This window comes from Malus sylvestris, chromosome 10, assembly GCF_916048215.2.
Source record: "Malus sylvestris chromosome 10, drMalSylv7.2, whole genome shotgun sequence".
Taxonomy (NCBI): domain Eukaryota; kingdom Viridiplantae; phylum Streptophyta; class Magnoliopsida; order Rosales; family Rosaceae; genus Malus; species Malus sylvestris.
Window position 1 is genome coordinate 34,830,766 of NC_062269.1, and position 142,054 is coordinate 34,972,819.

Consider the following 142,054-nt stretch of genomic DNA (forward strand, 5'->3'; position numbering starts at 1 on the left):
ACCGTATGAGGTAATTATTATTAAGTGCATTAATCAAAGTGACATGATATGAATTATTTAGTTGCACCGTCATCTAGGACTCGTGTCAAAACCATATGCTTGTTGCTGCTGCAAACTTCAACTTAGTTGGGCACATTCCATATTCTCATTCATTCATTCCACTAGCAACATAGCCAACATTAGCTTCCTTCTTTTTCACATTTATTTATTTATAATATTACTTTTGAGGTTTTCCTTATTGAATTAGCATTTCTCAACTTTGACAAGTCCCAGTTAATTTCATGTTAGTATCTCTTACGAGTACAACATGTGTGTGTGTGGCACGAGTACGCTATTATATATCGTGATATATTATTGTTAATAATACAACATTATGTGATCTCTTACAAGAGAAAACACGTTCCTTATCCTCTTGTCTACTTATCAGGTGATATGTGAGATAGGAACACTAGAGGTATGAATCGGGATAGATAAATTGGAAGATGATAACCACACAACAATTTTCTCTCCCTACACATCTTTGTTTAATTTTATTTGTTGTTTCTATTTGATTTATATAATCCATATCTAAAAACAAAACAAAAAAATGTGTAAGAAAAAAACAATGATGCGTCGTTATTGTTTTCTTGATAAATATTTTGTCTTCTAGGGTTGGGATTTTTTCCATCTCGCATAAAATTGGGGCACAAAAGTTGAATTGGGGTTGGATCATCCTCCCACAACTCAAACCAACGACTTCATGTGCATGTGACTAGAAAGTCAAAACCCAACCCAGTCATGCCTTCTAATTACTTGACATTTAGCCCAACCCAGTCATTTGCCCTCTCCTTTCCTGTCCTCTCCCTCAGGAACAAAATCATAAGCCAACCCCAACAGAATTTTTTGCTAATCCTCTTAGCCCGACCCGCATAACAATCCGTGATTGACTTAAATACTCAACATGACATCCCAAGTCAAGGCATGAGCAGGCTTTAGATACCGCCAGCGCAGTACTCCAGGTGCAGGGAAGTCATTTTCCATGAGCTAGTGCCCAAATTAAATCATCTTCTACTTCAATGGAAGATGTTGGAAGCAGAAGCTGCTCATCCAACCTTTTCCATGGTCCAATTTGGAAGCAGAGGTTCCAACAGATGACCTTCTTTATGCATTCACGACATACATGTTCTATTTCCTTGTATGACACATCACATTTAGTGATCGAGTGAGATCGAAAAATCAATGTCTCTCCTCACTCCTCAGACTTCACACGTGTCATTACAAGACTGAATCAAAACAGTGCTCGATCTACATATCTGTAGAATTTCCATTAAGATCATGAATCATTGAAGTATAAGGTTTACAAATTACAATCCTAAGAAATATGAATATATGAAACCAAGCTCATGAACGTGCAAGAAATTACACAAAAGGCGTAAAGGCAGAAATGGAACATTATCTTCCTTGCATGTAATCCAGCATTACGTCGATCAGTGTTCATTTTTGAGAAGTGAACATGGCGTAGAAGGAGAGTGTAAGAACACTAGCTACACTAAATCATAAACCAACAGATTCATGCCAGAATTAATGTACCGATTGAATATATGCAAATAAACAAAGAAGCATTTTACCGAAAACTTGAGTCAGCAATTACAATGTTCGGCCAGTTTTGATCAGCCTGTAACTTCACAAACTCAGCCAAAATCTTTATCTCTTCATCCTGCAAACGGGCTCCAAACGTGCACTGGCCCCTTGGTGCGCATTTCTTATCAAAACCCTAAAAATTCCCACAACATACACTATCTTCAATTAGATGCAAACATGATGGTTTGAAGGAAAAGTTTTCAAATTAGAATTGGAAAAACTTACCGGCATTCTTCCATTGCCAAAGTAAGTAACACGGTGTATCTCCTCTTCTATGTCAATTCCGTTTCTACAGAACAAAATGTTCAGTTCTTTTTTATCATTTAGTTAATTTAAGACAACTAAAATCATGGCATACTATTACACTCATTCAATATCAAGTAGTTCAAAAAGCTGAAACAGGTCCAAATTAAGAAAACATGGCCTTGTTTCTTCCTCCTTAGTCATGATGAAAGGACTAAATTACATTGCACATACATGGCTGAAAGCAACATCGTACTAAAAAATTCTCCAATATCGATCATTCAATTCCATTACAGAAGGGTTTTCAAATTGTTATCTGTTTGCCTTGTTAAGATGCATGTTTCTAACCAAACAATTGATGGAAGTTGCGCCCCATTGATAAAAAAACTTATGATTATATTTCTTAATGAATAAGATTACAACAGATGGTTATATATACAATACAACCAATAAACCTATGAAAAATGACAGCTCACCTAACTAATTTACAGCTCATGAAAATTAGCCATAACAGAAAAGTATCTTCTAAGTTTTATCTTTTACAATATTAGCCTTAATATCCCCCCTCAAACTAAATTGAGGGTGGCAAAGAGCAAGTTTGTGCCGGAGAAGATGAAACCGAGGCTTGGACAGAGGCTTTGTGCAAATATCAGCAAGTTGATCCTGTGTGCAGATGAAATGGACTGAAAGCTCTTTAGACAAAACTTTCTCTCGGATATAGTGGTAATCAAGTTCAACATGCTTGGTCCGAGCATGAAAGACAGGATTCTTAGCAAGATGCAGAGCAGAAATATTGTCACACCAAAGCTTAGGAGGAGAGGGAAGTTGCAGACCAACATCAATCAAAAGCTTGCAGATCCAGGTTAGTTTAGCAGCAGAATTAGTTAGCGAACGATACTCAGCTTCAGTTGAAGAGCGAGCCACAGTAGGCTGTTTCTTAGCATTCCAGCTAAGTAAAGAGTTACCTAGAAAGATACAGAAACCACCAGTTGATCGTCGATCCAGGTGACAGCCTACCCAATCAGCATCAGAAAAGGCATTGATGCTAAGAGGTGTGGCAGTTTTAGAAAACCACAGACCAAGCTCAAGAGTACCCTTTAGGTACCTAAGAATTCTCTTGACAGTTTGAAGATGTGATTCCCGTGGTTGATGCATGAACTGACACACCAAGTTGACTGCAAAGGAAAGGTCAGGCCGAGACCAAGTGAGGTATTGCAACCCACCAACAAGAGATCGATATTCCGTGGAATCAGATAATAAGGGAGACTCATGATCCAGAGAAGAAGTGCTGATGGGAGTTGCACAAGGTTTGACACCATCCATTTTGGATTTCTGAAGCAAATCCAAAATGTATTTTGTCTGAGAAATAAAAATACCAGAGGATGATCGTTTTACTTCAATGCCAAGAAAATAGTGAAGAGGGCCCAAATCCTTGATAGGAAACAAAGCACTGAGCTGAGAAATAGTAGCTTGACAAGCTTGAGCATCAAGACCGGTAACAAGGATATCATCAACATATACAAGAATGAATACCAAGGTAGGATCATTTTTAACAAAAAAAGAATGATCATTCTGCGAACCATGGAAACCAAGAGAGGAAAGAGCAGAATATAGTTTCTCATACCATGCCCGAGGGGCTTGTTTGAGCCCATACAAGGATTTGTGCAGTCGACAAACATGAGTTGGCTTTGTAGGATCTTCAAAGCCGGAGGGCTGAACCATAAACACAGATTTAGAGAGGGTCTCGTGCAAAAAAGCATTGCTGACATCCAATTGATTGAGAAACCAATCGAATTGAGCTGCCATAGTAAGAAGTAACCGAATAGTGACAGGTTTTGCAACTGGACTGAAAGTCTCTGTATAATCCAAACTTTGTTGTTGATGAAACCCTTTGGCAACAAGTCGGGCTTTATACCGGGCAATAGTACCCTCGGGGTTCCTCTTGATGCGAAAAACCCATTTGCAACCTACCAAGTTTTGAGAGGGCTGGGATGGAACAAGAGACCAAGTCCCAGTGTTGAGCAAGGCATTGTACTCTTCCTGCATAGCCTGTCGCCAATGAGAGTGTTTGGAGGCTTGTAAGTAGGTATGTGGAATATAGTCTAGGGATAAAGAAGAGGGAAGATGATGTTTGGTGGCTGTGTAGGCTTTAGGCTTGTGAATCCCAGATTTAGAGCGGGTTTGCATAGGGTGATTATTAACCGAAGGTGAAGAAGGGTGAGGAACTTGAGGTGGCAGAGAAGGGGATGAAGGTGGGGAAGGAAGGGGTGCATGATTAGGATTAGAAGAAGAGGAAGAAAGGGACTGAGACAAAGATGTGGGAACAAGATTGGTAAAGGTTAAAGATGTGGGAATGGGATTGGGACAAGTACTTAGAGGGGGAGACAAAGAGGGAGAGGTGGGAATGTGATGAAAAGGAAAGTGGAGTTCATCAAAAAGCACATAACGGGAGACATAAATCCTTCGAGTAACAACATCGAGACACTTGTAACCTTTAGTTGCAAACTGTACCCCAAAAGTTTTGAGTGTACATAAGGTTTTAACCAGGGACATCACTTGCAACCAAATATTTTGAGTGTATGATAATCCGGAAATTTGTGAAAGAGAGATTCCCAAGAAGAACACTTTAAGGCAGTGGGAAGCTGATTAATTAAATATATAGCTGTAGTAAAGGCATCAATCCAAAATTTATGGGGAATTTTAGAGGCAACAAGAAGGGTTCTTGCGGTCTCAATGATGTGCCTGTGCTTCCTTTCAGCACAACCATTCTGTTCCGGGGTGTGGGGACAGGTAAGTTGATGTATGATACCATGTGTTTTCAAGAAACTGGAGAACTGAGTACTGGTAAATTCCCCACCAGAATCGGATTGCAGAGTCACAATTGTGGATGCAAATTTCTTCCTCCTCGATCTTGGACGATTTTGCACCTACAAAACAATTAACACCTTAGGTTAAGGCCAAGAGCCTCACGCGCCCACGATGAATGGGGGGGCTTTGGCCGAAGAACCTCCGATGCCAAAGTTAGAATTTAGAGAGAAAGAGTGTTTAGAGAATTTTGGGATTTTTGCCAAAGTGTTGGAATTAGCTTTTTGGTGAGAATGGGAGTATATTTATAGGGATATGAGGTGGCTAGGGTTTTTAGGTTTAATTTAGGTTTAATTAGCCAATTTATTATGATAAATTTGCTAATTAAACATAAAGGGAATAAATGGATGGTTATAGAATCAATTAGCTAGCTTAATTGGGGTAGTAAAGTGGGAAAAGATAGGGAAGGTAGAAAGCTTAAGGGGATGGCCGGCCATGTGATGTTTTAGGGTTGAATTGGTTGTATTTTGTGGTTATTTGGATATAATGGATGGTTTAATTGAGAATTAATGGGTTAATTAGGCAATAAACCCATTAATTAGCCAATTAACATAATTTAAAGGGAATGTGTTTGGGAATTACCTTGTAGAAAGGATTTGATGAGATGGACTTTGAATTGTTACCTATTTTGGGCACTTCTGTCTTGGTTGAAAGAGGGTTGCCCGCTGCTTGCGCGTAGGAACCTCGTTGTACTGCAAGGGTATTTTTTTCCTTTTTGTCCAAAAAAACCACGTGTCGCCTTGTGAATATTTTTGGCTCCACAAATGCCCCCACACCTGTTGGGTTGCTCGCAGAAAAGGGCGGCAGGTGTAGAGATTTTCTTGCTTTAGGAAACTTAGGACTGCTTCCTATTTTGATGTAGATTCTCTCTTTAGTAGGAAATTAGATCCTTCTAGGAAAGGGAAATAAATTTCTCTCAAAGCCTATTTAAGTCCACCTTAAGTGGGTTATTAAATCAACTTTGGAGAGCGATTTATTCTACCCTACAAGAGAGAGATATCTTAGAGGATATTTGTTCCCCCTCCTCTAGCAATCTTCTACATCTTGCCCGTGCAAAGGACCGTCTTTCGTTGCTTTCTTCGTCTTCTTCGTGCCGCACCAATGTAAGAAAAATTTAATTTTTCTTGCCTTATTCTTGGATAGTGCTATTGCGGGGTAGCCATCGGGGTGGTGCGGCACGTCGGCTGGCAGGGGCCAGGAGCTGGCTTGGCATGAGCTGAGGAGATGTCGTGGCAGGGACCACTGCTTGGGCAGCTTGGCTTGGCTTGAGCCAAGGGCAGCTTGTGCAGCTGGGGTCGAGGATTGTGGCGCTAGGGCACAGTGTTAGGCGAGCCGCATGGCTCATGTCCTTTGGGCTCTTGGACCTGACTCGGGCCAGGCTGGCGATTGAGAGAAATAAGGAGATTGCGGGTCTCATGGGCTGCTGGAATGTTGGGCATGCAGGCCTTCTGCCTGCTGGAATGCTGGGTTGAGCTCCCATGCTGAGTACCATGAATGTCGTTGGCTGCTTAGTCTTCTTTGCTGAAAGAAATGTGGGTTGCTCCAGAAAGATGAGGTAAAGAGGATCAAGGCGGATGCATTGGCTCGTCTGATCGCTGTCGTGGAGCTTACTATGAATGAAGATGGAAAGAAGAGATCTTCCCCGCCTGCTCATGAGATGCCTAGTTAAGAAAAAACTGAAGACTTCTTCCGCTGCTCATGAGGGTCCGCTTGCTACCGAGAGGTATGTGATTGACATGACTTCTTCTAATGAGAAGAAAAATAAGGCTGCTAGATCTGAGCATGTGGCGTCTTCCATGTTGAGAATGGCTAGTACAATTGTGGATAAGATTGCTCAGCGTAAAGGTTTTATCATGCCCCCAGTGCCGAAGTCTGTACCAGGACGTTCTTTGGGAGCCAAGTCCGGTTCACCTTTGTAGAGACTTGCTATTATGAAGAGTGGTAAGGTGGACTCTGCTGTTAAAGTGGCGCCAAAGCCTGCTCCCTTTGTTGCTGAGATTGATTCGCCTCAGATTCAAGATCTTAAGCTTGCAATTTCTGAGCTTCGTTTCGCTGCTTATGCTAAGAAGGGAGTGGATGAGCTGCAGCGCGTCTGTGTTAGTCTGCTTAAGAAGAATGAGCAGCTGAAGGGTGAGAATGATGGGCTTGAGGTTTTAAGACCTTCTCTATTTCTCCGAAAGACTTGCTTGCTTTTACTTTTAAGGCTTCCATTGGTGAAGTAGTTGGAGAAGTTAGTGCCCAGAATGGGGCAGCCGGGGGTGAAGCGCCGGATGATGCCGTTGCTAAGAGTGTTACGGCTGTTGAAGGTGTGGCGACCGAGTAGTCGTGGGATGTCCAAGCTGCTGTAGTGTAGTATTTTAGGTAGCCTTTAGGATTTTCTTTGTTTTTCCTTGTAGCTCTTGTTTTGCTTGAACTCCTTCGGCCTTTGCTAGTTGTTTATAAACATGTTTTCCTTCGTTTTTCTTCATCTTCACTTCTTTTGTTCATGCCCTAACCTTTAGACTTGATAGACCAGTGGCAGGCATGCTACTTTTTTATAAGCAGACAAGCTCGCGTAGCCTATGCAGCCGTAGGTGTTGGTGTAGAACTTTGCAAAGTTGTTAGCCATAGGGTTGGCAGCCGGATGCCTTACTTACAGAAGAAGACAAGTCCGCGTAACCACTAGGCTGTTAACCTTGACTTTCTTCAATTTCGTAGGTTGCGTAGCAAGTATCACAACACTTTAGGACTTGGTATAGGTTGTTCCGCGCTTGGCAGAGGTGAAGCTTATCGACTACGTAGCATGTCGGCAGTGGATAAAACTTCGTATATGCGCGCTAGCTTGTTTAACCTTTCACAAGAATGTGCGGTTGTATAAGTCTAGCGCGGCTTTACTGCTCGAAGGGCAAGCCGTAGGCAGTCTTCCGGAATCCGTAGGCTACCTTAGTGCACTCGGTAGCAACTTTAGGATTCCAGGGCAGCCGTCCATCGGATGTACTGCGTAATGTGCCCTCTCCGTCTCTAGGGCCCGGTTCCCCACGGATTAGGCCAAGAGACCCAAAATCCTTCAGTTAGCTAAGCCTTGAAAAAGACCAATGCGGCTACTTCTAAGAATCCCGGCGCAAGCCATCATGCATCTAGTTATACTAGGGCAGCCAGGCTCATCCACGTCTGGATATTCGGATTGTAAAGTTTATCCTCCCGTCTTGGAGAGCTGACCCATATGGGTGTCAGGGAATTGGTTTACCCTCTCGCACTGGAGAGCAATTAGTTTACCCTCTCGCACTGGAGAGCATGGTTGGTCCCTCGGGGGGGCGCAATTCCTGCGATGGGTCCCTAAGAAGGGCACAGTCTTCTTTTGAAGTGCTGAAGTGATCACTTGTTGTAAGCATGCAGCCGAGCCAAGTTGTGATTACTTCTGAATTCCTCATTGAAAAACGAGTGAAACGAACGAGAACTTAGCTGTAAGGTAGGAACTGCATAACAACTGGATAGTCCTCGACTTGTGAGGTGGTGCCCGTCGAGCTTCTTAAGTCTTCGGGCTTTGATGTAGTCGGAGGTCACACATGGTACTTCTTCAGATTGTAGGCGCTCCACTACTTTTCGATCTTTTTATCGTTTCATGGTAGCGGGGGTATAATTACTCTTACCGCCTATTCTGCTGAGCTTGTACGGACCTTCCCAGATGAGATCCATCTTCTTAGATGTTTCGGCCTGCCTATTGCCTTGAGGATATCTCGGCATGGACATATGCTGCTTGATGCCATATTTTTTGAAGAACTTCGCCAAATCTTTGCCCACGAATTGCAGGCCGTTGTTGGTGACGATGGATTAAGGGATGCCAAATCGGTAAATGATGTTCCTCCATATGAAGCGCTCTATGTCCGTCTGAATCGTGGTCGTCATGGGCTCTGCTTCCACCTATTTGGTGAAGTAGTCGGTTGCCACGAACCACAGCTGCTCGCAAGCCTTTGTAGTTGGATGCGTCGTTGACATGCAAATGCCAGAAATCTCCATTAAGGGAATATGTGCAGCTAAAGTGTGCTCGACTGCCTTCGGGGCATCGTTGGGCCGAGTTGTTGCGTTCGTCAGAAAATTTTGCATCTGCCAGGGTCTACGCCTTTATCGTCGCCGGTTTGGATTCGACGGAATAGTGCGTCATGATGATGACTGCAGGTAACTGTAGAATACAGGTAGTCGGGCCCCCAGCTCTTCTCGCATGATGGTAGAGCTTATTGCTACTTTAGATACCGTCAAACATGCGAATAAGTCCTCCGTTGCTTCTAGGGAGGTGATGTCGGGTACTTCTTCAAGTCCTTGAATGTGCATTGGCGAGCCTCATCCCAAAGTGCATGCTTCTCTGCTAAAGCAAAAGAGTCTGCCAGAGTTAGATCTTCTTTCATGATCAATTTTCCGAATAGCGGGTGGTCTGCTGGAAGTCCTTTTTGGAAGGCTGCTCTAGCTATCGAGTCGTTGCATCCGACTATTTTTGCCTTCTCTACTTTGAACCTCCTCACATAGTCGCGAATCGACTCATTTGGGTTCTTCTTGACGTCGAACAAATGGTCAGACTTCTTTTTGAAAAAGCGATAGGATGAATATTCTTTGGTGAAAACCAAAGAAAGTTCGTAGAAATTCCGGATGGATTGTGACGGCAGGGTGTAGAACCAATCTTGCGCCCCGCCTTGTAGAGTGGTGGCGAATATCTTGCACATGAGATCATCGTTGTTTCGATAAAGGATCATTACACTTTGGTAACGTTTTAAGTGTCTCTCCGGGTGTTCATCCCCTTTGAAAGATGTGAAATGTGGCATGCTGAACTCGTGTGGAGGCTCTGCCTGCTCAATCTCCTCCGTGAAGGGTGACCTGCTTATGTTGGTTATGTTCCGTCGTAGTGCCTCGTCGGTGACCTCGTTGCGTTGGAAATCATGCAATCGCTTGGTCAAGAGTCTCTATACTTCTTCCTGAATTTGCCTTTGTTGGGGGTAGCGGAGCTTTCGGCTGCCTCCAGTCATGACTTGCTGGTCTAGGCTGCTCTTCCATGTGTTTGGCTCGTCTATGCCGCGGATGCAGTGCATGTGATGCGTTCCTAGTAGGCGAGCGAGTTCTTCGCATGCTGCTGGTTGAACTTGAGCTGGATTGAGTGACTGTTTCTCTCCGTCCGTCGTGCTGCCTACTCTGATGTGAGGTGGAAGACGCTCCTTGTGGGCTTAGCTGCGAATAGACACTTTGCCCGGAAGGTTGTTCATGTTGACTATCGGAGTATAACCCCAACCGTGAATGTATGCTCCTCCGTGGGCCTAGTCGAGAGTGCATGCTCATTCCCGCTCTAAGACGGGAATGTACACTGCCCAAACGTTCGGCTCGTGGCTGCTTGCCGGGACGCTGCTGGAAATGTTCGGCTGCCCTTGTCCTACTTCGGGATACCTCGTCCGGGGCACGTTGGATCCCAATGTGTTGCAAAAGTTGATTCACCAAGGTTGTCTGTTGTGCAAGGGCGCTCGACAACTCTATGACTTGTCGAGACAAGTGTTGTTCGCCATTTGGATTGGAAGAGCTTGGAAGGAATGCGCCTCATTGGGCAGTGAAAGGGTGGTAGACTTCGGGCGCGAGATTTGAGTTGGGAAATGTCAAACCCGCGAAAAAATGGGGTGAGAATGCCCCCGGTTCGATGGTAGGTCCAGATGGTTGAGATATTCTTGGGCTGACTTGGGCTGCTTGGAAAGCCACTGGAGCAGGATAGGCAGTGAGAGTGGGCTGCTCGTCGGGAGCAGGCTAGGTCATGAAAGCAGGCTGCTTGGCAGGAGCATGCTGGGCCACGGGAATGAGCTGCTCGACGGAAGCAGGTTGGGCCACGGGAGTCGACTGCTTGACGGAAGCAGGCTGGACCACGAGAGTGGGCTGCTTGATGGAAGCAGGCTGGACCACGGGAGTGGGCTGCTCGTCGGGAGCAGGCTGGGTCACGAGAGCAAGCTGCTTGGCAGGAGCAGGCTGGGCCGCGAGAGCAAGTTTCTTGGCAGGAGCAGGCTGGGCCACGGGAATGGGCTGCTCGACGGAAGCAGGTTGGGCCACGGGAGTCGACTGCTTGACGGAAGCAGGCTGGACCATGAGAGTGGGCTGCTCGTCGGGAGCAGGTTGGGTCACGAGAACAGGCTGCTTGGCAGGAGCAGGCTGGGCCACGGGAGTGGGCTGCTTGATGGAAGCAGGCTGGACCACGGGAGTGGGCTGCTCGTCGGGAGCAGGCTGGGTCACGAGAGTAAGCTGCTTGGCAGGAGCAGGCTGGGCCGCGAGAGCAAGTTGCTTGGCGGGAGCAGGCTGGGCCACGGGATTGGGCTGCTCGACGGAAGCAGGCTGGACCACGAGAGTGGGCTGCTCGTCGGGAGCAGGCTGGGTCACGAGAGCAGGCTGGGCCACGGGAGTGGGCTGCTCAACGAAAGTAGGTTACTCAATGCGCGATGCATGTGAATGCGAGGCTTGGGCTTGGGTCCACGTAAACTTGGATGGCACGGCTTGGGTCGTGGTCTTGGTACCGTGAGCCTTGGATGGCACGGCTCGGGCCGTGGTGAAAGCTGCATGGACCTCGCCACGAATGGCTACCGAAGTAGCCACCGCGGTGGTTCCCATGGTGGCCGTGCTGAAGGCACCATGGACCTCGCCGTGGGTGGCTACCGAGGTAGCCACCACGGTGGTTCCCATGGTGGAAACTCGTGGTGGTGATGCCGCTCCCCTTATTGTCGCATTTTGCCTCATGGATCTCCGCAATCCCATTTCTTGTATATTAGAATTTTCATTTGTGGAATTTTCTAAATTTCTAGCCATTATATTTTGCTTATACGTTTTATTAAAGAACCTTTGCAAGTAAAAAATTCTAATAATAAGAACGTATGAAAAATATTCAAATGGACTAAAAAATAAAGAAAAAACCTTTTTGTGCGAGAGTCTTCTACGAGTATGGATTTCAACTCTCAATGAAAGCACCAATTTGTGGATGCAAATTTCTTCCTCCTCGATCTTGGACGATTTTGCACCTACAAAACAATTAACACCTTAGGTTAAGGCCAAGAGCCTCACGCGCCCACGATGAATGGGGGGGCTTTGGCCGAAGAACCTCCGATGCCAAAGTTAGAATTTAGAGAGAAAGAGTGTTTAGAGAATTTTGGGATTTTTGCCAAAGTGTTGGAATTAGCTTTTTGGTGAGAATGAGAGTATATTTATAGGGATAGGAGGTGGCTAGGGTTTTTAGGTTTAATTTAGGTTTAATTAGCCAATTTATTATGATAAATTTGCTAATTAAACATAAAGGGAATAAATGGATGGTTATAGAATCAATTAGCTAGCTTAATTGGGGTAGTAAAGTGGGAAAAGATAGGGAAGGTAGAAAGCTTAAGGGGATGGCCGGCCATGTGATGTTTTAGGGTTGAATTGGTTGTATTTTGTGGTTATTTGGATATAATGGATGATTTAATTGAGAATTAATGGGTTAATTAGGCAATAAACCCATTAATTAGCCAATTAACATAATTTAAAGGGAATGTGTTTGGGAATTACCTTGTAGAAAGGATTTGATGAGATGGACTTTGAATTGTTACCTATTTTGGGCACTTCTGTCTTGGTTGAAAGAGGGTTGCCCGCTGCTTGCGCGTAGGAACCTCGTTGTACTGCAAGGGTATTTTTTTCCTTTTTGTCCAAAAAAACCACGTGTCGCCTTGTGAATATTTTTGGCTCCACAACAATCTTAGTGCACAAAAGATTCTCAACCATAGATTTGAATTGAGTAAACACAATGAAAGCTTCAGACTTGTATTTAAGTGGAAAGAACCAACAATATTTGGAGAAATCATCAACAAAAATGATATAGTATCGGAAACCTTGAACAGAACTAACTGGTGATGGTCCCCATATATCAGTATGAAAAGCTCTAAAGGCTTGCTTGATGAACAAGAAACAGAAGGAAATGGTAATTTTGAACATTTTCCCGTTGCACAACTGGAACACAAAGACTGATGGGAACTACCAGTGAAAGAAATACAAGAAGTGGAAGTAATCTTATTCATTATTCTAGATGAATGATGGCCTAATCTTTGATGCCATATATCCTAAGATGTCTTGGATGTTGCTGCAAAAGCATGTTGAGTACTAGCAGAAGAAATTGTAGTAGGAAAGGGATAGAATCCATCGCGTATAGGTCCGTTAAAAAGCACATTCTCCGAAGAAAGGTCATTCACAAGAAAGTGGAAAGGATACAGATGAACTGAGCATTGATTATCAAGAATGAATTTGTTGGCAGAAAGCAAATCTTGCTTTAATGCAGGAACATGTAAAACATTCTTAAGATCAAAGCAGTGAGTATTAGTAGAGGCACGAGAAGAGCCAAGATGAAGAATAGGCAAACCTTTGCCATCGCCAATTTATACATGTTCAATACCAGAGTAGGATTCAGGATTTTGCAGTTTGGCATAGGAGTTTGTCATGTGAGAAGAAGCTCCAGAATCAAGCAACCAGGTGTGTTGAGATGCAGAGGTAGTAGCACAGAAAACAGATTGGGATGGAGCATCAAAATTAGGGTTGAGGCGCTGAGAACACTCCTTAGCTTCATGGTCAAACTGCTTGCAAATTTGACAAGTCAGTCTTCTGCCAGAAGTAAAGGAATTGGAATTGTTGTTGAATCTGAAGCCACGATTCTGAGAATACCTCTGATTATTAGGTCTAGGGTAGTGATTACGTTGATTGTTACCCCTGAAATTTCCTCGATTCTGCGAATTTCGGAGATGTGAGCCATGGCCTTGATTGGAGGAACTCTGAGCAATGTAAGCCTAAGAATTAGGAGGATCAGTAGGTGTAGGCAAAATACTAGTAGAAGTATTGAAGGCTTGGATCGGTGCAGAGGAAAATTTCTTCCGATTTTTTATCTGAATTTCTTTGCTCAACAAAAGATCGTGTAGTTCATCAAGAGTTGTAGAATCGACTCGGAATTGAACAACATCAACAAATGAGTCAAATTCAGGAGGCAAACCATGAAGTGTGACAGAAATTAACTCAGAATCATCAACCGGAGCACCAGTGCTGGCCAAAGCGTCAGCAATTTCTTCAATTTGTTGAAGAAACAAGGCGGCGGAGGACTCGCCTTTGGTAATGGTGTGAAGCCGAGATCGGAGCTCATAAATGTGAGAGTGCGACGCCGTCGCAAGTCTTGATTCAAGTTTATACCATAGCTCGCGAGAAGAATTGACACCAACAGTATAAGGAATCAATGAATCAGAAAGAGTCGAATTTATCCAGATTAGGATATTCTGATCATTTTCATACCAAGAAACAAAATCAGGATTCAAGGTAGAAGTGCGATTTCCAGAGGAATCACAGAGGTACTTCGGCGAAGCCACCTGAGATCCATCGACAATACCGGTGAGATTATAGCGCCGGAAGATCAGAGCAAATAGTGCACTCCAGGTGAGATAGTTGGTGGTAGTGAGCTTAATCGGCACCATTGAACCAATATTCTGGATAGTAATGGAAGAAGGTGACGAAGAAACGGCTGGAGAAAGAGGAGAAACAGAGACATTATCAGAGGAAGGAGATGCAGACGCCGCCATTGATGACGATTAGGGTTACGATTTGGGGAAGAAAGGGGCGGTGCGAAAGCAGTTTAGGGAAAGGATCGAGAGAGAGTCGTGAGACAGATGGCGAGAGATACCATGATAAAAAAAATTATGATTATATTTCTTAATGAATAAGATTACAACAGATGGTTATATATACAACCAATAAACCTATGAAAAATGACAGCTCACCTAACTAATTTACAGCTCATGAAAATTAGCCATAACAGAAAAGTATCTTCTAAGTTTTGTCTTTTACAATATTAGCCTTAATACCCATTACCTTTGTAGATCTTTAGTAAAGAGTGTTGATCCCTAGAAAGAAGAGGAAACAACGAGATAAGAACAAATAAATATTTTGAGCTTAAACATGTGAGATCTGTTTACAGGTAAATGGAGGCTTACTGGTTGTATTATGTTACCACCTGCAGCATGGCATCCAATGCAAGTTTTACGAAATAATGCAGCTCCTTTTTGAACATCTACGGCTCGTGCATGTGAGACTGCACAACAGCAACAACAACAACAACCAAATTTGATAAAATATTTGTTTCAATCTATATCCTTTTACCTGCAACGGGGTATTGTGTTCGAATCCCCCCTCGACCACATAGAGACTATCTAGATTCGAAACTAAACCGACTACAACTACTATTAAAGCACAGAACTACATGGTTTTAACTGATTAACCTATTATCTGTAGAGCAGCAGAGCCAAAACATCATAAACAAAGTTTACAAACATGCCCAACACCAAAGCATCACTGCATCAAAAGCAATGGCAGTGTTGGAAATTTGAGGGAAATGCAGGAGGAATGATTAAACTATGTACGGGAGGATAAACCCTGAGGAATTTGTGACAAGTGTGTGGTTGGTTACTTAACACTAGTAATTACCAGGAGTGATGGAGAGTGGAGATAAGGTCAGAACTGCAGCCATTAGAGGGGGAGCCAAGCTCTTGAGAAACTCCCGTTCTTCTTGCTTTTGGGGAATTGGGTTGTGTCCTCCTCCTTGCTTCACTGCACCCTTTGAGAACATTCTCAAACTTCAGAATCTTCCATCTGCCAATAAAAAGAGAGGGAGAGAGATATTACCTTAGGGAAGCAACAAGTACCGTTACTGCTAGTAGATATCAGAGATGTAAGCTGCATCTCTCTCTCCCTCTCCCTCTCTCTCTCTCCCCCTCTCTCTCTTGGACGACACAGTGAAAATGTGCTTGAAACTTGCAGGCCCAAATGCAAAATAACACAACAATATATGCTCACGGTTTTTTTGTATTTTTTTTTCTCTTTTCTTATTAACAACTCTTTTTTTTTTTTTTGATAAAATTTCCATCTTTTTATTTGTTGTTGGACTTCATAGAGGAAAAAGGGTTTACACCACCAAAATGATAAATTTCTTCAAAATAAAATTAGTGTGTCAATATTATTTGTAAATTTTAACAAGAACAGACCAAAATTTTGAATGTTGTGTTATTCGTAAATAGGTGAATTATATTATATATATATTAAACTTCAAAAGTACATAATATGTGAATAATACTAATTTTGATTTAAAAAGCTGCATACTTTGTTGTATCATTTTTACATTTACTGCAATAACTTCATAACATATGCGTTTTAGATAACTTGTTTCGCCAAGGTTGATTAGTAATTTTAATCTAAAATTATAAAAATTATAAATTTAATTACAAGTGATGTCATAGGTGGTGTTGTCAATGCCAATTTGTTTTATGTTTAAAGAGTTGTCAAAGACCAAAATTAATGAAAAACTTACCCAACCTTATTGACATGGGTCATCTCAGGATCCATGTATCTTAATCTATCAAATCTATGTATCCGGATCATTGAAATTAGGTCAAATGGTTAAAGTTATAATAAATTTTAAAATGTAGTTATATTTGTAATCGTTAAATCAAATTTCAATAGTCCAGATACGTAACTTTGGTGAATTAGGATGTCTCAACCTTATACGCCGTGTGACCGTATATAGAACCCGTCCAATAATTCTGCCGATTTGTCGTTTTGCGAGTTACATCTCTCTATATCTCGTCATCGTCTCCCCTACTTAACGCGGAATTGCATACCTTCCTTCACGGCTCAGGAGCCCTAATTTCCCCAACTTCCATCAAATTTCAGGCTCCAATTTCAGCATTCGACATCTGTTCAATTCGAAATTCGTAAGTTAGGGTTTTGATTGGGGGCGAAATGGCGATGCTGTTGGAGGATATTTTGAAGTCGGTGGAGCTCTGGTTGAAGCTCATCAAGAAGCCCCAGCCCTACGTGGACCCTCATCTCGACCCGGTTCTGCTGGTTCCGGGTATCGCCGGTTCGGTCTTGAACGCCGTCGATGAAGAGAGTGGTGCGGAGGAGCGCGTCTGGGTTCGGATCCTTAGTGCTGACTACACGTTTCGGACCAAGCTTTGGTCTCGTTTCGATCCTTCAACAGGTAAATTCGTTGATAAGTTTGAAATTCCTGGGAAGAAATTTTGGCTGCTTTGTGTTTGGTTGCTGAGAAAATTATAGAATTTAGAGAGGGAAAATTCTGCTGGTTCTAATTGCACGATAAAGTTTCTTGTGTATACGAGTTGCCATAGTTCAATTTTGTTTCTGAAGCTGAAATTGTCTAACATACAACTTTTTCATATGAAGGGAATGCTTTGTGATACAAATGTGATAACAAAGTATCGTCTTTTTTTTATTTACATATACATAATTTGAAAACCAGCTCCGACAATTTGCTGGTTAACTTTTAAGAGTTTGTTACTTCAATTCATGTGTGGCACATGTGCCCTACCTACAATGGTGTATGGCAGGGCACGAAAACATATCAGCTCTAGCTTGAATTGTTTGGAAAGCTTTCTAATGCATTGGTCAATATCCTTGCACTCCCTCACATGCATATAGGAAAAGCGGGTTTTTGATTGGAACTATATGAATGCATTATATATAATTACAGCGGTGCTTCTATGGAGCAATAGAAATAATGATCTATTTGTTAAACAGGTAAAACTGAGTCTATGGATCCAAAAGCAAGGATAGTGGTCCCTGAAGGTAGATATGGACTTCAGGCAATTGACGCCTTGGACCCTGACATGGTATGTTACTACATTGTGTTGTGTGTTCTAAATTTGCATTACACATGTATTACATATTACTTACAGAAGATAACTTTGATTTTTTAGGGTTCTTTTCATGCATGCTCCTTGTTATAGATTTCTTTGTAGGTTTCCTTTTTTACACGCCAGACTGATATTTTATACCTTTTGCTTCTTTCCTTGCTAATTCCTACACCAAATGAAACTTCGTTTCTTCCCAACAACAATCTAGAACTCTCAAATAACCCTTTTATTTGCTTTCTATAATTTGTGCAAGCGGGTTTTTTTTTGGCTATTTATTTGTTATAAGTGGATGATTCATTACATGCCAAACTGATATAGCAGTGTTGTTTAAGTGAAAACTTATAATAATAATTTAACTTATCAAAATTTTGTACTGTATTTAATGCTTATATTTCTTGTTATAGGAAATCTTATCTCATGATTTCTTGAGTGGTTTTCTGGAGTAATGAGGTTGAACCAATGATAAAATTCTATTGACGGTTTGTCCCTTGCAGGTGATTGGACAGGAAGGTGTATATTATTTCCATGACATGATTGTTGAATTGACCAAGTGGGGTTTCCAAGAGGGGAAAACACTTTTTGGGTTTGGATATGATTTCCGCCAAAGCAACAGGTATCTGCTTTATTTGAATGCCACTTAAAAGTTCAAAAGATTTATTTGAAAGTTTATAAATGGTTTTCGCCCTTTCTCCAACTCAACATCGAATTGTGAAGGATTTGCTTTGTTTAGGTGTCCACCATGGTCATGGTTTTCAATATGGTTATGCTTTGTTTTCATTTAGGCTGCAGGAGACATTGGATCGCTTAGCTGCAAAATTAGAGGCAGTGTATGAGGCTTCTGGAGGGAAAAAGATAACCATCATAACTCATTCTATGGGGGGCCTTCTTGTGAAATGTTTCATGTGCTTGCATAGTGATGTAAGGAGTTCACTCTGCCTCTTGAGTAATAATATTCTTGTTCGTTTTCTTGTTTTGCTAAGGCCACCCCCCTTTCCTTCATTGAATCAAATGCAGCTTAATAATATGGTCTAATTTGTGTGTTACAAATTATATCCTATAATTTGATGCCATTTGTTTCACAGGTTTTTGAGAAATACGTGAACAAGTGGATTGCAATTGCTGCACCATTCCAGGGTAAGTGTTCATGTACAATTATTATTTGTATAACAAATTGTAAACTGAAGTTTAGTTTGAAGTCAACCTCTAATAGCTAGTTTGAAGTGTATAACAAAATGTAATTTGAAGTTTAGTTTGAAGTCAACCTCTAATAGCTTGTATAATCTCAGTTGTTATGCTGCTCCTAGATTCATTTCTAAAGGTTTAACTATTCAGGTGAAAGATTAAACAAAAGCTAATTTGTTGCTTTTCATTGTCGTGCAGGTGCACCTGGATATGTCACATCTACCTTTTTAAATGGAATGTCATTTGTTGATGGGTGGGAACAGAATTTTTTTATATCAAAATGGAGCATGCACCAACTGGTATGAGTCCATTGATATGGGCTGTTAACAACTTAACATTCTAGACCTTAAGCACATACACCCCATTTGTGGAATTTGAAACAAAATCGTCATTTTTATGGGGTGAAGAAACTTATTTGTTAGAAGACAATATTTTTAAATTAAAACAAAAAAAACATAAGATGGTAGACGTATTTGAAAGTATAGCATTTGATAAAAAATTCTTCATGAATTAGTTGGATTGTTAAGGGAAGATGCTTGTGGGTCCATAGACACACACATGTATTATATTCCAAATCTGTGCATTTCACAAACATATATTTCTTCTTTGCATCCATTTTTTTTTTCTTACTGAGGATTGTTGCAATGTTCCAGCTTATTGAGTGCCCATCAATATATGAGTTGATGGCTTGTCTTGATTTTCAATGGGAACATCCTCCGCTTCTGGAAATGTGGAGAGGTAGGCCTGATGGTGACGGGAAATCTCAAATTATGCTAGAGTCTTACCCCCTGGTAGAGAGCGTACAGATTTTTAAGGAAGCTCTTGCAAATAATACGGTCAGCGCCACCATATATTATTTGGTGTTCTTTTGAAATGTAATTTAAAGAAGAGTTTGCTTGCATGGTCCCTTCTCTCCTATGAGATGAGGTTGCATTGTCTCTTCTATCCTAGATTTTTTATTTTTTTTATTCTTCTCTTTAAAGTAATAATAATATCTTTATAAATTGGTTTTCCTTTTAATGTACACTTGTATGGCTTATCTAAACTTGCACTGCATGTTTTCATCATGTCAGGTCAATCATGACGGTGAAGATATTCCCCTACCATTTAATATGGAAATCCTGAAATGGGCTAATGAAACACGCAAGATTATATCTCAGGCGAAACTTCCTCCTCAAGTTAAATTCTACAATATATATGGGATGAATCTCGAGACACCTCATAGTGTTTGGTAATACCTCTATGAAATGCTTTAATAAAAAATTTCTGCTGCTTCCCTGCTATTTTAGATAATTCTAGGATAAAAGTTTCAAGTGGTAATAAAACACTTCCAGGTACGAATTTCTTTTTATCATGGCTTAGTTTAACATCTAAGTCACTACTCTGCAGCTATGGGAATGAAGGAACACCTGTCACAGATCTACAACAGCTGCGATATTTCCAGGTTATTATCGTTTCATGGTGGTGTTATGATGTGTTTGTATGATTTTCAAGGAGATTACAATTATAAAACCTAACCCAATTTCGCATTTGATCAGCCTAATTATGTATGCGTTGATGGTGATGGGACAGTCCCAGTGGAATCAGCTAAGGTTTGTCAACTTACCTGCCCATACTTTAAACTGGATTTTCACTCATTCAAATCTGTTTTGGTCATATGAATTGCCAATATTAATAAGCTTCCATTTTTGTGAATTCCAGGCAGATGGGCTTAATGCTGCCGCAAGGGTTGGAGTCCCTGGCGAGCACCGAGGAATTCTCTGTGAGCACCATGTGTTCCGGATACTGAAGCACTGGTTGAAGGCAGACCATGACCCTTACTACAACCCTGTAAACGATTATGTGATTCTACCCACTGCGTTTGAAATGGAGAAGCACAATGAGAAAGGTCTGGAAGTAACTTCTCTAAAAGAGGAGTGGGAAATCATCTCAGAATGCCAAGACGCTGATCACAAGAATTCTCATTCAGCCGCCGCTGATGAAAAGCCTGTGGTGAGTTCCATATCCGTTTCTGAAGTGGGAGCTGAAGCCTGCGCAACTCTTACTGTTCACCCTCGGAGCGAGGGAAAGCAGCATGTGGAGCTGAATGCTCTAAGTGTGTCAGTCGATGCCTGAATATAAGTAACGCATCCTCGGTTGTATTTCATGAAACAATGCTCTTCTGTATGTATCCATTTATGTGCTCGGATTCGCTTGTGTGATTGTAACGTGTAAATAGGAGCTGCTCATGATAACAGAGCTGCATTCTTTCGTGAATGTTGGATATGCAGGTGTCTTTGTATATATAACAAGATCTTCAATTCATTGGCAGATAATACAATGAGTTGTTCTAACTGATGTCAAATGACACTTTTGTGCCTTATTTCTTCTCCCTTCGTTTATTGTTCATGCGCGATAGGGTCTTGTATGCGGGTTGAAGTAGTTACATATATAACGATGAAATGATTTGTCCTAAAATTTCGATGTTATCTTATTTAGACGAGAATGGTGAAGCACTTAATCATCTTCTTTCAAGATCATGCAATTCGACGTACAATAAATAACTTGCGCATTAAGAAATTTAACTTTTAATTGAACTACTGTGAATCGAGTGGGGAACTTGCTCAATGGATTTCTGTATGCATAGAATGAATCAAGAACTTCAAACTGAATTTAAGCGCGCCAGAAATCTATAAAAATCGCGGTTGAAAACGTTGAAATATATTACGAAGTACACAAACTGTGCGTCAAAAATCGTGTGCCATTATATATTACAAAACTTTACACATAAGAGAATGAATCTTCACTGTATGGAAATCAGCTAGCATAGACAGAATTAAGGAAAGATTATTGAGATTTGAGAGACCGGCCGGTCGGTGCACGCACGACGGATGATCTTCTAAAAGATTAAAAGATTGAGCAGGGCAAGCAGCATAAATCGCAGAGGCAGCAGCAAAACATGGCAGAACAACTGCAATATATATACATAAGAAATAGTTAGTTGATTTTGATTACATATTTTACAGAAATTAATTAATTAAGTAGGAGGATATATTAAGAAAGAATGTTTAATTACCATCCGGCCCAAAATCCACCACCTCTGTGATGGCGATGAGATTTTGGTGGCTGTTGCTGCTGCTGATAGGGAAGTGACTGTTGCTGCTGCTGATAGGGAGGTGGCTGTTGCTGCTGATAGGGAGGTGGCTGTTGGTGCTGCTGATAGGGAGCTGGCTGTTGGGGGTATCCAGCTCCAGGACCATCACTTTTCATAGGGTAAGCAACTGGTGGTGCAACTACAACATATGGACCGCCTTGAGTACTAGTATTGTATCCTTGATGAACTTGTGGTGGTGGCGGATACGACGGAGGCGGATACCCTTGGTATGCGCCGGCAGGCGGCGGAGAGTATGAGATGGGGGGTGGTGGATATACCGCTGCAATTCGGTACGTCAAATCAAATTATTATTTTGTTGAAGATAATCATAAGTACTAATTAATATTACTACAACCACTTAAAACAATTTTGTAAATATGTATGGAAGATTTTTACCTGGAGCCTGATTTTGATGGTTGTAGTGACTCATGCTACAGATTTTTACAGAAAAAATGAATTTAATTAGGAGAATGCGGATTTAGGGTTTTGAGAGCATATGGTTTTATGTATATATAGTTGTTTAGTCCTTCAATATAATTTTTCAGACTTGGCGGCCCCAAACGCGTGAATATGTGAAGTTTCGTTGCATTTGTAGGAGAAATCTGAAATTCTGAAATAATCTATCGCCTCCATTTCTCCCTCCCTCTCTCTTAAGGCAGATTCTCTGCCCTTCCACTTCCCTTACCTTCCTATTTTATATGATCACGTTTAAGTCACGTCAATATTTTATATTATTTTTTTATAAAGATAATAAGATAAAAATAAATAGTAATATAAAATATTAACGTAACTTAACCGTCACCACACAAACAGGAAGGCTGGGAGGACAAGGGAAGTGGGAGGGCAGAGAATCTGCCTTCCTTTACATAAAACTCACGCAGACCTATCAGTTTTTAACACGTGGCATACTGACCTGCTCCTTGCTGGCTGCTTGTTTGTTTGTTTGTTGGGTGGTTGATGATGCTTTCAAAGTCAAAGGAGAAGCTTCTCTGCTTTATTTCCATGTTCAAACTGTGAAGTCTTGAAGACGATGGAGAGAATAAACACAATAGGGGCTCGTTTGTTGCACCGCGTTATGTGGGAGTAGAATAGCTAGGATTAGTAGTCCCATGCTTGCTTAAATAGTATTAAATTGGATTCCGTTCGACAACTGCTCTTATTAAGGCTTTGTTATTAACTTTTTAACACACATATTCCATAATTTGCATAGTAACACCTGGTGTACCATCACATGCACCGATCACATTGAAAAATCTCTCCTTACTAAGGCTTCGTTATTAATCCCGATCGAAAATTTGGTATTAGACGGGGCTAGAAAGAAAAGGAGGCTTCCGATTGCACCCCATCCCATCCGCGCTTCACTTAACAAAATTGCTCTTCTAGATGGACAGCAAGAACATCGGTTTAAATCCTTACATATACCTTACTCCTAAAACCTTCGATCGAGGCTACAAAGTAGAAGTGAAGAAGTCCATCATATTACAATTAGGCGGATAAAGACCCTGATTATGAAAGAACGGTAGCTTGCCGAGAAGTGGTTTGCTCGCTCAAAAGCCCCGGGTCGATCGTGGGTAAGGTACGGCTGGATTGAAGAAGCCTTTCTAGCCATGGAAATACATGTTGGAGTATAAGCCCCAACCCTTCAGTTTGGTATAAATTTACTTCTTAGATAAGCATTGGTATAAAGGAGTTTTCCAATATGCACATCCAACCATCTATTACTTCGATGTCTGTAATAAATTAATAATACTAGAGCACATAATAGAACTTCCGTGGTATGTAACATTAATCAAATCTCCCAACTGAACACCATCTCTAAATACAAAATTGGATGTAGTTACATGCCAAATTAACTAAATCATTAGCAAACATGTTAGCTTCTTTGGAATTGTGTGTCTATATATATATATATTATATAATGGTTAAAATTGCTATCTGCTCAATTAGATGTTACAAACCGATGGTAGCAAAGAAAGAAAAGAAAAAGCAGCAGCCAAATTTACAGTGAGTGAATACATTAGAGAGGTTAAAGTTTTTTTTTTTTTTTTGGGTGTAAAATATGAAAGTAAAAGTAAAAAATGGGAGGAACAAGTGTCCAAAGTGTGTGGAACACAAAAAGATGCTTCCACCTTCATCACCTGATACCCTTGAGCAAATTTCGTGGCAGAAACACACTGCAAGTTAATACTGAGGAAAATTAGCAACACCTTAATCTTCATTCGGTTCAAATGGGCAGGTCTCTGGTTTTCTCCCCAAACGTTCCTCTGAGAATTTCTCAAATACCCAGATCAATTTTACCGCCCAATCGACCTAACCACTCACTTTTACTGAACTCAAAGCAAAAACTGCAACATGGGTTTCAAAGATTTGGACTTTCAGTTGCCAAACCGGCGAGAAGTCTCTGCACAAAGGCTGTGTTGTCTGAAATTCCGAACCAGGAGCTGTATGTGAAAGTTGGCGCCAATTCAACTGGACCAATTCCAATTGGTCAGCTCGTTGGAGTGGTTGAGAAGGCTGCTAAGACTGGCGCTGAGGTTTTCTCTTTAGCACTCTGCTTTTTTGATTCTTTGAATGTGCCGGCATTTCGTAAATTCTGTAATTTGAAGAAGAACCCAGATGGAATTTGCGTTGTTTCTTCTGGGGAATGCTTGAATTTTATTGTTTTTAATCCTGTTGGGTTAGGTTAATTTGATTTTGGAAGCATTGTTGCCTTTTGATAATGCCTTTGTTTGCTCTGAGAGTGTGTTAATTTACTCCGAAAACGCCTTTTGCCCGTTAAATATATGTTTAGGGGATGAAAGTTGTTAAATTTCATCCTGATAGGAGTTAGCAACTGCATATAGTTAAATTATTTCCACTAAAAAGCGGTATTAAAGGAGAAACATTGCCGTTGCGATATATCATATTATTGTTTTGTTGCTAGAAAGTATGTTGATTCACGCGTTATCTGTAGTATGTGCCGTTTTGTCCATTATTGAATCATCATGAACTTCTTATAGCTTATGGTATTTGCATCTTTTTTTCAGGTTGTGATGGAGGCTGTTAATAAGCCTCGGAATATTACCTATAAAGGACTAACAGACTTAGTCACTGAGTAAGAACTAAATCGACGTGCTTTCACTAGCGGCGTATGCTTTCATCTTTAATTGACTTGTAATGATAACACTTTATAATATAGAGTAGAAGTTTAAGGTTGAACCTTTTACTTACAAGTAAGATTCACTAATCATGAAGGGAAATTCACTTATCAGGAATTTTCGTGTGATATGACAACAATTTGCAGAACAGATAAAAAGAGTGAAGCAGCAATTTTAGAAGTTGTGAGAAAGAACTTCGAAGATCACCTTATTCTTGGAGAGGAGGGTGGAATAACTGGAGATACATCATCTGATTATATGTGGTGCATTGATCCTTTAGGTTAGTATCTTCTAAGGTGCAGTATAGCTATGCTTGTGCATATTGGGGTTTTCAAGACTCTATCAAGTATGATATGGTTTCTGATATTGGTGTTTCGGAACATGATTTACTATAAATCAATTACCAGGTTGTTTCAGCTTTCATAATTCTTGCGTCAATATTTTTTACCATTACTTTTTCCATAACTAATAGTAGCTGTAAACCTTATGTTTATATAGATAGCCGAAAGTTCATATGAGTGAAAGTGTAGAGATGGACATTCTAACGGCTGAAATAAAATTGGAAAGATATTTTAGGGTGGTAGCTGGGGTAGCGTTTTATGTCCAGATACCCGTTATTTAACTAATAGTAGCAGTAACTTGAAAATTCCTTAGTTTTGTCTTATCTAACATCTGATCTCTTTGTAGACGGAACAACAAATTTTGCACATGGTTATCCGAGCTTTGCAGTTTCTGTGGGAGTTCTATTTCGAGGAAAACCTGCTGCTGCTGCTGTGGTACTGATCACATAGAATAGATTTTATTTGACATGTTGCTTGCATGATTGCATAATGTGTTAAGATGTCTATTTGATTTTCTTGTACTCCCCCCTCACATATGGGCCTCACTATTAGAGTCAAAAGTGTTATATTTCAAGGTTGCAATGCAATGATTTGAACTCAGGATCTCTTACTTTGTTACCATGACAAATGTTATTGATTTATCATTATTCTCAAAAGCTCAAACTGTTATGTGGACCAACAATTATGTTATACTATAATGTCTATGATTGACATAGTGGGGAAATAACGTGTTGGTTTTCCGTTATATTTTCAGGTAGAGTTCGTTGGGGGGCCTATGTGTTGGAATACTCGCATTTTTTCTGCTAGTGCTGGTATGAAAGTTCTGTCTAAATAGTTGTCTCTGCTTTATTTGATTTTCTAAGTATACAGTTGAGCTTTGATTGATAACCTGTGTTATGAACTTATGATAGGTGGGGGAGCATTTTGTAATGGCCAAAAAATTCACGTGAGCCAAACAGATGAGGTCAGTTATTGATTTTATTAGAAGGAAAAAAGCGTTGAAATTTGTAAGAGAGAATGATGAGCTATCTCATGTGTCAAGGCGTACTCTGTAAAGGTGAAACCATTTCATATTTCATTGAGGCTCATACTTTTCCATACTTCAGGTGGGACGATCACTTCTTGTTACTGGATTTGGTTATGAACATGATGATGCATGGATCACCAACATAGAGTTATTTAAAGAGTTTACCGACATCAGCAGGGTATATGTTCACCTTTTTTTCAGTATCAAGCTATTTTTATTTGTGCTTTAGGATTAATTAACTTCCTAGTTCTCTCTCTCTCTCTCTATGAGTTTAACCCTTTGTTCGCCTTGGTTTTATCCCCATATTGTAATGTTCAGGGTGTTAGAAGGCTCGGTGCAGCTGCAGTAGACATGTGCCATGTAGCTCTTGGGATTGTAGAAGCATACTGGGAATATCGGCTAAAGCCATGGGATATGGCAGCTGGTGTTTTGGTAATGTGTTTTCTCACACATGCATCTGTCAGGGTTTACAGCATAATTATTTTAATCCACAAGCGGTCAAATGAATGCTTATGTGGAAGTATTCATTGTTATAGCACACTCAACAGAACACCTTCATGTTTTCGTTTTGTTAAAACATAATAGTGGCCGTAGCATTTTCTTTTTTATCTCTTAATTTTAGTTTTATTGTTTTTCTAGCAATTTGGTCCGATTTAACTAGCATAATTCTATAGCAATTTGGTCCTATTTAACTAGCATAATATGATATTGTTTCTTTTCTAACAATTTGGTCCGATTTAACTAGCATAATTCTATACCAATTTGGTCCAATTTAACTAGCATAATTCTATAGCAATTTGGTCCTATATAACTAACATAATATGATATTTACTTAGTTTAACTTTCAATACATGGTAAGTTTTTTTCATTTTTATAGTCTGGTTGTACTTAATACTTGGAAAAAGTTGTGAATACTCAAAGTAATCATCAGGAATCAAGCACGTAACGAAATAATATGTCAATGAATAGTTTATTCATGATGAATATACAAATAGTAGACTTTCTGTCATTTACATATCCTTTACATTTTTATGGAAAGTATTAGGAAGTGTCGTGTAGGAGTAGGACAATCTAAATCTCATGTAACAAGATGCTTAAACTGATGCATGAAGATTTAGTTCCCCTTTCCCTCAGCAGATATTTTAGTGACCAGATGTGTGACTTCAATTATTCATAGAATATGTAATGCAATTTTGAGCAGATAGTTGAAGAGGCCGGAGGATATGTTACGTGCATGGATGGCGGAAAATTTTCTGTATTTGATAGATCTGTCTTGGTATCCAATGGTGTGCTGCATGGCAAGGTTAGTCTTATCTTCTTCTTTATCCAGAATCTGTTTACAAAACCTTATGTGTTGAGATCTAACCACGTTATATAATGCATGATCTTAATTTTCATTGCCCTTCCGTTACTACCACTAATCTCATGAAGAGATAAGTTTTCCTTTCCCTTTTCCATTTTTGTCCTCCAATTTTTGGGTTAGGGTAGGTCGGGGGGAGTGAGTAGAGCGCAGATGATTACTGTAACTCTGTAACAGAGCTCTGAGTAGTGCTTTAATTTCCTTTGAAAGACGTCGTAGATTGTAATTGTATTAGATGCACTAGTGGGTTTAAAGAAATAATTCTAGAATTTATTTATTGTACAAAGCAGCTTTTGGAGAGGATTGCACCTGCAACTGAGAAATTGAAGAGCAAAGGAATCGATTTCTCATTGTGGTACAAGCCGGAAGATTACACAACAGACATTTGATGCACCTGTCAGTTCTTTTTTCTTTGTTTTTGCCAGTCATGCTGAGAACATATCTTCAACAGGAAGGTGGTCTCTCATTGTTTCATTAGCGACGTTTACTGTAAATTACATGTCAAGCGCAAATGATATGTATTATATATCAGCATGCTTTCCTTTACTGATATGAAAATGGTGTAAATTACAGCATAATGTTTCGTATGTTGCTATAGACAAGTGACCGGAATGGGTTTTAATTGTTCAAATTCAGAAATAATCGTCGTTAATGATCATGGACCGATCTTTGTCGTCGATCCTATGTGAAATCATTTTACTCACTTTACTGAAGAAGTAAGAAATAAAAATGTGAAGTTTGGGGAGTTGTTAAAAGTGTATCATTGTTTTGTTATTCTGTTCCGATCATTTCTTACATATCCACTTCTCTCATTTCTGCTTTAATAAAAAGGCCCAGAACGTTATTTCTGTGCTCATCAGCGAAGTTGTTGAGTACTCTGCAAGGACGAATGACGACGCCCTTGACGATAACTAGCCCTTTCTTCCATTTCCCACCTCACTGCTCGATAAGTTGCTTAAGTTTTGATCATTTGGAGCTAACTTGGTAAGGATCTTTCACTATGGCTTCATAGTTATGTGGGAGCTGCTGCTGCTGCTGCCGCCTCACTTGCTGTGCTGCTGTCCTTTTCTCTACTTCCTTAACTTCTTTCGCTGCTGCGGCTTCCTGGTTGTTATCCACCGACAGTTTGGCCTGATGATCAGCAGCTCTCTCTACTGCTGTGGGTTTAGAGACAGTCGGCTTTGCTTTTGCTCCTTTCTCCGCTTCTACCTTACTGTTAGTCGGTTGCTCACTAGGCTGAGACTGAGTGTGAGGCCTCATCTTGTGACCAACTGGTCCCCATCTCTTCATGCGGTTCTTCAATTCAGTGACATTTTTACTTTATATAGATAGCAAGACAGGGCTAAACTAGTTGTTTCTACGAGTGAGGACTACAGTTTTTGCTTGAAACCCAAGAAGATCCCCTGCGAACCTTTTATTCTTTGGTTTCGGTCTCTCAGAATGTTGATATCAAGCATGATTAGCAAGCAATGGCTTGGAAACTTTGAAATTTTGACCATGTGGGAAAGCACTAGATTGGGAAGTACTTTCGGAAAAGCCTTTATTCCATACGTGGTAAAACTTTTGTTTGTTTACGTGGTAAAAGCTTCATTCTCAAATCATATATCTGGCATCACATCCGATATATTATTCTCGTTTATAATGTAACCATTGTTTTTGCAAGTGATCATGAGTGTGGGAACATAAAATATCACGATCAACAGGAACACGCCACATTTGCAACTTATCAAATATGACTACTTTATCCTTGAAGGAATACACAAATCATTAGTCAAACCTTAATGGACGACTAACATGTTACATTCTTTACGAAAGTCCTAGAAGCCCACAATCAACATACGCCTCTGAGCCCAATTCATCGCAAACGGTCGAAGTTGATCGCAGTTCAACCTACGAAGATTCTCTGAAGCATATTCCAAGAATCTTAGAGGAATATTCTAAGAATTTAAATTGAAGACTCCCGAACAACCTTCAAGCTGACCAGTTTCTACTGCCAGTATCTCTTTTCGGAGGTGAGTTTTTGCTCCTGCAGTTGGAAGCTTTGTTGTTTTAGTAGGATTTGATGATTTTATGAACTAGTTTTCTGAAAAAAATGAAGAACATGAAATGAACAATGGCAGTTGCTCTATGAAGGAGAGTGCATTGCTCTCTATTTCATTCCTTGTATTTTCTTAGATCCGATTACGAGGGGAAGCCATCACGCATAAAGTGTGATGCTAGTAGGATTTCACACGGTTCACTCGTATAAGAGTGATCACGTGCACCGCATGGGTAAACTTAAAAACACCAATCACTAATACACGTGACTAACTCTACATCGTTTAGATGTTCTCATCTAGGCCGTTCATTCCATTTGAATATTGGGGACTTTAACGAAAAACTTCTGATACTGTTCATTTTAATGAAAAACCACATTTTTACAATAAAAAGTCAATCATGGTACTATTCACTTTATCCTTTATTTTGTGTTTATCGTTAAAACTCAAAATTTTCAAACATTTTTCATTAGTTTTCCTTGAACCTTCATACATTCAAAGAAAGAACATTTGCTTCAATTTCGAGCTGCACTGTGATGCACTCCAACCCTTTGATCTTCATCAGCAACATCCTTATGCTGCAACAAGTTTGTCACTAAATTCTTGTTTAGTTAGTGACTCACAGTGGAACGAAAGGGTTGGGTAACTTGGGTTAATCACGCTAGCTAACTCATGAACCCGAGTTCCAAATCTTCAAAATTGAGTTTGTTTAGTTCTACAAACTAAATAATAATGATTTATCGTATATAAACAGTCACTTTTGTTCAGTACCAGGATGATGATAAACGTCCCTTATTAATCCTGATTAAAGAATAATGTTACGCAGAAACTGGGAATTAATTGCAGCATCAGCACATCTAGCTACATGCGAGTGTAGTTCCCGTAACCTATATATGAGTGCGCTATATGTTTAAATTCCGTGAGCAGTGATTGGTTGTCTTGATGGAATTTCGGCCTTCTGAGTTCTGAGTGTTTTAGTTCCCCTTCCTCCAATTCTTGCTGAGTTGCTGGTGTGGTGCATCCTTTGAAAATTTGGAGCTAAAACCACGCATATATATACTTGGTGTACGTATACACATACATGTATTTCATTAACTGGCTCTGAATATATAAGAAATAATTTATTCATGTGACTGAGATACAAATACATGCTACAGTAGCAAATACTTCATACTAGCTAGTATATGATCTCAAATAACCGTATATGAGGTAAGTTATCATTATTAAATAGTCACATATATAAAACCCAACGAAGAAAATATTTCACTACATACGTGTATTGTATATATAGAAAATACCATGGGAACTGCGGACTAATTTAAGCTAAGGTCGAAGTTACTTCTGTCACATTTGCTTGATGAATTTTCAAGCCCCCCTTCCATTTTCCACTCCAGATTTCATACAGACCAAAGTGAAGCATGTTATCGACACTAGCGGGCAGAACTTCAATTCTCAATGGCGGGCTGGTTTTGTCAGGAATTGTGAATCTGCCTACATTTGGATCCTGCACTACTTTAACTTTGGTCCATTTGTACTTGCCCCTTTTCCCTACCTTGGCCATCAAGAAAGCTTGTATATCTCTCCAACCAAATGAACTAGGTGCCATTTCTACGTCTAAGCTGATTTGGTATGTCTTCGTAGGCATTAAACTAACTGAGCCTGTTACTTCTAGCCAAGAAACCTGTTTCAGCTCCGCAGGGTCATTAGAGTCACCTTTGGATAGCCTGCAAAATGTATAGTATGCAGCCAATTATTCACATAGTGAAGCCGAAACAAAAGGGCTTGCTGATATTAGAAGTGGAAACTCCTATATATAAATTGCATATTATATTTTGTCATATACTCGATGTGGGATCTTATTCTCCAACAATATTTAAACCTTAATGAGTGCATAATAACAAAAGGAGACTGTCTAAACTACATTTACCAAGCAAAAATCTCAAAAGGCGGGACAAGCACACATAAGTGGAGTAGACGCGTAGCTCCCATACTTATGAGAAATGATATTAGCATTTTCCTATTACCAGATGTATATAACCAATTATATTTAAGATTTTGTCGTAGTTCCAGATAATTGACTCCTTACTTCTTAGGTAATTTCCAGTAGTGTTCAACATTGCCCCATACAATGCTAAGTCCCCGTGGTTTGAGGATGTAACTATCTCCCTGTAAAACACAAATATACAATTAATCTCTTTTTAACAGAAAGGGATTAGATATATGCGAAAGATTGTTTTCCGATATTAACAAGACATTTAGCAATGAATTAAAAAATTTGTGAGGCCTTTCCTGTTTTTTTATTTCATCTTCCTCTGCTTGGAAATGAGGTTTAGTACTCAGAGACATTTCGAAACCTAACTCGGTTTTCTTCTTCTTCTTCTTCTTCTTCTTCTTCTTCTTCTTCTTTATACTGCTGCTGCAGTTATGTTTTCTTCTTGTTTTCTGGCACTATATTCTTCTTTTGGCGCGGTTTTGAAGATGGAGAACCTCTAGTCTAACCTCTAGCCTTTTTATAAACCCATGATCCAGTGGGCCGAAAAGAATCTAATGCCTCCAGAAAACAAAACGAAAATGTAACCAAAACAAATTAATAATGAAATTGAATTAGGCATAGAGAATCAAGTGATTGGTTTTGACTTGTTACAAGGTCCCTTGCCTTTTATTTTGAAAGGTTCCTTAGCTTTTTAAAAGAAGAATATATATATATATATATATGGATTGCTAGTAAACGGTATTGAATAAATGTTCCAACGTGCGATATATTTTCTTTGATTACTATGTAAAATATGAATTAGTATTAGAATTAAGCCAAACTTTATAAGTCAACCTATTTTCCCAATTTTCAACGGTGGCAACCACTTGTTAGTCAGTACTACGGTCTAGTAATATTCCTCTTTATTTAGAAGTAAGAGGTCTTAGGTTTGAATCTCATGAATGGCGAATTCGATACTAAATTAAGTTGCACATTATGTGGTTTACCTGAACTCTCCATCCCTTTAATGTGAAAATAGATCGATGTACTCAAAAAATAAAATTGTGGCCGCCACTTCATATACTGTTTCTTAATTTTCATTGCCCTTTCGCTTTTCGGGAGGCAAATTGATGCGGGAGCAAGCATACACCTTAGAAATTGCTCACATGCATTGGAATTGGAATAGGAATAATAATGGCAGTGCACTTTTAATTACTTAGAAATTTGTTAAGCCCATTTAGAATATGGTGAGTCTTTTAGGAAGTTGTAATTCATTTATGCTTCCTTTATCTTTCCTTTAACTTATGACGTAATACAACCATTTGGCAGACTTAAATGAATTAAAATATTATTTGCTTTGTGCAATTGAAGTGAGTTGTTTCTCCTTCTAAAATCAAGCGTTTGGCTTGGTCGTGTGAGCAAATCCACGATTAGCAACGTCGAGCGTGTTTCGTTGCCCCTGGTTGAGCGATTCCTAGGTTTCTATCCCCTGTCTTTTCGAGACACTTTGTTTTCTTTTCTGCATCACCAATCATATATAAGTTTACCACCAACGCATAATTGTGACATAAGAGAAACTATTAGATGCATGAACCCCCTACGGCTATTGCCTATTGGTTCTTTTCCAAGGGTATATTTTGCAACTCACACTTTTGGTGACGCAAAGCATTTCGATATATGGATCTCCTCGAATATCACTATTGTTGAGCCAAAAATAATCACAAGGTGACACGTGGATTTTTGGGTGAAAAGGACAAAATTACCCTTAAGGCACATCGAATTTCCTACGCGTGAACAGTGGACAGTCATTCCTCAATCAAGTCAAAAGTGCTCAAAAAGGATAACAAATTCAAAATTATTTCATCCATCCTCATCTTATATTCACTACAAGGTAATTATTCCATAACCTTCAAAACATTCCATATAAATTGAGTTAATTGGCCAATTAGTGGATTAATTACCTAATTGATCCATTAATTGTAGGCCTGGCAAACGGGTCGTGTATGTCGTGTTCGTGTCGTTTTCGTGTAACACCTGTTATCTTAACGGGTCGTGTCGTGTCACACCTGTTATCTTAACGGGTCCTTAACAGGTCGGGTCACTTTACCCAACGGGTAAAGTGACCCGACCCGTTATGACCCGTTAAGAAAAATATATTTTTTTCTTAAATTTGCACATACCACACATTACCACATAAATATTACTTCAAAACATTAAAACATATTTGTCATTTAAGTACTACATCTACACTTGAAAATAAGAGCCTAATAAAAAAACATCCATACACTAGTCTATTATAAAATATTAAATGTGCAAGGATATGCAAAATGAAAGAGTTTTTGTTTTCAAGGTTGTGAAGCCTTTCTCAAAAGTTTAAACCTTGCCAATAGAACTCAAAGTTTGAATGTTATTTCTTTTACAAAATCCTCAATTTTCATCGATCATCATAGGGAAATTGTATTGGAACTTTGGCTTGATCAATTGCCTTCAAGAGTTATGTTGATGATGTTTTCGGTAAGGTTTTCCACGTCAGAACTCTCTTTCGCATAAACTAAGTATAGAAAAACCAAACATTAAAAACCATTCAAATTATACAAACAAGATTGACGGTTGGATCATTGAAATTAGTTTCATAGAATTCGTATCTCATCCAAACCATAGATACTTAGACTTTATTTATACTTTCATTAAGTATAACATAAGATTTTGTGGTATCTACTTGTGTAAATATTTTAAATTGACGATCAAATTCATTCATTGTATTCGTATAGGGTCAACAAGTGTAGTTGTAAAAAATCATCAAAATCGGAGTTAAAATAACCGTTAAATCGTGATTTTTTGTTTTATAACCGTCGAAAAACTTTGTCTCATTACTTGATCTCTGAATGTTTGTTTTTTGTGATTTTTGGCGTATGCGATCTCGAAGCATATACAAATAAGTTTGACGGTTGGATCGTTGAAATTAGTTTCATAGAATTCGTATCCCATCAAAACGATAGATTCACTAACACTTAGAGTTTATTTATACTTTCATTAAGTATAACATAAGATTTAGTGGTATCCACTTGTGTAAATATTTTAAATTGACGATCGAATTCATTCATTGTATTCGTATAAGGTCAACAAGTGTAGTTGTAAAAAATCATCAAAATCGGAATTAAAATAACCGTTAAATCGTGATTTTTTGTTTTATAACCGTCGAAAAGTTTTGTCTCATTACTTGATCTCTGAATGTTTGTTTTTTGTGATTTTTGGCGTATGCGATCTCGAAGCATATACAAACAAGTTTGACGGTTGGATCGTTGAAATTAGTTTCATAGAATTCGTATCCCATCAAAACGATAAATTCACTAACACTTAGAGTTTATTTATACTTTCATCAAGTATAACATAAGATTTTGTGGTATCCACTTGTGTAAATATTTTAAATTGACGATCGAATTCATTCATTGTATTCGTATAGGGTCAAAAAGTGTACTTGTAAAAAATCATCAAAATCGAAGTTAAAATAACCGTTAAATCGTGATTTTTTGTTTTATCACCGTCGAAAAGTTTTGTCTCATTACTTGATCTCTGAATGTTTGTTTTTTGTGATTTTTGGCATATGCGATCTCGAACCATATACAAACAAGATTGACGGTTTGATCGTTGAAATTAGTTTCGTGTATCCCATCAAGTTCAATGGTGTGTGTATATATATATATTTATTTGTTATGTAGATTTAAATATATTTATTTTGTACGTATAATTATTATAGTTTTTTTAGGGGTATAATATTTAATTTAAAATTTAATATATATATATATATATAATTATTATAGTTAATATTTTGGGGGTATAATTATTATAGTATATATAATTATTATAGTTAATTTAATATATATATATATATAATTATAGTTTTAAACTTTTTAGGGGTATAAAATTGTTAAATTATTATATATAATTATTACAGTATTTTTTAGGGTTATAAAATTATTAAATTAATATTCTGCTTATCGTGTATCGTGTTACCCACGTGTATACCCGAACCAACCCGTTATTTTAACAGGTGCTTATCGGGTTACCCGATAATACCCGATTCGTTATCGTGTCGACTCAAACACCTGTTAATTTCGGGTCGTGTCGTGTCGGGTTATCGGGTCGTGTCAGGAATTGCCAGGCCTAATTAATTGCCAAATAAATTACCCATTACACTCAAAAATTACCCAAAAGGCCTGCCGCTCTCTCTCCCAAGAGGGCCAGCCATGCTCTATATATTGAACCCCATTTTCTCTAAAAACCTAGGTCCACACTCTTGCAAAACTCCAAAAACTCTCTAAACATTTTTTTTCTAAATTCTAACTTTGGCATCGGAGGTTCTTCGGCCAAATCCCCTCCATTCATCGTGGGCGCATGAGGCTTTGGGCCTTAACCAAAGGTGTTAATTGTTTTGTAGGCGCAATTTTGTCCAAGATCAAGGAGGAAGAAATTTGCATCCACAAATTGGTGCTTTTATTGAGAGAAGAGACACACTCGTAGAAGACTCCCGCATCAAAAGGTTTTTCTACTTTCTTGTCCATTTGTAGATTTTTCATACGTTCTTATTATTAGAATTTTTTGTTTGCAAAGATTCTTTGATAAAACGTAAAAGAGAAATACAATGGCTAGAAATTTAGAAAATTCCACAAGTGAAAATTCCAATATTCAAAAAATGGGACCGCGGTGGCCACCACGGTCACCACTACCCGCGGCGAGGTCCATGGCACCGCTACCACGTCCTGAGCCGTGCCATCCAAGCTTGCACGGGCCCAAGCCCAAGTCGTGCCATCCAAGGCCCATGGCACCAAAGCCATGACCCAAGCCTCGTACTCGCATGCACTGAGCAGCCTACTTCTGTGGCCAAGCCTGCTCTCACAACCAAGCCTGCTCCCACGACCCAACCTGCTCCCGCTGAGCAGCCCACTCTCGTGGCCCAGCCTGTTCTCGCCGAGCAGCCCACTCTCGTGGCCCAGCTTGCTCCCGTGGCCCAGCCTGCTCTCGCCAAGCAGCTCACTCCCATGGCCTAGCCTGCTCCCATGGTTTTCCAAGCAACCAAAATCGATCCAAGATTAGTTACCGTTCCGGCTCCAAATATCTGGATCGACGATCGAACCGGGAGTATTTTCACCATATTTTTCTTTGGATTTGACATTTCCCAACTCAAATCTTGCGCCCGAAGTCTACCACACTTCCATTGTTCAAGGAAACACATTCCTTCCAAGCTATTCCAACCCAAATAGAGATGAACACTTGTCTCGACAAGTCATAGAGTTGACGAACGCCCTCGCACAGCTAACGACTTTGGTGAACCAGCTCTTGCAGCGCACCGAGATGCAACGTGCCTCAGACGAGGTGTCCCGAAGTAGGATAAGGGCAGACAAAGAACCTTTCTAGCAGCGTCCCAATAAGCAGCCACTCGACCAGCCATGAACTGAGTATTCTGGCAGTGTACACTTCCGATTGGGCCTTCGAAATAACGTATACTTCTGTTTTAGCGTGCGGATGAGTGTGCACTCTAGACTAGGCCCACAGACGAGCGTACATTCATGGTTGAGGTCACACTCTGATAGTCAACATGAGCAATCTTCTAAGCGAAGTGTTCATTCGTGGCTAAGCCCGTAAAAAGCATCATCCACTTCACATCGGAGTAGGCAGCACAACGGACGGAGAGAAGCAGTCACTCAATCCAGCTCAAGTTCAATAGGCAGCTTGCAAAAAACTCGCTCGCTTGCTAGGGATGCACCACACTCACCGCATCTGCGGCATAGATGAGCCAAACACATAGAAGAGCAGCCTAGACTAGCAAGTCGAGGTTGAGGGCAGCCGAAAACTTCACTACCCCTAACAAAGGCAAATTCAGGAAGAAGTAGGGAGATTATTGACCAAGCTATTGAGTAATTTCCAACACAACGAGATCACTGACGATGCACTACGATGGAACATGACTAACATAAGCAGGTCACCCTTCACAAATGAAATCGAGTAGGCAGAGCCTCAACGCGAGTTCAACATGCCACATTTCATATCTTTCAAAGGGGATGAAGACCCGAAGAGACACTTAAAGCACTACCGAATCGCAATGATCCTCTATCGAAACAACGACAATCTCATGTGTAAGATATTCGCCACCACTGTACAATGCGATGTGCAAGATTCGTTCTACACCCTGCCATCACAATCTATTCAGAATTTCGACAAACTTTCTTTGGTTTTCACCAAAGAATATTCATCCTATCGCTCGATCAAAAAGAAGTCCGACCATTTGTTCAATGTCAAGAATAACCCAAAGGAGTCACTTCGCGACTATGTGAAGAGGTTCAAAGTAGAGAAGGTAAAGATAGTCAGATGCAACGACTCAATAGCTAGAGCAGCCTTCCAAAAAGGACTTCCAGCAGACCACCAGCTATTCGGAAAATTGATCATGAAAGAAGATATAACGCTGGCAGACTCTTTCGCTTTGGTAGGGGAGTATGCACTTTGGGACGAAGCTTGCCAATGCACATTTAAGGACTTGAAGAAGTACCCGACATCACCTCCCTACTATCCAAACCGGAAGTAGCGGAGGACTTATTCGTATGTTTGACGATATCTAAAGCAACAATATGCTCTACCATCATGCGATAAGTGTTAGGGGCCCAACTACCTGTATTCTACAGTTCAAAAGCTCTCATCGATGCTATTAGAAATTCAAAAGCTAACTTTGATGATAGTTGTTGCAACTCGGAAGCTCAAGTTTTACCTTCAAACGCATGCAGTTATCCTCATGATGCCCTATTCTGCCCAATCCAAACACGCGACGATAAAGGAGTAAGACGCTGATGAATGCAAAGTTTCTGACGAACGTAACAACTCAGCCCCAAAGGCACGCCAAAGGCAGATGAACACTAAAAAGACACACTCGGAAGCAAGTTTTGTCTTTGTCGCCCCAAAAGATTCTACATAGGAGCAACGTGTATCAGCAGTTGATCACCATTTCTTGCTACGTGTCACACAATCCTAGCCTACCACACATTCACGACATAACAAAGCGGCCCAACGATGCCTTGGAGGTAGCCGAGGTGTTACAGGTTAGTACAACTCCAAACTGACAAGATTCCATTGTAGACTACCTGGTCAATGGCACATTCCCTAAGAAAATATTGGAGCCTAGGAATCTCTAAATCAAGGCAGCATGCTACTACATGTGGAACAACATTCTCATTTGAAAATTCTACACCAGACCACATCTTCGCTTCCTAGTGCTTCCCGATGACTTGAAGGTTCTAAGCTCAATCCACGAAGGTGTTTGTGGAAATCACTCCAGAGGTCGATCCTTAGCACAGAAGGCTCTTAACGCGGGCTACTACTGGCCTATCATGCACCAAGACGCTAAGGAGTTGTACAAAAGTACGACCACTGCCAACGTTACAAGCCCGTACCAGCACTGTATGCTAGTGAGCTACATCCGTAGACGAGTCCTTAGCCGTTTATCTAGTGGGCAATCAACCTAGTATGACATATGCTGCCTGTTACTAGGGGCAGATGCATAATGATCGTGGCAACCGACTATTTCACCAAATGGATAGAAGCAGAGTCATGATGACCATAACTTAGACGGACATAGAGCGCTTCATATGAAGGAACATCATTTACTGATTTGGCATCCTATAGTCCATCGTCACTGACAACAGCCTGCAGTTTGTGGGTAAAAATTTGGTGAAGTTCTTCCATAAGTATGGCATCAAGCAGAACATGTCCATGCCGAGATATCCTCAATGCAATAGGCGGGCCAAAGCATCCAACAAGATGATCATCGATTGCCTCAAGAAATCCCTCACCAATAAGAAGGGAAAATGGCCAGACGAACTCCCTGGATGTCTATGGGCATATCGCACCACCAAAAGACGAGCAACCGGTGAAATTCGTTTCTCTTTGGCATTTGGCTCAGAAGCAATCATTCATCCCAATGTCATCAAGCTAAGTATCATCGCTCTACTACCAAGCATTGAGAAGAACAGTAAGGAGATGGCCACAAGCTTAGATCTGGCAGAGGAGAAGCGCGAGCAGACCATTACCCGCATCGCAGCCTACCAGCAATAGCTCTTCTCCAGCTACAACAAAAGGGCCAAGATCCGGCAGTTCCAGCCTGAAGATCTAGTCCTAAGAAAAGCCTTCATCACTGCCCGCAGAGAAGGTTCAAAAAAGATGAATCCCATCTGGTCCATATAAGATCAGCGGAGTAGGCGGCAAGAGTAATTACACCCTCACCACCAAGAAATGACAAAAAAGATCAAAAAATAGTGGAGCGCCTACAATATGAGGAAGTACCATGTGTGACCTCCTGCTACATCAAAGCCCGAAGACTCAAGCAGCTTGACGGGCACCACCTCACAAGCCGAGGACTATCCAGTTGTTATGCAATTCCTACCTTATAGCTAAGTTCTCTTTCGTTTCACTCATTTTTCAATGAGGAATTCAGAAGTAATCACAACTTGGCTCGGTTGCATGCTTACAACAACTGATCACTCATGCACTTCAAAAGAATATCGCACCCTTCTTAGAGACTCATCGCAGGAATTGCACCCCCCCAATGGACCAACCATGCTCTTCAATGCGAGAGGGTAAACTAATTGCTCTCTAGTGTGATAAGGTAAACCAATTCCTCGACACCCACATGGGTCAGCTCTCCAAGACGGGAGGATAAACTCTACACTCCGAATATCCAGACATGGATGAGCCTGGCTGTCTTAGTATAACTAGATGCATGATGGCTTGCACCGAGATTCCTAGAAGTAGCCACAATGATCATTTTTAAGGTTTAGCTAACTGAAGGATTTTGTGACACACCCCGACCGAGATCAAGGCATGTTGGCCGTCACGTGAGAGTGACGTAGCCATGTGCACAATGCAGAAGCAATAAAGATAAGAATTATACGAATAATTAAAAACCGAATTACTAGAGTGCACTACTAAACAGGAAGTGATAGAAGTTAGTTACAATAGTAAACACTCCTAAGCAGAGCATATTAAGTCTAGGTGCAGTCCAGTAGGACAAGTACTAATTATACAGTACCAGGAATGTCCTACTATTATTTAGATAGGTCAGAACCGCCGCGTTCTCAAGCCACCAACAACAAGCTTAGTTAAAACCTGGAGGGGCGCAAAACAGAAAACGTGAGTGGGCAAAAACAAATGTTTTACAAAATCATTTTCTTTATCAACATATCTACCCCCTCGCTGTAAAAACATGTATAATTTTTCCCAGAATCAGAATATAAGCATATACATAATATATATATATATATGAAATTATATCAATTCAATTCATGCTTCACATAATCATATTCAAATATATGCCATGCTAATATATAACAGAGTAAGCAATTCAGGTAAAAATAAATTCATAGAAATATGATATGTTAGCCGGAACCCCTGTGGTAGTGTACAAAGCTGAATTCATAGCTTAAAGTCAATCTAGCCGGAGTCACTACAATGACCTATACGGCAATATACTACACATAAGTCAGAACCGCTAAAAAGGGTCTGTACGACAAGATTGGGTGTAATATAATTATGCTTAATTTTACTCTCTCATAATAGCCGGGCGATAAATCGCTAGTCACCTACAAGTCGGAACCATAAATAAGGTCTGTACGACAAGACTGTGCACTTAAGTTGAATCCAATATGAGCATATAGTGCGGGATGTGACATAAATAAACAGGCCTGTAGTTCATATCTCTGGCTAAATCACAATCACCCTATATGCAGTTTTATGAGCTCAACATCATTCAATCACATATCACATCATCGATGATTCACATAGCCAAACATAACTTACCTGAACTTACATGTGCCTCCATAGCACCACATTTATATATATATGCAACCATGAAATGCATATTCAGAATATAAAAGCATTTGGCAGATTATTTCAAAGCATACTTTCCTTAAAAAATGCATTTCTGGGAATTATATCAAGTATATAAATATATACTGAAAACAAAAGCCCACTCACTGATATGTCGACGGGTCATAACCTTCGAGTCGCCCGTGGATACGCTCGTCCTCAAGATAAGTCTCACTTATATGCGAATTAACTATAAAAACGTTATTTTAAAGCACATAGACAAAACTAGCTAATAACTTCTCATACATTACTCAATTTTGGTATTTGAATATACCAACGTGACCTACACAACCTCACGATCATCGTGATATTTTTAAAATAATTTTTTTGTTGCTCACGTGCCGGGGAGGGCACGGCCTCACGCGCAGCGCATGCGTATGCACATGCACACTGACGGATTCCCTAATTGCCGTTAGGGAATATTATGTTAAAATTTAACAGATTCTGTTAAAACTGACAGACGGCGTTAGCATATTTCGTCCAAACTGAAGGAATATGCCGTCATCTTCTTTGGCGAGTCGCCAGTCGTCTGAAAACTAGGTAAAACTTTAAAACATCTATTCTCGCTCGTTTCTTAACCGTTTTTCATGAAATTTGAACCATTGGAAAACTAACAACATGAATAATCACGTTATATTATTTTTAAGCCTTGAAATCCACTAGATTTTACCTGAGGAAGCTCGATAATCCGGTTAACTTTGAAAACCTTCGATCTCGGCCCTCCGACGTCCAAACTCTTTCAACGAACTACCCCGAGCTTCCTTAGGACCTCCTAAAGCTCCCTATAAGCTTCAAATTCCCTGAAACAAGTAGTTTTATGTCCATGTGAACAGTGAATGAAACTTTGTTTCTTGGGTTCTTAAGGTATCAAAAGTATCCTTACCTGAAATGGATATCAATCAACTCATAGCACCACGAGGAACACAATGGTGCACTTAAAACTTTCGATCTGCAAAATTTGGGGTGTTCTTGCCCTTGTCCGTACGTATAGCAATGAGAGAGAGAGAGAAACTACGGGAGAGAAAAGAGAGAAAGGGTAGGGATGTGTGTGTGGTCCCAAAAGGCACACCAATCACAACTATGAGAACACTTAGTTCTAATTGGATCCAGTAAAAGGGGAATATAGCTAATTGGTCCAAAATCTAAGTTTAAACCACAACATCCCATAATAATTCTCAACGTCCAAGGATATTTAGGTAATTTCACACTGTCGATAGCATAATTAACGTACATCTCTGGGACGGGTTGTGACATTTTGGGTCTATTGGCCTAATCCGTGGGGAACCGGGCCCTAGAGACGGAGGGGGCACATTACACAGTACGCCTGACAGACGACTACCCTGGAACCCTAAAACTACTACCGAGTGCACTAAGGTAGCCTACGGTTTCTGAAAGACTGCCTACAGCTTGCCCTTCGAGCAGTAAAACCACGCTAGACTTATACAACCGCACATTCTTGTGAAAGGTTAAACAAGCTAGCATGCATATACGAAGCTTTATCCACTGCCGACATGTTATGTAGTCAATAAGCTTCACCTCTGCCAAGCGCAGAACAACTTAACCAAGTCCTAAAGTGTTGTGATACTTGTTACGCAACCTATGGAATTGGACAAAGCCAAGGTTAACAGCCTAGTGGTTACGCGGACTTGTCTACTTCTGTAAGTAAGGCATCCGGCTGCCAACCCTATGGCTAACAACTTTGCAAACTTCTACACCAACACCTATGACTGCATAGGCTACACGGGCCTGTCTGCTTGTAGAAAAGTAGCATGTCTGCCACTAGTCTATAAAGTCTAAAGGTTAGGGCAAGAACAAAAGAAGTGAAGATGAAGAAAAGCAAAGAAAACATGTTTATAAACAACTAGCAAAGGCCAGAGGAGTTCAAGCAAAACAAGAGCTACAAGGAAAAACAAAGAAAATCCTAAAGGCTACCTAAAAGAATATAATTCAGCAACTTGGACATCCCACGACTACTCGATCGCCACACCTTCAGTAGCCACGACGCTCTTAGCAGTGGCATCATCCAGTGCTTCACCCCTGGCTGCCCCAACCTGGGCACTAACTTCTCCAACTACTTCACCAATGGAAGCCTCAAAAGTAAAAGCAAGGAAGTCTTCCAGAGAAATAGAGAAGGTCTCGAAACCTCAAGCCCATCATTCCCACCCTTCAGCTGTTCATCCTCTTTGAGTAGGCTAACACGGACGCGCTGTAACTCATCCACTTCCTTCTTCAGACTTTCGTTGATCTTCAATACACCTTGAAGTTCCAACACTTGGGCTTCAAGTCTATTGACGATTCTCTTGAAGTGGATCACTTAATTATAAGAAGCAATCAACTCTTCATTCTTTGCATAAACAGCGAAACGAAGCTCAGAAACTGCAAGCTCAAGATTTTGAAAATGAGATATGTAACATCCAATCTCCTTCTCTGTACTTTCATACTTAACTTAGATCGCGTCAAGCTTAGTCTTCAAGTCAACAATATCTTAGGGAGCGGTATTAAGCTGCAGAAAAGTGAGGGTAGAAATATTAGACCCTTTCAAAGCAACGAGCTCAAAATCCAACCTCTTGATCTCATCGGTCAAGGAATAAGTTTCAGCTGCCATAGTCTTCGCCACCTCCTTGGCAACCTTGCTATATCTACATCATAGCAAGCAGAGTAGTCGTTCTATATTAGGTTGCATGCTTTGCAAAGGAACTTAGGCAAACAAAACTTTCTAATCGCCATCAACAAATTTGGCACAAGCGTCCATGTCTTCAAGTATATATGGTTTCAAGAACACATAGATCTCAGCGGCCTCCCCAAAAGCAGACTTAGTAGATTTCTCATAGCTGCCCAGTCTCATCCTCCCTAGCAGGCTAATCAGTCTCAGCAGTAGAGGGAGTGGGCCTTAGCACCATTTTAGCAGTAGAGTCCACCTTATCGCTCTTCATAATAGCAAGCATTTCCGAAGAAGAACCAGACTTTTCTCCCAATGGACGTCTTGGCACAGACTTTGGCACTAGAGGCATGACAAGACCTCTACACTGAGCAATACTATCAACAATCATACAGGCCATTCTCGACATGGCAGACACCACATGCTTAGATCTAGCAGCCTCATTTTTCTTCTTATTGGAAGAAGTAATGTCAATCACAGGACTCTCGGTAACATGCGGACCCTCACAAGCAGAAGAGGAAGTCTTCAGTTTTCTCAACTGGCATCTCTTGAGCAAACGGGAAAGATCTCTTCTTTCCACCTTCATTCATAATAGGCTCTACGATAGCGTTCAGACGAACCAATGCATCTGTCTCGATCCTCTTTACCTTCTCTCTCAGGAGCAACCCAACTTTCTCTCAGCGGAGAGAACTAAGCAGTTAACGCCATTCACGGTACTCAACAAGAGAGCTCAACCCATACTGGCTTTTCCCTTATTTTTTTTCTCTTAGACCAACAGGCATGAGGCATGCATGCCCAGCATTCTAGCAGCCCATGAGGCCCGTGACCTTTTCATTTCTCTCAATCGCCGGCCTAGCCCGCGTCAGGACCAAAAGCCCAAAGGACAAGAACCATGCGACTCACCTAGCACTGCGCCCCAACGCCTCAATCTGCGGCCCCAGCCGTGCAAGCTACCCTTGGCACTAGCCAAGCCAAGCGACCCAAGCAGTGGTCCCTGTCACAACACCTTCTTGACCCATGCCGAGTTGACTCCTGGCCCCTGTCAGCCGACGTGCCGCACCACCCTGATGGTTGCCCCGCGACAACACTATCCAAGAAGAAGACAAGAAAAATTAAATTTCTCTTACTTCGGTGCGGCACAGAGAAGACGAAGAAAGCAAGGAAAAACGATCCTTTGCACGGGCAAGTGTAGAAGATTGCTAAGGGAGGGGGAACAAATATCCTCTAGCTTTCTCTATCTTGTAGGGTAGAATAAATCACTCTCCAAAGTTGATTTAATAATCCACTTAAGGTGGACTTAAATAGGCTTTGAGAGAAATTTATTTCCCTTTTCTAGAAGGATCTAATTTCCAATTAAAGAAGGAATTTACATCAAAATAGGAAGCAATCCTATGTTTCCTAAAGCAAGAAGATCTTTACACATGCTGCCATTTCCTGCGAGCAGCCCAACAGGTATAGGGGCATTTGTGGAGCCTAAAATAATCACAAGGCGACATGTGGATTTTTGGGTAAAAATGACAAAATTACCCTTGAGGCACATTGGATTTCCTACACGCGAGCAGTGGATAATCATCCCTCAATCAAGTCAAAAGTGCCCAAAAAATGTAACAAATTCAAAATTATTTCATCCATCCTCATCTTATATTCACTACAAGGTAATTATTCCATAACCTTCAAAACATTCCATATAAATTGAGTTAATTGGCCAATTAATGGATTAATTACCTAATTAATCCATTAATTGCCAAATAAATCACCCAATACACTCAAAAATTACCCAAAAGGTCGGCCGCTCTCTCTCCCAAGAGAGTCGGCCATGCTCTATATATTGAACCCTGTTTATACCATATTTAGGGCCTCGTATTTAGATCTCGTATAAATACTCGGGGGACTTAAAATGTAATTATGTAATAAAGGAAGGGGCAAATATGTAATAAGTGAGGAGTCCTTATTCTATAAAATGACCCCTCACCCTCACAATTAGGGGAGGCCATTTCTTAAGGCCCCTTCATCCTCTCAAAGCTCTCACATTACAGAGCTCCCTCACTCCCCTCACCTCTCAGATAAATACATAATCAGTATGGACATAGCCCAAACCTTGGGGTGAACCACGATACATCTTGTGTTATTTACTTTCTTGCATATTCACGGTCGGATTTACGTTGTTCCAAGACCTCCGGTTTTGTGCATCAACAAACCCCATTTTCTCTAAAAACCTAGGTCCACACTCTTGCAAAACTCCAAAAACTCCCTAAATATTTTTCTCTCTAAATTCTAACTTTGGCATCGGAGGTTCTTCGGCCAAAGCCTCTCCCCATTCATCGTGGGCACATGAGGCTTTTGGCCTTAACCAAAGGTGTTAATTATTTTGTAGGTGCAATTTTGTCCAAGATCAAGGAGGAAGAAATTTGCATCCACAACTATCTAGGTGCAAAACATGGGTTAATGGAATAAGACTATCACTGGATCGTAGTGCTAACGACTACTACTACTAGTTGTAAACTTGTACACCAAAACAAGTAGTTAACAAAAACAACTTTTCGATTTCGCATATCAACTAAATTAACAGGAAAGTTCATGCATACATTAGTGACTTTTGGGTTTCACTCTTTTGTTGTTATATCTATGTCCACCTAGAAGGGGATGATTTTACATACAAGTAAGATTCACTAGTGTGTAGGAGAGATTGATGAGCTATCACATGTGTTAAGGCGTACTCTGTAAAGGTGAAACCATTTCATATTTCACAGAGGCTCATACTTTTCCATACTTCAGGTGGGACGATATCTTCTTGTTACTGGATTTGGTTATGAACATGATGATGCATGGATCACCAACATAGAGTTATTTAAAGAGTTTACTGACATCAGCAGGATATTCACCTTTCTTTTCAGTGACAAGCTAGTTCTATTTGAGCTTTAGGATTAATTAACTTCCTAAATGTCCCTCTCTCTCTCTCTCTCTCTCTCTCTCTCTCTCTCTCTCTCTCTCTCTCTCTCTCTCTCTCTCTCTCTCTCTCTTCTCTCTTCTCCTTTTCTATGAGTTTAACTCTTTGTTTGCCTTGACAAGCTAGTTCTATTTGAGCTTTAGGATTAATTAACTTCCTAAATGTCCCTCTCTCTCTCTCTCTCTCTCTTCTCCTTTTCTATGAGTTTAACTCTTCGTTTGCCTTGCTTTTATCCCCATATTGTAATGTTCAGGGTGTTAGAAGGCTCGGTGCCGTTGCAGTAGACATGTGCCAGGTAGCTCTTGGGATTGTAGAAGCATACAGCTGGGAATATCGGCTAAAGCCATGGGATATGGCAGCTGGTGTTTTGGTAATGTGTTTTCTCACATATGCGTCTGTTAGGGGTTTACAGCATAATAATTTTAATCCACAAGCGGTCCGATGAATTCTTATGTGGAAGTATTCATTGTTATAGCACATTCAACTGAACACCTTCATGTTTTCGTTTTGTTAAAACATAATAGTTGCCGTAGCATTTTGTTTTTTATCTCTTAATTTTAGTTTTATTTTTTTTCTATAGCAATTTGGTCCGATTTAACTAGCATAAGTGATATAGTTTCTTTAAAAAAAAATATATATATTACATTTACTTAGTTTAACTTGCAATACATGGTAAGTTTTTTTTTTATTGTCTGATTGTACTTAGTACTTGGAAAAAGTTGTGACTACTCTAAGTATTCATTAGGAATCAAGCACGTGCCGAAATAATATGTAACAACCCGTCCCAATTATTTAAACATATTTTGGAACGGAATGGCACTTTGGTAATATCTTGGTTTTGGGTGAGATATTTTGGAAATTTTTGGCTTTTGGCCTTAATAGGTGAGCCACATGGGGCCCACCCTTGAGCCCTTGTTCCCCCGGCCTCTCTCCTCTCTGCTCTGCCCCGAGTTCTCTCTCGCACAGTTCACTCCCTCACACTCTCTCTCGGATTTCTCTCTCTCTTTTCTTTCCTTCCCGGATGACCAACGCACACACCCTAGGATCCTCCCAAGCAAGAACTCGAACCCAGGACAGGTCCGTGGTGCACCACAATGGCGAAGATCAATGTTCTCTTCCTCTCTTGTTGAACTTCGGCGAGCTCCTTTATCCTCGACGTAGATAAGCCCCTTAAACCTCTTGGTTAGTGTTTGTATGTGAGTTTGGGAACGTGTTGAGTTGTTTTGGTGGCTGTAGGACACATAAACGATTAAGATAGAGTTCCCAGTTGCCGGTGAGTAATTGTGGATTCCAGGGCGTTTTCCGGCCACCACACACCTCGAAAGTGGTATAGATCTTTTCCTCTTCCCTTGGGCTTCATTTTGGTATATTATTTGACATATTTTGGTGTAGTTTCGAGGTTGACCAGAGCTTGAGAAGCTCCAGCTTCCTTCCTCTTCGAAACCTGGCCTTTTTCCACGACGAAAATCAAACCAGGCCCTTAAGGCTGTGTAGGACTAGGCCTTCGGGCTGTTGAGTCTGAGCCCAAACCGTAGTGAGCCCAACCCCTTAACCAATTATCCTAGGCCTTTGGGCCAGCCTGCCGAGGCCAACCCACTTCGAACCCAAGCCCAAACCTTTGACCCAGGCCTTACTGGCACAGGCCTTTGGCCCTTTGAACTCGAGCCTAACTCATGGGCTTTCAACCCAACCTAGCCAAGCCCAAAACCCGTTTGACCCAGCCCGTTTAACCCACTTGACGAAATATTTTGGAATATTCTGGTAGGAAATATTCTCTGGAATATGTTGACTTTTTTGAAATTTACGTGGGACCTTTTGTAGGATAATTCGACGTCCTGAATCTGTTTTTGACGTCCGTTTTTTCAAATTCAATCATTTTAATAGAGTTTTATTAATTGGACCCTTTATGTGCTTAGGTGCATTTATTGTGGCGATTCTGTTTTCGCTAGTTTGCATGGCTCTTCGACGACAGAGTATCTGTGAGTGGACCCCTTCTAAAATGCATGTTTTAATAGTAGAAATGCATACATGAAAAGCATGATTTAATGGTTACGTTTTATGAGTAAATTAGATTTACACTTATAATATATCATGCTTTACTGCGAATATTTTGGAATACCATATTTTATCGAACTTATGTTCTTTGTAGTATATATGATGGATGACTATATGCTACTTACGAACATGCTTTTACACACTTCTTTATAATATAGATGATAGATGACTTTATAATATGAAGATGTTTTTGATATATGTGTACCTATGTTTGGAAAGACTATGTTCAATGGTTTTGTGCCTATCTAGTGGTCACTGTTCCACCTAAGGGTGAGGGATATGGTTGTTGGTTGCAGGCCGGGAGAAATAATCTCTGGTTTCGGGCTGAGCGACATGGAGTTGACATTGGGTTGGGAGAAATATTATATGGCTTCGGAAGCAAAGACATAGTAGTTGGCATTGGGTCGGGAGATATTGTTATTGGATACCATTATTTAGTACACTATATACGAGATATGTTTTATGAAGGTTTTATGGCATGCTAGGGTTTTTGAAAACCTATTACATATTATGCTATTGATGTTTTTATTAAAACTTCGGGAGTTAGTATGTTGATAACTATTTCAGTATTTTATATATATCAACTTGATCCACTCATTTTTGTTTTGCGCCCCCTCGGGACTTAAAGTTGAGGCGTACAATCTCGGTGCCAAGGCACTTCCACATCGGTATCTTCGAGTCCTCTCGGTGTAAGACCCACTCCTTTGTCCATTCAATTTTATATCATTTCTTTTCTAGTGTATAGAATTAGTTGTATGCTCTGAACACGTTCCTCATTTGCATATTAATTATATGTAAATTTATAAGTCTTATTTATTTCTTGTTCTCATGCATTCTAATATGGCTTCGTCACTTTCGGATGTTGGCCAGCACATGCCTATCCTAGTGTTCGGGAAATATCAAGGTCGGACGTGTCATAATATGTCAATGAATAGTTTATTCATGATGAATATACAAATAGTAGACTTTCTGTCATATACATATCCTTACATTTTTATGGCAAGTATTTGGAAGTGTCGTGTAGGAGTAGGACAATCATAATCTCATGTGACAAGATGCTTAAACTGATGCATGAAGATTATAGTTCCCCTTTCCCTCAGCAGATATTTTGGTGACCAGATGTGTGATTTCAATTATTCATAAAATATGTAATGCAATTTTGAGCAGATAATTGAAGAGGCCGGAGGAAATAAGGTTACGTGCATGGATGGTGGAAAATTTCCTGTATTTGATAGATCTGTCTTGGTATCCAATGGTGTGCTGCATGGCAAGGTTAGTCTTATCTTTTGCTTTATCCATAATCTGTTTACAAAACCTTATGTGTTGAGATCTAACCTCGTTTATATAATGCATGATCTTAATTTTCATTGCCTTTCCGTTACTACCACTAATCTTGTGAAGATTTTTGGGTGAGGGTAGGTCGGGGTGGGTGAGTAGAGCAGATGGTTACTGTAACTCTGTAATAGAGCTCTGAGTAGTGCTTAATTTCCTGTGAAAGGCGTCGTAGATTGTAATCATATTAAATGCACTAGTGGGTTTAAAGAAATAATTCTAGAATTTATATATTTTACAATGCAGTTTTTGGAGAGGATTGCACCTGCAACTGAGAAATTGAAGAGCAAAGGTATCGATTTTTCATTGTGGTACAAGCCCGAAGATTACACAACAGACATTTGATCACATATCAACAAGAAGGTGGTCTCTCATTGTTTCATTGGCGAATTTCACTGTAAATTACATTTCAAGCGCACGTGATATATAATATATCTCAGCATGTTTTCCTTTATTGATATGAATATGGTTTTAGTTACAGCAAAATGTTTTCGTATGTTGCTATGGGCAAGCGGCCGGAATGGGTTTTAATTGTTCTAATTCAGAAATAATCGTCGTTAATGATCATGGACTGATCTTTCTCGTCAAGAATTGATCCTATGTGAAATCATTTTACTCACTCTACTGAAGCAGAAGAAAGAAAAATGTGAATTTTGGGAGTAGTTAAAAGTGTATCATTGTTTTATTATTCTATTCCGATCATTTCTTACATATGCAACTCACTCATTTCTGCTTTATTAAAAAACCCAGAACGTTATTTCCGTGCTTATGAGCGAAGTTGTTGAGTACTCTGCAACTTAGTTATTAGGATAATGACGACACCCTTGTTAACAAGCCCTTTCTTCCTTTCCCACCGTCGTACTCATACATAGAAAACTCCATGTCGCCATGTTTCTCAGGCGATGCCCGAAACTCGCCAACTGGGATCTCGACCCATTGTCCTCTTGGGGTTTGCATCTAATTAACTTTACGCCACTGCTTGGTACCATGAGGGAGAGTGAGCCTGAAATTGACTGGAACTCCCCATCCATAATTTGCAGCTTTCAGCTTGACCACGAATACAACTTCATAAAGAGTTCCGGGTGACAGCTTCGCTGTTTCAAACTTTCCGTGCACTTCTAATCAACATACATTCAACAATCGATATATTATCCTCGTTTATAATGTGATCATTGTTTGTGTGGGAACATAAAATATCACCATCAACAGGAACACGCCACATGTACACTTATCAAATATAACTACTTTGTCTATGAAGAAATACACAAACCATTAGTCAAACTTTAACAGGCTAACATGTTACATTCTTTACGAAGGTCCTAGAAGCCCACAATCAACAAGTGCCTTTGCTCCCAATTCATCGCAAATGGTCAAAGTTGATCGCTGTTAGACCTGTTAAGATTCTCCGAAGCATATTCCAAGAATCTCCGAAGCATATTTCAAGAATCTAAAAGGAATACTCTTTCATCAATGTGCAGACTAACACTCTGGTAACAGGTTTAATGAACCTAGACGCTAGGGTTAACTCGTCGGTTCTCTATAAATAGTCAAGGCCAATCACTTTAGTCCAGTTTTCAAAAAACTTTCAACACACTCTTATTACTTCCTACAATCTTTCTGACTTAGGCATCGGAAACCTTTTGACTAACACGATATATACCAATATTAGTCTAACTATGTTTGTCTCTTTTCTTTGTGTGTAGGTTTTTGCCAATTCAATTCAAGACGGAAATTTGCTCCTCGGAGCATTCTTGATTTACTTTGGGAAATCGATTGAGAAGTTTCCTTCACTGTTTACGTTCTTTTTTAAGGCCTTCTCCTTTTCTTTATATAAGTTGGAAATCTACCCGGTAGAATTTAAATTGAAGACTCCTGAACATCCTTCAAGATAACGGATTTCTGCTGCCAGTATCTCTTTTCGGAGGTGAGTTTTTGCTCCTGCAGTTAGAAGTTTTGTTGTTTTAGTAGGATTTGATGATTTTATGAACTAGTTTTCTGAAAAAAATGAAGAACATGAAATGAACAATGGCGGTTGCTCTATGAAGGAGAGTACATTGCTCTCTATTTCATTTCTTGTATTTTCTTAGATCCGATTACAAAGGGAAGCCATCACGCATAAAGTGTGATGCTAGCAAAGGAAAAAGTAATACCGTTAGGATTTCACACGGTTCACTCGTATAAGAGTGATCACATGCACCGCATGGGTAAACTTAAAAAACATCATTCACTAATACACGTGACTAACTCCACATCGTTTAGATGTTCTAATCTAGGCCATTCATTCCATTTGAATATAACCTTCATACATTCAAAGAAAGAACATTTGCTTCAATTTCGAGCTGCACTGTGATGCACTCCAACCCTTTGATCTTCATCAGCAACATCCTTATGCTGCAACAAGTTTGTCACTAAATTCTTGTTTAGTTAGTGACTCACAGTGGAACAACCCGAGTTCCAAATGTTCAAAATTGAGTTTGTTTAGTTCTACAAACTAAATAATAATAATTTATCGTATATAAACAGTCACTTTTGTTCAGCACCAAGAAGATGAGTAAATGTCCTTTGTATGTTCTGATTAACGAATAATGTTACGCAGAAACTGGGAATTAATTGCAGCATCATCACATCTAGCTATATGCCAGTGTAGTTCCCGTAACCTATAAATGAGTGCGCTATATGTTTAAATTCCGTGAGCAGCGATTGGTTGTCTTGATGGAATTTCGGCCTTCTGAGTTCTGTGTGTTTTAGTTCCCCTTCCTCCAATTCTTGCTGAGTTGCTGGTGTGGTGCATCCATTGAAAATTTGGAGCTAAAACCGCGCATATACATACTTGGTGTACTTATACACATACATGTATTTCATTAACTGGCTCTGAATATATAAGAAATAATTTATTCATGTGACTGAGATACAAATACATGCTACAGTAGCAAATACTTCATGCTAGCTAGTATATGATCTCAAATAACCGTACATGAGGTAAGTTCTCATTATTAAATAGTCACATATATATATAAAACCCAACGAAGAAAATATTTCAATACGTACGTGTATTGTATATATAGAAAATTGCGGACTAATTTAAGCTAAGGTCGAAGTTACTTCTGTCACATTTGCTTGATGAATTTTCAAGCCCCCCTTCCATTTTCCACTCCAGACTTCATACAGACCAAAGTGAAGCATGTTATCGACACTAGCGGGCAGAACTTCAATTCTCAATGGCGGGCTGGTTTTGTCAGGAATTGTGAATCTGCCTACATTTGGATCCTGCACTACTTTAACTTTGGTCCATTTGTACTTGCCCCTTTTCCCTACCTTGGCCATCAAGAAAGCTTGTATGTCTCTCCAACCAAATGCACAAGGTGTCAGTTCTACGTCAAAGCTGATTTGGTACGTCTTCGTAGGTATTAAACTAACTGAGCCGGTTACTTCTAGCCAAGAAACCTGTTTCAGCTCCGCAGGGTCATTAGAGTCACCTTTGGATAGCCTGAAAATTGTATAGTATGTAGTCAATTATTCACATAGGCAAAGCCAAAACAAAAGGGCTTGGTGATATTAGAAGTGGAAACCCCCATATATAAATTACATATTATTTTTTGTCATATGCCCGATGTGGAAATCCTATTCTTCAACAATATTTAAACGTTAACGAGTGCATAATAACAAACGGGAACTGTGTCTAAACATTACATTTACCAAACACAGATCTCAGAAGGCGGGAGAAGAACACATAAGCGGAGTAGACACGTAGTTCCCATACTTGTGAGAAATGATATTAGCATTTTCAGATGTATATAACCAATTACATTTAAGATTTGGTCGTAGTTCCAGATAATTTATTCCTTACTTCTTAGGTAATTTCCAGTGGTGTTCAACATTGCCCCATACAATGCTAAGTCCCCGTGGTTTGAGGATGTAACTATCTCCCTGTAAACACGAAAATACAATTAATCTCTTTTTAACAGAAAGAGATTAGATATATGCGAAAGATTGTTTTCCGATGTTAGCAAGATTTAGCAATGAATTGTGAGGCCTTACCTGTTTTGTTATTTCATCTTCCTCTGCTTGGAAATGAGGTTTAGTACTCAGAGACATTTCGAAACCTAACTCGGTTTTCTTCTTCTTATTCTTTCTTCTGCTGCTGCAGTTATGTTTTCTTCTTTTTTTCTGGCTCTATTTTTATTTTGCCGATGTTTTGATTTTTAGAACCTCTAGTCTACCTCCTTTATATAAACCCTTGATCCATTGGGAAGAAAAGTATCTGATGCTTCCAGAAAACAAAACGGAAATGAGAAACCAAAACAAATTAATAATGAAATTGAATTATGTATAGAGAATCAAGTATTGCTTTCGACTTGTTAGAAGATTCTTTTTTTGTCGAAAGGGTTCCTTAGCTTTTTAAAAGAAGAATATATATATGTAGATGGATTGCTAGTAAACGGTATTGAATAAATGTTCCAACGTGTGATACGTTCTTAAAACTTTGTCAACCTACGTACTTTCTTCGATTGCTATGTAAAATATGAATTTGTATTAGAATTAAGCCAAACTTTATAAATAAATAAAACAAATTTAACAATATCAATTGCTGGCGAGAACAGAAGTACAACTAGCTAGACCACGAGCAAGTTTGTTTTGTAATACAAATGTTAAATGTGCCAAATTCTATATCCCAAGTTCTTTCTTGAATTGAAGAGTTAAAATGAAAACCTTTTCACCCTATAAATCCAAAGCACAGATAATTAAGTTAATAATTTCTAGGTTAAGTAGATGGATAGATTATGATCTAAGATTTCTACTACTAATATTTTTCAACGAACGAAACTAGCCACTTATAAAGGGGTTTGGCTTTGCATGCATGCATACTACGTACCATGCAAGCTGGCTTTGCCAACCGAATCCATGCACACTGACAAGTGACATTTATAGAGCTTTTCTGGATCAGCTTGATCTCAGTTTTCAACGGTGGCCGCCATTTCATCAAGAAACTGGCATCCATTACAGGTACAAGAATAAATATTAAGAATATATTGTTTCTTAATTTTCATTGCCTTTTCGCTTTTCGGGAGGCAAATCATATATAAGTTTACCACCAAACACATAATTGTGACAGAAGAGAAACTGTTAGATGCATGAATCCCCTAGGGCTGCTGCCTATTGGTTTCTTTTCCAAGGGTATATTATATATTTTGCAACTCACACGTTTGGTGACGCAACGCATTTCGATATATGGATACCCTCGAATATCACTATCTAGGTGCCAAACGCATCCGGAGTTAATGGAATAGGACCATCACTAGATCCCAACTGTAAACTTGTAAACCAAAACAAGTTGACAAAATACACCTTTCGATTTCGCATATCAATTAAAGTAACAGGAAAGTTCATGCATACGTTAGTGACATTCCATAAAGGTCCATTGGTCAAATTGGAATCCAATATGCAATTTGGATTTCACTGTGGTTATATGTATCTACGCCCACCTAGAAGGGGATCATATTCCCTTATGATTTTTCAAAATTCGCAGAGTAAGATATTAAAATTCTAGTGTAGTCAATTAAAAGATTTTAAAGGATTTTAGAATTCATTCAAATCTAGTTGTAGTCAATTAAAGGATTTTAGAATCCTTTAAAATCTAGGTGTAGTCAATTAAAAGATTTTAAAGGATTTTAAAATCCATCCAAATCTAAATGTATTCAAAAAATTAAGATTTTGGAGGATTTTAATAAGTTGTGAATTTTGTGGGATTTGAAAGCCAAAAGTATATATAACCAAGACTAAAAAGAATCCAACCTCACCCCCTAGGATTTCGAATCCTTCCCCCACAATCCACCACAATCCATTCAAATTCTTTAAAAATCCATATAAATTTTGTAGGAGTTTTTAATCCTCTTAAATCCTATCAAATCTATCCCTATTAAAATCCTTTAAAATCTTAGTTTGACTACATCCCCTAAATATTGGCGTTTACGGAACCATAGCAGGGATGAAGGAAGAAAACGAGCAGTTTGTTTTTAATTTTATTTTTTAGAGTTCTTTTTTAACATTTAACCTTACTAAAAATTCAAGTCTGCAAAACTGAAATATAAGCAAATTCATTCCTTACAACCTCAATGAATATTGCAAAGGTTCCAAAATCCAGAATAAAGGTAATTAAAAAGCATTTAATGTACACAAGTGTTGTCAAAGCAGCTACTAAAACATCTAATGTCTTCCAAAATGAACCAAAATCATCAAAAGTTCTTCAAATACATCCAAAACATGTCAACTTCTCACCCAAGCTGATCTGAAAGGGAAGGGTAAAAGAGTGAGCTATAAAGCCTAGTAAGTAACGATATCTGAAGCGCAATGATTCGAATGCACAATCAAAGGATTTGGATGCAAGAGTGGCAACACAATGAACACAAGAATTCAATGAATTAATAACAATACAAATAGCCTATGTAATTCCTCACTAGTAAATCCAATGAGAACTTATTCCCAGGTGGGCACATGTGTCTTTATACCAACTGATCTGAGGTCCAGACACCGTCACAGAGAAGGCACAAACACTACGATTCAGACGAACTGAATCAACATGTTCAGATGCTATTTGATGTTCGATTACAAACACTTAGAGCAATGAAACAAGGCAATGGTATCTGAATCAATCATCAAAACGAGGTTCAAATATCAGATGCAACCTAACTGAAACAAAGGTCAATATCAAAGCAGCTCAGAGATTTAGAAACATAGAAACAAAGCAAACAACATACGGATACTTCCAGCTTCACTAAGCTTGAAACCATGAAATCAAACAGCTGAATTCTTAAGCTTAAAACAAATCTCTCACAAACTCTAACCTCTTAGTTTTGGTTCTAAAATAAGCAAATTGCGCTAAGAGAAGCAAAAGCTGGCACTAAAAAGGAGATAGCTTTCTTTAGGCAGGTGGTAGAAGGTTACTTTAGTTATGGTTTGCTTGTCAAGAGGTGACAGCTTACTTCAAGTGAAGATTTGCTTTAAGTAAGGTGACAACTTAACTTTATAGATGGTGTCTAGTTGTTGTGCTAAAATCTATCATTTGTCACCCAAATGTTTGACAAAATAAAGCCTCAGAAGAGCTGGGCTGTTACAAAAATAGCAAAGTTCTGATCTTTTTAGACCTTGCATCCCAAACTGCAGAAGAACAAAGCTGTTCATGAAGCCTTGGTACTCAACTCAAATGAGGTTTGTTCAAACCCAAAAAAGGAACTCCCAAGTGTTCCCAAATTGGTATTTTTTCTAAATTAGATTCTATTGCCAGTATATATAATACAAGTCTATATGTTAATGTTACAACCTTACAAGCATTCAAAATACAAAAATGCTAATTTCTACCAAAGAGGTATTAAGTACTTTGACATTCCTGTCTTTTTTAGTACTAGAAAACGCGGGGGAAGAGATACAATGCTTCCTGCATTTCTTTAATCAGTTCATCTTTTCCAATGCAGCTGATGCAGAAACCAAATCTCCGGGTGTTGCTGGTTCGTGCATCTGCAGCCATAAACAAATATCTGGTGTAAAGTGGCAGGAAGATTTCAGTTTCCTAAAAAGCAAAGACTTCATGGAACGTAAATATTGGAAGCTAATCATGACAGTTCCAGATTAAATATGTACTGACAGATGATAGAGAAACAATAATACACGAAACCGAAACCAACAGACAACACACATGGCCATAGATTAATGTAACAAAGATTCATGAACCACCATATTGTGGGGAACAAACTTACAGATTTTGCTACAGAAAGCCAGTGAAAACAACGCAAGAATGCATCATCCTGTGAAGGAAGGCTGTCGTGATTCCAATATGTGATGCTTTTGTATTTCGCATTCATCTCCCAACAGTTTGAGCTCCCATCTGAATTATCGGAAGCTTTTCTCTTGCCAAGACTCTTCTTCCCTAGAACAAATCCTGCAAAAGAAAATATTAGTAAACTGGAATTCTTTGAAAACTGAAAGAGAATTTAGTCATTTACACCATTTGGAAGCAATATATAAAGAGAACTCTTTTGTTGTCACACATATTTGTGTCTATGGCATCCATGTTTAGGTGCAGTACACTTGTAAATGTGTTGAAACAAAGTACATATATTATACATAAAAGAGGGGCTTAACATTTGAAGGGGAAAAATTACAAAAAATGAAATTTCCATGATATATACAACAAACTCCATCTTGAACTAACAAGGGTTTCCCCCTTCCCATTAAAGCTCCAAATCATTATGCTCATTTTGCAACCCATGAAAATAGAGGCTAAGCCGTTAGCTCTTGAGGATAGACATCTCCCGATAGTAGCCTCTCCCGACCACACCCGTCTCCAAGTCCCTAAGAACTCTATTTCATTTTGCTGAAGAAAGAGTATGGTAGAGGGAGGTGGTAACCACTGACATACAGCTCAATGGGTGGGATAAGTTATAAGACACAACAATAGTCACCACTAGGCACTAGCAAGACAAGAAACAATTGCTCGTCATTTTCTCTGTTATATAAAAGTCCCACAGGTTAGCTCAAAATATCAAATGGTTAGACGGCCATGATTTGGTTATTGGCCTGTGGATTCGCTGGAGTGTTTTCTTTGGGGCCTAGTCTTTACTCCCATTTTCTCTAGTTTCTTCTTCATTTCTAAAATGCCTGTACATAACTTCATATTCAACTGCTTTTTGCTACCATGTCTAAATGTTAGCACATCCTCACTGTTAGGTTTTGGCTCGTCAATTAATGTCCTTTTCTGTTTAGGATTGTTTTAGGGAATAAAAAAGGTGCACCAATTCTTCTCCTAAAAGGGCTAGGAAAGAATCTTAGTTTCCTTATTCAATTTAGATTAGAAATCCTAGAAGTCTATTTGGAATTGGAAAGGAAGTCTAATTTCCTATTCCACTTAGAATAGGAATTATAATCTGTAAAGGACATGTAAACTGCACCCTATGCCTATAAATAGGGTGCGGCAAGTCTTAAATTAAGAGAGAGAAAAACTGTGACAGCAAAGACAAGAGAGAGAGATTAGTTCTAGGGTTTGCAAAAGTTCTGTAATCTCTATTATTAATCAAAAGAGCGGTGATTTCTCTACCTAGAGAAATCACAACTGGACGTAGGCATAAGTACTGCCGAACCAGTATAATTCTTGTGTGTTTCTAAGTTTTTCTATATTTGCTAGTTTAGTCTATTGCCGTTGGTTACATCAAAGAACAAGGTCTAGTGTGGGCGTTTTTTCAACAATTGGTATCAGAGCTAGGATCAAGGTGTTCTACGATGTCAAAAGGGAAGATGAATGCGGATCAAGGACCTGCGTTAAAGCCCTTTGACGGCAAGGATGACTTCACGGACTGGCAAAGGATGATGAAGAACGTACTGATACAGCAGGACTTAGATGATGCACTCGATGGTAAGAAGCCGGAAAACATGACAGAGGCAGCATGGATTAAGGTTCTCAAGAAGGCCAAGAGTTCCATCGAGATCCATCTCACAAGATCAGTTCGGTCACACATCACCGAAAAGATGACTGCCCAGGAAGCATGGGAAAAGTTGGAGAATGTTTATATGGGCAAAACCGTGTCCAATAAACTTTTTCTAAAAGACGAACTATTCGGGCTTCGACTAGAAGAAGGAGGTGATATTGAAGATCATGTATGCAGGTTCCAGAATTGCATAGCTAATCTTCAGAAGGTCGAAGAAACTTACAAAGATGATGATATGGCTATCATCTTGCTGAGGTCTCTACCTTCGTCTTTCAAGCACTTTCGAACAACTCAAATGTTTGGAAAAGAGTCCCTGAAGCTTGAAGATGTAATTCAAGCTCTTCAGTCATATGCTAAACTGGATGATATAACTGAAAGCTCTCAAGGCCTTTATGCCAAAGGCAAGGAGAGGGGGCGGGAAAAGACAAAGGAAGAGAAAATCGGCAATAGAGGTAGGTCAAAATCCAAGAAGAAAAAGGAAAAGAAGGAAGGTTGCTTCGAATGTGGTTCAGCCGATCATTGGAAGAGGAACTGCAAGATTTGGAAAGAGAAGAAAGCCAAGATGGAAGGAAGCTCAGGTTCAGCTAGTGCAGTCACCGAGCATGAGAGTGACGGGGAGCTTCTTTCAGTAACATCAGGCTCCAAGGCTTTCACCAATTGGATTTTGGATACCGGATGCACTTTTCATATGTGTGCAGTAAGGGAATGGTTCGATACTTACAAAGAAGTCAGCAGCGGGGAAGTCTTAATGGGGGATGATTCTTCATGTCCTGTAAGAGGAATCGGCACTGTTCGAATCAGAATGTTCGATGGGATGATACGAGCTTTGGGGAACGTTAGGTATGTTCCTAGACTAAGAAAGAATTTGATTTCCTTGGGTACTTTAGATGAGGCCGGTTATGAGTACAAGTCTAAAAAAGGAAGACTCAGGGTAACCAAAGGATCGCTAGTGGTAATGCGGGGTGACCTACAACCCAATAAGTTGTATAAGTTAATTGGGACCACTATAGTCGGGGGAGCAGCTGTTTCTATAAATCAGAGTGTAGAAGACAAGACTGAACTCTGGCATCATAGGCTCGGGCACATAAGCCAGAAAGGGTTGCAAGAATTACACAAGCAAGGCCTCTTGGAAGGCGTGTCATCTTGCAAACTGGACTTTTGTGAATACTGTGTTCTCGGAAAGCAAAGAAAGGTATCATTCGTAAGTAGCAGTGTAGATAACCGAAGCAAAGAGCAACTCAGCTATATTCACTCAGATGTTTGGGGCCCTGCACCAACTAAATCAAATGGTGGAGCCAGGTATTTTGTTACTTTTATGGATGATTTTTCTAGGAAGGTTTGGGTTTATTTCATGAAGCAGAAATCCGAGGTTTTTGCAAAGTTCAAGGAATGGAAAACAGAAACCGAGAATCAAACTGGAAGAAAGATCAAGTACCTGAGAAGTGACAATGGAGGTGAATATACAAGTAATGAGTTCACCGATTACTGCAAGCAAGAAGGCATCATAAGGCACTTCACAGTAAAGAAGAATCCCCAACAAAATGGAGCTGCTGAGAGGATGAACCGAACTCTCATGGAGAGAGAGAGGAGCATGCGATTTCATGCAGGATTGCCCGATAGTTTTTGGGCAGAAGCTGTTAATCATGCAAGTTATTTGATTAACAGGTCACCATCTACAGTTCTCGGTTTTAAAAGTGCAGAAGAGGTATGGTCTGAGAAGCCGGTGGACTATTCCAAGCTCAGGGTGTTCGGCTGTAGTGCTTATGCACATATTCCAAGTGATGAAAGGTCCAAGCTCAAACCGAAGTCTACACATTGCATATTCTTAGGTTTTGAGAAAGGAGTTAAGGGTTTCAAGCTTTGGGATTTCAACAAGAGAAAAAAGGTTGTCAGTCGAGATGTTGTCTTTGCTGAGACAACCATGCCTCTTAATAAAGTCGAGAGCAGTAGGGAGAAGACGGACGATGCTGAAATTGAAGCAACAAAGATTCCATTAATCAGTTCAGATGAAGAAGAAGCTCAGGTGGAGCAAATTGAGCAAGAGGCCGAATCTGATGGTTTTGAGGAAGAAGAGGAGCATCAACATCGTTCACCAGTTAGGAATCAGGTGGAGCAAGAAATAGGGCAGATTGAAGGCACTCCAATCCGCCAGACATCCCAAAGGGTTCGAATTCCAACCAACAATCCACCTGCATTCCAGAGATGCATAGCACTAGACAAACCTAATCGGAACAAGAAGAAGCCTGACAGATTTGGGTTTGACCAAGACGAAGTTAATTATGCTCTAAACATTAGTCAAGGAGATCCGACTACTTATCGAGAAGCTATAGCTAGTGATGAGCAAGATAGTTGGATAAGTGCTATGACAGAAGAAATGGAGTCTCTTTACAAGAACTCTGTTTGGGAGTTGGTTCCTAAGCCCAAAGACAGAAAGCTAGTTGGATGCAAGTGGGTATTTAGGAAAAAGGAAGGACTACATGAACAAGATGCCGTGAGATTCAAAGCAAGGCTCGTGGCTAAGGGGTACTCACAAAAGGAAGGGGTGGATTATGATGAGATCTTTTCACCTGTAGTCAAGCATACTTCTATCAGATTGCTTTTAGCATTGGCAGCTCAGCATGACATGGAGATTGAGCAGATGGATGTGAAGACAGCATTTCTTCATGGGGATCTAGAGGAGACGATTTTCATGGCTCAACCAGAAGGGTTTGTTGAATATGGGAAAGAGAACCTAGTATGTCAGCTAAGGAAGTCCTTGTATGGCCTGAAACAGTCTCCAAGACAGTGGTACAAGAGGTTTGATTCATTCATGCTGAAAATCAATTTTAGAAGATGTTTATATGACTGTTGTGTGTACTATCATGTGTTCCAAGATGGGATGATCATATTGCTATTGCTATATGTGGATGACATGCTAATTGCTTGTCAAGACAAGTCTAGAATTCAAGACTTGAAGAAGATGTTGAGCGAGGAGTTTGACATGAAGGATCTAGGTGCTGCACAGAAGATTCTTGGCATGGAAATTCAGAGAGATAGGACCGCTGGAAGGATTTGGATATCACAAGCCAAGTATATCCAGAAGGTTCTTGAGAAGTTCAACATGCAAGAAGCAAAGGTAGTTTCAACTCCTTTGGCGGCTCACTTCAGGTTAAGTGGGCAACAGTGTCCTACGTCCGAGGAAGAGCAACAAGTAATGAAGAATGTGCCTTATGCTAATGCAGTGGGCTGCCTCATGTATGCAATGGTATGCACACGTCCCGACATAGCTCAAGCAATCAGTGTCATTTCTAGATACATGGCAAATCCAGGAAAGCAACATTGGGATGCAGTCAAGTGGATTTTGCGTTATTTGAAGGGTTCTTGGTGACAAAGGATTATGTTTGAGAGGCAAAAGGAAAGTGCAGGGGTGTTAGGATATGTGGATGCCGATTATGCAGGGGACTTGGACAAGAGAAGGTCAACTTCTGGTTATGTGTTTACATGTGCAGGAGGACCAATCAGTTGGAGGGCACTACTGCAACCAATTACAGCTTTGTCGACCACAGAGGCAGAGTATATTGCATTGGCCGAAGCTGGAAAGGAAGCGATTTGGCTTAGTGGCTTGGTAAGTCAAATGGGAATCACTCAAGATTGTGTGAAGCTGAAGTGTGATAGTCAAAGTGCCATTCACTTGGCAAAGAATCAGGTTTTTTCTGGAAGATCAAAGCACATTGAAGCAAGGTATCACAGAATCAGAGATTGGGTGGAGTCTAAGGAAATTTGGATTGAAAAGGTTCATACGGATGACAATGCCGCAGATTTCCTTACAAAGATAGTGCCGGCCAAGAAGTTCAAGCATTGCTTGAACTTGATCAATCTCGTTGATTGATTAAAGTGGAGCACCTCCTCACTTGAGGTGCAATGAGGCAAGAAGAAGATTGCCAAGGTGTAGACTCTTGAAGATTTCCAGAGCTGCTTCAAGAAGGTTCAAAGATACTCTGGGGTGCAACGATCAAGACTTGGTTTGACTCACCAAGGTGGAGATTGTTAGGTTTTGGCTCGTCAATTAATGTCCTTTTCTGTTTAGGATTGTTTTAGGGAATAAAAAAGGTGCACCATGGGGTCAGGCGGGTGGCCTAGTGAGTAGTCGGGTCAAAGACCCGGACACACTAGATTCAAAAAAAAAAAAAAAAAAAAAAAAGGTGCACCAATTCTTCTCCTAAAAGGGCTAGGAAAGAATCTTAGTTTCCTTATTCAATTTAGATTAGAAATCCTAGAAGTCTATTTGGAATTGGAAAGGAAGTCTAATTTCCTATTCCACTTAGAATAGGAATTATAATCTGTAAAGGACATGTAAACTGCACCCTATGCCTATAAATAGGGTGCGGCAAGTCTTAAATTAAGAGAGAGAAAAACTGTGACAGCAAAGACAAGAGAGAGAGATTAGCTCTAGGCTTTGCAAAAGTTCTGTAATCTCTATTATTAATCAAAAGAGCGGTGATTTCTCTACCTAGAGAAATCACAACTGGACGTAGGCATAAGTACTGCCGAACCAGTATAATTCTTGTGTGTTTCTAAGTTTTTCTAAATTTGCTAGTTTAGTCTATTGCCGTTGGTTACATCAAAGAACAAGGTCTAGTGTGGGCGTTTTTTCAACACTCACTGCCTCTGGTTTTGAGAGACTACAGAAAGCAAATCAATATAGCAACAGCTGCAACACCAATCTGCCACCACTGCCTTGTAATACAGGCCCTAGCCTCAAGATTTCAAGATTCTAACGTATCATATGGCACAAGACAATTTCCGTCAAACGAGCACTATTCATTCCATCCACCAACACTAACATCAAATGTTTCCATGATAACATACAAACACAAACTCGAGCACTGTCTATTCCTCCTACTAATTTACCACACGATTTTCTTTCCACGTCTCAATTCTCATTCCCACGCTCGATTCGATACCATGAAAACATCAGGTTCACCTTTGCTCCACAGTAAAGGTGCCGGCAGAACCCAACAACTTCCGCTCAAATGACAGAATACACTATAAACTTGTGTACAAAAGGAAAAGGTTTGTCCATGGTGTTTCAAACATAACGCTCGTCGTACCCAGTGCACAAGGCTCCCGCTTTACGCAGGGTCTGGGAGAGGTGAATGTCGGCTAACCTTACCCCCATTTATGGAGAGGCTGCTCCCAAGTTTCAAACATAACGCTGAACAACGAAAATTATTTATAATAAACGCATAGTAATAACCGATTGTAAGGCCTAAAAGCAAGTAACAGAGAGATTACAGCACCAAGAAATTATGAGAGAAGCAAAATTTATCATTGACGAGGAAAGTGGATGAAATTTGGGTTCACCAATTAACGAGGGTAATGTTTACAATTTAAAACAAGTTGCTTATTTGACGAACTCAGACCCAAAGTTAGAGTCTTTACTTGCCACCATAAAAGTCCCAACTCTAAACATCAATACAGAAGCACCGAGGTCTAAATAAGCCGAAAAATGATGGAAGAAATCGATTAAGATAAGGGGCCACAACAACCACATTTCATACACTAAAATAAAAAGGTACTGAATTTACTGACTGAACTACATTGACATACCGGAATACCCATCTGGAATCGGAATCGAGGCTCCTTGCAACTTCCTTCCTCTGAAATAAGCTTCCTGTGTTCTTAAACCCTCCGATTCGATTCCTTCAGCTCCAATAAAAAACCCATTACTCAGTTATGCCATGTAAATTGTATGTAAGAAAAAGAGGGAAGATTCTTTACCAGTTGATTTGGGTTTGAAGTATTGGGAGACGGAGGAAGGGCCATTGAATTTGATGGAGCAGGGGAGGAGGTGCACCTGACCACTCAAGTCCACCACTCTTTCTTCTTCTCCCTGTGACTCTCCGTTTCCATTTCTTCTCAGAACTATGCTGCCTTGGGTGCCCTGCTCCATTTGATTTGCCCCCAAATTTGTTTAGATAAAACCCTAATTTCTGTATCAGTGTTTCAGTCTCTCTAGTTTTGCTTTCTTCAAAATTTGGCCACACATGGGCCACCTTTCCCGCGCTTTTTCAATCTTGGGTTACGATTTGGTCCAAAGTGATTATAAGTAGGCCCAGCGCAACCCCATGTCTTGGGTTTTTATATATCTAGGTTTTTGTTTTTTTTTAACAGATGATATTATTTATACTAAATGAATGGATGAGTAGATTAAGTTTTATAATAGACTAGCAAATAATGTGGTTCAAATTTGTTTTTTACGAGAATCAAACATAAGACCTTTCACTTACTAGTGAAGAGAAATATTACTAGACCGTAGTACTAAGTGACATATAATGTAGGGCTATTAAGTTCATTTTTTTAAGTAGGAATTCTTCTTTTTTATATCTTATTTTGTTTAGACCATCTCCAACCCTTGGGCTAAAAGCCAAATTTTTTAACCCAGAAACATCTTTTCTGCTCCAACCCTTCTGGCTTAAAATTTTAGCCCGGAATTATTAAATAATGAACTTAGGCTAATTTTTTTCTTAAATCAATTTTTTTTTAAATAAATATGTAGACTATTGTAAATTAATTTTATGAACATTTTAATCTAAAAAAATTTAAATTCCGATAAATATTGAAAAATCATTAAATTTTTCACAAAGTGTGGAATAATAAGTACAATAATTATTGAAGACATCTAGATTAAATAGAAACAATAATTAATAAGACATAAATTTAATAAAGTACATAAACCACATAATAAACAACATAAACTTAATACAAACAACAATTAATAAACTTAATTAACATAATTCATACACTACATAAACTTAACAATCATATTCACCATCTTCACTTGGTGATGGACTTCGTTGAAATGTTGGGATATAGAGTTCAGAGGATTCATCATCTTGAAACATACTCCTTGAGGCAGACTTTCGCATAATTTCCTTTTGCTTATCATGTAAGAACTTCTTCCTTTCTGGAGTGTATTTGTTGAGGTCATTCATCATGAATTCAATTTCAAACCTATTTTCCTCCCTATCCGAGATTTCCTTCATTTGAAAATGCATTCAGGCCGCTTCTTCTTGGCGAGCGCTATGAGTTTCGTGCAATTTTGCAATTCCGGTAGCAAAGTCTCCACTCGTCGAATCTTGGGACTTCCCTTTTCTCTTTGCTTCCTTTTGCTTATCTCTTCCTAGGGGCCTTGGTAAAGAAGGAGATGGGGTCATTTCATCGACACCTTCATTTCTCTGTGCGGCTTCACGTTGAAATAATCTTCCCCATTGTTGGTCTGCATCGGTTGCCCACCTCGGACAATCCTTGAGAACGTCCCAAGCATGTTGCAACTTAAAAACTTGATTTTTTGGTGTTACTCTTGTCTTGTAAATTTCCATTGCTTTGTCACCCTATGCAAAAAATACATAAAAATAATTAGTTGCAAAATAATATTATGTACATGACAAATAAAATATCAAGAAAAAAACTCACAATTTCTATGGCGCTCCTTCCACTAGGCATGTCAACCATGACTCTCTCCAAGCTTCCCTTCCATAAAGTGCATGCTTTGTTGATAGTCTTCCATCGATCATAAACACCACCACCGTCCCGCCCTCCGCCGTTGCAGTTTTCTTGAAACTTTGCAATGATTTTATCCCACAAAACCTTTTTATTTTGATTTGTGCCAACTGCACCATCTTCGCTAACAGAAACCCATGCCAAGCATAAAGCAACATCTTCCTCATAGGTCCAATTAGGACCTCTAACATGCTCTCTTGCCATGTTGAACAATTTGGAAATGGAAAGAAATGGTAGAAAGATAAATTGGAAGAATTATAGGAGAAAATTGAGTTTTGTGTGGATGTTTGAACAAATACATAGGTATTTATAGAGTTTTTGGGTGAATTTTGAGTTAAATAATTTTTTTTAATTATTTTAGCCGTTGGATTTAAATTTGGGCTTTTAGATATTTTTTTTACCGTTAGATTTGATTATATTTAATCTCAACCGTTGGATTCAATGTATTTTAAAATAACATATTTTTTAAAAATGAAATTTGAATCTGGACCGTTGGCAACGGTCCTTAAATGCTGGCCGTCTGATTTTGAAAAGAGCCGTTGGGCTCGGGTGAGTGGCCGACAAGGCCCTGACGCTGGGCCCCCTTCCTGTCGGGCTTCGGTTGCAACTTGCCCGCGTGGAGCGCGTGCGCGAGTCCACGGGCCGAGAGTGGCCCAAAACGGGGCGAGTCCACGCGTTTGGGGGGGGGGGAATTTGGCCCAACTTTAGCATTCTCCTTTTAGCCCAATATTTTAGCTTGGGTTGGGGGGTGTTTGGGGGGAATTTTGGGCTAAAAATTTGGCTTTTAGCCCAGGTTTGAAGTTGGCCTTATGCAAGCAATAGCGGAACGGAGGGAGAATCTAACATAAGACTTTAAGTACAAAGATAAATGCTCTTAAGTCTTGACTTGAGCTAAACCTAGTAATTTTGATTACACCAAATTTTTTCTAGACACCCTTGTTTCTCTCTGCGCGTCTATGCTAGTGCTAGTTTTCGGACACCCAAAATTAAATAAGAAACTGCCAAAAATACCTCTCACAGCCTCAAGTGAAGTGATTTAATTATTTATTTTTATTCAAGTGATATTCTAATTTAATCGTAGCTCTCTATCTTTGAGAGACTCTTTCACCCATTAAGGTTGTGATCCTTTAAGCTAGTTATACATCTTCTCTCTGTCTCTCTCACACATGTATAACACTGTTTTCTTTTACCTGTTTTTCACACAAGGAAGATTTCGGAGACAAGATTCTCAACTTAGTAGGTTCAATATAACAGGTTTATCAAAGAAACCTTAACCCATAGAGAGAGACATCCCTAAGTTTGTCCACTGTCAATATCTTCATTAAATTGTCACGTGAACGATCACGTGACCACCTTTTTAAGGGTAATTATTATCAAACCAACTCCTTCAATTAACAAACATATTGATAAATTTTTCATGAAATGACCAAAATAATTTATGATGAACAAACTAGGAGACCACTTATGTCAATTTGCATTGTCAACGACCAAAGTAAAAAGTTATACCAATCTCAAAGACTATTTTGGCTAAAAGGCCTTTATATCAGCACATCAAAAGAAAACGTTCCCAATTGTATCACAATGTACTGCGAGCATAGATATTGGTGATCGAAAAGAAAATAAAAACTGGTGTTTACAACATCAAAATCTGAGTACATGGTCAAAAATTTCCAAAACTTCTTCCTGCAAATCCATTAGATTATTTTCCTCCTCCACAGTGTGGATGCCTGAAATGCCTCCCGGAGTCCCGACTGCTATTTCCATCCAAGAAACACCCACCAATACCTTAGAAATACGTACAACTCGTATTGTGACAATCATGAGATCCTTCTCGACAGGTTCCTTAACCCAGAGCCAACGCATTTAAGTATAACAGTCCCTGTGGATGGGTCGGGCTTAATGACAAATTTAACACCGAGAAAGTCTTTGATGTTTCTGAGTGTTTCTATCCCATAAGGAGAGAGCTTTCCAACACGAACCTTTGAAACATCTTGTGGACATAGTGCACAGAGAAGAAACAACAAGCCCTACAAGCCAAAATGACAGCAAACTATCAGGGATCGACAGAATTCACAAAGGAGCAAAAAGGGAACCTGCAATCGAATACCGTATGAATTTCTTATAAGGGCCTTAGGGCGCACCCTATTTGTTATAAGAATGCCTTTTAGTAATTTTACCACTGTCATGGAACAAGCTGGAAACAAAACAAAATTATCATACTTGCATCATTTGATTTTAGGACTACCTTTAGATCAACATTAAATTGTATTTTGGGAATACTATATGGATCAACATCACAAAATTCATCTATAAACAAGACCCAATTTTCCTTTTCCTGCTTTACGGAAAAGAATTCCATGTCAAATTGTGAATAAAAGCAACATGATTAAAGATCAGAGACAGAGGATGAACATCATGATAATCGGTACAGACACACATATATATTGACAGAAAATGTCTTCAATATAAATTTGATTAAATTTACGATATGGCTGAATATTAATGAGCATGCACTAACAATCTAAGATCAATAAAAATTGAAAGCAAACTCAGCCGGTATGGAAGAAGTACAATACATCAAACCACGAACCTGATGTGTTGAATCTACCACTCCACCCTGCTCAATCTCCCCAAGCAGAACATTAGCCATTTTCACACCAACATCCTCTGGAGGCATAAGATCTTTCTTCTCCTCATCTTCAAGTTCAACTGTTTCTTCCCCTCGAGAATAAGAAATTGCTGTATCAGCAGAGATACAGCAACCAGAAGTTGTTTCCGCAACCAGTGAAATTCCATAACCAGGTGAACTGCCATAAGATCATTATTGTCTACATGAGCCTAAGTGTTGCTAACACTTAAATATAACCAAACCTCATAACAAAATAAAGAAATACTTCAAACTTCTAAAATGTATCTCCTATGGAAAAAATATAATGATATTTAGTAAAAAATGAGAATATACAGTCCAGCTTGTGCGCCACTTCTATGGTCAGTAAATATGTGAACATCTGGGAGTAAGAGATTAAAGATTCCACGAGCAGCATACACCATGGTATTTTCAAACTGTGTGGACACTCTTGTTGAGAACGTAACCCCTCTAATCCTCTTAACCATCCCCTCATCAGTCCAGTTTACTGCCTGTAGAGCAAAACACATAAACAATAACAAATCCAAAACCCGAAAAACTGGTGAAAAACATATATAGTATCTCATAAGTCTCAGAAACTCACAGTTAGACTTTGAACAATTGGGATTGACAAAAACACTTCTCCGCCACCTTGAGGAGCAGATCCACGACTCTGTATTTTAAGGTCTAGCCCTTCTGAGGGAACTCCAAAGTGTTTTAACATGGGTAAGGTAGTGGACCGGAATGTATCAACAGATGGGTCCTTGGGATCATTTGTAATTCCTAAAAAAAAATTATGAGACTCACATAAAGTGGCAGAACCTTCTTAAAGCTCAAATCAACAACCACAAAAGATGTACTGTGCTCTATCTACTAGCATATGGTCAGGGGAACCCTTTTTTCGGTTACTGATTGGGGTCAAGTCATTCGTTTATAAGTAGAAACGTAAATAGTCAATATACAAAACAGAATAGAGAGATTTTAAAACTATCAGAAATTAGCTTTTCTGTTCCCCTATTGATCTTGACTCAATATTAAGGCCAGTACCAAAAACCTCAAGGAATTGTCTTGAAAAAATAGATAACTGGCAGTATCGGGAGATCATTCATAAAAGAAAAACATGACGTTAGATCATGAAAATGTTCTAAAATTCATGTTCCTTACTTGGACCAAAACCAGAACCTTGGTCTGTGACTCAATATTAAAACAGTAACAAAAACCTCAAGGGATTGTCTTTAAAAATTAGATAACTGGCAGTATCGGGAGATCATTCATAACAGAAAAACATGACGTTAAAGCATGAAAATGTTCTAAAATTCATGTTCCTTACTTTGACCAAAACCAGAACCTTGATTGGGGCATTAATTCTACAACACCAATAAAAAAGCTGCACACAAAAGTAAACAAAAACGCAGAGAAGATTCGCAACAACGAAAGCAGTTACCTTTAAGCGTAATGGTAAGCGGCTTTTTGGCAAAGAGACCAAGCACAATCAATGGCTCCAAGAAATACCCAATCGCCCGACTGAGCCCGCAGTCGTGCACCAAATTCCTCCCACCCATCACTATCCCCGGCTTGAACTTCAATTTCGTACCTGCCGACAAACCCAAACACAAATTCTCAAAAACCCTAAAACCCTAAACCCCGAAACAAAATTGGAACCTCAACTTTTCGCTAAATTCGAAAAAAAACATGTTCTTTGTGATTGGAATCAACTAGTAAGAGTACCAGTCTCGTTGATTTCGACGACGCAGTCATCGGAGACCTTCTCGAGGAGGCGGAGGAAGGAGACCTCGTGGGGGCGGAGGCCGGGCCATGTCTCCTCTGCGCGAATGTCCTCGATAAGAACCGGTGTGGACGCAAGCGCCGCCAGTACGAGTCGCTGTCTTAGGTTTTGGCTTCCGGTTAGCTTCTTGTAGCTTATCTTCCCCATTTTTGCTTCTCTCTCTGGTCTCTCTGTTTCTCTGCTCTCTGCTTCTGGTGGCGGGGGGCGGGGCGTTGCTATCAATTTCTTGTCCTTCTGATTTTTCTCGTTTATAGTTATATACGGGGGTAATATGGGAATATTATTCTGTTCAGACTGAACAGCAAACATTAGATTTTCAAATTATAAGCAAAAAAATAATAATATTTCTAGTCCGTAATTTTTGTGACTTTGATTATTTCATTTAATTTTTTGTTACGTCATATAATAATCTACCGTAATATAATTTTATCGTTCATAAAAATGCTCTCCTAACATCCTTATTATGAGGTCATAGGAAAATTCCAGATTAATCTTAGAGTAGATTAAGCTATCAACTTATTTAATTCATATTATACCGAAACATAATAATTCTACAAAATGATTAAATTAAAAAAAAATTTCTCGCATAAAACATTCCGTCACCTTCCCTCTACCGTCTCTCCTCTAGATCCCCTTTCTCTCTTCATCTCTCCCTCGATCGTTCACTCCCCTTGTCAAATACTAAAGCTATCCTCGGAGGAACCCAAACAATGGTCTTTAGAGACATGAAAAGCAGAAACAAATCTATAAATACAACACTCAGAGAGAGTGACATATACTTGTGAGTCTGTGTCCTGCTTTTCATATAACAATACTACAACTCACACTGATTAAAATTTCATAACGCTACGAGAATATTGTCAACATACTTCCTACAAACAAAAACTTCTTTTGTTCTTGTTTCCTTTTGATGGGAGGGCAAAAATTTTCAACCCTCTGAATCGTCAAAATGCTTGGGGCTGTCAAGTTCACCCATGCTTGCAGAAGCAAAAGACTCGGAAGAATCTACGCTCGAAAGGGAAGAGACAGAATCATCTGAATCCAATACGATGTGATCGTGAAGAGCAATGTTATCTTCATCAATTTCGGATGTCTCTGACCACTCTGCTCCTATAAGTAGTTTGCTTATCGCTGACTTTGCAGTTTCTACAAACCACTCGTCCTCGGGGAGTGCACTAATAAAACACAAGAATTTTAGTTTCGGGTTGTGTTAGGAGGATAAAAAGGGGAAAATATATACGCCCACATGCACACAACTGACCTTTGTACTTCTATGCCTCTAGCAGCAAAAGCCCTGATAGCACGAGCAATTATGGCTGACGCGATCTGGTGCACATGCCTGGATGGGTAACCACCAAAACGTGCAATTTCAACAGTGAAGTGCATATCAAGAATTAACTGCAATAACAAAGTTGATTATCAGCTAACTGCGAAGCTAAATTGCGAATATACAATAACTTTAAGATTGAAAGATAAATAATCTAAGTTCACCCCACAATAACTAGGAAAACTCTAAAATGGACAGTATGGAATGATATAAGTACCTGCTGCAACCCAAGTGGCTGAAGAGGACCTGTATCATCTTCGAACACACCCCAAAACTCTTGTTCATCGGACAACCACATTACAACTGTCTCTGTTAACCGAGCAAGCAAAATTTTCTGTATTTTCTCTTTTCCAAGTAACACATCTCCAGCCACGGTTGCTAACTGCTGCAGCTTTGCGAATAATGCCTGCAACAGTAGGGCAATCTCATTACTTGTACCACAAACAGCCAAATAACCCCTATTAAAAATGACACAATAAAGCAATATCTGGATATACAAAAACAAGCAATTTGGAGAAAAGGGGAGACCATATAAAAATAAAAGTAAATAATATGATTACATAGAAACCGTGTATATGGAAAGCATAATAGAGGAAGAAACAAGACCTGAAATGGAAGCGATGGCAAAGGGGCTGAGTCCAAGTACAAATCATCACCATTCTCATTTAAATATATTTGGGCATCCAATCGTGTCTGTCCTTCTCTTGAATAAATGAAGCTCAAGACATATTGCCTACAGAAATGGTCCCTTAGCTTGTCAAATGAATGCTGAAGATGGCGCCTCCAATCCTTTAACTCTGTAGAAGTGCTTGGAATAGGTGTGACATTTTCAGCAAGTCCACTTTTTGGTTCCCAACTTTCACTCTGCAGCTTCCAGAGGGTCATTACAGCATTTGGCAGTAGTTCATCCAAGATGGTAAATGCAACTCCCAAAACGGCAAGCTGTTCTGAATCTGTTTCAGCTCTAAAAGATACAAACTCCTTCAGCTCTGTGAGATTGTCATCATCAGATGGTCCTGGTAGGGCTTTAATTAAAGCATCCATGTATTTATCAAAAAGTTGTCCAATCCTACTCAGTATGTTTCCACCAAAATGCAAAACGGTCAAAGGGGTCAACTGTTCCAATATATCCTGCGAAATTTTTTACCAATATTATGAACTGATAGTTGAGTCATTACTTGCAAATTAGTAATGCATCGATGAACTTGGCATTACTAGTGAACAATACCAATTCAAATGCATATGCACAGACAGACAAGAACAAATTGCATCCTTATAAAAATTATGTTTACACGCACAAATCAGATGTGCCCACATGCAAGTACGCACAAAATAGTAGAAGGTACCTGCATACTTAATTACATAGGAAGTGAGTGTATAAAAAGGTCGTACCCAGTGCACAAGGCTCCCGCTTTACGCAGGGTCTGGGAGAGGTGAATGTCGGCTAGCCTTACCCCCATTTATGGAGAGGCTGCTCCCAAGTCTCGAACCCGAGACCTACCGCTCATGGGCGAAGGCACTTGCCATCGCACCAAGTGAGGGCAAGCAAGCCTTTCCTGAAAATAATGAAGAAATAATTTGAAGAATTCCAAAATTTTCATCCTCAGAGTAGTTCGGATGAAGGCTTTGTTAAATCACCTAAATATAAAATTAAGCATTCTATAGCATTTTCCTAAAAATCATAAGAATTTTTTTTTTTCATGTGTCATTAGGTCTGAAATTTTGCCACCATCTTAATTCCTCAAGTTCAATCCTCAACATAAAACCTAAAAAGACCAGCATAAGTTAATATAATGCTTGTATCAGTACAAAGACATGGAAATAAAAATTATATGAAGAAAGATTAGTATGGGACTAACTTACTTCAACAATGCACATAAATCTTATCCCACTATCAGCAATCAAGCTATGTGATGATGTTGTGAATGCAGACAGCGGAGGTGCAAAGCGAGGTGAAAATGACATGCACTCATCAGTTTCCATCAAGTCAAGGACACCTTTTCTTGCTCGTCTAAAGTTCAACTCTAAAACTTCTTCAATAAAAGGCCGCAACAGCACCAAAATCAATTTTGACAGTTTCAGCCCTTGTCGTTCCAGCATCAAGGAGTAGTTGAGACTAGCCTGAACACAAATGCTAGCTCCATGTAAAGCAGACACTGTATCAGAAGATGGTGCATTCTCTTTCACCAACCGTACAAAGTATTCGATTTCCCACTCTGCCCATTGGACTACTCTGTTTGTATAAACAGGATTATCACCAAATATTATACCGGACTTCGTCGCTGCCAGTGAGATTGTAGAAAAAACAAGTTTCGACAACGTTGCTGGATATGTCTTTGGACAGACAGAAGAAGAAGGAAAGAGAGCTTCAATGCTCTTCTCAAGATGGGACCCATAGAACTTCAGCAGTAACTGGTGTGCCAAAGGCCCTTTTCCAAGCTTGATTAGCCCACTTAAGGCCTTCTTCAACTCAACAAAATTAATAAAAGGTTGTCCAGTAATCTCAACTAGCTGATCTTCAAGCAGTGCTTTTCTTTTCAAGAAAACGGATCTGTATGAGGATCCTTCAGTTGTTGAAGTATCTCCCGAGCTTTTCAGCTCTGGAGAGTTTCTCTCTTCAGCATCTAAAGCCTCTAATGCTTCTTCTACTTTATGTTCAGCTAAGAGAACATCAACTTTCTCCAAAAAACTCTTGTCATGGTCCGTTTCAATTGGCAATGGTTCTTGAAGTTCATGATTATCAGGGTTTGGCTGGACTTCAATACTAGACCGATTCCATTCTTCCAATTGATGGCATACACCAGTCATCAAATCCTGCACAAGAATCCCTTGAGTTGAAATATGCTTTCGGAGCTCAACCAACTCATGCTCCATTTCTACAGCCTCCTCAGATATCCTGCAATTAGCAGTAAGATTAGATCATACATGCATGGATAAGCAGGATTAATGAACTTATTGAAATTAACTGAAAATCAAAACAATTTAGACCTACTAAGAAAGCAAAACAGCTTTGGGCCATTTTGGGACCATGTTTCAGGGTTCTGGATGGCAAGCCCAAATAGGCCTCAAAATATGTTGTTCTTGATATAGAGATGCAGAGAATTTAGAGATAATCAACGAGCCATAGGAGAGATATCAAAGATGCATAGTTTTGAGAAATGAAAATATAGAGGCTAATATGAATCGTCCATGCCCTTCTGGGGTTCCAAAACAATCTGTCTCCAAGAAAATTGAGGTGGGAGACTTGATCAGTCCTGTAAAACCCTTCAGGGCTATGTTGGAGAAGCTCTCACACACGGCGTGTGATTATCGGAAGGGAAAAAGGTTGGGATGCATGTTAACTTTTTTTTCAGTTAATAAGGCACACACATGCAAACACAGACATTGAGACAAACTTCCAGTTAAATTAAACTAGGCTAGCATCCCCCTGCCGAAGAATCATGCCAAAATGGAATAATGGTCACAAAATGGCTCAAAACACAATCTTACCATTATGAGCGAATTTTTCAATGCCATATGTGTAGTAATTTTCTAGGTTTCAGGTTATAAATCTAACAGTTGAGCTTTCACATCCCCTTCATGACAACCATTACTTCAAGTTGCCAATCTTGTTGGACTAGTTACATAATAATAGAATCATATCAAACTAAGTAGTTTTGCTTCACATAAAGTTTTTCTTATATGTAGTTAATATATTTCTATTACTGATTGTCTTTACGAAATCCTCATGATGTCACCTATAAAAATTTTAATACTGGAAAATCTCTCCACATAAGATAAGAGGCCCTTGATGTGATTTGAACCAAATATGATCCTGAAATTTTGGAACTTTTTATTTTGTTGAGATCCTAAAAATCTGTAACTAGAGTACACTCTTGTATATAGGATCACTGAGCAATGTTCTTGTCGAGTATAATACAAAGAAATATTTATGTGGCAGACTCTGTTCCTTAAAGCTTTTTCCTATATTCTCTTCCACTGTGCCCCCAAGCTCAAAATAGTTAGATCGTAAGCATGAACTATTTCAAACTTGTGAACTTCTTGCATGGACAACTTTGTACAGATTTTCCTTTTCAAGTAAAATACTAATCGTATATATATACGTATATTGCTTTATTGTTTCAACAAAATACAACTGATTCAGTGTTATTGATTTACCTCAAAAAAGCCAAATACTTTGTTCGCATATTCCCACATAAGTTCTCCACTGCATCTTTTAAATCTAACAGCTCACAGCATAGCTTTCTAATTCCCTGCATAAACAACATATACGTATAGGTGACGGGAATGTCATTATTGTCCATAACACATAAATAGATATACATACAATTACCACAACAAACTGCTCACTGAAAGAATACAACAGAAGCATCATCAACAAAGCTTATATGAATCTCTACAGTAATGCAATACTTGCAGCTGCTAACCTGAGACAGCAACTCCCTGTCCTGATGGTGGCAAAGTCCATAAATCTTTACCCCAAACAAGCTTACAGAAAACAGAATGCATTACTACATGTTCCGAAGAAGAGCATACATTCATCATTTATATTTACATATGATTCGCTTGTAATGAGCATTGTGACTCTCACGTCATATGCCTCCATTAAAAGGTAGATATACCACGCGGATGGACAATGCCACTATACTATTACACTTTTTCATAACAGTATATATTCTAAACAAATTGCAGTGAGCCATTCCAACTGCCAGATATTAATACTATTGTAACCAAACTCTAATTGTTAACCACCTTAACTTAAAACCCTTAAGGGCTCGTAAACTTAAGGCCTACGAGAATGCATTCGGAAAGCAAACACCAAGTACAAATGCACCAACCGATAACAGAAAATCAATTGGAGTAATCTTTTCAGTAAACCTAGTCATTTTTCTATGCAATTGTTAACTATTAGAAGAAAGATGAGCCCTTCGGTGCTGGATGGTCAAGGAGCAATCCAGTCACTAGGTCCAAATGCACCGATCAATAACGCAAAATCGTCACAATGCCAATGAAATCGCTGGGTCATTCACTAACTTTTTGCAGTTTCGCTCTTTTACAGCATCAAATAGACAACCCAGATGGAAAATCCAACTGTTCCCTCAAATTGTACTTAAGAAAGTGAAAACCCAGATAAAAAAAATGTAACAGATTCAGCTAATAATGTGTGAAAAATCATAATTACTCTCAAAATTATTGATTAATTTGAAATGGGCAACTCTCAAACAACTCAGAGAGATAGAAAATGGGGTCCAAATAAATTGATTGACAAAAAAAACAAAAACAAAAACAAAAACAAAAGAAAAGGTGCGAAATCAAATGTTGAAACTTGCATAGAAACAGAGGTGGGAGGGCAAAAAGAGCATTTATTTGTTCATATCGAACAATTTGACATCAGTTGAAGAGGGAAGAAGAAGAAGAACCTTTTCAGTGTGGGATTGGTAAAGAGAGTCGACTTTGGACTGGGAAGTGATGCTCTCGATCGATGGGAAGTCTTCTTCTTCTTCGCTGCTCTCCATTTTCTACTGATCTCTGCGTTTGCCTTTTGCCTTCGCTCTCTACGGAGTTGCTTCAGCCTCCGTAATACTGCGACCGTGTTCCTAGAAATAGTAAAACCTTGCCACCCCAACCGTTTCAACATTTTTCTTCTTCTTGTTGCTTACTTCATTGAAAGTGTTACGTGTGTGAAGACCCCAATAAAAGTTTCGGTTTAGTATTCACATATTTGGTGGCATTTTAGCTTTAAAAATGATGGCATAACCTTCTACTTTGATTCTTGATATTTGAAATCGATAAAAGTGATGATTAAGTTTGTCCATCATCAAATATTTTAGTCATCGTGTAAAAAATCTCCATTAAATAAGCAATAACGTAACCATAAATTATTTGATGGATGAGCTAAACTAAAATTATTATTACGAAATCAAATTTTTAATATTTTGTTGCCTACATAAAGCTATATAAGGAACTATTAGTGGGAAAGCGATTCTCTCCGGATCCCTTCTACCAAGTCCACTAAGACCACAAATCCGGGTCTTTAAAATTTGATTCAACAACTACAAACAAAGGCCTATTTAAAAAATTATAATAATTTTAACCGTTGGATCAAAGTTCAAAGATCTGGATTTGTGACCTTGATGAACTTGGTGGAAGTTGGTGGAAGGGATCCGAAGAGGATTTCCGGATCCCTTTCCTCTGCCGACCAAAACATTGGCCCCTTGTCAAGTTCGATCATTTAGTACCATAGAAATGGACGTTTATATTCCATGCAAATTTCACATAGCAGCATGAGCTCATACATAGTAAAGTTACACAAGCTCGAATTAGTACATAGCATTCCTTTCCCGTCGGAAAAAATGGGAAGAGAAAAGGGTAATAGAATTACACCGCGGACTTCTCTGTTACAGCACCATCTTTCAAATCGTAAGCGGCATCAGCGGAAGAGGTGTCGATGTCATTCAGACCCAATTCTTCGTTTTGCTCCCATGACCTCTCGTAATCCTCAACTGGAGTCAGCCGGCACCAAAGAAAATAATGTCAAGCATAAGAAAACAATGACTGGTGTCTTAATCGGCTAAACGAACGAACAAGCAGTACAATATAAGGAACTCGGAAAGAAAAATTAAAATAAAATGCAAATGAAAAAACTGGTAAGCATATGAGGTCTGCTTGTCACACAAGCGTTTAGCGGAGATATATGACTTGACATCAGTTTTTAATAATGTTCTCCATACAAGTTCTAACGTGACTTAAATCATTATCGCACTTGAAGATTGTCTGCAAGAAAACTGTAGATCCGCCAGAAACAGATAACCAATTTCATTGGTGGTGAACAAGGGAGCTAAAACTGCTTTAGATGCCTACCAGGTTAGGCTTGTGAGACACCACACAACTTGAGATGCATACAGCGACACCCAACTGATGTAGTTCTAAGAATCTTTTTGCAAGTATATGTAGTGACAATGTAGAAAAACAACTCGATTACATAGACGTTGCAGAATCTAAATGAACAGACAAAAAACCCTCTCTTGACCCAGCCAAGGAAAAAAAGTTATCTCTCTCGCATGTCACATATATGATTGTCAGCGACTCAGCAATCATCCTCTACTATTGTTAAGTGTTAAATATGACATTTTTTAAGGAGGAACCATGACTTTTTAAAGTACACTTGAGATGGAAGAAAGAAGTCTTACACATCAACTGATGGTCATCTTTTATATCGTCAGTCGCCGGTGCAATAAAAGAATTAGCCAATGCGTCATCAAGAATTAAAGTCCAAGGCTCTTCTAAACACAGAAGCTGCAGCAGAGGGAGAGAAGTTAAGGGAAAAACTGATATTGTCAGTGGAAAAAGTAAAGCCACCATAATTATACATAAAAAGACAACTACAATAAAAGATAGAATAAAGCAAACCAATTTTCCACAGCCATTACGAAAAAGAACATATCCATATTAGAAATTTATGCCATCTTTACAATGTTCGAATAAATTTCTGGCACAAAAATTTTAGTCCATCTAGTATGTTCCATGCATTGATGAAAAAGAATAATACAGAAATTAAAAGCTGTGACCGCATATTTCTTTTCTATACATGTTCCAGTGAAAGGCCATCTAGTACCTTTTTCAGGCTTGTGTGAAAATTTAGCCACTTGCTTTTCTTATTCTCATCAATACTGTCTCCAAAACTAAATCCATGCACTCTTTCAAGACCTGCAAAACAAATTATAAAGTCACTCTCTCAAAACCATAACGCAGGTGAGCCATATCAGTTCCAGGTAATTAGAACAGATACCAAAGTTAAATTCCACTCTTTAAGGTACTCATAAGGAATTAAAAGAATCATAAACTAGAAAGCACAGCATGTCACGGACAGCACAGACAGAAATATCAGCACTTACTTTCACTAATTTTCATTATCAAGCCTTCAATAGTTGTAACAACCCCTCCCAGAGTGCCACTAGCCAGCTCCAACTCAATTTCTGGAATTATTACGCTTGCAGTATCTGACTGAGCCAGCATGATAGTTTGTCAGACGACGGTTTGCAACTTTATACTAAAAATAAAGGTATTAACATCTCATGGACTCAAAACCAACACACATGTATCACATCTTAAGTTGATATTGTTATTCTCCACATTCAGGATGCTTGTATGTATGTCTATAACCATATAAACAAACTAATAGTATATATCTGTACATCACTTAGTAGTTAGTACCACAAGCAATGGCAAAACAAAACCTTTATTTTTACAGCATTGATAAACCAATAAAACAGTCCATACTCTCCCATCTTTTCCACAATTTTCTGTCTGATGGAAATCTAAAGTTCCTTATTCTTGTGCAGAAATTGCAGCAAAATTCTCTAAAGATTCAGCCAACAACCACTCTAATCAGAACCATTAGAACTCAACCATGGGAAAGCAATGTCAAGTGCTACACGTTACTGGTATACGGGCAAATGGAAGTAGTATATGCACAGATCATAAGATAAAGACAAGATATGATAAGCACATGGTAATAGACATCATAAGATACAGAGGAGATATGATAAGCACATGGTAATAGACCTTTATTACATCACGACTAAGATCCTTAACATTCTTCACACGAAGAATAATTTTCTTTCCTTTCTCAGGAACTCGTCCACCAGGCTTCAACTGCACAAGAGAGCTTAATTTAACAACAAAGCATGGAAGAGAGAAAAAGAAAATAAGCAGATCGGTACAAACCTCAGAATTGCGGTAACCGCAATTGTCACAAGTGGATGCCATGACAATTACCTCTTGAAAATATGGAATGTCTGTAAATGGTTAAGAAGAAAAAAAATATTGCAAAAAGAAGTTCTAAAGGTATCCTAAATTTCTTTAGCAACCAACTGGATTGTTTTAATCTCTCTTTGGATGTGTTCTTTTCCAGTTATTGTGGGATCTACAGATAGGCCATTGGTTTAAAGAGGAAAATCCATTTTCACAAGACTAAAAACAGTTCCATTTGATCAGCTATAAAAGAGAAGCAACTTATTGACTCAAATATCTGAAGACTGGTAAAAGATGCAAAGGGATACGGGTGACAAACATTCGAGTTTCACACCTAGCAGTACAACCTCCGCATGTTGATGGGAAAGTCATCACCTGTCAAACAGTGGAAATATTCACTAAATATTTCAAAATCTAATCTATAAATGCTGAAAAGATACAGACTTGTAATGCATAGAACACTTAATAAATGTGTACCTCCTCTGGAGCTGTGTATCGAAACAAAGATTCAGCAATTTCAGCACTATTACTCTGAGCAATGGCCCGATGACCAGCTGCTGCTCCAATTGAGCCATGTGGGACTCTTTGTACTTGGTCAGAAGTGCTAACCGCTTCTGTTGATGCTGCATCAACAACATACCCTAATGTTTTTTGTTGCTCTGGAGTTCGCTCATAAAACCTTATACTCAATGATGGATCAGGGGATGGAGCAAACCTGCACAAATAACATTTTATACCCTCAGCCAGTGAAAGGTTTGAACAGAAAGCAACATTAAGTGTCAAAATATAGCAACAATGAAGAAAAATTCTGAGTCCACCACAAATGCAAGTCTCTTATGAGACATTAGCTGCATTCCTTTTAAAAGTGAATCCAACTTAAACTGTATATTGAATTATTGATAGAACGGACCCCAAGGACCAAAGTTATAACAAAATGGTTCTCTTTTCAAAATTGAGAATCTCTTACAGGTTCTCAACAAAGCTGTTTCCAGCTGGATCATCAAGAATGAAGGTGAAGGACAAGTCTGCTGTAGCACAGGCTCTCAACTTTAACAAAAACTGGTCCAATGCTTCAGCAGTCTGAGGATCCACTTTCTGAAAACTCAAAAGACAGCAAGTAAATATTGAGAAAAACTATATTATCTTATTAAACAATAACTGTAAGACGTATATGAACCTTGCGTTCTTCTTGAAGTGCTTGTAATTCATCTGCTGCTCGTAACAATATCCCCTCAACCTAAATTATCACACAAATATAAGATGTTTGGAAAGGGAGAGGTTCGGGTGGGGGTGGAAGGTAGGTACTTCTGGAAAAAAAATATAAGAAAAAAACTGAACTGAAGGTACAAATACATGAGAAATTATACACCAAAGACAAAACTACATAATTAAAAAGGTGATACAGGGAGAACCAACCACTTAAGCCTACCCATCCTAAAAGATAATAAATAAAAGGAATTTAATTTTCCTAGTTATCACCCTTGCACATATGCCTAAAATATGTGCCAAAGGCTAGAGCCAGTGACAAATAGATTTACTTTCAGTCAGCACCTTTTGCATATAAAAAAATTTAAATCAAACCTTTACTCTTTCAACTATTACAGAAACGGTCCGCAAGTCCCAAAAGGGGGTAAAAGAAAATGATTGCCTTGACTGAAGGAAACAGAAAACTTAAAGAAATCTGTTAAACTCAAAATGCTTCAATGTACAATCTGTTGAATACAGACCACAAGTCATACAAGTAAAAAATGAGATATCACTACCAACCACAAAATTACCAAAAAAGGGAAAGGAATCCAGGTGAAAGGAGCTAATCCACTAAGCAGCAATTTGTACAACTCTACTAGAGAAGAGGGGGGAGTAAAACAATACCGTTGACAGAGATCCACGCTGAGACTCCGGAGGAATCTCAAAATCCAATTCGGGAATCTGTGGACACAAATGAAAGAGAATGCACAACTCAATACATTTTTGTTAACTTATAGAAATAGATATTATAGACAATCCCACAAGCAATAAGAACAAATAAAATTAATCTTAGTTTGACTAATTTTGTAGCCTTTTATTATCGTTCTTCTTGATCATCTAGTAAGAGGAATTATAAAATAATAAATACGAAAAACATTATCATTTCTATTAGTGTCAATTAGCACCAAAAAGGGATATATTATAGCAGACTGGAAACTCTAGGTCAAAATTTTTATCTGCAGCTCTTTTTTAAAAACAACAGATAAAATCTACAATTTATATTTTTTTTATACCACCTGATAACCTAATTAGCTAAGATCTGGAAGTACTTATGTACAGTATATACTCAACTCAACAGGATTCATTTATCTCACAAAGAAAAAAGCGATGGGCCACTACTGGGATCCAACCCCAGTCTCCCCAGCCAGAATGTGAAAACCTTACCACTAACTAGCTAACTAACCAACATTAAATCAAAGTTACCACTAGAAACTGTAAGTCAGCATTCAACCAATTCAAGATTTAGAACTTTTTTAACAATAATGAATAATGATTATGTTACTCTGAACTAACAAATCCAATAAGCTCTCCAGCTAAACTCGGATAATATAAAGACAACAAAAACAAGTTCTTTTATTAAAGTCAACATAATTGAAGATGTTAAAGAAACTGTACATTACAGAAATGTAAAATGGAAAAGAATTAATACATTGAACTTCAAGCAGGATATACTCAAGTACCTTAATAGTAGCAGACTCAGACTTCACCACTTGTCGATTAAGCATCTGCACAGAAAAAGTTCATCAATTCTGCAATCCTGAAGGAGGGGGAATGCTCAATACACTTCAGCGAAAATATCATGTATCGCATTGTGTAGTATAATTTCAATCTCCATTTCCATTACCGATCACTTACTTCAATCAAACCAGACTTCTAGAGCACATACTATTAGTTGTGACTTGAGATTATCATAAAAATGCACACACAGACCCAAACACGAAAAGCAAAATAAACATAAAGATAAGGGTTATGCGAGTATAAAATACGATCAGTACTTCTCGTGAACTTAGCTAAATACCGCAAATTTGAGACACAAATGAGAGATAAAATGATCCATATAATGTCAATTAACAAAATTTTAATTAGTCTAACCTTGGGGTCGCCAGAAGGCACCTCCAACTGGTAGCAGCAACCTTTGGGTTGGAGCTCACCAGCAAACTGAACCTCATTATTCCTGCAGCAAAACAAAACATACAAGATCGAAAATTTCACTCAGCAATAAAAAATTGAACAAACTATCATCACATAGTTTGAACTTTTACCTCTCATTGCAATGCGGGCACTCGAAAGCCGAAAGCAAAATCTGCACACCAACAAACACTTTCATTTACACAGCAACAACAGAAAGAACAAGAAATTGGCGAAATTTATCAGAAATTAGATGCATACCTTTCTGAAGTGTGGAATCAGAGTCAGCAGAAAACTGGTAGTACCCTGAAATTAACAATAAACTTAACAAATCGGATGATAAAAATTAAAACAGAGAAGCCCTAAGAAGCAATTAAGAGGGAGAGAAAGAGAGTACGTTTTCGCCGCAGCGCATGCAGAGGCTTTCGACTCGGTAGAGGGGGGCGTCGGAGTCGTCGGCGGAGACGGCTTCGACCACCGAGCGGACATCCACGATTTGGTTCTGGTCTTTGTCGTTGCTATTGCTATTGCCTTCCATGATTATCTTTCCCTGCGATTGAATGTGCTGGAGTTTTGATGTTTTGGGTTGGCGGCAGAGGCAGAGGCGCTGTGGTTGTAAAAAGAAGCAACTCTCGGTGTTGTTTGTTTGGAAGTGTCTGACCTACGCAACGCGAGCAAACAACCGTTGGGAAAGTGCTTGGAACCCTAACACCTCAAATTCACCTCCCATTGTCTTCTCCTATTACATTGGAATTGAAGTTACAACTTACAATGCATTTTTTTAATACAAACTATATTTTACATAAAAGAAAAGAGGGGAGAGTTTAAACGTCGAACGCACTGAGTTGACAATAAATACTTTAATCACCAGAACAATCTACCACTTGTAGAAAAAGAAAATAAAAACATTATACAACTGAGCCGCTCCAAATGTTGAGGTAAAGTCTATGACCTAAAATCTACCTAAATTGAACCCACTCAAGCTCAAAGACTACTAGTTTTGTGTGTTATGAATTTGCAAAAGTGAGAGAGAATATTTGCTAGAGATCGAAGTGGAACATAGTAATGTGTCACAATGTTTATTTTCGTAACTGTACTAGACAATGAATGCAGGTAAAGATAATGGAGGGAGATTGGTATGATCACTTTCTACTTTTGATCTTGTGTATTGTTTTGAAGATACAAGCATATCTCTATATATAGAGGTTTTGATCCGACATCTTTTGAAATGTATGAATAAAACTTTACATATCAAATAGTAAAATCCAAATGTATACTATTTAAGTTTACAATCTTTGCCGATAATATTAACTTTCATTCTTTCATTTTTAGTCAAATTATGTGAGTAGCCACGTAGTTTTACGGCATTGTGAACATTTTTCAAGTTCTGACATTTTTACTATAGGTTTTTCAAACTGCTAATTTTGATGTTCCTCTAAAACTTTTGCTTGTGTTTGGGGGTTTTGGGTTTATTGCTCTCTTACTCTCAGTCCCTGAAAATCGAAGAAAACGAATAAAAAAATCCGAAGACTCGTTTCCGCCATCAATGCAATAAGCAAAGCAATACACACTAGAATTTGCCTTCTCTCGCGCCCCTTAGACCATTTCCAACCGATGGCTGGCCAGAGTACTCGTTTTAGTTCTCTGGCCTTCCAAGATTCTCCAAGATATTAATATTTTAATGAACATTACAGGGTCATATTTGCCTCCGTCTCCAACCGAGGGCCAGATGGTCAGAGAGCTCGTTTTAGCCCTGTCACAAAAAATCGTCTCCAACCGAGGGCCAAAGGGCCATAGGGCCAAACATAATTTATTATTTAAATTTAAAAGCTATAACAACTTAAATATAAATTGAAAAATATATTGAAGGAAAGATTGCAAATGAAGTGAAGAATTGAAAGAGCTTCACCATATTTATAGAAGTAAAAAAAGGTTTAAACTAAAAAAAATTTGAATACAACGGCCTAGTTGCAGTCAGCTAGCCGTTGTATTCAATTTTTTTTCAAATTATGTGTCGGTTATAACCGACACTATTTGCAATTCAAATTAGTATTTGTGTCGGTTATAACCGACACTAATACTAATTAATAAATATCCCAGTAACCGTTAGATTTAATTCATTATATTGAAGAACAAGGCCATCTCCAACCAGAGAGTTCAGAGGACCGAAAATAGCCCGAAAACCATCTCCAACCGAGGGCTATGCCAAAAGGCTTTGGAATCTGGGAAGACCCCACGAAATCGGAGAAGGCTGGAGGGCTGGCTGCATGCAGCCAGCCCGAGGTTGGGCAATTTTTTTTTAATGTTTTGTTATTTATGTTGGTTATAACCGACAGAAATAACCGACAGGATACATTTATACTAAATAATAGCATGTATTACTGTCGATTATAACCGACAGGATTTCTTAAGAAAAAATTCAAATGCAACGGCTAGTAGCTGTTGCATTTAATTTTTTTTTTTACAGTTTTATTATTATTTTTTATTTACAAAATTTTTCATATAACTTCTATTTTTTTTTCCTATAACTTCTATTTCACAAAATTTATTTTATATTTTTTTAAATTTCATTTTTTTTCCTATAACTTCTATTTCACAAAATTTGTTTTATATTTTTTTTTAAATTTCATTTTTGTCCTATAACTTCTGTTTCACAAAATTTGTTTCGTTTTTTTTTTTAAATTCTATTTTTTTCCTTTAACTTCTTAAGCCATTATACAAAATTAAATTAAATTAAGCCATTTTTTTCACTTAGCCGTTGAATTTGAATTTAAGTTGTAGTTTTTAAATAATAAATTATGTTTGGCCTCTATGACCATTTGGCCCTCGGTTGGAGATGGTTTTTTGTGAAAGGGCTAAAACGAGTCATCTGACCCTTTGGCCCTCGGTTGGAGACGGAGACAAATATGACCCTGTACTGTTCATTAAAATATTAATATCTTGGAAAATCTTTAAGGGCTAGAGGGCTAAAACGAGTCCTATAGCCAGCCATCGGTTGGAGATGGCCTAACCTATTGAGGAAATGAAAAGTCTTTTTCATTAATCTTAAAGAATAATATTACAGAGTATATATACAATCAACTGTTTGAGGAAATGAAAAGTCTTTTTCATTAATCTTAAAGAATAATATTACAGAGTATATATACAATCAACTGTGGTAAAACTAAAGATACCAAAAGTAAAAGAAATTATTACAACAGTAACTTTAACTATCTGTTAACATCTTTCACATTTTTATATACTCTATTATTCTCTTCATAACCGACATGAAATCCAATACTTCAAAAAAAAAAAAAATTGGCCAGCCCAGGGCTGGCTGGAAGTGGCCAGTGCTCTAGCCCTCCCGATTTTGTGGGACCTCTCAAATTCCAAAGCCCTCTGGTCTACCTCGGATACGGTTTTCAGGGTATTTTTGGCCCTCTTTCCTCCTCATTCGGTAGGAGATGGCGTTACTTCTTCTCCAATCCCACTTCTCCACCACCGCCGCTAAACCCCAAACCCCAAACACTCACACTGTCACTAGACTCCGCTTCAAGTCCAAACCACCGCAGCCGCCGCCGCCAAACCCCGATTTGCTGCCGCGCCCGACCCAAGTCCCCTTCCAGCCAAAGATCGCCAATGCGGTGCGCACCCCTCTTCACGTCGTGCGTACCCCTGATGGCAAAGTCTTGGCAGCCACCGTTCTCACCTCCTCGTCTCCCTCTCCGGCTAATTCTCACCGGTAAATGTTGAATTCCGAATTCGATCACTGTTTCTGCTATTGGTATTATGCAAGATTTTTGAATTTTTTTGTTGGGGTTTTTTCAGGATTCCCATCGTCTTTGAGGGCGACTTGGCTAATACTGCTGATTTGCATTTGAAAGACAGTGACTTTGTGTTTGTTGCTGGGAGTTTGAGGTCGGATTTGGACCATTTGAATGCTGGGGAGGACCAGGGTCGTCTCCAGGTAAATTCTAGGGGACCCTTTATGCCGAGTTTCCGGTTTCTGTTGTTACTCGAAATGTGGGTTCATACGATTTCACTGAGATAATGCATTTGTTTAATCTGAGCGATTTTATAGTATACTCATTACTCTTCTCTTTTAAGTGTTTCGTTTGGTTTGACAATTGTATTTTGAAGTCAGTCGGATGTCCTTTATGCCTCTGTAAACTATGTTTGTCACAGGAATCTCCTGGCGGTCGAGCACACAGCTCCCCTGGGAGAATGGCGTCGGTTGAGGGTATCTGTCGTACTCCTGCTTTCTTCTCGGGCTTGCTCGAGCAAGCCTTCGTCGGGCAGATCTGAAAGAGAAGGACAGAGTTAATTTGAAAGGGTGCCTTTGTGGGGCCTTAGGTGTAGGCCTTGAGGCTCACAATCAAGATTAACTTTATCGTGCTCAGGCGTGCCACTGCCATCTTCAGTATGGCAGATGTTGAATGGGTGTTTGATTGAATATGTATACGCCCGAGAAACCGAGTTAGATATAACAGGTGCCTTTGTGAGGCCTTAGGTGTAGGCCTTGAGGCTTCCTGTCAAACTAAACCAGCGCTTGGATGTATCATATTTGGCCTTTTATGGTTGCCAGAGTTTTATCACTATTATACCTTTGATTATCTGAATCCAAGAGGTAGGACGAACCCAAATGAATGCCTTTGTAGGGCCTTAGGTATAGGCATTGAGGCTTCCCATCAGAGTTAATCCTTATACTCGGACCAACTAGACCGCAACATAAAATGAAGCTAAATAGATGCCTTCGTGAGGCCTTAGGTGTAGGCCTTGAGGCTTTCTATCATAATTCACTCTATGCTTAAGCCTTTTCTACGAATCAAGATATAATAGTAACAAAACGGAGAAATAAATTGATTACTTGCGCCCCAAGTAACTTCGGACTTCTCGCTTATCAAGGATCGTCGTGGATGGGTTGAGTCCACATAGAGTTCTTTTTTATGCCTTGAGGCCAAGGACTTTTAAACTGATCTTTAAATTACATGCCCGCGGGCTTAAGCCTCAGATCTGATCTAAACTCTGACGTGATTCAGATCGGATTCAAGTGCTGAATACTCATTTTCATTGTGACTTTGCCAGAAATAACTTGTATATAACTGAGAATATATAACATGTTATTGTTCTTTTAAAAGAAAGAAAAGACAAAGACAGAGCAAAGATAGTCGGGCAAGTTTGAACCTTATCGGCCAAGGCTGAACTTCTTACAAAATCGATCTTTGTGGCTCTATCAAAGGTCTGAAAGCTTTCAGAAGGGGTTGATGGGGAGAAGAGGATACAAAATGAATCGATACCACCAAGGACAAGGTAGCAGAGCTATTACAGGGGTTTGGGAAGGTTTATCCCGAACGGGATGAAGGCTTGTGCTGACTACAGCTTTGTTGAAGGCAAATCTGGCTTGAGCAGAGTTTTGGCTTTTGTTTGTTTGTTTGAGTGTCCTTAATTCTGTCTTCTCTTCCTCCTTTTATAGACGGATTCAGCTTGGGTTCCTGTAGCAATGGTGGTTGCCCGAATGCGGTTTGGTGATGACTCACTAGCTTTTTTACATGAATGCCACCAATAAAGTACTTTATTGGGCTGTGCAGTGATTGAATAACCTACCCCCTGTGGTTTTTGAGCAGGTAAGCAGGTGGCCTTTGTAATTTGTGCCCAGCCGAAAGCCTCTTTCCTGCCTCCTAAGTTTTCCTCTGGGCCTTGGGTTTGGGCCGACTTTCTCTCTGGCCCAAAGTTCAGATTTTATCCCAAACAGTGCCCCCTTCAATTGATGTTAAGGTTGGGATCCCAAGCGCCAACATTAATTGAAAGAGACCCCTGTTTTAAACCTTTAGAATTCTTAGAACCCATGTGAGTGAACTTCTCCGTTCTCTGTGTTTCGTAAAAAAGAAAACCTTCTCTGATACAACAAAACTTCCCCAATTCTTTCATCATTTCTTTCTCGTTGTCCGACGAGGTTGCATCTTTACCGTTTTCCTTGTTCTTCTTCCCCACGGCCTTCATCAAATGGCCTCAGGATCCGGCCAAACCCTACCATCCTACGAGTCTGGTGAAGGAATTGCCACTCTACGCCGTCTGCTCAACGGGCTGCATCGTCCGCGGGCAGGCCTGCATTCTGAACTCTTCTTTGAGATGCATGGGGTTCAATCTTTGGGTCCTGCCTGGATTTCTCGGGTTCCCTCAGTAATAGAAAGTAATATGCCTAGGGGAAACTGGTTTACCCCAAATCCTTATTTGGCCGACTCGGGCATTTCTTCTTCTAAGTGGTCTTTTCATCGTCGAGGCTTTCCCTTGATGAATGATCTTGCCTGGGCCCAGTGGATTGACGAGTTGGAACCTTCCTTCAAGCAGAAATGGATGAGTAATGGCATCTACGAACTGATTATGCTTTCGAAGATTTCAATTACCCCTAAGCCCGAATTGCTTACTTCTGCCCTCCTCTTTTGGAATACGAGCACAAACACCTTCGATTTCCGTATGGGTCCCATGTCTCCCACCATTCTTGATATGGCCCAAGTCTTCGGTTTGAGGCCATCGGGCAGGGTGATAGATGTTACTCAAGATTGGATTCCATCCGCTACCACCGGGGGCTCAAGTTCTTCCACCTACTTCCTTCCTCTCAGCTATAACTCAGTTACTTTCAAAAGTTATGGAACCTCCTTTAAAGGATTTATCCCTTTTGTCAAGAAGAACTTCGGGGTAGGCTCTCCTCAAGCCGACAAAGATCAGGAACATATGTACTTTCTTCTTTATTGGCTTAACAAGCACGTCTTCCCCAACAAATCCAAGGGGGTACGGGTAGAATGGATCCCCTTGGTAAAGGTTCTTCACAATTTTGATGACGTTGCCACGGGTCCATTCCTTCTCTCCCATCTCTATCACCTTCTTTTTGACATGACCCGGGATGAGCCCTTTGAGACCAATTTGAACGGCCTCTTCTGGATGATACAGATTTGGTTACAATGGTATTTTCCAGAATTTCGGGCTATCAATCTAGAGTTTCCAGAGGGTGTGGCTCCTGCCCGAATCCTGGCTGAAGCTCCTCCTGTAGATCATTCCACCTTTGCATGCTTCTACTTTTTTCGAGTCTGCAGGACTCGGTCAGACTTGGAATGGGGTGCATCGGTCTTGAGGAGATATCCTTGGTTTTCTGACCAAGCCTTCCAAGATGCCCCTGGTGAGGATGCTGCTCCTTTCTGCAGGGAAAAGTTTATCAGCTGTATTCAGCCAAGAGACTTGGCCTGGGGGGTCCGGGGAAATCGGTATGATCGAGGCTTGGAGGTGTATCATCCTAACTTCTGCAGCAGGCAGTTAGGATTTAGGCAATCCATACCTGTCCCATTCTTCGACTCCATCCATTGTGGCACTTCATTTCGGTTACAGACTCCTTCTGAAGCAATATTTCGAGCTGCCCGCCGTAGTTTGGACGTGATGAACCAAGCAGCCCGACATTCCGTTGTTCTTAATTTCGAATGTACCTCGCTGTTTTCCTCTTGGTGGGAGGAAAGGTGGACTAGAAAATACGGAGGAGATTTGAAAGTGAACCACGATCGTATTTTCAGCCAGCTTTCTCTTAAATCATATCCTAGCTCGGGCGAGCTTGCAAATTGGAAAGATATGATCCAAGAGAAAAACCGATTACTCCTAATAGGTGACTTTCTTCCTAATCGATTTTGCTTTCCTTGTTGTTTATTTTCCTCACTCTTACTTGTTTCTGCAGCTTCAGTCGATACTGAATCCGAAGCCGTCGAATCAGAAAATGATTCTGCTGATGTCGCAGTTCTTCATGGTGCTGCAGCAGAAGCTGAAAGGCGAGAAGCCGGGGAGGGGACAGACGTCTCAGAATCTCTTGGGGATTCAGGAGTTGAAGAAACAATTAAAGGAATAGCCAAAGATACGACCAAAGCATCTAAACGAAAGAGGGTGGACACAACTAAAACCACAATCTCTGATCCAGCACTTCCTTCAGCAATCACACGACCAATTCTTACCCGAAAGAGTAAGCAGGCAAGAGTCACCGTTCCTCCTAAGCCAGCAGTCCCATCTGCTCCTGTTTCTGAAGCGAGTAAAGAGACAGAACAATCTTCCAGTGAGTATCTCCTCTTCCGGATCAAATGGCTACCTTTCTCCCTTATCTGATTATCCCTTTATCACTTAAACAGGACCTCAAGCTTCTAAAAGGTCAACCCTTGCTTCTAAGAAGGAATCACGAAGGGCTGCTACACTTAAAGAGGTATGACTTCTATCTTTATACTTCCTTATTTTCAAACCTTTCTGACTTTCGAATAATTTGGCTTAGGCTACAAGGAAAGAAAGTCTTTCTCCGCAACCTGCCCTAGATGCAACCCCTTCTTCTCAATTTGATCCTTCCACAGGAATCATATTGCATTTTGTGGATGAGGATGATACTTTGGTGAGTTACTCTTTCTTTTCACTTCAACTTTGCACATTGCTACCCAAGTAACTCCTATCCATGTTCTTTGCAGCCATCTTCGGGATATGAACCCTTTTCCTCGTCAGTGGCCTTGGATAAAGAACCCATAGTTCCTGAGATCCCTGTAGCTTCAAACACAACTATTTCGCAAGCGCTTACTCGCCAGTTGGTCAATGAACCTCCTTCTCCTCAAGATCAACCTCAGGTGCTAGAATATTTTCTTCTTGTTTCTTCTTCTGGTGACCTTTTGCTGATCATCACTACTTTCTTCGGATACAACCAGGATGTAGGCACAGGTTCAGGCACAACTCTCCCATCTGTCGCTGGTGGTGAAAAATCTTTACTTCGACAAGGAGTTAGTGCATTCTCTGGTGAAACCTCGGGGTTAAGTCAGGTAACTTTCTTCTTTCCAAAGCCTCCTTTGTTTTGACTTGTGTATAGTTTATCTTGTCCTGATCCTGAAATTTTGTAGCGGGCTTCCCCAAAAGAAACTTCCCTTCCTCCAATGGCCCGTAACCCAAGGTGCTTTCAACCTCCTTCTTCCTCTGGAGATGTTGACACCTCCCTGTCTAGAGATGAACTGATTGAACAAACAGAAATTGCCCCTTCCATAGGCATTATCTCACCAGAAGAAACTGTTATGCCGGACCCTTCTCCTTCCTCCTCTGATCCTGCCAAGTTGCCCAAACTCTTCGAAGCACTCGGGCGACTTGAGACGCGGTTGAAGTCTTCAAAGCAGGCTTCAACAAAATCTATGTCTTCGGAACAGCAACAAATCTTTCAAACCTGGGCAAAGAAAGAATTCACTGCATCATTTAGCCTCAAGGCTCTCTGTGACCTTGAGAGAGTCATTACTGAGTTCTTTAAAAACGATCGCTTATCCAAGCCTCAGTATGATTCTTTCCTTTCTTTCTTTGAAAACTTGAGGGCCCTCAGGGAGCAACATCAGAGAGCAGACCGGCTGGCTAACCGGGCAAAATGCTTCATAGAGAGAGAATCGAGCTCCTCTACCCGAGTTAGTCGGTTGATGGAAGAGAGTATGCAGACCAAAGAACGGATTGAAGTTGTTTCTTCTGAAATTCAGAAGTTGGAGAGACAACTGATGATCCTTAGGGCGGAGCAAACAACTCTTCTGGATAACCTTGAGCAACAGATCGAAGGGGTGGAAAAAGCGACTTCAGAGTTAGAGCAAACCAAGTCTGAACTTGTAAACAGCCATACTGTCTTGGCTGAACCAAATAGGATTTTTACCATCATGCGAACATATCATTCTAGAATAATCACCTTATGTGAAGATGTAAAGTTTTTGGAATAGAATTACTTTGTAATCTCTTTTTGTTTAGAATGGATATGTAACATTCCTCCTGTTCTGCTTCATTTGAATAGGCCTCAGGCAACTCTATGCCCCCCCGCCTACCTGCTTTCCTCCTCCTCCATCTTTATGGTTGGCAATCTTAGCCCCTGCCCCCGGGTTCTTTCAATGGCATTTTATTCTGTTGATAACCCCGATTCTTTGAAAACGAGGTCGATCATGCTAATAGGAACTTCGGGGAAAGGGTTAGTATCCACCATCATACTAGCCTGAGGTGAATCGAGTAGTAACTTCCCCTTCACTATAAGATCATGTACCCAGTCCCTAAACTGGACACAATTGACTATAGAGTGGTTGAAGGTATAATGTAACTTGCAATACTTCTTCCCCCTGAGTTCCTCGGGCTTGGGCATCTTTTTGGTGCTGTCGGGCAAAATGACTCTTGCTCGCACAAGCTCTTCATAGATTTCTGGCGCCTTGGTTAGATCGAAAGAATAACTTTGATACTTTGGGGGTTTCATGGGTACGAACCCACCATCATTCATCACGATCTTCTGGTCCTTGACTGGTTGGACTAACCCTTTGATAGTCAATGGCTTGAAGGGTGTGATCATCTCAGCAGCACACACATCTATACTCTTCTCCCCATGATCATCTTTGCATTCGGGTCCAACCTCCCCAACCTCTACATGGTGAATAGTAGCTTTATTTTTGTAGAACGGAGGAGTTTTGGAAGTATGTTTTACCTGCTGTTCCTCCTGTAACAGCCTCTCATACTTAGTGGCAGCAATCACCAACTCTTGTAGCTCATTAAACTGTGCATCATAGAACCTTTTTCTCAAAGGTAATTTTAAAGCCCTTTGAGCAATGGATATGAGCTGTGCTTGGTTGACAGGGAACTGACATCTCATCCTTGTCCTCCTGAACCTCATCATAAAATCTTCGGTGGACTCATGATCATATTGTTTCACTTCTACCAGATCATTAATGGTGAGCTCTGGCTCTATCCTGTAGAACTGTTCATGGAAAGCCATCTCCATTTGCCCCCAGTTAGCAATGGAATTGGGGGGTAATAGAGAATACCATTGAGATGCCAATCCTGCTAGTGAATTTCCAAACAACCTCAATTTGTAGTTGGATTGTCCTCATACGCCACGCAATGATTAGAAAATTTGAAAATATGATCCCTAGAGGACACACTGCTATCTTCCCCTGTGAAAGTCGGGAATGCGGGCATCTTGAAATTAAGAGGGAATGGATTTAACTCATCGATATATTCAGGATATGGCTTCTGGTAGGTAACCCTGAATACTGGACGAACTCGAGGCTGGGCGTTTTGAATCACCGTTCTTCTTAACTCGGCCAATTCTTCTCTTAGTTGCTGGGTAGCTAAATTACCATTCTGGCCATGGATAGCGGACTCAACCTTCGGACTCCGGTCATTGCCCGCGTTTGCTTCCCTCCTGGTTTCAGATTTTCTCCAGTTAGATCCTCCACCTTTGTTGACCATCGGGGGTGGTCTATAAGGTAGAGGTTTATCTGACGTAGTAGTGGTTGTTTCTTTCCCGCTAGTTTCTCCAGCCGTGGCTGGCAGTCCAAACTTCATTCTTTCTTGTTCGCTCTGCCTCCTATCATTAAATGATAATAATGGGAAGCTGGGAAACTCCTTTTCTAAAGCTGACTCCATCACTGCTTGACTTCCTTCAGGTATCACCTTCTTCTTTCCCCTATCCTTTTCTTCTTCTAGTAGTGGAAACAAAGGAATGATTGGCTCACTTCTTATAACAACTGGACTTATTCCACTTCTTTGAGCACCCTTTGGAGTGGAGAACTCCAAATCCAGCCTCCTTTGTAGATTTCCTGTAAGCATGCAGAGTCTGCTCACTTCTCCCTTAGTCTCCAAGGAAATTATTTCCATGCTTTTCAACACTTGGATCATTGTAGCTTGCAGTTCTTCATTAATCCATTTCCCCTGTGATTTCTCAGATGCAGTCGAACTATCTGAGACCACCTGTCCAGACGGGGATAAAGGATTTTCTGATTGCTCTGTCATCTGGAAAAGATCCTTCTTGGCTTCTTTTTTGGCAAGTTTATAGCTTCTCTTTTTGGACATGTAAGATCTTAGAAGTGTAGCTTTTTCTGATCCCACCGGGCGTGCCAAAACTATGTTCGTCGCAGGAATCTCCTGGCGGTCGAGCACACAGCTCCCCTGGGAGAATGGCGTCGGTTGAGGGTATCTGTCGTACTCCTGCTTTCTTCTCGGGCTTGCTTGGGCAAGCCTTCGTCGGGCAGATCTGAAAGAGAATGACAGAGTTAATTTGAAAGGGTGCCTTTGTGGGGCCTTAGGTGTAGGCCTTGAGGCTCACAATCAAGATTAACTTTATCGTGCTCAGGCGTGCCACTGCCATCTTCAGTATGGCAGATGTTGAATGGGTGTTTGATTGAATATGTATACGCCCGAGAAACCGAGTTAGATATAACAGGTGCCTTTGTGAGGCCTTAGGTGTAGGCCTTGAGGCTTCCTGTCAAACTAAACCAGCGCTTGGATGTATCATATTTGGCCTTTTATGGTTGCCAGAGTTTTATCACTATTATACCTTTGATTATCTGAATCCAAGAGGTAGGACGAACCCAAATGAATGCCTTTGTAGGGCCTTAGGTATAGGCCTTGAGGCTTCCCATCAGAGTTAATCCTTATACTCGGACCAACTAGACCGCAACATAAAATGAAGCTAAATAGATGCCTTCGTGGGGCCTTAGGTGTAGGCCTTGAGGCTTTCTATCAGAATTCACTCTATGCTTAAGCCTTTTCTACGAATCAAGATATAATAGTAACAAAACGGAGAAATAGATTGATTACTTGCGCCCCAAGTAACTTCGGACTTCTCGCTTATCAAGGATCGTCGTGGATGGGTTGAGTCCACATAGAGTTCTTTTTTATGCCTTGAGGCCAAGGACTTTTAAACTGATCTTTAAATTACATGCCCGCGGGCTTAAGCCTCAGATCTGATCTAAACTCTGACGTGATTCAGATCGGATTCAAGTGCTGAAGACTCATTTTCATTGTGACTTTGCCAGAAATAACTTGTATATAACTGAGAATATATAACATGTTATTGTGCTTTTAAAAGAAAGAAAAGACAAAGACAGAGCAAAGATAGTCGGGCAAGTTTGAACCTTATCGGCCAAGGCTGAACTTCTTACAAAATCTATCTTTGTGGCTCTATCAAAGGTCTGAAAGCTTTCAGAAGGGGTTGATGGGGAGAAGAGGATACAAAATGAATCGATACCACCAAGGACAAGGTAGCAGAGCTATTACAGGGGTTTGGGAAGGTTTATCCCGAACGGGATGAAGGCTTGTGCTGACTACAGCTTTGTTGAAGGCAAATCTGGCTTGAGCAGAGTTTTGGCTTTTGTTTGTTTGTTTGAGTGTCCTTAATTCTGTCTTCTCTTCCTCCTTTTATAGACGGATTCAGCTTGGGTTCCTGTAGCAATGGCGGTTGCCCGAATGCGGTTTGGTGATGACTCACTAGCTTTTTTACATGAATGCCACCAATACAGTACTTTATTGGGCTGTGCAGTGATTGAATAACCTACCCCCTGTGGTTTTTGAGCAGGTAAGCAGGTGGCCTTTGTAATTTGTGCCCAGCCGAAAGCCTCTTTCCTGCCTCCTAAGTTTTCCTCTGGGCCTTGGGTTTGGGCCGACTTTCTCTCTGGCCCAAAGTTCAGATTTTATCCCAAACAATCTCTCTGTGTAAAAGAGAATGCAATACTAGCTTTGATTCAAACTTAGTCAATTTTCACATAGCGCTTTTCGTAGTTTCAGTCTTCTTGCTAGTTTTGAGGCTTATATGACATGTTTTAGAAGCCAATATTAGTGTAGTTGCTCATACTTTAATTTAGTAAATGTGGGAGGTGGAATTTTTCTGCTAGCATGCTTTCTTTCTTTCCAACTCGTTTCTTTTTATTGGCTATGTATACAGTTATGTGTGTTTATATGTATCTAAAAACTAAGGTCTAACCTTGTTAGGTTTTGGTGCATACCCTCTACTTTGTTGAAGAATCTTCACAACTAAATAAAAGCTCTAAAGCTGACAGACAAGAAGAAAGGACTGCCGATCACACCGGTAAGTTTGTTCAAGTGATTATCAGCTCCTACTTTGTCACCTTATAGTACTTGAATAATAATCACACACTGAAGGATCGAGTGCTACCTTCTATGTAATATCGCAAAATGGAGATATGACATGCTGACTCACTGACACTAAAGTACATGAATTTAATCTCATTAATCTGTACTTTAGTTGGCGTTGTACATTTATTTTCATTTCTGGGGAGGTTTAACCAAAAGAAAACATAACAAATGAGTTGTATGCATACCTTTTGGTAAACTTAGAAATTCAAGAAACACGAGACAGCATTTGTCCCCCAGAAAATATGCTAGGAAAGTACAAACATGCATTTGAGATTCACAACACTCAATTAGTGATTACTTTGATTCAAAATATATGATTTATTTCTGTTCAAAACATTTATGCTGTTCCTTTCATGTTTGGCATGCTCGCAACTTTGTATGATGTTTGTGTGCATTTTTCTTGTACCTTCCTCCATATATTGTTTATGTTTATCGATTTAGAACCATTTGTCGTAGCAGTTGTCAAGGATGATATGGATCAGTCATGGAAGAAAGACACCTTCTCGCATGGAAAGATTTGAAAGAGGTAGCAAATTTTATATGGGTTATTTCATTTGACTTTTCTTTGTTACACACTCGTGCTTTATATAAATGGGGATGTGGATTCTTTTTTTTCTTTTTTTGTAAATAGTTAATCGTACATTTTATAATTTGTGCCCAGGATCCAAAAGATGCAGCATTTGAACGGAAGAACAATGGAGAATCACATTGGATTAATGACAAAACTCCTGAATTGATCCTAAATAAGTCAGGTTCATTGGCATTTGGTAAAAAACCTATACCAGAGAGTCAGAAACCAATACCAGAGAGTCGTGAAAGTAATTTTCTTGGTCATCAAAAGATTTGACGTTTCATTTTTTTTAATGCTGGGTTGGCTTGATAAAATAAATGTTTAAAGTGTTTTTACTAATTATAGTCTTGTTACCGACGAAAAAGGAGGTACTGAATTGTTTTGCAGCCAGCTTGAGGAATGATGGGGACTGTACGTTAGGTTCTTGGAGTGATCTTCTTAGTAATCCAAAACAGTGGTGGGACTGCCGCAGTAAGAAGCTCAATGGATTGGTGACGATTCCTTGAAATGTCTTCGTTATCTGACTGATTTTACCGGTAAAAGCTTTGACATAATTGTTTCCCTTACAGGTGAAGCCAAACTCCCCTGATTTCAAGCATAAGGAAGGCGGTCGTGCACTATGGCTTGTTTTGTCAGAACTTGAAGGCGTGGACACTGGTAAACGAGATTAAAGGTGAGCCTGCACAAATTTATCCCATATGTATTCTGTCATCATTTTATGCAACCATTGAAGGGTTATGGATTTTTCTTAGTTTAGTTTTGACAGTCAAGAGCATAGAGCACTCGAACCAACGGCACAATGCACCAAAAACTGAAAAGAAAAATGTCTTTCATATTGTTTCCGCCTATGATCAGTCATTGAAGTCGAAATATGATTCTAGGTGACCTCTGGCATCTGAGTAAACTATCGAAATATCGAAGATTAATGAATGTGAAACTGTACTTAAGTTGTATGTTAAGATTCTTCATTTTTAATGGTTAATTAGCTAAAAGAATCCTTGATTGCTTGTAGAAGCAATGTTCTTATGAAAATTATTAAGCTCCAAATTGGAAAGGCATTGGATGAAATCTGTCTTTACCTTTTTGCTTTTTCACTTTTAACAACATTTCTACACGTATTTTGAAACTTGTTTTTCTTTTTGTGATTTGAGTTAATTTTTCGGACTGGGATCACCTCCAGATCTCAGCTTCCGGAGCAAATTGAGCAAGACATCCCATCCTCCCATTTTTGATCCTATGGCGAGAAATAAATTTAAATATTGAACAATTCTCACGCAAAACAAGGCAAGATGAAAATTGTAGGGTGAGATGTTTTGCTCAGTTTGCTCCGAAGACTAGGATCCAGAGGTGATCTCAATCCTTAATTTTAGGTACGACAATACTGAAATATGTACTTTTGTTTTCTTTGTTTATAATACAGAGTGAATGATTCTTGTATGCAATGAAATAAAAAAACGAAAATACTAAACGAAATGGTTATGAAAACTCAAACTCAAACTCAAAACGAAATGAGTTATTTCCCGTACCATTCTTTCTATTTTCCCTCTTCTATGCATCTGTACTCTATTTTTTGAGATAAATATATATAAAAAAAATCAAAAAAGGAAATAATTATTATATTTTTCTATATCTCTCTCCTATCTTTCTTGTGGGTGTGAGACTGAGACGGTGATTGTGATGGTGAGGTGACGTGTGAGGCAGGCAAATTGATGCTTTACCTCTCTTCATCTTTTTTATTTGTTTACGCTTCTTTTTTTGGATTAAAAACCTGAAATATTTGTTATTCCATACAACGCAGGTCGGAGAGCAGTTCTCACATGGCCACCTGAACTCTGCCACGTGTACGAGGCCGAATGAAACTTCCTACTCAAATAGGGGAGGGAGGTCCTCGTCGGATTCTTTTTGTCAGGATCTCAGGATCCTCAAATCATATCTGTTCATCGTACATCGTATGGTTAGAAATTATTGTAAATTTTTAATTTAAAATTGAATATAAATAGTAAATGACGAAAACTGACCGCACGATGCACGATGAACGAATGTGATTGGAGGATTCCCGTGATCCTCACAAAGAGGATCTGATGAGGATCCTCTCTCCCAATAGGGAATGAAATGCATTTCCGATCTTATGTTCGGAGCCTAAGTACCCATCACTCAATTTTAATTATACGGTTTTCATTAGCTTATCTCACTAGCCCACCTCATAGAACTCAGAAAACTTGAAGGGCCTATATCTTTTTCTCTCTCTTTTGAACGGCATAAATTTCAGAGTGTTTAAACTAAGAGTGAACCTCAATTCCTCAAATAGGATCAACCTGATTAACGTTCATACATTAAATGATAAAAATGTACAAAAAATTCATTTAAATTGAGATAAAGATAATCACCTTGATTAAGAAAATAAAAGAAAGACCTCATGAACCTCTCATGATCCCTACCTCACAGCAACCCTTCCCCAGAAAATCCCTATCACTCTAGTTTAAAATTAACTCCACATTTTAAAGTTCTAAACCCCCACATTTCTTCTTCCACACTTCTCTCTCTACTTTTTAAAACCTCATTAAAACCCCCTAACCTTCCCTTCTGTCTCTATCTCTTTCTCTCTCTAAAACAAAAACCAGTGCGGGAGGACAGATCATAGAGAGAGAAACAAAAGGTGCGCTTCACACATCAAAAACCCAAAAAATCCAACCCCTAAATTCGAAACAAAAAAAGCAAAAAAATCGAAACACACAGCAGTAAGCAGAGAGAGCGGAAGGTTCCAGAGAAAAATGGGGCAGAAGGCGCTGATCTACGCGTTCGTGGCGCGAGGGACTGTGGTTCTCGCGGAGTACACGGAATTCAGCGGCAATTTCAACTCCATTGCCTTCCAGTGCCTCCAGAAGCTTCCTGCTACCAACAACAAGTTCACCTACAACTGCGATGGCCACACCTTCAATTACCTCGTCGACAATGGCTACAGTAATCTCCTTTCCCTTTCCTTTTATTTTCCGTTTGTTTCCCGAGAAAATGCTGGAAAATCTCCTTTATGCCGCATTGATTGTTTGATTTGTTCGTTTCGCTTGCTTGTGCTCCGTTTGATGTGCCTCATTGTTGCTAGATCTGCGCTTGATCTCGATTCTTTGGTTTTGCTTTGTAAATTTTGAGTTTTCGGCGCTGAATTTCGGTTTCTGTGCGTTGGAGTTCTAGATCTTGGATCTTAGGCTAATGTTTTGAAGTGTGAATTAGTGAATTCAAATCTGCTTCCAATTTTGTCCAATTATCAAATGTGATTCTACTTTAGCTATTGTAGTTACATCTTATTGCATTTCGAATGTCGAAAATATTTCCAATCCCTTGATTTCGTGGATGCTGGAATTGTTAGGATATTTGAAATCCTATGTATCTAAAATCTGGAGTGTTTTTAACTTCTTTTTAGTGTCAATTCGAAGGTTGCAGTTACGTTATTTAATTGTCATACCGACAGAAGTTTCTTCTTGTTGCAGCATACTGTGTGGTTGCGGATGAATCAAGTGGACGACAAGTACCTATCGCATTTCTGGAGCGTGTCAAGGATGACTTTGTTGCAAAATATGGCAGTGGAAAGGCTGCTACGGCTGCTGCCAACAGCCTGAACAAGGAATTTGGGTATTATACCCGACCAGATCATGTAAAATGCAGGCTGATTGAATTGTATGTAGTGGAAATTGTTAATTTTGTTCTTCCGTTAATTGCAGGTCAAAATTGAAGGAGCATATGCAATACTGTGTTGATCATCCTGAAGAAATAAGTAAGCTCGCAAAGGTGAAGGCCCAGGTTTCAGAAGTTAAAGGTGTTATGATGGAGAATATCGAAAAGGTAGACAGCATTGGTTTATCTGTATCGCTCACCTGGCTTGTATACGATTGGTTGATATGGATGGGATACAATATTATTGATTCTAGTTAGTAACTGCCTGAGCTTCGCACATCCATTTATTTCTTAATTGTTTATGTCTTTTGGCCATTTTATTTATTTCGAATATGGGATATAGATAGAATTGAGGGTTTTCGCCCTGACTTTAGGAAGAAATGCTCTTCAGTAATTGTTGAGCATTTAGTTGTACACAGATCCGGACACATGTCCTTAATTGAGCACGTGCAATCTTGTGTGTGTTGTTAGAACCTAAGCTACTAACAGATCAGGCAATGTGGAACAAGTAATGATAGTTGGGACTTGGGAAGGGGATGTGGCATGAGTCTTGAGGATAGTGGTTCATTTGAGCTTTGTTTCAATGTTGAGCCCCTCTTTTTTCCCGGTCACAACTTTCTGTATTCTTCGTGTATATGAATAAATTCATAATAATAATGTTGGTGGTATCCAATAGCAATGTGTCTGTTGAGGTGTTATATTTTACATGGGCTAAGTTCGATCATTGATTCATCGTTGATTTTGGGTGTATAATATATACATCCATTCTTATAGAGACATAGAACAAAGGTCATACTTGCGACTTGTTTGCTCGCGGTGTCTTTTTCATACCTTGGATCTCTACACACTGTAGGATAATCTTTCTTCTCATATGTTTGTATTGCATTTTGATGCAGGTTTTGGATAGGGGGGAAAAGATAGAGCTTTTAGTCGATAAGACTGAGAACCTTCATCAACAGGTCATATCTCGTTCTCTCTCACAATTGCATGGCCTTGTTTAGTAAATTGAATAGTTATTTGTAAAAGTGTTTCCCAGTTGGATAGCATGCCACCCGCATAAGTCCGAGCACATTGCTAATGTACAATGTGTGGTGTCTCATTCTAAATTGATTCATCTTCTCAAGAATTTGTTTACGTTGAAAGAATCGTTATTCTGTGTTCCCTGCTTACAGGCACAGGACTTTCGGACTGTCGGGACTAAAATGCGGAGGAAGATGTGGCTGCAGAACATGAAGGTGAAGCTGATTGTTTTGGGAATCCTGATCGCCTTAATCCTTATCATAATCATGTCTGTTTGCCACGGTTTCAACTGCGGTAAATGAGCCCGTTGCCGTTCTTAAGAAAATATTTTCGCCTTGTCACCAAACTTTTGCAATTATATTGTAGCATTATAAGAGAAAGATCATATATCTGTTGCAACTCTGTACTTAGTTAAAAGTAGTGATTTTCAGATGTGGCACGAGTCGGAAGACGTATTTTTTGTGCGAATGGACTCCATATATTGTGTTACTATGTTATAAGAAATGAGTGCGTTGCTTATAAATGAAGTGATATTTTCTTTGCAGTGGGTGAACCAGATAGTCATTGGTTTCCTGATCGTAGTTCTATTTGCTCACTCATTGGTTGTAACTTGTAACCTACTACCTTTGGACCCGATAATGTCGAAAAAAGCTAACAATTGATCTTGCAGTATTGGCACAAGACACCACGTGACGGTGAATTCGCGCTATGCACCGTCGGGGCATAAGCGCCTTCTTGCTATCCATGTGCGAGGCGCCGTAATCGCATGAGCGGCTATGAATTGCACTACTTTTGATAGGGATATGTTAGGGAGGCGTGTGAAATAACCTTTATCGAGTACGAATAGCAGATCTCTTTTGACACCACATGAACTCATATGTATAGACTTGTCAATAGATTGGATTTTAACTCGAATTTAATCTGAATCTGATTGTGTGATGGTGGTTTAAGATTTTTATACAATAAAAATAAACTTTTATCCTATTTTCTTATTGTTCAACATGAAGTTTTTAATTAGTTTTCCTAAAAATATAATCAAAGAATGAGGTTACTAATGATATTTTAATCTTTTTTAAGTCTTAAATTAAATCCGATAAGGGTTCAATCCGATTATCCAAATTTGATGCTAATAGTATTTGAATCAACAAGTTATGTCCGATGATCCAAATAAGTATCAAATCTGTTAATATAATTATAAATGAATCTAAATTTGAATCAAGACCCATTTAGAGGTCTGAATATATATCAATATTTGGACTGACACGATTGAAAGCAGAATTGGGCCACCAACACGTTTTTGCAAGTGGCTAGAGTAATGTATTTGAGCTAGTTATCAAGGTTCTGTTCCAAATCATTATTTGAGAAAAATCACGAGATTCAAACTTAAAATTTGTTTTATAAAACTGGAAGAGAGTCCCACCAAGACCAATAGCTAGTTACTAAGTCAAATACATCCTAGGCTAAATGATTCTATGAAGGCAAGATTATTTGAGTCGAGAAGCCATCACACCCTCTTCCTTCGTCTACGCACCACACTCCTCAAATCCACACCCATTCCCTTCTCCTTCCCTCCTCCTATCCTAAACCTCACTCTCCCCCTCTTACTTTTTACCCCCGATTCCCAGCATATCCCCTTACCATTCCCGCTCCCACTTTCACCGCCATCGCCACCATTTCCGGCCGCCACATTCTCCCACAGCTCCTCCCCATTCCTTCTCTTCCCAACCGCCTTCTTCACCTCCGGCAACGCCGGCAGCCATCTCGGCACGTGCAAACCCCTCCGGGAATCCAATTCCCGCGGAATGGGAATCACAGTCCCACCTTCCTCCGCACCCAATTTCTCTCCCCGGGGAATCGGTCTGGCGAACGGGGTTTCCTGATTCCGCCTCACGAAGCCGGCGAGATCGCTCAAAACACTCGAACCCAGTACGCAGTATCCACTTTCGTGGAGGGCGGAGGCGCCCTGGAATCCCTGCACCGACTGCAAGTCGTGGAGGGCATTGGCGAGGTCGAAGACGTTCGTTTTGGTGCGGTTGGTCATGGCTGCGTAGGAGGCCGAGGCGGAGGCTACGGCGCCGATGTACTTGACGGCGATGTGGGTTAGGGTATCGAGGGCGGAGGGCTTCGTGGATTTGAATCCGACCGATTGGGTGATCTGAGAAACCGCGATCCTGGCGATGGCGAATTGGAACTCTGGTGGTGTCGGGTTTTGGAATGGGGGTGTTGGGGTTTGATCTTGTTTTGGGGTTTTGCGTCGTGATTTGGATTTTGATTTTGGGGACATGGTGGCGGTGGTTGATTGGGGAGGTGGATTCGTGCTTGCTGGCAGTTTACAGGTCGAATCTTGGTGTTGGTTTTCTTCTGAACCCTAAACTATTGGAAGAAAGTTTGGCTTTTTATTAGTGGGTTTTTATTTTTGTTTTTTTGAGTGGGAAATAATTTGTTTTTCTTTGAGGTGAGAAGTAATTTTCACACGCGTTTTTATTTTATTTTCAAACAGTTCATGCTTATTGTTTTTGAAAATTAAATAATGTAAGGAGAATTAGGGTAATATAAAATCGAGTTGTGTAAATACAAAAATTTGATGCACCATTCTTTTGTTTTTGAACTTTTTCGAAAAGAAATAATGGTTTGAGTTTTCATTTATAATTCACAGAATATGGTTTGAATTAGGAGGACCAGTGGTGCTCTGCTAAGGGCATTCCATGAATGCTTCTACAATACATCTTGTTTGTACCATACTTAACCAATCTCGAAATTATTGAGCACCGGTCAACGTTATACCGTCAAAGACCCAGAAGAGTTTCCCTCCAACTAGGAGGCCAATCACAGCGCGACATGTGTCGACATCAGAAGCCAATCATAGCGCGACACGTGTCAACATCAGAAGCCAATCACAACATGACACGTGTCAATGTCAGAATGAAACTAGAAACTCTTTTCTATAAATAGAGATCATTCTCTCACAATATTTCCGAATGTCATTTGTACTAAATCATTCACTAGTACTCACTAAAGGAGAATTTGAACCTATGTACTTATGTAAACTCTTCACAATTAATGAGAACTCCTATACTCCATAGACGTAGCCAATCTGGGTAAACTACGTACATCTTGTGTTTGCTTCCATGTCCCTATCCATTTACATACTTATCCACACTAGTGACCGAAGCAATCTAGCAAAGGTCACAAACTTAACACTTTTTGTTGTACCAAAGTCCTTACTGATTTTGTGCATCAACATTTGGCGCCGTCTGTAGGAACGACATTTATTCCCACTCTCTTCAGCTTTGCCAAGCTGGTTTCCACCATTCGTACACTCTCTTTTGACCAGGCATCCCTCTCCAATATGGGGAGCTAAGGAAGACACAACACACAGAATGACACCCCTCTTGCATTTGGTGCGAGGCAATGAAAAAAGGAAGAAAAGAGGGTTGCTCTTCAAGCTAAAGTCGATGAGCTAGAAGCTCAGAACAACAAGATAACAATGAAGAATGAGGTCCTCCATGAGCAGTATGAGAAGCTTTTTGAGACGCTCTACGAAACTAAACGTACTCAAATACGCGAGCTCGTTACCCCTGTAGACATCAACCATCTTCTAGGTGCCCCCCAACACGGAGGGTCACATTCCTTCGACATAGGTATCCTTGATGAGGAGCGAGCTAATCATTAAAACATTGATCAACATGAGACTTCTCTCAACTCAACTGCTTCGACCCGAAGCATGAGAAGTGGAGGAAGACACCTCCTTACAGAAGGAGTGGAATGATCGAAAGCCGTCTTTCGCGACTGTCGAGATTTCCTAAAGTAACGTCTAGACAATCCCATCCATATAAGCTCGAAGATCAATGACCCAAGAGTTTCTGAAAGACTCGGTCCCCTCCCATGTGCCAGGCCGGCTACCAATTTGGGGAATGGGCAACAAGTCCTAGAGAAAAACGAAGGTATAGGGGACTCAGAGATGTTCCGACAGATATACCTTGGAAGTCAGTACGGCGAGTCCAGGGAAAAATCACATGTTCTTGATCAAACCTTCATACTTCCAAGAGGAGATGGAGATTTACGAAATAAAGCTCAAGTGGTACATGACTCCACTCAGGACCTTCTTGTCCTACAGCTTCTTAAGGAAGTAAACAAGTTAAAGGCCGAACGACAAGCTGAGATACCTGATTGAAACCAACCTAGGTCTGGCCCTCTTACAAGGAGGATCCTCGACACCTCCTCTAAGTAAAGACAAAGCAGAAGCTTGGCTTGCAACTCTATACTGGAAATGAGGACTCGATTGAACACCTTAACCTTTTTGAGTCCACCATGGCATACCGGATGCACTCTGACGAAGAGCGATGTTTTCTCTTCCCCTCTACCCTCTCTGGTGGAGCCCTAAACTGGTATTGCCGTCTTACACCTGAGATGGTAGACTCATTTGAGGAATTGAGGAAACTGTTTGTTTCTCAACACATTTTCCAGACCGATCGCTTGCACTCCGTGGATGACTTGTACATTATTTGCTAGAAGCTAGATGAGTCATTACGTATGTATGCTGGCCGCTTCAGCCATGAGTATTCTCGTTGTGCTGAGGCAGACGACAAGACTGCCCTCAAAGCCTTCACGGCAGGGCTACGTGACTGTTTCTTTAAGTACATGATCAAAGTCAACACATGGAAAACTTACTCTGAGGTGATGGCCCAGACTTATAAACATGCTTCCGTTGAGGCAAGTACATACCAAGGGAAACCCCCCACAGCCACCCCTTATTAGCAAGTAGGGAGTAGAAGCCAGATCTAACCAAATGAGAAGACCGAGACCTTCCAAAGGGCAACAGTGCCTCCCTCTACCTTACTTAATACTTCGCCAAGTCAACAGATATATCAATCTCAGAGCAAAAGGAAAGATTTACATCCTCACCAGTCTCATTTTAGTAAAAGAAGTAAGAGACACTATTGCGATTACCAAAGGAATCACCACGATAATGCCCGCCCCCAGGCAGTCAACACAGTGGGCCAAGCACGTGTCAGGACAGGCCCTACCTCGAGGTATGAGACATACACACCTTTGAACACCACATGCGTGGCCATTTACCCCAGCATAGCACACCTGATACCGAAGCCAATGCCGAGGCAATCGGGTTACAAGCTTACGAAGTGTTACAAAGTATGTGATACTAAGTGTTACAACCAACATGGTTCACATATCAAAAGCATGGATCCCTTCATGCATAGCAAAACATTCATAAGCATCACCCATATCAATCAACATAAACATTATACATTCCAACACATTCATACATAAATATCATACATTCCAACACATTCATACATAAACATCATACATTCCAACGCATCCATACATAAGCCAACTGTGCTTCGAAAGGGTTCAACATATTTTGTGTCTTCGACACTTGCTACAATGTGCCTCGACATCTTGCCCTTATTCTCACCAACCAGGTGATGAAATGTACAACCCGCACTCTCCTTCATGTCACCAACCAGGTGATGAAATGTACAACTCGTACTCTAATATCATTTGGCAACTTGCCACTCATGCCACCAACCAGGTGAAGAAGGAACTCATCTTCATGCCACCAACCAGGTGATGAAATGTACAACCCGTACTCTCCTTCATGCCACCAACTAGGTGATGAAATGTACAACCCGTACTCTAATATCATTTGGCAACTTGTCACTCATGCCACCAACCAGGTGAAGAATGAACTCATCTTCGTGCCACCAACCATGTGATGAAATGTACAACAGGTACTCTCCTTCATGCCACCAACAAGGTGATGAAATGTACAACCCGTACTCTAATATCATTTGGCAACTTGCCACTCATACCACTAATCAGATGAAAAAGGAACCCATCTTCATGCCACAAACTAGGTGATGAAATGTACAACCCGTACTCTCATTCATGCCACCAACTAGGTAATGAAATGTACAACCAGTACTCTAATATCATTTGGAAACTTGCCACTCATGTCACCAACCAGGTGAAGAAGGAACTCATTTTCATGCCACCAACTAGGTGATGAAATGTACAACCCGTACTCTAATATCATTTGGCAACTTGCCATTCATGCTACCAACCAGGTGAAGAAGGAACTCATCCTTGTGCTACCAACCAGGTGATGAAATGTGATGAAAGGTGATGAAGGAACTCACCTTCGTACCACCAACCAAGTGATGAAAACAACTCACCATTCATTTCACCTACCAGAAGACGAGTGGTACAACTTGTACATGTAAACTCCTAGCATTCACAAATAATAAAAAACCTTCAAGCTTGACAACTCAACTAGGGGAGCACTTATGCCCAACAAGAGTTATAGTCACCAACAAAGTCTTATTGCAAGTCAACAACAACTTCAGTGCATGGCATACGAAGATCAAGCTATTCAGCCCTCTTGCATCTGCTTCAGACATTTCCCCTCTGTAACAATGCAAACACTACAACTCGTAGAAAACTTCACACTCTTGATCAAGACAGTGTGAATCAAAACCAATTTATGGTGCCAACAAGAGCTTCATCAAAGGAGTTCAACCAGAATTCTCAAAAACTTCACACACTCTTGATCAAAACAGTGTAAAGCAAAACCAATTTATAGTGTCAACAAAAGCTTCATCAATGGAGGGCAACCACAATTCTCAAAAGCTTCACACACTCTTGATCAAGACAGTGTGAAGCAAAACCAATTTATGATGCCAACAATAGCTTCATCAATAGAGAGCAACCACAATTCTCAAAAGCTTCACACGCTCTTGATCAAGACAGTGTGAACCAAAACCAATTTCTGGTGCCAACAAGAGCTTCATCAATGGAGGACAACCACAATTCTCAAAAGCTTCACACACTCTTGATCAAGACAATGTGAAGCAAAACCAATTTATGGTGCCAACAAAAGCTTCATCAAAGAAGTTCAACCACAATTCTTAAAAGCTTCACACTCTTGATCAAGACAATGTGAAACAAAACCAATTTATGGTGCCAATAAGAGCTTCATCAATGGAGGACAACCACAATTCTCAAAAGCTTCACACACTCTTGATCAAGATAGTGTGAAGCAAAACCAATTTATGGTGCCAACAAGAGTTTCATCAATGGAGGGCAACCACAATTCTCAAAAGCTTCACACACTCTTGATCAAGACAGTGTGAAGCAAAACCAATTATGGTGCCAACAAAAACTTCATCAATGGAGGACAACTCCAATTCTCAAACCATCGAGGCAAAGCTTCATCATCAAGGGAAATTCAACAAAGCTTCATCAATGGAGGACAACTACAAATTCTCAAAAGCTTCATACTATCTTGATCAAGATAGTGTGAAGTAAAATCAATTCGTGGTACCCAACAAAGCTTCACCAACAAAAGCTTCATTAATGGAGGACAACTACAAATTCTCAAAAGCTTCACACTATCTTGATCAATTCATTTTACCAAACAAAAGTTTCAACTCCAAAGCTTCACCTACAAAAACTTCACCCACAATAACTTCACTTACAAAAGCTTCACCCATAAAAACTTCACTAACAAAAGCTTCACCCACCACAAAAGCTTCACCCACAAAAACTTCCCCCACCACAAAAGCTTCACCTACAAAAACTTCACTCATAAAATCTTCACCCACAAAAACTTCCCCCACCACAAAAGCTTCACCCACAAAAGCTTCACCTACAAAAACTTCACTCATAAAATCTTCACCCACAAAAACTTCCCCCACCACAAAAGCTTCACCCACAAAAACTTCCCCCACCACAAAAACTTCATCCACAAAAACTTCTTCTATAAAAGCTTCACCAACAAAAGCTTCACCTACCACAAAAGCTTCACCCACAAAAGCTTCATCTACAAAAACTTCACCTACAAAGCTTCAACACAAAAGCTTCAACTCCAAAGCTTCACCTACAAAGCTTCAATTCCAAAGCTTCACCTACAAAACTTCAACTCCAAAACTTCACCTACAGAAACTTCACCCACAATAGCTTCACCTACAAAAGTTTTACCCATAAAAGCTTCATCAACAAAAGCTTCACCCACAAAAGCTTTACCCACAAAAACTTCACCCACCACAAAAGCTTCACATATAAAAGCTTCACTCACCACAAAAGCTTCACTTACAAAAGCTTCACCCATAAAAGCTTCACCTACAAAAGCTTCACTCATAAAAGCTTCACCAACAAAAGCTTCACCCACAAAAACTTCATCCACCACAAAAGCTTCACCCACAAAAGCTTCCCCCACAAAAGCTACACCTACAAAAACTTCTTCCATACTTCACCAACAAAAGCTTCACCCACAAAACTTCAAAACAAAAGCTTCAACTCTAAAGCTTCACCTACAAAGCTTCACCTACAAAGCTTCAACTCCAAAGCTTCACCTACAAAGTTTCATCTACAAAAGCTTCACCCACAATAGCTTCACCTACAAAAGCTTCACCCATAAAAGCTTTACAAATAAAAGTTTTACCCACAAAAACTTCACCCACCACAAAAGCTTCATTCACAAAAACTTCCCCCACCACAAAAGCTTCACCCACAAAAGCTTCCCCATAAAAGCTTCACCAACAAAAACCTCACCCACAAAAGCTTTCCCCATAAAAGCTTCACCAACAAAAGCTTCACCAACAAAAGCTTCACCCACCACAAAAGCTTCACCTACAAAGCTTCACCCACAAAAGCTTCACCTACAAAGCTTTAACACAAAAGCTTCACACTATCTTGACAGTTCGAAGCAAATTCTCAAACCTTCGAAGCAAATTTAATTTATATGGTTCATCCAAACCTTCGACTACTACAAGGTGTGGCTTGTATCACAATCTCTTGCTCAACAGTGTGGAAGCAAAATTTGTATATGTTGTCTCTCCCACATTTTCAAATTTCTAATTTCCAAAAAAAAAAAAACAAAAATTCAACAAAGTTTCATCAATGGAGGACAACTACAAATTCTCAAAAGCTTCATACTATCTTGATCAAGATAGTGTGAAGCAAAATCAATTCATGGTACCCAACAAAAGTTTCACCCACCACAAAAGCTTCACCTACAAAAGCTTCACCCATAAAAGCTTTACCAACAAAAGCTTCACCCATAAAAACTTCACCCACCACAAAAACCTCACCTATAAAAGCTTCACCCACCACAAAACCTTCACCTACAAAAGCTTCACCCACAAAAGCTCCCCCCACCACAAAAGTTTTACCTACAAAAGCTTCACCCATAAAAGCTTCACCCACCACAAAAGCTTCCCCCACCTACAAAAGCTTCACCTACAAAGCTTCAACACAAAAACTTCACATTATCTTGACTGTTCGAAGCAAATTCAATTTATATGGTTCATCCAAACCTTCGACTACTACAAGGTGTGGCTTGTATCACAATCTCTTGCTCCACATTATGGAAGCAAAATTTGTATATGTTGTCTCTCCCACATTTTCAAATTTCTAGTTTACAAAAAAAAAAAAAAAAAAAAAAGAAATTCAGCAAAGCTTCATCAATGGACGACAACTACAAATTCTTAAAAACTTCACACTATCTTGATCAAGATAGTGTGAAGCAAACTCAATTTCGTGGTACCCAACAAAGCTTCATCAATGGATGACAACTAAAAACTCTCAAAAGCTTCACACTATCTTGATCAAGATAGTGTGAAGCAAAATCAATTCATAGTACCCAACAAAAGTTTCACCTACCACAAAAACTTCACCTACAAAAGCTTCACCCACAATTGCTTCACCTACAAAAGTTTCACCCATAAAAACTTCACCAACAAAAGCTTCACCCACAAAAACTTCACCCATCACAAAAGCTTCACCTACAAAAACTTCACCCATAAAAGTTTCACCAACAAAAGCTTCACCCATCACAAAAGTTTCACCTACAAAAGCTTCACCCATAAAAGCTTCACCAACAAAAGTTTCACTCACAAAAGCTTCCCCCACCTACAAGAGCTTCACCTACAAAGCTTTAACACAAAAGCTTCACACTATCTTGACTGTTCAAAGCAAATTCTCAAACTTTCGAAGCAAATTCAAGACTGTTCGAAGCAAATTCAATTTATATGGTTCATCCAAACCTTCGACTACTACAAAGTGTGGCTTGTATCACAATCTCTTCCTCAACAGTGTGGAAGCAAAATTTTTATATGTTGTCTCTCCCATATTTTCAAATTTCTAGTTTCCAAAAAAAAAAAAAAGGGAAATTCAACAAAGTTTCATCAATGGAGGACAATTACAAATTCTCAAAAGCTTCACACTATCTTGATCAAGATAGTGTGAAGCAAAATCAATTTATGGTACCCAACAAAAGCTTCACCTACCACAAAAACTTTACCCACCATAAAAACTTCACCTACAAAAGCTTCACCCACAATAACTTCACTTACAAAAGCTTCACCCATAAAAGCTTCACCAACAAAAGCTTTTCCCACCACAAAAGCTTTACCCACAAAAACTTCACCTACAAAAGCTTCACCCATAAAAACTTCACCAACAAAAGCTTCACCCATAAAAGCTTCTCCCACAAAAGTTTCCCCCACCACAAAAGCTTCACCTACAAAAGCTTCCCCCACCACAAAAGCTTCACCAACAAAAGCTTCACCCACAAAAGTTTCACCTACAAAAGCACAAAAGCTTCACCAATAAAAGCTTCACCCACAAAAGTTTCACCTACAAAAGCTTCACCTACAAAGCTTCAACACAAAAGCTTCACCTACAAAAGTTTCACACTATCCTGATCAAGATAGTGTGAAGCAAAATCAATTCATGGTACCCAATAAAGCTTCAACCTCAAAGCTTCACCTACAAAACATTATATATATATATATATATTCGGAAATTCAAAAATTCAGAATTTCGAAATTTCGAAAATTAAAAAAAAAAATTGCCTAGGCCTCATCTTCTTTGGGTCTAACAACTTTCATAACAAATATATATGAATGAGGAGTTTTGGGCTACCGCTTAGAAAGGAAAATTGTGAAGTTTTGTTATTTTGAAAACTTAGCTGCAAGCAAGACACCTCCTTCGTCAACTCCCTCGACCGGAGACTTGGGGGACTCCTACCATATGCTACTGCACCTTGAGACTCGGAAGTCTCACGACCACTCAATAACTTGGATATTTTCAAGTCTCCAACCGAGAAGTTTTCCTCACTCGGGAAATTAAGGGAGCACTACCTTAACCTACATGCTTCACTCACAAAGCTTTAACATACAAGATTTAACAAAAGGAAAAATTCAAAGAACTTAGTAAAGAAGGCATTGGTGTATTTAACACAATACGTTGAAATGAAGCAAAACTTGTTTATTTATATCTCCGATAAGTTATAAATATGTATATATTCATGAATCAAAATAAACAAACAAGAGGGAGCCTTCACAAAGGTTGCTCTGGAGAAGTCTCAGCAATCGGCAGAGCCCCAGAAAGATGAGGCACCAGAAGGTGATTATTCAAAGCCTCAGTACTAGGCAGAACCCCAGAAGGAAGAAGCACTGAAGGTTGATCATTTGGAGCTTTATTACGTGGTACAACTCCAGAAGACGAAGGCAATAAATGCCTTTGGAATAAACCTACAAACCTCTGATGATTAAGTAAAATCTGACTATCAGATTCCTGCAGCTGGTTGAACTTCCTCTTCATGTTTGTAACATAGTCATGTGTGAGCCTGTGCAACTGTTTATTCTCATGTTTGAGCTCTTTGATCTCCTGTTTGAGACTTATCATTTCAGCTGCCAATGATTCAACTTGGTAGGTTCGAATAAATAGGAATTTGGCCATATTAGACACAGAACCTGCACACTGAACAATGAGAACCAGAGAATCCTTAATAGTCAACTCATCAGACCGTTTAGAAAGTAGTCTGTTATCTTTGGGAGTGAAAATGTTCCTGGCCACCACTGCAGCGGTCATATCATTCTTCATCACAGAGTCCCTAACGGTAAGATGACCAGTAGGGGATAAGAAGGATTGGCACCATATGTTGTCTTGAGAATGTATGACTACCTTTTCACCAAAGTTCAAGTCAAAACGATGATCGGATGAGCCAAACATTCTCAGAAATGATGAAAGAGAAATGAGGTGCAATAAATCTCTGAAGTAAGGGGAAATTTCCTACAAGCAATAACTCTCTGAATGTACTTCTTGCACACAATTGGTGCTCTTATAAAAGAAAGGGCAACAGGGCCGTTGGTTCAAAAATCGAAGAGGCACCACTTTCCGGATTTCGAAGAGGCACCATTTTTTACACGCAACATCAGCTCCTTGGGTACCACAGATAACTTTGCCAAAGATCTCTGACAAAGTTTAGACACATAAATTTTGAAGGTCCAGTTACCTTACTATTACCCACAAGGGTAAAGGAACAGCATCACTGCTTCATAACTAGAAAGTCCCAATGTGTGTCAACCTCCGTGCTCCATGGCAAGGCTGACTGGCAAAAATACCCAACCTTTACTCACATTCGAGAAAACACTCACAACAAGATTGCTTACTCAAAAATCGAAGAGGCACCGCCCTTCGAATCCCGAGAGCCAGACTCTTAACAGAATTACTTTCTTAAAAATCGAAGAGACGCTGCTCTCCGAATCTCAAAAGTCAGACTCCCAACATGATTGCTTTCTTAAAAATCAAAGAGGCACGGCTCTCCGAATCTCGAAAGCCAGACTTCCAACAGGATTACGTGCTCAAAAATCGAAGAGGCACGGCTCTCCGAATCTCGAAAGCCAGACTTCCCACAGGATTACGTGCTCAAAAATCGAAGAGCCAGACTCCCAACAGGATTACTTTCTAAAAAATTGAAGAGACACTGCTATCCGAATCTCAAGAGTCAGACTCCCAACATGATTGTTTTCTAAAAAATCGAAGAAGCACCGTTCTCTGAATCTCAAAAACCAGATCCCCAACAGGATTGCTTGTTTGAAAATCGAAGAGGCATCGCTCTCCGAACTTCGAGAGCCAGATTTCCTTAGATAAAGCTTGTCTGCAATCTCCACACGCAACATCAGCTTTCCAGATACCACATACCACTTTTTCAAAGTGCTCTGACAAAGTTAAAACACGTGAAGCTTGCAGCTCCCAATACATTGCTATGACCAAGAAGGGTAAAAGAATAGCATTACTACTTGTTGTTAGGGAAACTTCTATATATGTCGGCATCCATCCTCCGCAGCCAGGTAGACCTGCAAATAAAAAAAATGCTCAACTTTTCTTCACATCCGAGAGGGCACTCTCAGCAGAGTCTCTCGAAATACTCAGCTTCTTTTCCTCTTGATAATACCTCTGCAAACAAGCCACACCAGAGTAAGAGTATCTCATATCATCAGGATTAAAAGTAAGCGTATCGCATATCATGCTTTTTCCCTGTCTTTTCCTTTGGCCTTGTTCTTACCTGCAAGACAAAGAGAAAGAGAGCAATCAGTCAGCACTTGGAATCAAGCTTTCAGTCAAGAACTGACTGCTTGAAACCCCTTGCCTGATTACTTACTTGGCATTGCTCTCGAGTACTCATCTTCAACATCTTATGCTTTCAGAGAAGATACCACATCTGCCTAAATAACAGATAAGGCAAGTGAGAATGATACAAGGAAGCATGTGGAGACAAGCGTAACAGAATACATGCTGATACATCCACTACTTTGTCAACATCAAAAGTATCCCATATCATCAGGGTCGAACGTACTTTAGATTTGATGGACTTGTTTTGACTTTCAAATTCTTGAGTTGGCCTTATACTCTGGAGGAAACCATAAACCCCTCCAGCCCAGTTCAAGAATAAGCCTGTGGAAAGTTACGTCTTAAAAAACAAAAGTATCTCATATCATCTCTTCTCCATTTGTTTCTCTTTATCATTGTTGCTGTTTACGACACAAGGAGAAAGAGAACAATCAACCGGAAGCCGAAGTCGAACCTCCGATCCAGGTTGCTTGCTTAGAAATCTGATTGCTTACATTGTCTGTTACCTCCTTCGGCAAATCTTCTAGCTTGGCGACTTGGGGGACTCCTACTATAGGGTTTGTATCGCACTTGACGAAGCCTAAAACTTCAAGTAAGCTTTAAGTGAAATTGATACATTACCTTGTGCATCTTCATCGGTTAAAGATACAACCCTTGGATGAAGAAAAAGTACTTCTAGAGAAGATGCCACATCTACATATGAGACAGATAATGCAAGTGAAAATGATACTACACTTCGGTACTTAGAAGTTTCGTAATTACTCAATAGTTTGGATCTTACAAATCCCCAACCGAGGAGCTTCCCTCACTCGGGAACTTAAGGGAGCGTTGTTTGTACCATACTTGACCAATCCCGAAACTACTGAGCACTGGTCAACGTTATACCGTCAAGGACTCACAAGAGTTTCCCTCCAACCAGGAAGCCAATCACAGCGCGACATGTGTCGACATCAGAAGCCAATCATAGCGCGACACATGTCAACATCAAAAGCCAATCACAACACGACACGTGTCAATGTCAGAATGAAACTAGAAACTCTCTTCTATAAATAGAGATCATTCTCTCACAATATTTTCGAATGTCATTTGTATTAAATCATTCATTAGTACTTACTAAATGAGAGCTTGAACCTATGTACTGTGTAAACCCTTCACAATTAATGAGAACTCCTCTACTCCGTGGACGTAACCAATCTGGATGAACCACGTACATCTTGTGTTTGCTTCCCTGTCCCTATCCATTTACATACTTATCCACATTAGTGACCGGAGCAATCTAGCGAAGGTCACAAACTTAACACTTTCTGTTGTACCAAAGTCCTCACTAATTTTGTGTATCAACACATCTCATAATAACTTGAAGCGCTTTTAAACTTAGAAGCGTCTGTGAGTTGTAAGAGTACTTTCTAAATGAGCAGGCCTTCATAAAGCCCTCTCGAGTGCTTTTAAATTTTTAATAAAAATATTTACATGCTTATAGCAAAAGCACTTCTACAAAAAACACTTATGATACGAAGTGTTTCCAACAAAACCCTGTTCCAAACAGAGCTTCTTTCTTTCTTTCTCTAGTCTAGAAATTTTGAACAATTCAAAATTATTGTTTTATGGTTGGACAATTGAAACTTCAGCGAGTTGGAGTTGGGCTAAGCCCATTATTGTCGAGCAAAGGCGTTGATGTGATGAGTGTGTTTGGACCAGCCCAACCCAAGATCATCTTGTTTGCTCTTTGTGGATCACCATCACTCAAAAACCATGTGAGAATTTACAAAGAACCCTAAAAAAACAGTCCAATTTAATTGTTTCTTCATCATCAAGACATTGAAATAAAAATTACAATGATACGGCAAAGATTTCAAGAAGGCTTGTTCTCAATCAAGTTTGAAGATTTATAACGAACCATATGGAGTTGCATGCAATGAAATGACATTGGGAAAATGTGATATTGTCCTTGGACTTCATTGACTGCTTACTCAAAATTCATACCTCTCGGATCGTATTGCAAGATTAGTTTTGTTTAGCTCGATTAAATTACGAAGCAAAGGGGTTTGCAACTTAAGTTGTGAAGAGCAATTCATGCACACCAGATCTTGTGTTCGATTTCTAGTTTCCTCCCTATCTTTGTTGGCTTGTTTAAGAATTGTAATCAGAATTGGATTGAGGATAGTCCAAATTCGAATTTCCATTGAAGCTATTACTCAAATATTTGGGTATTGGAGTAAGAATGATACCAATGTTATATAAGTTGTTTACTAAATCACTTGAATGGACATTAATATGATTACTAAAACGTCATTGTTCTAAATTATAATATATTATTTTATTAGTAAAGTGGAAGATAGACCCACCTCATTGTCCTATTTTCTCACCCACATTATAATTTCACCCACTATAAAAAAATTAAAAACTAACATCTCATTTCCCCACCCACTATTATTCCTAAAATAACCTTATATCACATCACCACCTCTTCATTGTACTCTTTGCACCCCAATCCTTCCCTCAACTTGCTTTAGCACCAAAATCCGTTAATTGGTAGCCATGGTTGCGAGTCAAGAGGACAAAGTACAGAGAAGAAAGAGTAGCCCATGAAGGACAACTAACCCTCTTCCCCCTTGTCATCCCACCCCTCTTCCCCTTCCGCCTCTATTTTCAACCTCGCCAACCCAAAATCCCTATTGAAATGATACAAGGGCAAAATCCTTCAGACCCACCCCATGTTCGAGATTTAATTGTACCTAAGTATTAGAACATGAAATGAATTTCAGGGAAAAAATGACACAAGGGCAAGGGAAGCCTACAGTGAGGCTACAATGAAAGTACTAGACCAACAACAACTTCAGTCGTGGCAGTTGAAGCCGAGGAGAGAGATGAAAGGAAAGAGAGAAAACTGGAGACGAAGAGAGAGAGACGATGAGGGAGAGAATTGGGTAGGGTTTAAAAGTCTTTTTCCAGAAGGATAAACATGTTTCTAATATTTTCATTAAAATGTGGGTAAAGAAATAAGACAATTAGGTGAGTTTATCAGCACTCTAAAAATAATGTGAAGGAAAGAGATATTCAAACTTGGAATTTTACTGCTATAGCCCTTGGATACTGATGGTATCATTTTTGCAATTTATTAAACCCTATATTTATGACTTGTGAAGCAAGGCATCATAGTTTGGCGTTACGTTGTCATTTCGATTCACTGCGAAAATGATTCTGGACATTCTACTACTAACACTCTTGCGGTATTGTTCATCTTATAACGTATTGACGTATTATTACTTTGTTTTACATTGTTTGACTCAGTTCTTAAAACGTTCATCAGCCGAATAAATATGCAGGTTGTAACTTGTATGACCTTAAATTGGCGCAGGGAGCATGTTCTTGGTGGGTTGTTAACTAATTGTGGAACTTCAGTCAGTTACTACTTAACTACCTTCCTTTTTATTAGGGTTTCTTCCTTTTTATTAGGGTTTCTTACCGAATGATTAGCTTGTTTGGGTCCAAGAGTACACCTGGTTGTTCTACGAGCACAGTAACTGCATACCATAATTTTAGACCTACATTCCTATAGATGACCAAATTATAGACATTTTGACAAAAATGGAATTCATATATAGAATGTAGTTTGACGTTTTATTTAAGGTTATAAAAAACGCTAGGCTTTAGTCTGGCAGCGAGCAGGGACCTAATGCCTAGGCGGCCTAGGCGGATTTATGTAAAGTTATTATATATCTTGTAAATAAGTATCTATTTACACCTAAAAAAAACTATTCTTGTATGGATAATAAAAGAATGATAAAATGCAAAAATAGAAGTAGAAGAATACACAAAGTATATACATCCAAAAAGTTCAATATTTATTTTAAAAAACTAGGGGTGGGCAAACGGGTCCAGGACCCACGGGTCGGGGCGGGTACCCGTAATTTGGGGCGGGTAAGGGGCGGGTCCAAAATTTCAGAACACACAACGGGGCGGGGTGAGGCGGGTATACGAATTTAGCGGGGCGGGCCAGTTCTTAAAATAGGAGTGAATCCTTCCTCATGGCTCCTCTCCTTTCCTCCCACTCAGACGTTGACTCTCCTCCGTCCGCCACCATCATCATCAGACATCGATCTCTCCTCCTGACTCTCTCCCACCGTCCTAGTTCCGTCCACCGCCATCATCATCAGCTCCGTCCGTCGCCATCATCATCAGCTCCGTCTGTCGCCATCATCATCAGATCTCGATCCATGATCACTGATATCCTCTCGTCTTTTTTCCTGAAATTCCTTTGTGTTTTTTTTTCTTTAATTTCTGAATGCATGCAAGAAATCAGTCTCTCTTTCTATCAAACTCGAATGGATTTTGTTGGGTTCTTGAATCTTGACCTCTGTTATGTTCTTGTTTCAGATCTATTGTTTCTGTTATGTCTTGACCTCTGTTAAACACATCAAAAACACTTGTTTGATGGATTTTCATGGATTTTCTGTTGTGGGTTGTTCGTTTTATTGCTTTTGCATGTCCATGGATTTTCAAAAAATCTTTGGTTTTTAACTGAAAGTGAATGTAGAAATGTATGTTGGCCACCTTGAAAGACATGAAATTTTCGACATGTTTGAATTTGGTGTAATGGGTGGGTAGATGTGTGTTTGAATTAAATTTTTGACATGAAATTGAAGGGATTTATTTTTTGTTTCTGTTCCTGGGGCTTGGCTGGGATTTGTCTTCAGCAATTGCAGAGGGATTTGTCTTTAGCAATTGCAGAGGGATTTGTCTTCAGCAATTGCAGGGGGCTTGACAAAAAAAAAATGTTGCTGGACCCGTGGAACCGAGCTGGACCGGCCCGTTTCAAACGGGGCGGGTTAGGTTCGGTTCTAGATTCTGAAATTGCATTATCCGGCTCGCCCCGGCCAGTTCCCTTTAAACCCGGGTCCGGTCCGGTCCCTTCAAAATTGGGCCCGGCCCGGCCCGTGCCCAGCCCTATAAAAAACAGTAAGCATAAAATCATAATGAGGAGGATTCTTGGATGTAGACTAAATTCTTCTTGTTCATGAACCTTGCATTGGATTGGGCATAGACTAAATTATTTAATCTTGTTGTATCTAGTTTATTTATTTTCTTTTTATGTATCCCCTAAAAAATGCTCCAATTCGTTTCACTATTGGATGAACTTGTAGTAAATTCATCATTTGCAAATTAGGTACACCATTTCCAAAAGTATACCACCATGAAACCAAAAGAGAAAAAAAAGCACACAATTAATAAAAAATAAAAAATAAAAAAACCAACCAGGTGCCGCCTAGCTTTACACCAAATTTTCGAAACGATTTAGGCCTTCACCGTCTAGCGCCGATTTTTAGAACACTTTCATTGCTTGGGATTGAAGGGGGGGGGTATAGACAATTTGTTTCTAAACTCTTTTTGCACAATGAAAAGCAACAAATTAGTCTTAAAAACAACGCATTTGAATCGTGCCCTGACTCAACGTTCTCATTTTTCTGTTATTGCCTTCATATCATACCTTTCCTTCATTTCTTTTATCTCTCTCTCTCGCTCGTTCTTCTTCAAGCTTGCTTCTCTTTGATTGTTGGATTGACATGTTAATACTTAGATTGTACAACAAGATCAGTTTGGTTAAGCTTCATCGTTAACCTGATGAAGCGAATGATACTTGTAAATCAAGTCGCCAAGAACAATTACACGTGCTCCCGAGATCTTGTGTTCGATATCATGCTCTCCCACTACCGTTTTGCATGAAAATAAAAAACAATAACTAGATGAAAATAATTGGGTATACAATCAAAATTTGCTGCTTGTAGGCCTTTCAAGTGTGCTTAACTTGGGCTATACTTGAAGTTGAAGTTGCTTTAGGCTGCTAGGGTTGAATGTTCCAACTCCAAATGTGAGTTTGGCCCAAATACTCTTTTGCTAATTTTGTTCTCAACGCTCCACTCACTCAATCTTCGACCAGTATTTTGAAATATCTATATAGGTGAAAATATCGATAAGAAAATTTATAGAAAATTGATGGATATATCAATATCGATATCAGTTGCATTTGATGGAAATTATGTAAATTTGCAATGTAGTGGTATATCAACTCACTAAGATTTAGTCGAAACTAGAGAAAAATTTCTAGAAAAAGTTCAAAATCCCCAATGGATTCCAACAAGTATCATCGATATTCATTGATTTTTCTATATCTCGCCAATATTGGGTGAACTTTGCATTTCACACCCCCCTCCATATCAGTCCTCAATTTTTTGTATATTTCGACGAAAATATCAACAATTTCGTAGATATTTTAACTCAACCAAATTTTGTTTTTCTTCTCACATTTTTTTCATGATTTATACTTGTGGCTGTAATGGCTTCTTCTATTTGGGGTTTGTCCACTCTAGTTGTTACACATCATATTATCACTATCTATTAAATCTCCTATAGGACAACCTCACCATCCTTGACCAGGCCATGCTTTTTCCATAATAAATTTTGGAGCAGATCTGGTTAGACCGACTTTATTATTTGATGATACATTACAGCAGTAAGGCCTACCTGCCTCAGCATGCTGAAACGTTGAGATCCCATTTAGAAAATTGCACCATATCCACCCTACGAATTTATTCACATGCTAAGAAAATAGAGAAAAGAGATAAGTCCTGTTGCACATAATTTAACCTAATTTTGGAAGATTCTTTGTATGTCTTGACAATTATATGTCTTGACAAAGATTCAAGGTTTTGGATTCCTTTATAGCCACACATGCAATGTTGGGGGTGGCCAACAAAGCGTCATGGTCGACATTACTCTTTCAACTCCTTTTTTAAAAACGTTCATGGTAGTTGTGCTTATAGTCTTACTATATTTTTTCTGGCTCAAAATTTAATCGAGTATGTAATATAGGTGCTAATTCTACTATTAGTTTAGGTTTAGGTTACTTTCTGTGCCACCACCCTTTCTCTTCAACGCTAAACATGCTTCTTTCAAAGAGAGGAAAAGTTGGAAGAACATCTGTTTTCTTCCTCTTCTTCTTTTTCTCCTTGTTATTTTTTTTAATCCTTCATCTTTGTTGATTATGACTTTGAAATTACTCTCATAACCACAAACTTTTGTTGCAAAGAAACATCTTGAAATTACTCTCTCTCTCTCTCTCTCTAATTGTATACATATGTGTGTGTTTTTTAAAAATAGCCATTCCATATGGACAACCTTTAACAAGTTCCCATATGTTGTCACCATTATTCGTAATATATTTACAAAACAGTGTTAAGATGATTTTTTAAATTCAACTTCAAAAGGAGTAGGTAGTTGAACCCTAATTTAAAAGAAAGAAAAAAATAAAGTCACTGATGTTTAATTTAAATTGTTAAGTATCACATGTATTATAAATTAATTGTTAATTTGAAAAGAAAAACAAGTTTTATTTATTCACCAATATCTATCAATCTGATTGAGTAGAAATTTTACTTGTACAAAGACATAAAATTAAAACAACCTAACACCTATCCCTCCACATAGAAAAGCCATATTTTACTTTGTAATCAAGACTTTTAAGTTTAGGGTTTCAAACATAAACCAAATAAATAGTTTTTTTTTTTTTTGGTTATAAAACAAGTAAATAATAGAGAAAATTGAAGATGATGGGGTCTGCACTAATTAGATTTGATGTTGCAATCTTAAATAAACCAATGTATGGGATTACGGGATGAAGAGGTTATAGAATTGTAGGCTTTAGCTTATGGGATTTTTGTCGGTGGGATGAGATTATGTGCTTACAACAAGGGCATATATTTTCTAATTCAAGACAAAAAAAAAAAAGGAGGCAATTAAAGGTCCGTGTTATGCATGTGTGTTGAACAGAATTACATTCCTGATACTTCAAACTTTACGGGTTCTTGATTCCACCATGGAAAATTAATAATCGCCCATAGATATTATGCCCAACCTTTGCTTCTACTCCACGATCGCTCTTATCCTACCAAATCCATATTCCTAAAGCAAACCAACGGTAGTCCTCAAAATTCCCACATAAAGGATATGCTCCTCTCGCTCTCTCTCTCTCTCTCTCTCTCTCTCGTTCGTCAATTGTCATTTGAGTGGGGACAATGGGGACAATGTTATAAAGGGAAAATGTGTTGTGAGAGAGGAGAGGGAGCAACATCAAATTTTAAGGTGATGATTAAAGCTGATAGCTGGATTGTGCCTCTCACCCAACATTTTACTACACATCATATGTATGGGACCCTAATATTTTTCTTTTCTTTTAATTTCTGGAGATCCATATTTTATGCCATGGCTTTGTCCACTCCATCACCATCAAAATTCCCCACCACCTTTGCGCATGGATTGGAAGATGGATATATCTGCAAAGTGGACTTGCCATCTTTATGACACCTTTCCATTTCTTTACCTCTTTTCCCTACTGGGACCAATGCCCTAATCGAGCATTCAAAGACTAAACAGCAGGGTAGATAGACATCGAAATTGCATACTGGGATCCTCCAAATTTGGGTCAGCTAAAATTATGCCCCCACTACTCACAAAACTATAAAACTAAATGAGTGGGGCTCTGTGTGTGTCATTTTCTTACTTGTTTGACAATACAGAAGATAGAGGAGGGCTAGTTGAGCATACCATGTGGTATGAACTAAGAAGTTGTCCTCTTTGCCCTCTTGTGTTGTTGTCTTTACAATATAGACACATATATATGCTGTCAACACATCGATTCATAGTTTATTTTTCAATTTTTAGAGGGCAGGAAACACATCATCTTATTGTTTGGTGTGGTGGGTTTGTGAAAATTAACTTCAAGTCTCCACCACCTTGAAATGAGACTGAACATCATTATACATTTTCCAGAGAAATTATTACATAGGCCAAACGTACTCTAGATCTGCAGGTTATATTTTCGAGAGTTATATTATACAAATAAAGTTTTGAGTTAAAATTTATTTTCTTTAGGACTCAACACACAAATGGTAACAAGCAAACCAAAGTCTTAACTCTTAATACAAGCAATTAAGAAGAAGATTAAGATTCTTTGATATAATTATCTTCTCTCATGACGGATATATATATTGTATTTGTTGGACCAGATCTCCAATTACACGGTTAATCACATTTACAGATTTACAATATGACAGTTGATGAGTTTGCTAATCTAAAGCACATACTTATAGTCAATCTTGTATTTAGTTTTTTTTTAATTTTCTCCTAAAATAGTTCCTAGGCTCTTATTTGATTTGTATGGTAATATGATCCGTATACGATCCAGTTTGTAATGTTTATATTTAACAAAAAAATTACAACCAAACATCATAACATTAAGATAAAAGAGAAAAAAACAGAATTAGATATAATGCATGCATGATTAGGATTCCTCTTTGACCAACCCAGAAAAGAAATTCAGCTTCATCTTTGTCTATGCTTATTTATTTTCAACTAAATGCAGAGTTTATCTGTGCCATACGTACTACATCGTGCAGTGTTGCACGTTACCTACATTTTATAAATTCTTCGTGCAGAGTTAGTAGAACTCAGTTTTAGAGAAAGGTCTAGGAACCCATATACCTGGCAATGTGAAAAGATATGATTCTGTTACACAAAACAAAACCTTTGATTTGATATTATTCTTTAGGTCAAGAACGGCATGGAAATGGGAAAGCAACAAAGTTTGGTTTACTACTTTATTCGCACTTCATCGATCTCACCTTTATTTTATGAATCGAAGGTGACAAATAAGGTGGTTAATTTCTCTTAATCGCTACATCACACCTAGGAAAGATAATCCTATCAAGTTATCATATTTAATCAAAACCATTAATTTAAGAACACCTCACAAGTCACATACGCCAATAATCTTCACAACTACATTGCATATGATGGTGACAAAGAAGAAGAAATCATATATAAAACGAAAGTGAAATATTCCCACTTATGTACGTACATATATATATATATATAATATCTTTATATTTGTTCAACCAAAAGATTTAATAAATCTTGAGTTTTGATGTAAGGCGGTGGCCATTTTTATCTTGGATGCGTGCCGATATTAGATATCACGCATATATAATATTCCTATAATTATATATTTGGGATGACAATGACGAGATGGGATGATGGGTCTTCCATGCCACTACTTTTTTATGTCATCTAGTACATAAACACATGGTCACGGCCAAAAATCCCCACGCAACAAATAGAGGCCAAAGATTCATTGCAATTTTGAGTGGTCCGGACCTTGAATGATTATGAGGAATAATAGATGAACAACACATAAACTGAGTGATGCCCTCAAGGAGTTCAAAAAATTTAGTCAATTTTGAAAGAATTAACGGTTAATTTGGCCAACAAGTGGAGCTCTAGAGTTCCAAATCCAATTATATGGGGACACTTTCTAACTTCCAAATGTCTGAAAGTTAGTTGGTTGTTAATGTAGAGGTATTAAGAAATCTACCAAAATAGATGTGGGCTTTGTGAGTTCGAGGTTAGGGTTAGGGTTTTACAGATAAATTAGGGTTTTAAAGTTTAGGATTTACTTGTATAATCAAATAGTTAGAACTGTTATTCAGGGTTCGTTTGTAAGTACTTTTAAAATGGTTGAAAGTGCTTTTAGTGAAAATATTTTTGAAACTAATTCTTAATAAAAATGCAAGTGATACCTGAAAAAGTACTTGAAGTGTTTCCTATAAGAAGCACAATTGGAACCACTTCAAGTGATTTTGTAACCCAAAAACATTTTCTTCAAAAGCGCTTTCAATTATTATAAAAGTGCTTCCAAACGAGCGATTATTCTAGGCAATTTTGTGTGTTTACTTTTCAATAATTAATAATATCTTCCTAAGCCTGGACATGTAAGCTCGATCGTGTCCTGAAGACAAAGCTTGAGTTTTCAATGGGTACTCTATTTTTAATCAAGGATAAAAGTCAATTAGGCTAAACCGATCGATCCAGGCTCTAATTTTATACTTTAAAAGGTTAGATAAGTCGGTTTTTATATTCATATATCTAATGTACGATAGAGATACAAAATATATAAGAAAAAATACTATTGCTGCACGTTTGAAATTAAATAAAATGAAAAGGATGAGTGGCAATATTGAAATGCCAGCCAACACAATCAAATGCTTGTGAATGCAAAGTGAGCTTATGTTCTTTTTCTTTCTTTTGTTTTGGTAAAAGTCGATACTCGGATTTCTATTCTTTCCAACAGAACTAAAAAAACACGTTATATGCGATGGTTAAAAATCGTCGTAAAAGCCAATATAAGAATCGCAATTGGGCTTTAGTAACGGTAATACCGCACGCTTGTGATAGAGTCACAATAGAACTGTGTCGAAAAAGTTTACCAAAGTTATTACAACGGATTGTCAACGTCGCAAAGTGATTTTGGACGGCTTTGGGACATGAGACTTCGTGTCGCAACTATGACGTTGGAATTAAGCAAACCATTTAGGAGGTGTTCAGCGCATCGTAAATATCTTAATTCTGACGGTTCAGTTTTATTGTAAGAAAAATACGTTAGAATTGAAATTCTTCATGAAACAGTTTGCTTCAATATTATTTACGACATTCTAAAATTAGTCTTCAACTTTTAATCTTATACACAATAATGCTAATAAAAAGAATAAAATAATATATGAAATAAAGAACTGTACTTTTGTAATTGCTATCATTAAAAAAAAACAACATTCATGTACTAACAGTGTGCCATATAACAGATCAACTAAACATAATACATAATCAGGCTAAAAAATCTAATGTCATATACAGAAAAAAAAAAAAAAAACTTGTCTCAAAAGTGCTAGAACATATATTTGGTTTCAAATGCCCTACTTGATTTCCATAGATATAATGCTAAAAACATTATGATCCAGACTCTCTATAATCCTTCCATCCAAACCTGAAAATAATAATTACACGAGCGTCCATGTCCATCAGGTTCCCTAACTTGATGGAATTGATAAACCTCATCTTGTTCATACTGTTTCCTTTCTTCCAAGTATTGATTGAATTGATTCTACGTAAACATTATCCAATCAGTTCACGTGACCAAAAAGATAAAAATGATGCACAACCTCACTAATAAAACGATATGTATAGTTAAACTACATCATATAATTTGTTTGAGTAAAAAAACAAAGTACTTCATACTTACAATAATGCCGCTACTTTCCTCATCATCATTCTTTGATTTCTTTGTCCATGTTTTAATAAGCATGCTCAACCGATATGTTTTCTCTCCTTTCTCTATCATCTTATAGGAGCACAAGAAATTCAATCATGTTAGCAATGAAGGATCAAATTAAGATATACTCGCATAGTAAGTTTTGTAAGTGATTTTTACCGTGATGTCTTTCCAAATGTCATCTAATATATGATTAGGCATTGCCTTTTATTACAGGTGTTTACCAACACCAATTACCTTAATTAATCCTTGTATCACCCTTGTTGATGTAAATTTCAAACTTCAAAATATTTTCAAGCCCATTTTTATTTACCACAAATAAATGTTAAATAAAGTAATTTTGAATATTGCTTTGTAAAAAAATTGAGTACATTTCCTTTTTTCCTTTACAACTTGTATCTTTGAATTAAAATTCACTATAAAAAAACCTTAAAATCTTTACAATCACAATTAGCCAAAGTGGCCCTTTATTACAATGGTGGAAAGGTGTTGAGCCCTTGCATGACGGCGTGGGTTCGAACCCTGTCTGTGACTAATCTAACATCTAATGTAACAAAATCTATCGTTTGACCAAAAAAAACAAAAAATCAGAATTATCCATTTCTTTTGTGCTTTCTTTTCTTCAACTGAAAAAATCAAAACCTAGAACCTCCCAAACATGCCCAACAATTGATGAAGTTCTCATTTGAATTGAAATTAACTAGAAGACAATTGTAGATCTTTCAAATGTGAATGGTCCCTTCGGTTGTAGGCAAGATTTACAAACTAGCTAGACACCATAATTATCATAGTTTTGTTTTGAAAACTAAGTTTGAATTGCACTTCATCACTTATAAGTTTTTTTTTTTTTTTTTTTTTGGCTTTCATTCGTTTATTTTCATTTTGTTTTTTCATGTCGTGGCAAACTGTAACAATGTCATAACGTTAAGCCAGTGTTTGAAACCAAATTCAAATATGGAATGGTGATTGTTTGGGGTAAGTCTTCATAGTCTAGACTACCTAGTAGTTCGGTTTGATATTTATTAGATTGACAAGTAATACAAAAATAGTATTGTGTCAATTTAATCATAACTGTTAATTTTTTTATTAGTAAATTATCTGGATTATTGAAGAAAAATTGGAGTGTCTCGATAGGAATATTTCAAAATTAATGTTTTTTTCTGAGGGCAGCTCCGTGGGGGACGTGAAAGGGAAATTTTTAAGTAGTAGTCCATCTGTCAGCATGGCGTTAAGATCATGCGAATGTGAAGTGTAGCTTATAGGATTGCTTGTTTTGTTTTGAAATTGGAGTTATTTGGATGGAGAATTTGAGGAGAATGACATTGCACGTTGAAAGTCACTAGCATCTTCATCAATTAGTCTCAGTTTCATGTTCCAACTTCCAACTTTAAAATTGATGCTATCAAAGCGAAAATTTCATTCGCATGTCATGTCTCAATACATGAAGTATTAGAAAACAGAGACCTCATCTATTGTTAATTGTGTTATACTTTTCTTCACATATAACCAATTAAGGTTAGGCTGGACCCTCCAACTCGTTTAATACAAATTTCAATATCTCCACAAAGTCTAGAGTGATTTTCGAGGTGTGTTAATGAAAGTGGTTTTCATCTTAAACAAACAAAAAGCTATAATAACTTAATATGAAAACAAGTTAATTATTAGTTTCTATCACGACAATCAAAGTGCTTGTGACATGATTTTGTATTTGATTATACGCACATGATTAAAAGAGTGGTCCCAATAAGTGATAACGAAATCCTGTCGTGTGACCCATGCAATTTAATTTACACATAGAATTTATGATTAAATTCCGTATTTTTGTTTTATTTAATAAAACGATAGTAGAGAGGGTGAATTGAATCTAGAATTTCGGATACTGTAAATATTCTTCACTACTTGAGCTACAAGTTTCTTGCAATGATCAGTACTATATAGCTATGAAATTAAAAATTCATTTTAGGTTAGTTTGAACATTTAGTGTAGCGTTATATCTAATTAATTGATTCTCCTTGAAATTCCAATATGAGCAATATGACCAAGTTCCCATTCTTCCATTTCTTCTTAACAATTTGGACTGAAATTAACATATAGAGGCGACTTGATAACAAATTATTACTTGACATTAGAGATGGTCTTACCTATTAGTTCAACTTTCGCTTTCATTTGTTAGCAAAAGAACACAGAAGAGAATGACAAAAAAAAACCTTCACCTTCTGTAGTTTCATTTCTTGTGAATGCTATTTGGCATTACAAATGTCCTTCATATACGACGCCTTGATTAATGCAAGAGCAACATTTGTGCCTCAATTGCGTGAAAAGTACTTAAAACAATCTTTTTTTTCTTTCATTCTTTAGTCTATTTCTAGAGGTCGCACTTGGTGCGATGGCAAGTGTCTTCGTCCATGAGCGGTAGGTCTCGGGTTCGAGACTTGGGAGCAGCCTCTCCATAAATGGGGGTAAGGCTAGCCGACATTCACCTCTCCCAGACCCTGCGTAAAGCAGAAGCCTTGTGCACTGGGTACGACCTTTTTTATTCTTTAGTCTATTTCTCTCAGCAAATCGCAATGAGTTCTCTAACTCACATCCATGGAGAATTAAATTAAACGAATAAAGTAATTAATAATAACTCATTTTTGAGTCATTGAACCTCCACGGACATCATAACAACATAAAAAATTGGCAACAGTCACCATCCAAGATTCCAAATATGCATCTAGTTTGGATAAAGACGGTCATGTTACATGTAGGTTTTTTAGTCAGTGGGCGGGATGGAGGGTGCTTCATTTAGTTTATAAATTATAATAATACCAATCCCAAAGGTTTATGAATAGTAGTTTAATTAACTAACTTGTTTTGGGTTTTCAATTAGTCTTATGCTGGACACGCAGGGACAAAAGATCCCTGGTCACGGAGGGACAAAAGATCCCAAATAAATGGGTCCAAACCAGTTTTGGCAAAGTCCCACAACAAATCTGCGTCATCAAATGTTGCTTTCAAGTCGACCATCCGTTATTTATTTATTAATGATAGCAACTGCAGTACTGCTACAGATATGTAAGAGTATAAGTAAGGACAACAAGCATCAAGAGCAGAATTCAAGTGAAAGCAATTCAAGGGTCTAGATGAGGACAAGTGTCACAAGATCCAAAGGAAGTTACAAGGCTGTTAGGATATGGTGCTAAGGTTGTTAAGGTTGTTAAAACTGATATACTTCATATCTTGGCTTACCGAGCAAGGAATGTAATAATATAAATACAGATAGCTAAAGGTGTAATTGATGATGAAAAACATACAAGAAATACAAAAGAAATCTTCTCTGAAATCTTTCTGTCTCTCTCTCTCTAAATCTCAGTTTCTTCGACTATCTTCATTGGAGCTACTGCTTCAATCTTCACATGGTATCATCGCCAATCCGACTGGCGCTTCCGCATCTCAATCAAAGTTTTCATTTCTTCTCTCTACCCTCTAGTTTGCAAACTGTTCTGTGATAAAACAAAAATTGGCGTCGTCAGAGTATTACAGAGCTTCAACAACTTAGTCTTCTTCTTCTGCATATCAACTGTTTGTTAAAAGGTCTCAGTGAATTTCTTGTCTCACAACTCAACAATGGTTACTGCTGATCAGCTACGGATTGTTCAGTCTCCAATCACCGGTCTTATCTCTACCATTTCTACGTCCGTTACAGTCAAGCTTGATGATTCTAACTACTTAACCTGGAGTTTTCAGATTAAACTTCTCTTGGAAAGTCATGGTATTCTGGGGTTTGTTGATGGATCACGAAAATGTCCTCCAAGATTTGATAAGGATGCTACAACTGAAGGGATTGAAACAGATGATTATCTTGTATGGAAGATGCATGATCGTGCTCTTATGCAATTAATCATTGCCACTTTGTCTACAACTGCAATGTCCTGTATAATTGGGAGTAACAGTTCTCATGAAATGTGGGTTAATCTTGCTGAGCGATTCTCGACAGTCACAAAAGCTACAATCTTTCAGATGGAAACTGGGCTCCAAAACATTAAAAAAGGGTCTGAATCTGTCTCTGTGTATTTGCAAAAGATCAAAGATGCGAGAGATCATCTTGTTGTTGTAGGAGTCATTTTTTATGATGATGATATCATCATTCTTGCCCTGAAAGGTCTTCCTGCAGAATTTAATACCTTCAGGTGTGCTATAAGAGGCAGAGAAACTGGCATTTCCCTAAAAGACTTCCGGTCTCAATTGTTAGCTGAAGAAACTACAATTGGTCAATATTTTGAGTCTTCCCCATCCTTTAGTGCTGCAATGGTTGCTGGTACCAACACCGACAAAGGGAAAGCTCTAGTTCTTGATCAAGATTCTTCTCATTCTGTTGAGTTTGGTTCTAGCTCTGGCATCAATGATCAACCATACAAGAACAATGGTGGTGGTTCCCGTTCCCCTGGTTATAATTCTGGTGGGCAGTATTATACCAATGGGAGTCCATCCAGCAATTTTGGAAGTAATCCTCAGAGTTCTTACCACTATGGCGGTTACAAGGGTAACAACTTCAGAGGCAAAGGAAGAGGAAGGTCATATCAGTCTGGTTCCCGATCTTATAATCATTCACCAAATCCAAGTCCTGGAATTCTTGGTGCTCCAAGACCATTTCAGTCTCATTGTCCAGATCATCCATCTGAAATACCAACCTGTCAAATATGCAACAAAAAAGGGCATGTTGCAGCTGACTGCTTTCAGCGACATAGTACACCGGTCTCCGCTTCTCATTCTCCGATTCAATGCCAAATTTGCTGGAAGTTTGGTCATTCCGCTATTCAATGCTATCATCGAGGAAATTTTGCTTATCAAGGACGGCCACTAACCCCAAATCTCTCTGCAATGCATGTTCAGCATCAACCATCTGCCCCTGAAGAACAATTCTGGGTTGCAGACACGGGTGCAACATCTCACATGACCTCTGACCTAGCTAACTTGGAGTTGGCACAACCATATCACGGCAATGACACGATTACCACTGCAAGTGGTGCAGGTTTACCCATTTCTCACATAGGCTCTTCCAAATTGCATACTTCCTCTCATACTCTTGTGTTGCAGAATGTTTTACATGTTCCAAAGCTATCTCAGCCTTTACTATCAATTTACCAACTCTGTAAGGATAATAGATGCCGATTCATATGTGATGATGTTTCTTTTTGGGTTCAGGACAAATTCACAGGGAAAATCCTTCTCAAGGGGCTGTGTATGGCTGGTTATTATCCTATACCTTTCCACATTACTCCGAAGCTGCCATCTGCATCATCTCAGTTTCACAAATGCTTTCTTGCACAACCTGTTAGTACAAGTCTATGGCATCAAAGGCTAGGACACCCATCTAATGCAATCACTTCTGCCATACTACATCTGCATCAAGTTTCTGCATCTTTAGACACTTGTAAAACAGTTTGTACACCATGTCTAGAAGGGAAATTTACCAAGTTGCCTTTTTCTTTTCCCACAAATAAATATGTACATCCCCTAGAAATCATCCATAGTGATGTATGGGGCTCTGCTCCTCTCTTATCATATGAAGGGTTTCGATACTATGTAACCTTCATAGACGAATGTACACGATTTACATGGATTTTTCCTTTGAAATATAAATCAGAAGTGTTTGCTATATTTGTCAAGTTTCATGCGTTTGTGTGCACCCAATTTTCTGCCAAAGTTAAAATTTTACAAAGTGATGGTGGAGGAGAGTATATTAGCTCTCAATTTCAACATTTTCTCACCACCAATGGTATCCTTCATCACAAATCCTGCCCACACACTCCTGAACAGAATGGATTAGCTGAACGAAAACATAGGCACATTGTAGAAACTGCCATTACTCTACTTCAAACTGCTAAGTTACCTAATCTCTTCTGGTTTCATGCTTCCACTGCAGTATATCTAATCAATCGTTTGCCCTGTGTCATTCTTAAAATGCAGTCTCCTTATCAACTGTTATATGGTCATCTTCCACACCTTAGTCATTTAAAATTTTTTGGATGTGCATGTTTTCCTCTATTGAAACCATATAACACTTCCAAATTACAACAAAAAACAACTACTTGTGTGTTTCTAGGCTATGCAGGCGATTATAAAGGTTTCTTATGTTTAAATCTTGCTCAAAACAAAATGTACATATCAAGACATGTGCTTTTTGATGAATCCAACTTTCCATATGAAAAGTTTTCTGTTTTTGTCCAAACCTCACCTTTGGTAATATCATCTCCATCATTGCATCCTTCTCCATCATTACCATGCATTACATTGACTAATCAAGTCACAACATCACTTCATAATCATGCATCCTCATCTCATAATACAGATTCAATACGTTCTGCATCTAGTATTCCAGATTCCTTGCCTGCATCTAGTGCCTCAGATTCCTTGGCTGCATCTAGTGCCTCAGATTTCTTGGCTGCATCTAGTGCTTCTGATTCCTTGGAAACACATACATCTGTCCCACATTTGAATTCATCTCCCTCTCCAAGTGTTGACATACCAGGTACCATGCCTACACAGTATCCCATCCCTGTGGATCCTGATTTCCAACCCGATCATCTTGCTGTTGTTCTCTCATTACCAATGAATGTGCATCCTATGGTAACACGTTCCAAGAATGGTATTGTCAAACTGAAGGCTTTTTCAGCTAGCATTGGCTCTCAGTCACCTGTCTCCGAGCCAAAGACATTCAAGGCCGCTTCTAAAGTTGTAGAATGGCAAAGTGCAATGCAGGAAGAGATCGATGCCCTTCATTCTCAACAAACATGGTCCCTAGTTCCTCTTCCACGTGACAAGAACTTGGTTGGATGTAAATGGGTATATAGAATCAAGAAGAATGCCAATGGCACTGTGGCATGATATAAAGCCCGGCTTGTAGCCAAAGGGTACAGTCAAGAAGAGGGTGTCGACTACGGTGAAACATTCAGTCCGGTGGTTAAACCTACAACCATTCGTCTTATTCTTGCCTTGGCATCACAGTTCCACTGGCAACTCTGGCAACTTGATGTCAAAAATGCCTTCTTACATGGCGTTTTACAAGAAGACGTGTACATGGAACAACCTCCCAGATTTCTCAGCACCCAGTATCCATCTAATTATGTCTGTAAGCTTCACAAGTCACTTTACGGGTTAAAACAAGCTCCAAGAGCGTGGAATGACAGATTTACAAGTTTTCTACCAGCCTTGGGATTTCAGTCTTCACATGCCGATCCATCGCTTTTTGTTCAATCCTCTCAACAAGGCATTGTTGTCTTACTGCTTTATGTTGATGATGTTATTTTAACTGGAAGTTCTTTTCAGTTAATAGCTCAGGTCATCAAAGCTCTTACTACCGAATTTGAAATGAAGGATTTAGGTGATCTACATTATTTCTTGGGGCTGCAAATTAGTCACACTGCAGAGGGTTTATTTGTTTCCCAATCCAAATACATCAGTGAGTTAGTTGCCAAGGTGGATTTACAGGCATGTAAACCTTGTGCTACTCCCTGTTTACCATGTCATCGACTCTTAAAAGATGATGGCAAGCCGTATCACAGTCCCGATCAATACAGAAGTATCGTGGGAGCTCTTCAATATCTCACATTTACAAGGCCTGACATAGCCTTCTTCGTGAATCAAGCCTGCCAGTTCATGCATAATCCTATGGAGTCCCATGTCATTGTAGTCAAGCGGATCATCCGCTATCTTAAGGGCACACCAGATTATGGGTTACATTTTAAACCTGGACCCCTATCTCTTCTATCCTATAGTGATGCCGACTGGGCTGGGGATCCAAATGATCGACGTTCCACCTCTGGATTTATCGTTTTTCTTGGATCCAATCCTATTTCTTGGTCCTCAAAGAAGCAGTATACAGTCTCTCGATCATCCACAGAAGCTGAGTATCGAGCTCTTGCTATCACAGCTGCTGAACTATCCTGGATTCGACAGTTGCTTTGTGATTTACATATTCTCTCTCACGCCCCCATGATTCACTGCGATAACATTTCCGCCATTGCTCTTTCCACAAATCCTGTGTTTCATGCGAAGTCTAAACACATTGAGATTGACTATCATTTTGTTTGTGAAAAGGTGACAAGAGGAGATCTTCACGTTCAACATGTTTCTTCTGCTGATCAGTTTGCTGATATTTTCACAAAGGGTTTATCTGCACCCTTGTTTCACCATCACTAAATCTCAGTTTCTTCGACTATCTTCATTGGAGCTACTGCTTCAATCTTCACAAGATACACGTACAAATAGGGTTTACAGTTTAGGATCAGAAGAAATTAAGTTCACTCTTTTTGCTACTTCATTTATTAAAATCCTATTTATTTTTAATTTTTTATTAAAGTCTTTGGATATTAATAACATCATTAATTATTTGAATAATAAAATATTTTTATTTTTAAATATATTCCTTTAGTGTTAAAAATGTTACAATTAGTATATTTATATTTATGGCTAAATTTTTTATCATATATTTTTATTTTTAGTTTGTACCAATTTTTTTTTTCATTTTTAATTTGTACCCATATATTAGTTTCTTTTTGTGCCCATATTTTTTAAAGTTTTATTTGTGTTTGTACCCATGTGTATACTGTCACGTAACATTGTATATTTAATTAATGATAGAAAAATTACATATGGTATATTTATGTTTTATGCCTAAACTTTGAATCATATATTTTTATTTTTATTTTGTACCCACCTTTAATTTGCAACATTTTTTTTAATTTGTAATATTTTCTTTTTAGTTTTATTTTGTACCCATGTATTAATTTCTTTTAGCGCCTATATTTTTTTTTAAATTCATTTGTACTCAGAATTTTTTAATCTTTTATCTGTACCCTAATTTATTTATAATGTACCTATTCTTCTTTATTAATGTACCACTTTGTTATATGTGAAATGTATCAATTTTTTAATGTTTTGCCATTTATTATTTCTTATTTTTACATAGTTTTTATCCATTTATTCAATCAAAATGTTTGAATTTTTTTATTGTAGCCGCTTCTAATAGTATTATATTGAGGGATTTTAAATTTATAGGTTTATAAATCTCATAAAATATCAAACAATTAATGTCAAAACTATAAAAATATAAATATGAATTGTAATATAATGAGGTGTACAAAGTCAAGGGACATTGGTCAAACTTTGAATATCATTAAGGTTTTAGTCAAAGAATATTAAAGATTAGGAACTGCATTCAAAGTATCCATTATGATTAACTAAAAAAATACAGGGAATATTATAAGTTACAGGATTAGCGGGTGACTAATATAAAAACCATATGCATGTGATGAATGAATTTATTTGAATTGTACGTGTGGTGTGGGGATTGTGTATAACCCTAGTCATGTGCCCATAATAAAAATTAATAAAAAAATAAACTCAGAGCTTCTACCCCATATATCTTGTGTATCAAGCTGCACTGCTAGTGTATCAGCTGTAGCTGAGACACATCTTGGGTATATTTGTTTTAACAATTGTAGCTTCTATTATGCATGTTGAATTTCCTGCTTGCTACGAAGGGACAACAGAGGCGTTGTTCGAAAAAAAAAACTTTTTGTTTCTTATGTATCAGTACTGATGCTGTGAAAGCTTACCAACAAAACCAACAACAATTCATTTTTCTCGTTGTTATTGTGTTATTGTATATTTCACACATGTTGGATCGAAAGGTCATTTGCTTTGTTACTCTAAAAAATGAATGGCCCATAGTTGATAAGAGCAATCTTCGAGATATAACTAAAATCTCTCGGAGGACCGAATACATCATGACTTAGCGGAAGTGACGGTTCCGCTTGTTTTTTACGCTATTTAGTTTATGATACCGGAGTTTTCTACAAGTGTAGTTGTATCAATGGACTTCTGGGATGTGCCTGAAGACTAATTCGATATCCTCTCAATTTGTCCTAGTGTTGATAGACTTATTTTAGGGATTACAGGCTTCAATATCTATTCCGGTGCACATTTGCTGTGTTAAAGCGGATGATATTCATCTGAGGGCTTGCTATATGTGCAGTTGTCCACAGAGTGAGCTGGCCTAGCCAATACATTGTAGGTGGACTCTATGCCCTAAATATGCTTTTGTATTTTAGGAATTAGAATACAAAATTGCTCTCATTTACAAAGAAAGCGTGGGTCTATCATGTACTAATTTTGTATTATACTTTTATTATACCTTAATTAATACTAATGTACTTGTAGAATTATCATAAAGACAAGCCGAATGCTCACTTCCAACAACACCGACATTGTTCCCAACTTGGTAATTCTCACCTGCATAATTCGTCAGGTGTGGGGTTTTATCACAAAAGGCATCAGTATTAGTTGGAGTGGGGTTAAGATATTTAAACTCTTCTTTGTTTCTTTCTCTAGCCGATGTGGGATTTCAACATGCCCCTTCAAGTGGGACCCAATTAGTAGGTCACATATAGGAGATCCATAAATCGGCAACCACGTGGAGTCAAGGGGACTCACCCTACACGCGGGCCAACCCACCATCATCGTGTGGGGCCAAGGGGACCCACCCATCACGTGGTAGTATGGGCCCGCTCCCTGACTCTGATACCATAGGGAATTATCAGAGATACGGGCCAAAGGCCTACTTCCAACAACATCGATATTGTTCTCAACTTGGTAATTATCACTGCACAATCCGTCAGGTGTGGAGTTTTATCACAAAAGACGTTTAGTTGAAGTGGGGTTGAAATATTTAAACTCTTCTTTGTTTCTTTCTCTAGCAGATGTGGGATTTCAACAGTACTTTCCTGTTTCAACCCTAAGGAATACATTTCTATCTTGCATGAAATGCATTGTATTAACAATTATTTGTTAAGCAAATGAGCAATGGGAATGACCACTTTGACTTGACAATCGGGAATCAATAAGGATTCATTCTTTGAAGTTGATATATCAACGCCAATGGACACACATGTATTATATATACACATATGATATATAAATATAAGTACTAATTTCATTTTGATCTTTTTGTCAAATACTAATAGCTTCCACGTCTTTCTCCAGTACCCTCAACTTCAACTTTGCGATGTCCAAAAACTATTTAACCATAAAAAGATATATAGTACCCTAAAAGACTCAAACTAATAATACAACTATTTCAATCTCATCGACCTGTTTAATTTGTTGTTTGTTAGTTAGTGATCGATGATTTTCATATTGATCCAACCTTTTATTTTTTGTTTATCGTAACTTCCACGAATGCATTTAGATAATGGAGAAAGCATGACGATATCCATGGAATCAGAATTAAGCTCCAGATACATATGAGTTAGAAATGGGACAATATTTTACACACATTTTTAACACACGTTTTTGTGAGATCCATTCCGTAATATATTTTCATTATCCAACCGTTTATCTTTTACGTCTTTACTCAAAGATATTGTCTACCAAAATCACTCAAATCCAAAGTCATATGACCGTTGGATTAGATTTATAACATAGCACACCCCACCTCACCAAAAGCCAACATTAAGTTTGTGATTGTGGCATCAAAGGCATCATTAAGGAGAAGAGATACCACTTCACCATAAAAGAGTCCGTGATAAAAAGCTTAACTATATAAGAATTTCTGTATATAATTAGGTAATGTCTGTCATCTACTTCTCACTAAAATAGACAAAAATGTTATCTTCTTAACTTCTTCTGAGAAAATATTGGTTAAGAAAGACGAGGTTGAATTCATTAGTATGAATAGTACATATTTTTAAGATAATATATCCCAATGGAGGAATGAACATATCTTATTTCTTATAATTTCTTAATCTTTTTTTTTCTTTTCAGTAATATAATTTTTTAATCTTCATTTGTCGATCATTTCTACAAATAGATTATTTAAATTAGAAATTATTTCGGTAAACCAAATGTAATCAATTAAATAAATAGGTAGTTCATCATAAATAATTGAAGATTGTTATTTAGTATTCACACCGTCAATTATTTTATACATTTGGATGCATAAACAATCTCCGGTTTGAATGATTTTTTTTGTAGATGATATTTATATGAATATTAATAAATTGAATGGTTCGGGTTATAATATTAAAATTAATGCACTGAATATATGTTATTTGCA

At 39.0% G+C, this 142,054-nt stretch overlaps 13 protein-coding genes and 1 pseudogene across 17 annotated transcripts; 6 read left to right on the forward strand and 8 right to left on the reverse strand.

Annotated features, from left to right (window-relative positions):
• The first annotated feature begins 16,362 nt into the window (after positions 1-16,362).
• Positions 16,363-20,967, forward strand: LOC126586455 (lecithin-cholesterol acyltransferase-like 4). The gene is made up of 11 exons (XM_050251296.1): positions 16,363-16,750; positions 17,308-17,399; positions 17,918-18,036; positions 18,206-18,341; positions 18,506-18,557; positions 18,804-18,904; positions 19,259-19,441; positions 19,679-19,836; positions 19,995-20,049; positions 20,144-20,197; positions 20,307-20,967. The coding sequence occupies exons 1-11, from the start codon at positions 16,510-16,512 to the stop codon at positions 20,718-20,720; spliced, it is 1,605 nt and encodes a 534-aa protein (XP_050107253.1). The 5' UTR covers positions 16,363-16,509; the 3' UTR covers positions 20,721-20,967.
• A 316-nt stretch (positions 20,968-21,283) lies between these two features.
• LOC126586725 (cysteine-rich and transmembrane domain-containing protein WIH2-like) lies at positions 21,284-22,300 on the reverse strand. Its single transcript, XM_050251662.1, has 3 exons — positions 22,135-22,300; positions 21,661-22,018; positions 21,284-21,555 (listed from the first exon to the last, which is right to left on the reverse strand). Exons 1-3 carry the CDS (start codon positions 22,166-22,168, stop codon positions 21,492-21,494), a joined length of 456 nt encoding a protein of 151 aa, XP_050107619.1. The 5' UTR covers positions 22,169-22,300; the 3' UTR covers positions 21,284-21,491.
• Positions 22,301-23,849: 1,549 nt separating this feature from the next.
• LOC126587265 (phosphatase IMPL1, chloroplastic-like) lies at positions 23,850-28,348 on the forward strand. Its single transcript, XM_050252306.1, has 10 exons — positions 23,850-24,272; positions 24,765-24,832; positions 25,022-25,155; positions 25,563-25,651; positions 25,971-26,028; positions 26,128-26,180; positions 26,323-26,421; positions 26,562-26,675; positions 27,445-27,546; positions 27,894-28,348. Exons 1-10 carry the CDS (start codon positions 23,967-23,969, stop codon positions 27,990-27,992), a joined length of 1,122 nt encoding a protein of 373 aa, XP_050108263.1. The 5' UTR covers positions 23,850-23,966; the 3' UTR covers positions 27,993-28,348.
• Positions 28,349-30,741: 2,393 nt separating this feature from the next.
• Positions 30,742-32,092, reverse strand: LOC126587266 (protein PHLOEM PROTEIN 2-LIKE A9-like). Its single transcript, XM_050252307.1, has 3 exons — positions 31,933-32,092; positions 31,726-31,809; positions 30,742-31,363 (listed from the first exon to the last, which is right to left on the reverse strand). Exons 1-3 carry the CDS (start codon positions 31,983-31,985, stop codon positions 30,958-30,960), a joined length of 543 nt encoding a protein of 180 aa, XP_050108264.1. The 5' UTR covers positions 31,986-32,092; the 3' UTR covers positions 30,742-30,957.
• A 21,386-nt stretch (positions 32,093-53,478) lies between these two features.
• LOC126586848 (protein PHLOEM PROTEIN 2-LIKE A9-like) lies at positions 53,479-54,722 on the reverse strand. The gene is made up of 3 exons (XM_050251816.1): positions 54,552-54,722; positions 54,361-54,440; positions 53,479-54,000 (listed from the first exon to the last, which is right to left on the reverse strand). The coding sequence occupies exons 1-3, from the start codon at positions 54,606-54,608 to the stop codon at positions 53,595-53,597; spliced, it is 543 nt and encodes a 180-aa protein (XP_050107773.1). The 5' UTR covers positions 54,609-54,722; the 3' UTR covers positions 53,479-53,594.
• A 1,870-nt stretch (positions 54,723-56,592) lies between these two features.
• LOC126585371 (uncharacterized) lies at positions 56,593-66,023 on the reverse strand. 4 transcript variants are annotated; one of them, XM_050249776.1, is made up of 4 exons: positions 65,750-66,023; positions 65,579-65,677; positions 58,265-58,446; positions 56,593-58,045 (listed from the first exon to the last, which is right to left on the reverse strand). In XM_050249776.1, the coding sequence occupies exons 1-4, from the start codon at positions 65,919-65,921 to the stop codon at positions 57,965-57,967; spliced, it is 534 nt and encodes a 177-aa protein (XP_050105733.1). In that variant the 5' UTR covers positions 65,922-66,023; the 3' UTR covers positions 56,593-57,964. The 4 variants fall into 4 exon arrangements, with proteins under 4 accessions (XP_050105733.1, XP_050105734.1, XP_050105735.1 ...); XM_050249777.1 differs by having other exon boundaries at positions 65,579-65,671; positions 65,750-66,009; XM_050249778.1 differs by having other exon boundaries at positions 56,593-58,025; positions 65,750-66,000.
• A 3,079-nt stretch (positions 66,024-69,102) lies between these two features.
• LOC126585370 (probable RNA 3'-terminal phosphate cyclase-like protein) lies at positions 69,103-72,267 on the reverse strand. The gene is made up of 6 exons (XM_050249775.1): positions 71,886-72,267; positions 71,602-71,751; positions 70,762-70,940; positions 70,494-70,669; positions 70,122-70,338; positions 69,103-69,558 (listed from the first exon to the last, which is right to left on the reverse strand). The coding sequence occupies exons 1-6, from the start codon at positions 72,250-72,252 to the stop codon at positions 69,349-69,351; spliced, it is 1,299 nt and encodes a 432-aa protein (XP_050105732.1). The 5' UTR covers positions 72,253-72,267; the 3' UTR covers positions 69,103-69,348.
• Positions 72,268-72,446: 179 nt separating this feature from the next.
• Positions 72,447-78,967, reverse strand: LOC126585368 (exocyst complex component EXO84C-like). Of its 2 annotated transcripts, XM_050249771.1 has the most exons (8): positions 78,691-78,967; positions 77,698-77,718; positions 77,429-77,523; positions 75,134-76,166; positions 73,877-74,401; positions 73,488-73,676; positions 73,205-73,341; positions 72,447-73,118 (listed from the first exon to the last, which is right to left on the reverse strand). In XM_050249771.1, exons 1-8 carry the CDS (start codon positions 78,784-78,786, stop codon positions 72,872-72,874), a joined length of 2,343 nt encoding a protein of 780 aa, XP_050105728.1. In that variant the 5' UTR covers positions 78,787-78,967; the 3' UTR covers positions 72,447-72,871. The 2 variants fall into 2 exon arrangements, with proteins under 2 accessions (XP_050105728.1, XP_050105730.1); XM_050249773.1 differs by lacking the exon at positions 77,698-77,718 and having other exon boundaries at positions 78,691-78,963.
• A 540-nt stretch (positions 78,968-79,507) lies between these two features.
• Positions 79,508-85,921, reverse strand: LOC126585369 (uncharacterized). The gene is made up of 16 exons (XM_050249774.1): positions 85,578-85,921; positions 85,442-85,486; positions 85,315-85,355; positions 85,145-85,226; positions 84,733-84,777; positions 83,897-83,953; positions 83,202-83,261; positions 82,992-83,119; positions 82,502-82,739; positions 82,333-82,399; positions 81,998-82,068; positions 81,836-81,925; positions 81,166-81,274; positions 80,886-80,977; positions 80,461-80,566; positions 79,508-79,773 (listed from the first exon to the last, which is right to left on the reverse strand). Exons 1-16 carry the CDS (start codon positions 85,716-85,718, stop codon positions 79,649-79,651), a joined length of 1,497 nt encoding a protein of 498 aa, XP_050105731.1. The 5' UTR covers positions 85,719-85,921; the 3' UTR covers positions 79,508-79,648.
• A 2,702-nt stretch (positions 85,922-88,623) lies between these two features.
• On the forward strand, positions 88,624-101,854 carry LOC126586163 (protein OSB2, chloroplastic-like; annotated as a pseudogene).
• Positions 101,855-102,076: 222 nt separating this feature from the next.
• Positions 102,077-104,905, forward strand: LOC126586162 (vesicle-associated membrane protein 721-like). Its single transcript, XM_050250862.1, has 5 exons — positions 102,077-102,629; positions 103,154-103,295; positions 103,385-103,505; positions 104,234-104,296; positions 104,510-104,905. The coding sequence occupies exons 1-5, from the start codon at positions 102,440-102,442 to the stop codon at positions 104,657-104,659; spliced, it is 666 nt and encodes a 221-aa protein (XP_050106819.1). The 5' UTR covers positions 102,077-102,439; the 3' UTR covers positions 104,660-104,905.
• An 828-nt stretch (positions 104,906-105,733) lies between these two features.
• LOC126586161 (transcription initiation factor TFIID subunit 8-like) lies at positions 105,734-106,880 on the reverse strand. The gene has a single exon (XM_050250861.1). The coding sequence runs from the start codon at positions 106,639-106,641 to the stop codon at positions 105,862-105,864; it is 780 nt and encodes a 259-aa protein (XP_050106818.1). The 5' UTR covers positions 106,642-106,880; the 3' UTR covers positions 105,734-105,861.
• A 27,275-nt stretch (positions 106,881-134,155) lies between these two features.
• LOC126587451 (uncharacterized) lies at positions 134,156-135,326 on the forward strand. Its single transcript, XM_050252525.1, has 2 exons — positions 134,156-134,968; positions 135,142-135,326. The coding sequence occupies exons 1-2, from the start codon at positions 134,245-134,247 to the stop codon at positions 135,273-135,275; spliced, it is 858 nt and encodes a 285-aa protein (XP_050108482.1). The 5' UTR covers positions 134,156-134,244; the 3' UTR covers positions 135,276-135,326.
• Positions 135,327-137,016: 1,690 nt separating this feature from the next.
• On the forward strand, positions 137,017-138,138 carry LOC126584508 (uncharacterized mitochondrial protein AtMg00810-like). The gene has a single exon (XM_050248865.1). It carries the CDS (start codon positions 137,017-137,019, stop codon positions 138,136-138,138), a length of 1,122 nt encoding a protein of 373 aa, XP_050104822.1.
• Positions 138,139-142,054: the final 3,916 nt, after the last annotated feature.

Bases quoted from the DNA above. Each gene is read 5' to 3' on its own strand.
- LOC126586455 (XM_050251296.1), top strand. From the start codon at position 16,510: ATGGCGATGCTGTTGGAGGATATTTTGAAGTCGGTGGAGCTCTGGTTG. The intron at 18,905-19,258 runs GTATGAGTCCAT...GCAATGTTCCAG, and splicing joins AATGGAGCATGCACCAACTG to CTTATTGAGTGCCCATCAAT. The intron at 20,050-20,143 runs GTTATTATCGTT...GCATTTGATCAG, and splicing joins AACAGCTGCGATATTTCCAG to CCTAATTATGTATGCGTTGA.
- LOC126586725 (XM_050251662.1), bottom strand. From the start codon at position 22,168: ATGAGTCACTACAACCATCAAAATCAGGCTCCAG. The intron at 22,019-22,134 runs GTAAAAATCTTC...ACCGAATTGCAG, and splicing joins CCATCAAAATCAGGCTCCAG to CGGTATATCCACCACCCCCC. The intron at 21,556-21,660 runs GTAATTAAACAT...TATATATTGCAG, and splicing joins GGTGGATTTTGGGCCGGATG to TTGTTCTGCCATGTTTTGCT.
- LOC126587265 (XM_050252306.1), top strand. From the start codon at position 23,967: ATGGGCAGGTCTCTGGTTTTCTCCCCAAACGTTCCTCTGAGAATTTCT. The intron at 25,652-25,970 runs GTACTGATCACA...TTATATTTTCAG, and splicing joins AACCTGCTGCTGCTGCTGTG to GTAGAGTTCGTTGGGGGGCC. The intron at 26,029-26,127 runs GTATGAAAGTTC...AACTTATGATAG, and splicing joins CATTTTTTCTGCTAGTGCTG to GTGGGGGAGCATTTTGTAAT.
- LOC126587266 (XM_050252307.1), bottom strand. From the start codon at position 31,985: ATGTCTCTGAGTACTAAACCTCATTTCCAAGCAGAGGAAGATGAAATA. The intron at 31,810-31,932 runs ACAGGAAAGGCC...TATTTGTGTTTT, and splicing joins GAGGAAGATGAAATAAAAAA to ACAGGGAGATAGTTACATCC. The intron at 31,364-31,725 runs GTAAGGAGTCAA...TACATTTTGCAG, and splicing joins TACTGGAAATTACCTAAGAA to GCTATCCAAAGGTGACTCTA.
- LOC126586848 (XM_050251816.1), bottom strand. From the start codon at position 54,608: ATGTCTCTGAGTACTAAACCTCATTTCCAAGCAGAGGAAGATGAAATA. The intron at 54,441-54,551 runs GTAAGGCCTCAC...TCGTGTTTACAG, and splicing joins AAGATGAAATAACAAAACAG to GGAGATAGTTACATCCTCAA. The intron at 54,001-54,360 runs GTAAGGAATAAA...TACAATTTTCAG, and splicing joins CACTGGAAATTACCTAAGAA to GCTATCCAAAGGTGACTCTA.
- LOC126585371 (XM_050249776.1), bottom strand. From the start codon at position 65,921: ATGGAGCAGGGCACCCAAGGCAGCATAGTTCTGAGAAGAAATGGAAAC. The intron at 65,678-65,749 runs GTAAAGAATCTT...TTTTTATTGGAG, and splicing joins CTTCAAACCCAAATCAACTG to CTGAAGGAATCGAATCGGAG. The intron at 58,447-65,578 runs GTATGTCAATGT...TTTCTTTTGCAG, and splicing joins GATTCCAGATGGGTATTCCG to GATTTGTTCTAGGGAAGAAG.
- LOC126585370 (XM_050249775.1), bottom strand. From the start codon at position 72,252: ATGTTTGCTGTTCAGTCTGAACAGAATAATATTCCCATATTACCCCCG. The intron at 71,752-71,885 runs GTACTCTTACTA...GTTTGTCGGCAG, and splicing joins CGTCGAAATCAACGAGACTG to GTACGAAATTGAAGTTCAAG. The intron at 70,339-70,493 runs GTATATTCTCAT...ATCTTATGGCAG, and splicing joins AGTGGCGCACAAGCTGGACT to TTCACCTGGTTATGGAATTT.
- LOC126585368 (XM_050249771.1), bottom strand. From the start codon at position 78,786: ATGGAGAGCAGCGAAGAAGAAGAAGACTTCCCATCGATCGAGAGCATC. The intron at 77,524-77,697 runs GTTAGCAGCTGC...TTGTTTATGCAG, and splicing joins ACAGGGAGTTGCTGTCTCAG to GGAATTAGAAAGCTATGCTG. The intron at 73,342-73,487 runs GTACTTATATCA...TTGTTATTGCAG, and splicing joins AGCCACTTGGGTTGCAGCAG to TTAATTCTTGATATGCACTT.
- LOC126585369 (XM_050249774.1), bottom strand. From the start codon at position 85,718: ATGGAAGGCAATAGCAATAGCAACGACAAAGACCAGAACCAAATCGTG. The intron at 85,487-85,577 runs GTACTCTCTTTC...TGTTAATTTCAG, and splicing joins GCATGCGCTGCGGCGAAAAC to GGTACTACCAGTTTTCTGCT. The intron at 83,954-84,732 runs GTACTTGAGTAT...TTGTGTCCACAG, and splicing joins CTGAGTCTGCTACTATTAAG to ATTCCCGAATTGGATTTTGA.
- LOC126586162 (XM_050250862.1), top strand. From the start codon at position 102,440: ATGGGGCAGAAGGCGCTGATCTACGCGTTCGTGGCGCGAGGGACTGTG. The intron at 102,630-103,153 runs GTAATCTCCTTT...TTCTTGTTGCAG, and splicing joins CCTCGTCGACAATGGCTACA to CATACTGTGTGGTTGCGGAT. The intron at 103,296-103,384 runs GTATTATACCCG...CGTTAATTGCAG, and splicing joins AGCCTGAACAAGGAATTTGG to GTCAAAATTGAAGGAGCATA.
- LOC126586161 (XM_050250861.1), bottom strand. From the start codon at position 106,641: ATGTCCCCAAAATCAAAATCCAAATCACGACGCAAAACCCCAAAACAA.
- LOC126587451 (XM_050252525.1), top strand. From the start codon at position 134,245: ATGGTTGCTGGTACCAACACCGACAAAGGGAAAGCTCTAGTTCTTGAT. The intron at 134,969-135,141 runs GTTTACCCATTT...TTTTGGGTTCAG, and splicing joins TACCACTGCAAGTGGTGCAG to GACAAATTCACAGGGAAAAT.
- LOC126584508 (XM_050248865.1), top strand. From the start codon at position 137,017: ATGGAACAACCTCCCAGATTTCTCAGCACCCAGTATCCATCTAATTAT.